The 144,179-nt window shown below is 37.6% G+C and overlaps 6 protein-coding genes and 1 long non-coding RNA gene across 12 annotated transcripts; 4 read left to right on the plus strand and 3 right to left on the minus strand.

The window, feature by feature from the left end:
- Positions 1–1,332: 1,332 nt before the first annotated feature.
- Positions 1,333–41,498, minus strand: chd6 (chromodomain helicase DNA binding protein 6). Of its 6 annotated transcripts, XM_056270551.1 has the most exons (39): positions 41,052–41,489; positions 40,761–40,836; positions 38,637–38,688; positions 30,405–30,913; positions 29,088–29,235; positions 28,076–28,225; positions 27,901–27,966; positions 27,549–27,607; positions 25,263–25,380; positions 24,951–25,037; positions 24,724–24,858; positions 24,385–24,506; positions 21,348–21,591; positions 20,582–20,758; positions 19,650–19,793; positions 18,168–18,423; positions 17,839–18,049; positions 17,244–17,439; positions 16,947–17,111; positions 16,136–16,315; positions 15,407–15,517; positions 14,925–15,127; positions 14,479–14,678; positions 13,688–13,847; positions 13,308–13,397; positions 13,091–13,194; positions 12,699–12,828; positions 12,515–12,590; positions 12,362–12,410; positions 10,388–10,643; positions 9,690–9,898; positions 7,718–9,577; positions 6,859–6,998; positions 6,366–6,581; positions 5,643–6,119; positions 4,791–5,024; positions 4,159–4,302; positions 3,963–4,067; positions 1,333–3,321 (listed from the first exon to the last, which is right to left on the minus strand). In XM_056270551.1, exons 2-39 carry the CDS (start codon positions 40,781–40,783, stop codon positions 2,248–2,250), a joined length of 8,880 nt encoding a protein of 2,959 aa, XP_056126526.1. In that variant the 5' UTR covers positions 40,784–40,836; positions 41,052–41,489; the 3' UTR covers positions 1,333–2,247. The 6 variants fall into 6 exon arrangements, with proteins under 6 accessions (XP_056126526.1, XP_056126528.1, XP_056126525.1 ...); XM_056270553.1 differs by lacking the exon at positions 40,761–40,836 and having other exon boundaries at positions 10,388–10,619; positions 41,359–41,498; XM_056270550.1 differs by lacking the exon at positions 40,761–40,836 and having other exon boundaries at positions 4,159–4,296; positions 41,359–41,498.
- A 4,433-nt stretch (positions 41,499–45,931) lies between these two features.
- On the plus strand, positions 45,932–95,907 carry ripor3 (RIPOR family member 3). The gene is made up of 23 exons (XM_056270480.1): positions 45,932–46,285; positions 70,787–70,895; positions 74,449–74,598; positions 74,690–74,768; positions 74,911–74,934; positions 75,039–75,092; positions 75,193–75,336; positions 78,469–78,538; positions 78,634–78,677; positions 79,543–79,668; positions 80,292–80,437; positions 83,661–83,790; positions 84,261–84,473; positions 84,981–85,361; positions 85,802–85,947; positions 86,805–87,006; positions 87,123–87,252; positions 87,539–87,694; positions 88,557–88,715; positions 88,923–89,125; positions 90,134–90,217; positions 91,278–91,368; positions 95,569–95,907. The coding sequence occupies exons 2-23, from the start codon at positions 70,798–70,800 to the stop codon at positions 95,664–95,666; spliced, it is 2,928 nt and encodes a 975-aa protein (XP_056126455.1). The 5' UTR covers positions 45,932–46,285; positions 70,787–70,797; the 3' UTR covers positions 95,667–95,907.
- A 992-nt stretch (positions 95,908–96,899) lies between these two features.
- blcap (bladder cancer associated protein) lies at positions 96,900–98,968 on the minus strand. Its single transcript, XM_056270528.1, has 2 exons — positions 98,858–98,968; positions 96,900–97,739 (listed from the first exon to the last, which is right to left on the minus strand). Exon 2 carries the CDS (start codon positions 97,618–97,620, stop codon positions 97,357–97,359), a length of 264 nt encoding a protein of 87 aa, XP_056126503.1. The 5' UTR covers positions 97,621–97,739; positions 98,858–98,968; the 3' UTR covers positions 96,900–97,356.
- An 869-nt stretch (positions 98,969–99,837) lies between these two features.
- tmem74b (transmembrane protein 74B) lies at positions 99,838–104,143 on the plus strand. Its single transcript, XM_056270494.1, has 2 exons — positions 99,838–100,230; positions 103,288–104,143. Exon 2 carries the CDS (start codon positions 103,337–103,339, stop codon positions 104,024–104,026), a length of 690 nt encoding a protein of 229 aa, XP_056126469.1. The 5' UTR covers positions 99,838–100,230; positions 103,288–103,336; the 3' UTR covers positions 104,027–104,143.
- Positions 104,144–107,335: 3,192 nt separating this feature from the next.
- LOC130104100 (uncharacterized) lies at positions 107,336–107,962 on the plus strand. Its single transcript, XR_008809434.1, has 2 exons — positions 107,336–107,538; positions 107,594–107,962. It is a non-coding gene; the product is annotated as an uncharacterized LOC130104100 (long non-coding RNA).
- A 2,140-nt stretch (positions 107,963–110,102) lies between these two features.
- On the minus strand, positions 110,103–118,963 carry psmf1 (proteasome inhibitor subunit 1). The gene is made up of 7 exons (XM_056270539.1): positions 118,660–118,963; positions 118,273–118,425; positions 118,094–118,176; positions 116,843–117,031; positions 111,273–111,326; positions 110,483–110,641; positions 110,103–110,360 (listed from the first exon to the last, which is right to left on the minus strand). The coding sequence occupies exons 1-7, from the start codon at positions 118,786–118,788 to the stop codon at positions 110,309–110,311; spliced, it is 819 nt and encodes a 272-aa protein (XP_056126514.1). The 5' UTR covers positions 118,789–118,963; the 3' UTR covers positions 110,103–110,308.
- Positions 118,964–127,735: 8,772 nt separating this feature from the next.
- On the plus strand, positions 127,736–143,978 carry rspo4 (R-spondin 4). Its single transcript, XM_056270497.1, has 5 exons — positions 127,736–127,841; positions 133,136–133,318; positions 134,102–134,239; positions 136,084–136,281; positions 143,112–143,978. Exons 1-5 carry the CDS (start codon positions 127,736–127,738, stop codon positions 143,201–143,203), a joined length of 717 nt encoding a protein of 238 aa, XP_056126472.1. The 3' UTR covers positions 143,204–143,978.
- The last annotated feature ends 201 nt before the right edge of the window (positions 143,979–144,179 follow it).

Raw genomic sequence — 144,179 nt, forward strand, 5'->3', positions numbered from 1 at the left:
TGTATGGCCGAGTCTGCTTCCCAAAACGTTGACACTGTACACAAGTACTTTGATATATATTTCCCCAACATAAAGATGTAACAAACATCCATATATAAAATGCTAAATAAGGCATTGCAAAGTGAACACAAGAAGATAGATGTGATGAGAAAAGGGAAATGTCGTATTAGGTGAATCTGGAAAAGTAAAAAAGAGAAATAAAAGCAAAATAAATTACATTATTGTGTCACAAATAGTGTGACAAGGCAACAACAGCATGTTTTTTGAAGGTGACCATGATTTTTTTTTTTTTTTTTAGACAAGAAATATACAGTACAGGTTTACATAGGTCAAAATGTACAAGAAGTGACATGTGCAAGCGTGCGCATGCTTCCACACAAACACACAAACAAACCAGACGGAACACAATTACAGGTAAACATTCACCAAAAAGACTGTGCAAAAACGTTTTCACATCCGAAAACTGAAAAAATGAGTAAGATGAGAAGGTGGAAAATGACTACTCCCACAAAAGAGAGACCCTGTTGCGATTGGGGGAGAAAACAAGTTAAATCATCTCTGGTTATCAACTAGTGTAAAGTATAAAAAAAAACAAAAAAAAACTCACTAGTGCTGCTTTTTTTCTTCACACGTCCCCCCAATATGAGACATACTGGCAAGGAAAAAAATAACATTGTGTGCTTGTAAACAAAAGTAACAGCAATATACAGCTAGATAGATTTACATGTTTTCAAAAATCTTGGTAGGTTTTACTTTACAATATTTTCAAATGACCCAGAGAAAACAAGAGCAATGAAACCCATGAGAACGAGACGGTCTGACGTCTTCCTGTCAACCCACAGGGCTTTAGTGAATGCAAAAAAAAGGAGATTTGCAAAGATATTTTTGTCTTATTCTGGGTGAAGAAATATATCACCCAAAACAAAACTTTCTGGCATCATTTACTCAATACCAAACCTGTGTGACTTGCTTTTCTTCAGTGAAACAAAAGCACAATGACCAGGACTTATCAAGCTCCAAGAAGGACAAAAACACTATAAACAGTCCAAATTAATTACGCACTATATCCCAAGTCACACAATAGCTTTGCATGAGGAAAAGTGTAGTTGCAAGGTTATTTTCGAAGCTTGACAGCCATTTTATGCTTTCATTGTATGGAAAAGCGCAATGTGAGCATTATGCTTTTGTGCTCCACAGTCAGTCATACATGTTTGAATGACATGAGGGTGACTAAATGATGACAGGGGACTATCCCTTTAAATTCACTAAAACACAGTTCTCACAATTTTGCTACAAAAGCTTTGAGTCAGGCTTTTATTTTGTACGCCCATGTACCAAAACCTTTTAGAACCGAGTCTCCTCTATGGCACTAATGCTTCGCCCTTGGACTTGCAGAACCCCCAAGTACACACAACCATCTATATAAACGATTAGTAGTATCGCAACGGGTGCACCTTATCAAAAGCGACAATGTGGAAATGATACCAAAAACACTAAGACAAACAAAACAAAAGATAAATCAATTTTGTTTTGGATTGTTCTTTGCCATCAACTTCAAGCCTTGCTCTTTTTAAGTTTGCATTGCACTCACCATGTTGCACTCATGCCATCTATAGCTTTGTAAAAGATTTAGGTTAAAATCTTGACTAAAATGAATACATAGCAGCAAGCAACTAAGAACAAAATACTGTGGTCCATCAAGAACGAATCAGACGCAGCACTGCTGGTAATCTACCAATGGGATGAGCGTTTTCTTTACATTATTCTGAGAAATGTTTCAAAACATGAATCTAGGTCTTATGCAACTATAAAAGCATGATCCGAACCACCATTATGGAGTGAGACTGCTGTCTTTTTTTTGCACAATACCAACATCCTACCACTTTCTGAGAATCTGTGAAAGATGCCAGTAAATAACACCTAATCGAGGGGGGAGGGGGGGATGCTGGGGTCACTAAGAGCGTTCTCCGTCAATAGACAGAATCTTCTGAGTGTCCATTCCCATGATGCAAAAGAAACCTGCTAACAACAATGATGATGTTGCCCCTTTGTAGGATTCAAGACCTCTGAGCGTTTGCATGCTTCAAGTGTCTATTTCTTTAGCACACACCCAGAAGGTAGAGTAGATGTCAGTGAAATTACAAGGGCAGATCTATAAACAATACATTGATAATCAAAGTCCTATACACAAACTTTTACCGACACGACACACACAAAAGTACTGTGGCCCAAACGTGAGGATGCATTCTAGTCTCCACCGTCACACGGGCCTTGAGAATCTTGCTCAGGTTCTTCTCCCGTTTTGTTTTTTTCCTTTTCTTCAGTACTTTTATCCTCGGAAGGATCTTGTATATGGTCAGAAGAATCTTTGACCAGAGCTAAATTTACATCATGTCCATCTTCTTCCATTACACCCTCTTGGCTCTTTCGTTCGGGTGTCTGTTCGACTTTAACCCCCTTCGATTCCTCGCCGTCCATCTGCACGCCACCGTTCCCGTTTCCCTCCACGAGTCCTTCCTCTCTTACCTTCTTCCTCTTCCTCTTAGGGCTGCCCGTGCTGTCTGCTGCAGGCATAGCGGGCAATGCCATTATACTGCCTGGTGGCAAGAACATATGCGGATACAACAGACTATGTGACATTCCCGGGATTAGAAAGGGGTTAAAGGTCAAATGGCTGCCGGTGCTTGTGATGCAGCTACTACTACTGCTGCTAGTGGCCGCAGCTGTAGACACCGAAGCGGACACTTTTTTCTCTTCCCCTCCTTGCTTTGCTTCCTCCTTAATCCAGTTCTCCGTGCTCATCGGAGAGCCCGTGTTATCCCGCTGAAGTGCAGTATCCGAACTATCCGGCGGGCTTGAGGTTGAGGTTACGGTTGCGGAGTTCGTAGTCACGCTCGCTGTTGTGGATGCAGTTACGGTGGACATAGTGGATGTCGCCGTTGAAAGTGACTGACTCATCATCCCACTCATGTGAGCGCTATACATGGGCGGCTGCACGGCCGCCATGCCATGGAGCATCATGGGCAACATGCCGAGACCATTCTTGGCATCATCTCCTGATGTTACAGCAGTGGCGAAACCATGAGGAAAGCCCATGATACCGGTGAGTGGGATACCAGGGACATTGCGGAGATTGGGTAAACTAACCAGGTCCATGCTGCCAATGAGCCCACCGTTCATGAAGAGCGGAGCCATGCCAGCGGGGAGCTCGGGGGCTTTGGGCATCTCGCTGCGGGGTCGCCTGCCTCTTCTGCGTGGACCGGGATCCCGACACACAGGTCCAGTGAGGATGCGTGCGAATTTGCCCTCCGGTAGAAAACCCTGGGATATGAAAACAATATATGTTCATTCAGTATATCAAAGATTGTATTAATAAGGTCTAAGTTAAATTTGGACATAAATGAACAAGTTAAAAAGATAATTAGGATTAATAATTAATTAGAAATGAAGTACTACAATATAATTTATAACTCTCTGGAATTCTTGATTCTGATTGGTCAATTGCAGATTGCAGAACTTGAATGGATTTCAGTAAAATACAGAATAAGCCGATAAGATATTTTCTAAAATCAAAACTTTTTAAATTATAAAATAATAAATACTTTTTAGACATTTAAACAAATGTAGACACCCTTATAACATTTTAATGCAGACTATAGCATAGACTATAACAGACATCCCTATGAGGGATTTCATGCAGATGACATGAACTCAGAATCTGTGAAATGGCATCAAGAAACTAGCAGACATTAGCAAAGTCTTTTCATCCAAGGAAAACTATAAGGATTTTGTGGTGCTTGAGCAAGACTGATCTTATTACGATTCTGTCTCAACCTTGATAATTAAGATATATTCAGTTATACTGTATTACTACAAACTACATATACTGTATTACTACAAACTACATATTCACAAGTGGCTTCAGTGTCTGTCCCTTTCTAGACAGAATATGTAGGACTCACCGAATGCTTCACCACATCCGCCCAATCAGGAGCCACAGAGTATTCTGAATTTGCATCCAGCCACCGAGAGAGCTCTTTAATGGCTGGAGCCATAGCGCCTCCAAGCTGCAACCAGAGGAATTGTGGTATTAAAATTAAATGAAATCAATCTGAGGAAACTAACAAAAACAAAAAATGGTATGTGTGTTTTTGTTACCCTGCGGCCTGTGTTTCTGTGCACTACCGGGACTCTCTCCTCTCCAGTTAGAGAGCTGACGTCGAGCTTGGTGGGATCTTTGCAGCGATGCCTTCTCTGCTTTGGACGCTCCAAGAAACTGTGCAACATGCTCGCATTCTGAGACTATGAAAGACATACAATATAAATTGAGTTATAGTAATATATTAAATGTCAATTATATTATTTATATTAAGGTGTATATAAGCTGTATACACCAAACATTCACAACTAGGATAATTCAAATATCTTGGTGCCAGTGGCTCGATATATAGTTTAAATATCTTTTTAAAGCACCTTAAAGTGCACAAAAATAAAGAGACAATACCATTAAAGTCAACATGAAACAGCATTTAAATCTATTTTAGCACTAATGTGAAGTACTACTACTAATGTGATCATTTTATCCAATGGAAATGTAATGGATTGTGTAAACTATGGAATAATGTGCACGGGATTATGCCCAATAACAAGAGCAACATGTATTCAGAAATAGGGACAATTTTGATTTCATGTCATCTTTAAACAAGAATGTTTATAATTCTCAAAAGAAAAAGCCACAGAAATATTACTTTTTAGTCCCACAACATAAAACTGTTCTGTTTCTAACTAACCGATGGAAAAGCAGAAAGCTCCATGTTGTAGTTGGGGTTTTGTCGGAGCCATTCCATTAGGCCTTTATTGGCCGTGTCCCTGTCCACGCTCACATTCAGGGTCTCTGAGGCTGGAGGAGGAGCTGGAGAGTTTGCTGGAGGGTGAGTAGGAAGTGTAGTCGGGGTGGATGGAGGGCATTCTGACTGAGAGGATGTTGAGGACACAACAGGCTGGCTGATGCTCTCTGACCCACACTGTGTAATATACAAAGATAAACACATGAATGATTAATATTTATTTATATTAAAATTATTAAAAATAAATTAAATTAATAATATTGTTAATATATCAAATAAAATATTAATTAATAATATTTAATATATAAACTATTTTAATTAATTAAAATAATTTAGTGTCATATAAGCATCAAAGGCTATTTTCATGGCAAAATTAAGTTTAAAATAAAAACTTCTTTCAAAATCACAGTAATTCAGATTTTTTAATTTTCCTGGTAAAACTTATGAAAAACATACAAAAAAACACTTTGGGGGGGGGGGGGGGGGGGATGCCATTGTTACTATTATAAAGCCATCTTGATCATGATGTATTTACTTTTTACTTCTAATATCAATTCCAAAAAACACAAAAAGCAACATGAAAGCAGCCCATACGACTTCTGATGAAGACTTTAATCTTTGCTGGTGTTTTTATTTATTTATTTTTTAAGGTGGATAGAAGAGAGCAGCAGATTCTGCCAAACATCTGCTTTTATGTTTCACAAAACTAATACTATGAGGCTAGAATGACATGGGGACATGTTCCATTTTGGGTGTCCTATTGGATCTATTTCAGTGATACGCGGTTCCACAAACCTGTTGTTCAGGCAAGTTCATGGCTCGTCCCTTCATAAAGCCGAGATCAGGAGTCTCTACATTTCTTCTTCGTCCTCTTCTCCGTCTCAACATTGAATCATCACGACGAAGACTACCATTGACAATCTGCCCTGTGACAGGATGAATTAAGCCAGCCTGCAAAATGCCAGCCATATCCAATCCCAGTGAGCCTTGTATGGAGCCTATCCCGGTTATTTTGTGGGGCGCTGACTGGACAGTGTGGCTCATATGACTGATTGGCCCACTGTCTCCACCAACTGTTAGTTCAGATGGTTTGGAGAGGTCAATAGCGGCATCCTGCCAACCATTAAGGAGAAGAGCGTTAGCACGATGAGACACGCCAACCTGGATCTTTTCTCCAAGATGGCTTGGTTTGGCAAGAACTTCTGCCTCGAATTCAAACCCACGCCTGGGACGTTTGAGCTCAGAGAGAAATGCTGGGGCAACTAACCGCTCCTGTTGGGACAAGAGTTGTAAATCAATGGGACTGTGTGTGTATGACATTTCAAGATCTCATTAATTTCCATGACTTTTCAGGCCTCAAAAATCACACGTTGGAAATGTCTTGATATTTCCAGGTATTTCATTTAATTTATTTCAAGACATTTCCAAAACTTGCTTTGAATTTAAGACATTTCAAAACGTTTTAAGTATTTGCAGACATCTTGAAAAACATCCTGTCTGTGGATGTGATGTTCTTACCTTTGGTAAGTGGGGTACTGCATGTGGGAGGTTGAAGTTAAGGCTCTGAGATATAGGCATTCTGGTAGTCAGAAATCCTGCCCTCTGGTGGGCACTGCTGGGCATGCAGGTGTTAGCCAATGCAGAGGGAGACTCATACTGTTGACTAGAGGAAGGCCACTTCCCCTTTAAGATAGTATGGCAGATACTGTCAATACGGTTGATGATCACTCTGTCCTGTAGAAAACACAAAAACACAAGACGGTGTATGAAATGGGTCAAACTGCAGCAATAGGTGACTGATACATGTCTAGTGAGCTGAAACCAGCTTTACCATTTACATTATAAGACAAGATTTTCACATGTTCTGTAGAATATACAAGATATATTCAATCTATTTTCAGTATAACTAATTAATGAGGTTATAGGAAAGTATAGGAATATTTATAGTATATTTAGAAGTATATATTTCAGTCCAAATACAGGCAGGAAACAATCACTAACATGACAATACCTTAGGCCACTCTGAGAAGGAGAAGAGTGCTTTCTCCTGTAAAAGCTGAGCAATGGTTGGTTCCCTTATTTCATGGATACTGTCTGCCATCTCGCACATGGGCAGCGCAAAGCGTGGTGCATCAACATCTCCCAATAATGCTAAAAAAAAAGAATAAATTTTTTCAAAGCATGTTGCTAGACAGAGACTAAATAAAACTAACTTCAATTTGTTTTCTTTGGTTTTAAAAACATTGTGAGAAAATCTTTCATCAGCATGTAATTTGTCTGAATAAGTTGGCAAAGTAACATAACAGAAAATATTAAGTGATTCCATCAACCAAATCGGTCTAGTGTTCGTCAACGTTTAGAAATAACTAATGACAAACATCAAAAATGTTCAGTCAGGAGTCAATTATTCTGCTTATATAATCTTTTTGACCTAATACAGTTTCGTCCTTAAAACTGGTTTGTACATCCTCATGGTACCAAACAAGTGAGCTTAAAATAGCCCAAGTTAGTTTGCTGGTCTCTCAACCTGCTCAAGCTGATCTGGTTAGTTTGTGGACACTAATAAGGTGGTCAGACTAGGAGAACAGCTGCCCAACAAGCTGAACACCAACTTGGCCAGGCTAGAGGATCAGCAACCAGCTTTGGTTTAAGATGTTTTTCACCAAAAGGGGAAACAGCCCAAGCTGCCATTACTAGTTTTCTATATAAAAAAAAAAAAAAAAAAAAAAAAAAAAAAAAAAAAGGTAGCTTAGTATTGAGAAACATGAATGTGGTCAACAGACCTGGAACTACTACGTACATCAGTATTCAACAGAATCAAGAACAAAACATAAAAAAGATAAAAAAGCTGAAGTCTACAGCCACAATACCTGATGTCTTTGCATCTTCGTCTTTTATCTTGTCCTTTACATCCAAAACCTCAGTCTGCTCAAGGTGAGGGGTCTGCGTAGTGCTGTCTGGCTCAGGCTTCACATCTGACACCACTGGATCCATGAGGAACTCTTGTTTAGGGACTACATCAAGGACCGGAGATACAGAGGTGTCAGGTAAGGTAGTTGGAGATGATGGGAGTGAAGGAGGCAAAGGGTAATCTGTTGAGAGAGTAGTGTTAGTTAGATTGCACTCTTCTATTGGGTCTGATGGTTCTTTGCAGGGTTCTTCAGAGGGTTCTTCCACCAATTGCTGTTCCGCTGAGTCTTGCTGAAACCCTTCACAAGGTTCCTGCAGGGTCTCGTCACAAGTCAAATCATAAGACTCCTCTAAAGGCACTTTTTCTGTCTCTCTTAGAGGCTTCTCGTAAGATTCTTCCAAGTCTCCTTCATTGGAGTCATCAAATGTCACCTTGCAGTCCCCTTTCTGAGATTCCTCAAGACAATTGTCCCTTGGAGACTCTATTGAAGGCATCTTGTCAATTTCATCTTGAGAATCCTTAGTCTTCAGACTGTCTGGAGAAAGGTCTTCTTTCTCAAAATGAAACCCTATGCTTTCAGCACCTTCTCCTGGACTGGGAACACCATGTGTGATGTTGGAATCACTAAGCTTGTCCTCTTGATCCTCACTAATGGGATCTGCCTGGTCAAGACTAACATCCGGGAGACTAAGAGGTGGTGGAACATAATCTGGAAGACTGGATGATAAATCTGTCTGATCCACAGATGCCTCTCCAACATTAAGGTCTTTGAACAACATAAAGCTTGGTGCCAGTGGCTCGACAGGGTTGCTTTGAGAGTCCGAACTGGGCATGCTCAAACAGTCGGTTAGTGTTTCATCACCCTCCCGTCCATCGTCTGGTTGAGGAGCATCCAAAAAGCTGGGTTCCAAAGCTTGTGCTCCCAAAATGGGATCAGTCTCGTTGAACATGTCAGAGGTTTCAACATGGTCTGAGCTTTCCCATGGAGTTTGAAGTTCATCGAGTTCCACAGAAGGAGCCATTAATCCAGTCTCCTCCGAGGACCCTTGCTCTCCCACCAGAACATCGCTGCGAAGTTTCCCAGCTATGGAGTCCGCCATATCTCCTTGAGCCCCATTTAGCTCCCCCTGCACACCATACGAATTTAGCATATTCAGCCCACCAGTTGCAGAATTGAACGGGAATCCGTTGAAGGCCTCTTTACCAGATTTGCTATGTAGTGTGTCTGATGTCAAACCTTCATGTTGTAAAGACCCCAACTCCAGTGAGTCATCTAATGGAGGGCAGTCCAAAAACCCTTCCCTGTTTCCTGAACCTATTCCCAGGGAACTTCCTGGCTCTGACGCTACCACTTCTGTGGGCTGGTGATGCCCATGAGTATGGACAAGTTGTGTTGGCGTGTGGGGTGAAGGTGTGTGATGATACTCTGGAGGTTGTGGGGACTGACAATGTACAAGGTTGGCATCATACAAGCAGCAATGATGGTGAGGCAAGCCTGGGACTGGATATCTGTGGTTTTCTTTATGAACATAGTTCCGATGGGCCTCCAGGAAGGATAGTTGTGGGTCATTGAGGATGTAGAAGTCAGTTCGACTCAAGCCATGCTTGGCAACACCGATGAGAAGATCACGATCATGTTTGCCACACTCCCACCAGACGGGTAAGTACAAACTAGGGCGACAAAGTTGCAGTCGTGCCCCCAGGAGTGGGTGCCGCAATACTTGCTCACGGACCTTTCTCAAAAGCTCAATACGGTATAATGTTCGGGCAGCTCGCTCTTCTGTAATGGGTTCCACAAACAGCGAAGGATCAACGGTACCTACATGAGACAAGAATTTGTGTATACGTTATGACAGATTGAGTTGCTATTAATCTTCTCACCAAACTATCTCTAATTAGTTTGTTCGTCTCAAGTCTAATATCCATTTTACCTTCATCTTTTCTAGGCGGCAGTCTACATGCAGTGCGACACATTGAAACAAAGCTGTGGAAATATCTCTCCAAGCTTTCGTCGGTCTTCCTCTCCAATCGAGCAAGGGCACGGAACTGGCCCCAGTCAAAGATTTTCTTGTCTGGGTCATACACTACTCCAAACGAGGACACTGTGCGATAGAAGTCAGCCTGCTCACGACGTGTCCACCTGTGTTAAAGGCAATATGTTATCTCAGGAGTACATAAACCTTAAAATCTGCCTCAAATACTGAATTAACAGATTTTCAGATATCATAAACTATTAACCTCTTACCTGATGCAGCACCAAAATACTATTCTTCCAATGTTCATCATGACCTTTCAACATGTTTCAGTGTTCATACTATCCTCCAGGATGTTATGCTAACCAATAATCCTCTTTAGCTATTGTTGCTGCTGCTAACTAATCAGTTTTATGAATGCCTTCTATAATTAGTCTGGTTTCAGGTTCACCTCACCTCAATCAGGAGCCTTAAGACTTAAGAAATGTACTCACATTTTAAAAACAGCAAGATAGGGTGCAATGAAATGGATAATTTTTTATTTGACAGGGTATCTTAAAAACACAATGCTCTGATAGGATGCTCAAAAACATCATAGCTGAGATGTTTTAAAGGAAACATTAATTAAACAATAAAACTGCCGCCACATCGCCTACCTTCGTTGCCACTCCAAAAAGAGTGGGTCAGGCTCAGTTGTGCAGTGCCTAAACTCTCCAATTTGCCACGTCACAGGTGCAATTCCATCGTGTAAGAGGAAATCATGACGAAGTGGCTCACGGCGCGTGTAACGCTGATATGCAGTAATGAGGCGGCGTAAACGTGCTGTAAGAGCCGAACCTGCCGGCCACTGTATCCGCCCCTGTTCCATCATCTCTGTAATCAGGTCTCCTGCGAGAGATGCTACGAAGCCCCCTTTAAAAGAATTGCTACATTAGACTCAACCTGAAATAAGATCAACTTAAGGGGTGGTCACATTAGGGTTTGTGTTGGATTCATACGGATACCAATGCGAGAGAGCAGTTAAAAAAAAAAAGTTTTTCGCTTTTTGTTGCATACTACAAGTTAGGAGAAGTAAAATGATGATATCGGATCAATAGAGGATTAAAACTGACCTCCAATCTGTAAATGGGAAAAAAAATAAAAATTCTCAGCAGGGTCCAAAACAAACACACAAAAAAGCTTTGGCAAGTAAGTAAAACAGTTACAGTCTGCATGTGAAATGCAAATTGTCTACTAAGGATCAGTAGCTGTTGTGTATCACCGAAGTAAGTTAGGATGTCAAAATGTTTATAGTCTTAAAACTTCAGAACCAAAACTAAATGATCTTGCACAAAATGACAAGATAAAGTGGCATTTCTGCAAGTAACTAAATGTCCTCATATTTGACACAAATATACAAGAGAATGCAATATATATATTTATTGTGTCAAAATATTTATGGCTGGTAAAGTTCTCAATTTATCCAGTATTGGAAGATGTTACAAAAGTAAATCATTTAGAATACATTTAAAGCTGCCGTCGGCAACATTTTTTTGATCATATTCAGTGAAATCGACACTATAATCTGACAGAACAACATAAATAAAGTGGTTTTAGAAAAAAACCCGAGCTTCTAACTCCACCTGGAGCGTGTTATTTGTTTTGCAAAAATCCACAGCTCCCGGTTCATCATGTCCAATCAGCGCAGGGGGGTGTGAGATCTGACTGTCAATCACAGATCGGGCACACGCCACCCCTCGCGCACGTTACAACCACATGCACACGCCTGAAGTTCGCGGAAGTTCGCGCAGTAACGAAGAGTGATGGCGGAAAATCAAGTAAGCTCATTTAGAGTATAAATGACGTTAGCAATTGCAATCTATCGGTAGATTAGCCAGGACAGCATACCTCCAAATACTCCATGGTGTTGATGGATGCTGATGAGACGGGCGCGTTCCAGGGCTCTCAAGTTTTGAAGACAGGTAAGAGTGACATCCAGCCGACGGGGGGTTGGATACATTTTTGCCATTGGTTGTTGCGTTAAATCTTACCCAGATACAATAGTGCTATTTTCTGATTGGCTTATTGTGTAGCTCGACGAACAACACCAGAGGAAACGCGCTTGATTCATGCCGGTTCCACAGTGAGAGCAGCGCGGCCAGAGTTTTGGGCGCTGCGGCATATTAAATATATTACAAATAGTTTTTTAGCGTGAGAAATACAATGTGTGGCGGGAGAGCGTGACAAAAGACCGACATGAGTGACTGTCACGCTCAATGCGTGACACTTGAGAGTCCTGGCGTTCACTGAAAATCTGGTGCACACGCACTGACGAGCATGAACTGGGTGGGAGGGTATCCGTTGATAGTGGGGGAGGGGCATGAGAGTTGTAAACATTCAAAATTTTCCTAAATCCACTCAATCTGCCAGACTTGCCGACTGGAGCTTTAAAATAGAATTCCTGGAGTGTGACATCATATCCTGTTAAGGGTATATCCTGACGTAGGGTGCGAAATAACTGTGCATGCTGAAAAGCTAGTGTGACCACCCCTTAACAGTATTAACAAACAATTAAATGTTTAGTTACAATAGTAACAGTTACATTTCAAAACATACATGGATGAATAAATACATAAGGAGGGTTGTAATACCTGTCACTGTAGTGTCATTTTTCCCTGTTTCCTCTGACATGGGCTCCTCCTTTGTAAAAGAAAACTTTACTTAAAGTAACAGTCTGTGCATTTGGTTAAAACTCTATAGCATAATTAATCTGACCTCATATTCTTTTGACTTCCTATTATTACCTTGATCTCTACTTTCTCTTCTAATTCTTCAGACTTCATGTCGTTTTCCTCTTTAATTTCATCACTTTTGCTGATACTGCACAAGAAGAAACGTGTGTTTATGGTTGTAAGAGTCAAAATATGTAATTGTTGTATTCCCACATACAGCTACATTATCTCAGCTGCTGATTTTCAAGGATATTACCTATCCGGTGCATCGGAAGCAGTTTCTGCTCCACTTTGTTCTACCGTCAGTGCAGTGACATCAGGCATACCCACCCGCTCCAGGAAGCACAGAGCAGGGTCTGCACGCATGGCGTTATACCGCTCATACCCTACATGGGACACAAGGACAAGTTAGTGCAGATGATGAAAGCAAGAGGAAGTCAATAGGAATCATTTGGACATTTAAAACATTTTAAAAGATGCTCTAAATGAATTGAAATGCATCACATCTCTGCTATATTCAAAAATGACCTGTATGTATTTGTGTCTGCAGTCTGCACAGATTTCCATTGCTATATTGCGCATGCATGAGAATTGCATCACAAAACCGGGTGTGATGGTTGCACCCATTGTTCTATGATGATGTCTCACCATGTTTGTGAACTCCAATAAGCAGCGATTTATCCGCCTCAGAATCCCACCAAATAGTAGGGATCTCAATGTAGTCGATATCAGGCAGGGTTACCTCCAGTTTACTGCATAAAACACACAGATCCTTATATATTAGGCTACTCAACAATGACAACTGCTTTATACAGAATTCATTTAGTATTCATGAGGTTAAAATGGGCTTTGGGCCATGTAGTACCTGGCTGGGATCTCTTCAAGAGCCTGATTAGCAGCCTCCCCCAGCACTTCAACCTTCAGATAGTACAGCATCCGCACCCTCAGTAGCACCCTGTTCATGACAGGATACATGATGATCAAACAATTAAAACTCGCTCATAAATTGTTATTACTACAGTACAATATTATGAGATCAGACATATTGCAAATATATTTTTATTACTGGCAGGATGTAGGAAATTGTTAATTATGCACCCCGATTATAGTACTCACTATTTATGTAGGTATAACCAGGGTGCAAAATGTACTTTTGCTACACTGACATTAAATGCATACATTGTTCATCTGCATGCATTACAACATGCAATTTTGAAGATGCTTGAATTCTTTATGAAGTCTTACTTGTTGCAATGTTGTTTGAGGTGTTTCTTGTAGCTGTCGTCCTGAAGCACGACCTCTGGGTTACAGTGGACCAGCCAGTCAGCATTCTTCAGCTCAGGTGGACTCAACTGGTTCTTCAGTTTCTTTCCTTTGCGACCACGCGGGACAGGAGCAGACAGACCTGGACAGGTGAAACGCAATTATTATGTTTTTTAATGTCTTTATTTTGATCATTATGCAACAATTGTATGAAAAGCAGTCAGTTCATTTAATTTGAATACTCAAATAATCAAGGATTAGGGATGCTTATGATTAATCAACATTCAATTGTCAATTTTATTGGATTAAACATACTGACTGTCGATCAATTTCAGCACAAACGTTTTCAGTGATCATTCAAGCAGTGAAAGCATTCATGATCTGACTTGTTCAAAGTTTAAAAAAAGAGTTATATTTACTATTATATATCCACATATAAAATAATATTATGTGATTTTTTAAATTGTAATTGGTAGATTAAATAATATCCTGACATTAAAATAATGATAATAAAGTGCAACTAATTTAAACTGATAATTAATTTAATTCGTAATTGAATTAATAGCAAACAAATTCAACTGTGAATTTAAAAATGTTTAAAAAGCTCTAAAAAATTTGGTGCAATTGTAACATTAATGTTAATTATTAATCGATTAATTTATTGTTCTATTTAAATGTCAATTGATTATGTCTAATCGTGAATAAAGTCATCCCAAAAATAATTAATGAATGGACGCAAAAAATGTCAGGGTGTGAACAAATGCATTAATAACCTGAGTGGTTTTGCAGTGTTTGATTATGTCCATCTTTAGTGGGTGTAATCAGATCCCAGATGAAGCTTTTAATTTTGTCATCTCCTTTATAATGGCGAACACAGTAGACCAGAAGAGCCCTGCACAGCACCTCCATGTCTCGCTCCGACAGGTGCCATTTAAAACGCCCATGATTGAGAATATCCTTCCAGCGACCCCACCTGTACAATCAGCAAAGACATTTCATCAGAGTCTGAGATGTATAACTTCATATAGCCTAATTATGGCTACAAAGTTTATTCCAATATATGGTCTGCTTGATCTGCAAATGAAATGGCAGAAAATTCTATGTTGAATTCCTTTAGTTGCTTGTAACAATACTTAATTTGATTAAAAGTCTGTTGTAGGGCAACAGAAGGTGACCCAGAAGGAATGAGTGGGCAGCCGAAAGCAAATGAAACACTGACCCAAAAATAAGAAGGTTTTTCTCCACTCTGAAGCACTCTGCTCGGAGGTAGCGTCTGTTGCGATCACTGAGACGTCTTGTGCGACAGGGTCGTTCCTCTGAGTCGCTGTCCAGTTCAGAGAACTCCATCAGTTCATCGTCCTCAAAAGAATTATAGTGACGCGTCTGCTTCCTTACGCGAGGAGTGTCGATCACCAGACTCTCCTGGCAGAGACACAGACATGAGTCAGAAAGTGTTGCAGTCTCAATATTTTTCTCCTTAAATGTCACCAACACGCAAACAGTGTAAAACAGCACATTCACAATCACACATTAATCCAAGCCATCTGTTTTGAATCAGCTGATATTCAAATGACCCCCCCCCCCCCCATTCATTTTCTCTCTCTGGTGAAGTCTATGAGCTGATTCTCTGGTATTACACCACCTGAGTCACAGTGAGCTCAAATGCAAAGCTTCAGCTTTTTAAACCATCATACTTTTTACCTTTTCTGCCTTGGAGTCAATTTCCAGTTCAGCAATTTTGGCCCACTTTTGCCAGAAGTTTGGATCATCCAGAGAGATGTCTGTACGGTTCCCTGAAGACACAAAGCTAGCCTGGAAATGGGAAATAATAAAGGATTATAAGCACTTTATCAAGATAGAGATCACATATGTAAAAGCCTGTGTTTTACTGATACATGCAATCCTTATTCATCTTTTACATTCGCATAACTTTTCCAGCTCATCTGCCATATTTACGAACAAAAAAAATAGAGATAACAAGAAAAGACGCTAATAATTAGATTTGATCCATACCACGTCTTCAAAACATTTAAATTTAGCACATAAAATACCAATATAACATCCGTTGACATTTATATATAGAGATAGATTGTGGATGTGTAGACATATACACGCACTACAGATCAAAAGTTTGGGGTCAGTTTTTTTTTTTTTTTAAAGAAATGAATAAGAAAAAATAAAATTAATTTTATATTTTATAATTAATACAAAAATGCATTAAATTTATCAAAACATTACAGAAATCACAGAAATAAATAACATTTTACAATATATTAAAACAGAAAACAGATATTTTAAATTGTATTGCTGTTTTTACTGTATTTTTGATTAAATTTTTTTTATAAAAAAACAGCCTTGGTGAGCATAAGAGACTTTCAACAACATAAAAAACATCTGACTGACCCCAAACTTTTAAACGGTAGTGTATACCTTGGCAAAAGTTGATCCCTTCCCCTCAGTCTGGATTGTGATGGTCTGTGTGCGGCGTTGCAGGATCTGATCAATATCCTCCTCGCAAAATTTAGAGCCCTCATCTTCCTCATCCATGAGCGCCCCGTACGCCCCCTTCCTGAGAAGATCTTCGACCTCCATCTTGGACAGTTGCTGAACCTGAAAGAGGAAGGTACAGTAATTAAACAATACTGTCCTAGTCAGTGTAGCAAGTCATGGCATAAACTAAATATAGTTTCTGTCTGCCCAGGATTCAAAATTTAAACTCATCGAACACAAGCAGCAAATTTATCTGCAAAACGTTCTTAAAAATATTCTTACTGAAATTGTTCATCTCAGTGGTAAAAAAGGAAGCCAAACTTTTCCAAATAACGATGGGTCTTGGTGTTTTATTTACATGTGTTTCTTGGAGAGATTGCAAAAGTTTTTTTGTCACCTGAAACCCTTGGGCTAAAATATTTACTTAAAGTTCCCTTGAGATTTTATCTTAATATTTCAATAATAAATTTAACAACACATTCACATCTTTATGGTTCTCTGATGTTATTTAATGGTCACATTACACACAGACAAAAAAAAATAATTAATAAAGTTTTTATTTTAAAAATTATTTTCATTTTTATGCATTTAATTAATTATTAGCTTTTCATCACTCGCAGGGGTTAGCAACCCACAGTTTGGGAAATATATAATTTTCTTTCTTTCTTTTTTTGTTTAAGGCTGATACATTTGATAAATTCAACACTGGCAGATGTGGGGGAAAAAAAGTTTAATGTCGTGGATCCCTCACCCCATTGAGACTGCCCTTGCGGTTGATGTCCTGCAGAACAGCCTTGTCCAATCCCAGTTTCAGACTGGCCTTGTCAAACATCTCCCTCTCGTATGAGTTTCTCGTGATAAGTCGATACACTTTCACCGCTTTGCTTTGACCGATCCGGTGGCAGCGAGCTTGAGCCTGTGGAATTCAAAGCATGTTTATAACAAATGGGATATTTGTGTTTTTTGGAAAGGTTTTTTTATATATGGGATGGAAATCGCTAAAGGAGAGAGTCAGTTACACTGTATATAAAAGATGCTCCGCATTCACCTGCAAGTCGTTCTGCGGGTTCCAGTCTGAGTCGAATATGATACAGGTGTCGGCGGCGGTGAGGTTGATGCCCAGACCTCCTGCTCGTGTACAGAGGAGGAACACGAAGCGGTCAGAGTCCACCTTGCTGAAGCGATCGATGGCAGCCTGCCTTAGATTCCCTCGAACTCTCCCATCAATCCGTTCGTATGTATATCTACACGCAGCATACAAATTTCAGATGATAAGAAATATAGTTTTTGCATCTAACCCACATAAAACTTAAAACTTACTGACCCATATGTTTTGACCAATGAATTTCCCAATTTTAAAAATGAGCATAGCTAGAATTTTTTTAATAGGCATTACAGAAATTGCTATGACTTTAAGATTTTTATACATTTCCACTACCTTTTTAGGCCTGGAAATATAAATTTTAAAAATCTGTTTTTCTTGACTATCCTTGAAGAAAAGCAACAAATGACGTAAACCGTGTTTTAATTTCATGTTGACATTCTATTTTCAGTCTATTTTCTCATTTACCAGCAGTCTCAAAAACAGTTTTTTTTAAATAAAAGTATGACTAATGTTACTGGATAATAACCAGCTGTCTCACCTCCTCTGAATGAGGTAGTCCTCCAGTATATCAAGGCATCGAACCATCTGGGAAAACACCAGCACTTTATGTCCTCCAGATAGCAGTTTGGGCAGTAACTTGTCGATAAGCACTAGTTTACCAGCGGCCTGGATCATTGCCTGCAGCTGAAAATCCAGAGCGTCAGAACTGTAGGTTTTCCTGAAGCTCTCAAGAATCTTTTCTTCAGCACCTGACAGAAAGGTAGATGGGAGACTAAGTCAGCACTACAAATTGTGCTCATGAGTGACTCATGAGATGTAGAGAACTGCAACCAAGATATTTCAAGAATTGTCATTTTCACACGTCACCTGTAATGAGGTATGGGTGATTGCAGCACTTGCGAAGCTCCATCATTGTGTTGATGAGGTTGGGCATGTTGTGCTGGTTCGCTCCCTTGGCAAGGAAGGTAAAGTTTTTCTCCAGAATGGCACGGTAGTATTTCTTCTGAATGTTAGTGAGCTCCACCTCGATGATCGTCTCCTCTTTAGGGGCCAGATTCTTCTCCACATCATCCTTCAGTCTCCTCAACATCATGGGCTTCAGAATGGCTTGCAGTTTCTTTACCTGTGGGAATGTTAATGTTTCTCAGGTTAAAGCTGGGCATATTTATTTTCACCTAAATCAACAATAATCAGGCCATGTTGCCTGGAAATAATACTTCTGGTTCCATCGTCCCAAACAAGTCAATGAGTTTTTGGTTAAATGCCTAAAGTAAAGTCTGTGGTTTATATACAAGCTCAAGATATTTTCATGTTTTATTCTATGACATTAAACACAGTTATACCCTACTTGTGTTTTTTTTTAAAGCTTTTACTTAAAAAGATCTTTAAAAGATGGTTGCTAACAAGTGGCTAAATGAGTGGCTAAACAATTGCGCCGAACAGGTAAAATCATCGACTCACTAATTCACTTGTACAGCCTTGTTGTATTTATACTCATGCTCTTGCAAAGTATTTTAACTCTAACTTTCCAATTTATAGATTTTTTGAAAGAGCTGTCAGAAGCTTTAGCAGTTCAAAGTTTTATTTGCCATTTGTATAGCACAAAGAAAATTGCACACATACATAGGAATTGTACTGGGTCACCCTTAGAGTCAAATATATATATATATATATATATATATATATACACCCTATTTATTTGAATTCGCCATAAGTCTCACTGCTGCTGGATAGAAGCTGTTGTAAAAGCATGTTTTGAGTGTGATGATAGTGTCCGGTGTCCGCTCTTGTCTCTCAGGCTGTAGGATTTGTACCTGGGTCTCAATAGTGAGTGAGCTGGATGATGAATGTCACTAAGTATGGACTGAGCTTTCTTCTTACAGCGCTCCGTGTACAGTGTGGTCATGTGACCGTGGCGAGTTCATTTATAACCTAAATATTAACATTTTATTTCTGTTGGCTTCAGTAACTCCTCGCGTAAGGCTTCAGTTGTGGTCATTTGTGAAGATTATCTTGAATCGTAAATGTTTCATGGTCACAGCTTTCTACACAAATCCAAAAGTTAATGAAAAAATCCTATTGGCATTTTGTTGAGGGAATCAGGATGATGCTAACTTTCAGGTTGGCCAACAAAAACATGTCATCCCTGCAGCACTTTATTTGGTTATTTTGAGTTTATCAGCATTGGCCTCTTAGGATGTTAACAAGGATGTTTCCTACTATCCTCTAGAATAGATGGCTCAGATAATTGGAGGTGAAGGTGTGTAGATGTTTATCGAGTCCATACTATACAAACATATTAGGCAAGATCACAAACTTCCTATCAAGCATTTGAGGATTAGTTCTCACCTGCTCCTCTGTCTTTAGGTCTCCGAACTCCTCCAGGAACGTGGTCTCGGAAGGGAACTGTGAGGGTTCGAGAAAGTTAAGAAGACTGAAGAGTTCCTCAACTGAGTTCTGCAAAGGAGTTCCTGTGAGAAGAACTTTATGTTCCTTGAGGGAGAAAACAGATAGAAACTTTAAGTTCAGCCTACTGATTCTATACTAGATATACTAGATATCTATACTAACTCTCTCAACTGTCTATTTTTAGACTTTTTAATACTTTTATCTATATAGATGGTGAAAGACAGCATAGGAAATTATGGGGACAAGACTGGGAAATATTAAGCTGGATTTTATCTAGTCTCACCCATTTTAGCTCCAACAAGAGGGTATATTTCTATATCGTGGACCAAAAATGTATTTGGACATTGAAGTCTCAAAAAAAAAAAAAAAAATTAATGTATTAGATACAAATTATCAAACCGGGTTGTATTTATTTACACATTTTAAATATAGCACAAATACACCATTTTGACGCTTTCTGGTTGTCATTCACTATTGCATCATGTGCCTTATGTGTCCAAATACTTTTTGGGGCCACTGTACATCAAAATGCATCTGTGAACACCTAATCAGCAGTGAGGGGAAAAAACAGCACTGCATCAAATGTAGTTTGCACACACTGGCCATCGTTGCAGTGATATGTAAAGCGAGTGAGATGAGATTACTCATTCTGTGTCCAGAGAGGATGTGCGTATGTAAATACAGTGAAGCAGAACTCGGCAGCTAAATGAGATGTGTGCAAGAGAGATGGCACAGTAGTTTAGATCGCAGATGGCTTCACTTCCCCTTTTCTGCATTTAAACCTGAACCCTAGTATGACAAAAATGTCTGCATCAGGTTCCTGGTCCACAAATGAGCAAACGAATAAATAAAAACAAGCATATTAAACTGACCAGGTTCATGAGTTTGAGTCCCTCCAGCAGTTTACAGTTGCGGTTTTTTAGGCGATGGGCCTCATCAATCACCACACAGCGCCAGTTAATCTTCTTCAGCTCCGGACAGTCAGCCATAATCATTTCAAATGTAGTGATCACGCCATGAAACTTAAACTGACCAGTCATGATGTTTCCCTGAAGGAGCAAGAGAAAGACTGATTGTATACACTGCACTAACAAATATGTACATAATACATAAAAATAAAAAATAAAAATAAAAACCTAGTTAATGTTTTTGAAAGTCCCTTATGCTCAGCAAGGCTGCATTTAACTGATCAAAAATACAGTAAAAAAAACACACAAAAAAACAGTAATATTGTGAAATATTATTCCAATTCAAAATAACTGTTTTTAACATTTTCAATCAATTTTAAATGTAATTTATTCCTGTAATGCAAAGCTGAATTTTCAGCATCATTACTAAAGTCTTTAGTGTCACATGAACCTTCTTTAATTTTTTTTAAAGCCATTCCGGCTTCTATGGCTATGTTCATGGCAAGAGCCAGGTTTGGTTATTCAAAAATAAAAATAAATAAGATGTTTAAGTTAAATTTTTTCTAAAACCTTAAGATTACATTTAATTTTACTTGGTTAAAAACCTTTTGATCCTACAGAAATCAATCTAATATGCTGATTTCCTGCCTTAAGAAACCATGATACATTTTTTCAGGATTTTTTTAAATAAAAAAAAAAGAACCATCTTCTGTCACTCTGTTTGACCCACCTGTTCATCTCGGTAGTACGTCTCATACTGCAGGATCATCTGCCGACTGATCTGGCTGCCGTGATAGACAATGACGTTCATTTCAGTCCATGTGCGGAATTCCCTCTCCCAGTTGGTGATCGTCGAGAGCGGGGCGATGATGAGGAAGGGTCCTCTCAGACCCATGTAGAAAATCTCAAAGAGGAACGTTATGGACTGGATGGTCTTCCCCAGCCCCATCTCATCAGCCAGAATACAGTTTTTCCTACATCAGGAGAAACATGGTCAGGTGTTCATTAATCACGTCAGATTGCAGTTATGAGGAACAGGATTTGGAATCGGTCGCATGAGCATCCTTCTGCTGTCTGAAGTTATTTTATCATGCTTACTAGAGTTTTTATTAGGTAAGGGTTAGGTTAAAAAAATTATAATAAATGTGCTTATTGTTGATATTTGTATTTGCTTACAGCTAGGGTTGTTATCAATAATAATTAATAATAATAAAAAAAAGTATTACATTATATGCTGATAAATTAACCAAATTAATTACACTTGTCAATTATAATATAATATTTGCTGAGAAAAGTCTTCAGATAAAAGATAAAAAGACATTGCATTGTATTAGACCAGTGGTTTTCAAACCCTGAAATGGGTCGCCAGTGATTTAAAAAAATAATAATAATAATAATTCCGTTTTCTAATTAAATTAATATTAATAATAATAGCTTTGAAACAACGAAACAAACTGAATGCTTCTCCTGACATGCGTGTTGCCCTCTCGTCCTGCGAACCGGCTTGGGACCAGATTATGCCGAATAAGCAGGCCCTTCTCATTAATATACACAAAACACGCACTCGTTCGCTCCATCGGCAACAACACACTAACACTCGTCGTTCCTTCCTAGGGCTGTCAAAATTAGGCTACTCAAAAATTACGTTCTTAAAAATCCCTCTAAAAAACACATATGCTATATTCGAACTATTCGAACATCTGGTTGTGCATTTTGTCAATGACGCGCATTACGTCAATAACAGGTCAAATTACAAAGAGACATAACTAATTGTTTAGGTAGTTTATTTAAGTTTAAACATATTTGACAACGTATTACCTACACAAAAACAAGTAGCCTAAATCAACTAATGGCCAAGACCGCAGACCTCACTCTCGCTAGGCACTCTTTCTCTCTCTCTCTCCCTCACCTCACGCTCTCTGCGCATAACGGTTTAAATGAACAACAACAACAATAAACAAATATTGAGTGCTGATCAAGAGTTTTGTGCAAGCAATTTAAGGTCGCGACTCTTGTCCCAAATATAGCAGGCTTCATTCAGTGATTGCAACAAATATTATTAACATTAATTGAAGTTTTAAAGAACCGACATTGAACGCCCCGAGCGAGCTGTGCTGTGGTAAACATGGAACTTTTCCTTGACATGAAACGGTAAATAATCAAACCAGTGAAGCCTGCGATGCATGGAACTGCTGTATCTAACCTACCTTATTCATGCAATAAATAAGAATAAGAAATAAAAAACTTTCAGCTGTGCCAGTGCGACTCTTGTGACCTGTCCCTGATCCCTCAGGCAGCGCCCACTCGCAAAGCAGACAGCCGCGCCTCTGATACCGCGGGCGTGTTTTTCCACATTCAAATATTAATTTTCACATTCGAAACTCTGTTTTTTAAAACTATTCGAATATATAGGCCTATTCGAATTTAGAATATTCGTTGACAGCCCTATTCTCATTTGAATTATAAATAAGTTTGCTTTTAAACTGTGTGTGATTTTGGTTGGGTGACAGTTAAGTTTGACAAGAGTTTACAGTTTGACAAAACCACAATGTTGTGTTTTAACAATGTTGTGTCGAGTGTACACAAGTATAAATAAACACTTTGCAGTTTGAATGATGTCCTGTATGACCGACGGAGTATATTTTTTGTTTCCAGTGACACACACACACACACAAATACACCATTCCAGGCTTGACATCGCAGCCTGTTCATTATAGCCGAAATAAAAATATGACAATAAAATAGTCAACCTAATATAAAAATCACACTGCTCTGTTTAAATAGTCAATTCGTACCATTCAGCGTAAGCACCGCTCAACTGTGATGTTTCCAAGCACATTTTTGCGCATGTGAAAAGGATGATTTTTTTTCCTGTCGATATTGCAACGTGAGTGAAGTTGCTACAACGCCTATAATAAAGAATAGTTTACCATCAAATACATCGCGAATGTTAAAATATTTTGATTCTAATGAGAGAGTTAGGCTACGTGAGCATAGCTAATGCCCCTTTTACTTTCCCTTTAAATTATTTCGTTTTGGCTTGTTTAGTTATTATTTTTTTATTCTTGTTCTGTTCTGTATATAATGAATATTAGGCTACATTTAAAGAGTTTGTTGTGGAATATGTTTTGTGTATTTGTATTTTTTAAGCATTCAGCAAACGATAAGCTATTTATTGGTTAAAAGTCCTGTATGTAGGCCTATAGCTTGATCAAATTATTTCAGAATCGACTTTGCGTTGCAATCGCGTCAAGGATCAGCAAGTGCACGTGCATCATCAAAAGTAAAGTGGTTAAAAAAAGTGCTTAAAGAAAGGTTAAAGAAAAAAAATCTGCGCACAAGCCTAGCCTATGGGTCGCGTAAAAAAAAAAGAAAAAAAAAAAGGGTCCCTCTTGAAAAAGTTTGAAAACCACTGTATTAGACAATACCATTATATAAACATAAAAATTGGATTTTGAAACCTATATATTGCTTGTTTTAATTTTTTTGCATTTTTTTATAAAAAATAATAAATTGACATGAAGTTGAAAGTCAGAATTTCAGCTAATTATACATATGAGAAGAATTGATAAAAAAACAAATAGTTTAATTAGTATTGATTTGATTTATCCTAGTTTTTATTATTTTAAAAAATCCATTTAAATTGAGACTTAAAACAAACATCATATGCTTGGCCCTTGTTTAATACTTAAATAGTTCTTTATACCTTAAACTAGGATCATAATTTTGTGTAGACCCTACAAGTGCTGATATTAAAAGTCTTTCACCTGTTGTACCAGTTGAAAAGAAGCCAGTTCATTCCCTCTAATTGGTATTCTCTGAGCTGGTTCCCATTCCTGTATTCTTTGGACTTCTCCAGTTTTTGCCACTGTTCTGGTAGAGGCCTTTCCTGTATTATTACAAAAGACAAGAGAAGTGCCACTTCCTTCAAAATGCATACTATAAAGAAGAATAAACATGTTTTGGATAATACAATCAAACATAGAGCTGAACCATGTGATCACAATGTAAACATACGCACTGGAAACATCCAATAAATCTTATCTCGTAAGGAAAAAAAAATAATCGAAAAAACAATTCCCATTCATTTGCATTTGAGTGCTTACCACAAGTTTAATTTCTGGTATTTTCTTGAGGTCTTCAAACTCTCGGATTTTCACAGGGTCAACATCTTCCTGAAGCTCCCAAGTACTCTCCTCATATGACAATGAGCACCATTTCACCAGGTAGTGGGTAACTTCCTGTTTTCATGCATGCAAACAAACCAAACCTCAAAAGACTGGCACTACAAGCACAGGTTTGTTTTCAGGAGTTCATTTGAAGAGTGCCTCACCTCTCCTGTTTCTGTATCAGTGGTGATAGCGATCTCTAAAACCCGATCAACCTCAATATAATCTGGATTAAAAAGGTCTTCATCCGGCTGAGGAGAAACACAACATCATCTCAAGCATATTTAGGCAAATAATACACATGTATACAGGAAAGTGGTCTATAACAAAGCCACGGATTTAAAGGTGAAGTACTTGCACAACATTTTCCGTATGGATTTCAGCTTTTACATCATAATTATATTTGATGACCTTCCAGGTTTTAACTTTAAATGAGCAACAAACAAACAAACAGCAGCATGTTTTGGCAGACACACCTCTGTGAAAATGTGCTTCATTTGTGCCTGCTTGTTTCTGAAGCGCTTGAGTTTTTGTTGAATGCGTGGGTCCTTTTCCAGTTCCTCCAAGGTCGCCCATTTACAGTGCAGATAGGAGCTGGCAATGAGAAAAAGCTTTCATTGCTGACAATGTGCTGTAAACAACACTGAATGCATTTATCATGCATGCATTTCATTTAAAATAGCATTGTGTTCACAATATGTCCTTGTAGCGTTTCTCCATCCATATTTGTGTGTATTAGAATTTGTAAACCCAAAACAAATTTCCCATTGGGACAATAAAGTATACCATACGAATTACACGAAACTTGTCAAGAACATGTCTACGTCACATTTACACTCAAAATCAAAAGAAAGAAATAAGAAATTATATTCTGCAAAAATAAAATGAAGCTTTTTTACGATCATTAACAACAATGTTTGTATATATTAACAACATTTCTATATTGAGGTAGCCTGGGAAAACCCAGACAACTTCCGGCAAATTTAGATTTGCTCTGTCTGGCAAAGAGCTCATTCAAGCCCATTTCCAATCCGCCGAAATCGAGGCACCAATCAGAAACGTTGGGGCGGGCTTTACACGATGACGACAGCGCTGGGATTTTGAAGCAGATTTTGTAGCCTACATTACAAAGATGGATGCCGCTGTCGAACATCACTCGTTCGAATCAGCTATCCCGTCTGTTTTAAGCGATTTGAACGTTTCCTTTTTGTTAAAGGGATACTCCACTTTTTTTGGAAAAAGGCTCAATTTACAACTCCCCCAGAGTTAAACTGTTGAGTTTTACCGTTTTTGAATCCATTCAGTCGATCTCCGGTTCTGACGGTACCACTTTTAGCATAGCTTAGCATACATCATTGAAGTGGACAAGACCATTAGCATTTCTCATTAAAAAATGACCAAAGTGTTTCGATATTTTTCCTATTTAAAACTTGACTCTTCTGTAGTTACATCGTGCACTAAGACCGACGGAAAATGTAAAGTTGCGATTTTCTAGGCTGATATGGCTAGGAACTATACTCTCATTCCTGCGTAATAATCAAGAAACTTCATTGCCGTACCATGAGAGCAGCAGGCGTAATGATATGACGCAGCGCCTGAAAATAGGCCACCTTCCGTCAACACAACGGAACTATTTTCAGGCGCTGCGTCATATCATTACGCCTGCTGCTCTCATGGTACGGCAATGAAGTTTCTTGATTATTACGCAGGAATGAGAGTATAGTTCCTAGCCATATCAGCCTAGAAAATCGCAACTTTACATTTTCCGTCGGTCTTAGTGCACGATGCAACTACAGAAGAGTCAAGTATTAAATAGGAAAAATATCGAAACACTTTGGTCATTTTTTAATGAGAAATGCTAATGGTCTTGTCCACTTCAATGATGTATGCTAAGCTATGCTAAAAGTGGTACCGCCAGAACCGGAGATCGGCTGAATGGATTCAAAAACGGTAAAACTCAACAGTTTAACTCTGGGGGAGTTGTAAATTGAGCCTATTTCCAAAAAAAGTGGAGTATCCCTTTAAAAACCGAGCAAAGAACAAAACTCGGAGATGTTTCTCCGCCGCTCTGCATACGTCATCTCCTTCATCGCTCTGATTGGGTTTAGGTCTATCCGCGACATCCGTTGGTGACGCCCCTCTGGAAATGATTTGTCTATGACGCTTTGCCAGACCATAACTCAGTTACAACTGAGAATGGTCTGGTTTTAACCAGACTAATATTGAGGTATTACTGACATGAAAATTAAACACATAACCACTGTTTTATATCAATACTGTAATGCAAAAATAAAAACGATATATTATATAAATTGTAAATTATTGATAGATTACAGTAAATTTAACAATAAAATATAAAATGTAAATATCCTCTCATTGCTATAAGATTTTTTGGGGAAATGTGCTTATGAGAATCCTAATAGCCATCTTTCTCATGATGTCTTTAAGCAAAAAAAAAAAGAAAAGAAAAAGAAAAGAAAAGTTTTTGAGGTTAAACTTGACCCAATAATTAGTACTATAATTTCCAAAACTACACCAGAAAAAGATCCACCCCATTGTTGATTCAGCAAATAATTTCATGAGGCAGAGTGTATCACCACTCTACCAGATGGATAATTTAATGCATAAATGATTTGAAGTAATGAATTACACAATAAAGGTGAGTTATGCGTTTGCTCTGACAGTTTGACAAGCTTAGTGTTCAAGAGTTTGGTAACAGCACAAGAAGGTAACAGCAGTTTGATGCGCATGAGTACACTTACAAATTTCTGTACTTGACGTAAAACTCCTCCAACTCTTCTGGTGCTTCATCAGGGGATGTCTAAATGAAAACCATAGATCAAACACTGAGAATATTCTTTTTAGGCAGATGTTATTTGCACCCCAGTGTAATGAATAGTATATGCTGCAGTAATGCATTTAGGTGTATTCAGTACTTTGTTCTTTTAGCACAGTGGTGTAAATAAAGGATTTAATCAAATGTTCAAGGTGGTGGTGGAAAAAATATAAAGGTTTAAGAATCACTCATTGAACAACATATTTAATACACACTTTATAGTAAACTTCATGGCCAAATAAGAAATGTTAATGTAACATGTAATCTGATCACTTTACCTCTTTCTTGACCGTTCGCACAGAGAGTATTTTCTCAATAATATTAGCCTCATCTTCAGGGGGTTCCTGGGAAGAAAGAAGGTGGGAGTGATTATTTTAGTGTGTGTTTGCTCTGCTCCTCCAGAAGTAGGGCAGGTGTGTGGTGTGGCATAATGGCAGATGTTGCCACAGTTACCTCAGCCTGCCAGGCGAGGGTAGAGGAAGACATGGCAGCAATTCGGCCCGCGCCCAACACGGCAATGGTCTCCCCGTCATCATCCACGACCTTGAAATCAAGATCTTCGTTGTACTTCCGCCGCTTCACTTGACGCCCTGATCGCCTCTTCTGCACAGAGAATAAAAGAAAAAGAGGAAAGAATAATTTGATTGTTTAGTTTGTGTACAAAATCGTTATCTGATCGGCAAGTTATTTCAAATCACACTAGATCATTCATAACACATTAAATGTTCACATTTTCTGGAAACACTCTTTAAAATACTGTGTACTTTAACATTTATCCCACCTGACTTCCAATTTAAAATTGCTCTTATTTAAATGGTTCAAAAATGTGCATTTAAAGGGGTCATGAACTGGCTTTTTAAATTGTTTTATATTGTTGTCTGAGGTCAACGTATGACGTTCGCTTGGTTTTTACATTCAAAAACATCAAAATGAATAAGTAATAGGCTATTTTCTACCCTAGTTTTGAGCCTAGCTCAAAAACGCTCGGTTTTTATGGGCGTCTCGCATTGAAGACTTGGAAGTAAACGCCCACTGCTGTGAGTGGATAACAGTTTTGCATATTATAATGAGTTTCGTGTAATGCGCGAATCGGTGGGCGGGGCTAAATCGGCCGTGTTGAAGTAGGCGTTGATCTTCTTCTGCGGGGGTGGTGTTTTATCCTCTTTGTCGTCATAGTTCCCCACTTTGAAAAACGAGTCGTTTGCTGAGCCTGGTGTCAATAAAAGCTTTTATTGGACTAACAAGGACGTTTTCAGTTCTGAAACTTACAGGATATTCTTATAATTTGATGACCTCTTAGATGTCAAAAGCTCAAGGAAAATTTGATTTCTCAGTTCATCACCCCTTTAAATGGTTACTCTAACCATGTTTTCTTTCTTTTGTAGTTTTTATTTCTTTTAAACATGATGGAATGATGAAATGTGAAACCCGGAGGCCTGATGAAGATCGGTTCAGGAGAACTCACAGTGTTATCCATAGGGTCGGTGCTTTCCTCACCGCCGGTGGCGAGCGTGCTGAGAGAGGCTGTGTCATCACTCTCCACCATCTCAAGTACAGCATCACTTTTCCTCTTTCCCTTCTTCTTCTTCTCCGGAGGCATGGCACCCTGCTCTCTGCATAACAGCAACACATAGTCTTAAAATCCATCTTACTGGCACAGTTTCGCACAGGTTGACAAATCGTATAGCAAACCACCAAGGGCTTCTTTGACTGACAAATATCCGGCCATATTATGGTACAAAACACCAACATGTGCTGTGCAGACGCTTCCTGGGTTATAAGTGGACAACTTACACAAGCAGCACAAGAGTTTTCCTGGAGCACAGCACTCATAATCGCATCATGTCATTGCTTTACTGTTGGAGAGTGTTGAAAGGGAACCACAAAGTGGATAAGGAAGTTAAAAAAGGGAATGTATCCCATAAAAGACGATTGGCATAAACTTTACAAGTTCATGAGTCCGGAGGGTCATTTTTAAGAGCCCTAATTGAGATATTGTTTATTACATATTTGAATACCTTACGAATGCATGCATAAAACTCCACCTTTATTTCTCCAAATACACTATAAAATAACCAAAAGTTCAAATAGCCCTTCACATGGTTGCAGCTTTCATATTTTGACCTTGATTTCAAATTGGAAATCCATAAGCACCCACATTCACCTTGTAACGCCCACAATCCCTGTATCACATTTTACCTAATCAAGATATGAAAAGGTCTATGATTGAGCGTAGCAAGAACAGCGCTGAGACGGTACATGCAAAACTGTCAAGTACAAAACTGTCTCACATATAAAAGATGCAATTTACAGAAATGAGACCGTTTTGTCAGTTGACATTTGTTAATCAGCGACTAAAAATTATTTACTGACATAAAACTAGTTTGCTGCCTTCAATTAAGACGTCTCTTAGTAAACTAGGCACCAAGTCGTGTGTTGAATATAATATACCTGCCATTATGGTCTTGTTATAAAGCACATATAGAACTCCAGTGTTAGACAAATAATACTGACTGAATATTACTGTTTGTGGCATTGAAAACATCTCTATTTCATGTCATGTACAATACCATTCACAAGTTTGGGGTCAGTAAGAATTATTTTTTAAGAAAGAAATTAATCAGTAAAGATAATTATATTATAACGTTAAAAAAGCTTTCTAATAAATAAAATAAATGCTGTTCTTTTCAACTATATTCAATAAAAAAATGAATACTTGTGAATGGTTGTTTATGTATATTTACCCAAAAATGACAATTCTGTTATCTTTTAACCAACTCACTTTGGCTTCCTCCCTCTTTTGGAGGGCGGATGTGTTGCAGTGTTCTTGGGCTGTGGTTTCACTTTCACATCTTGACCTTTCTTGACCTTTTTGACCTCCTTTTGACCTTTCGCCTCCCTCTTATGATCCTTTTGTTCCTTCACCGCCTTTGACTTTCTCGGAAGAATCTCCTTCCCTTCCTTTTGCACCCTTCTCTTTGGTTTAGCGTTGCTTTCTCCATCTTTGTTCCACTCCGACTCAGTCTTGTCTTTTTTCCTTCGTTTCTTCTTCACCCTGGTCCCGCCCCCTCCATCATCCTCCTCACTGTTGATTGATGAAGGGCGGAGACTGTGACTGCTGGCCGCAGACCCAGCCTTTGTGTGAGTCATGCAATGATTGGGCGGCCCTCCGATAATCCGTAACTGTTCTTTGCCCAAGTGGCCGATGGGAAATGTAGTTTGTGCGTTTTGGTCAGAGGCATTCGAGGCAGCAGCGGATGGAGTGTGCTTTAGTACATGGGTGGCAGACATCTGGAAAAACAGAAAACAGATTAGAATTCGCTCCTCTAATTAAACACTATTTGTGTTGTTTGAAACAGACACATCAAAGACTGTCCTGTCCAGTCAAACCATCTGCTAGTTATAAATAGAACATATGTTTTGGGCAATTTCATGCTGGTTTATTATACATTATATATACTGAACTAAAACAAACTAAAAAAGTGATCAGGGTCCACGGACAGTGTGCATGCAAAATGAACTGGGGGTTGTTTTCACTTGGTTCACTTTTTAATCCACTCACAGCTCTTTTAAAGAGCACTCAAGTTTTCAAACACTCTAAGCTGTTTTTATCAGCAGGGTAGTGCATGTATTACAGGTTATTTTATATATTCACTCCTATTTACATATGTGCTCTATCGTAAAACGTAGTGCAGTCATGAGATGCCCAATTACACATTACAGGGCAGATTAAATTAAAACTGTTCTTCTACTTCTACAGGAAAAAACATTTATGAATTAAACAGAATTCACTGCCATCTGTGAGCTTTGTGTTTCTGGTACACATTTAGCCCTGTACCTCTTATTGCGCGAAGCACGTTTATTTTTAACTACGCCTTAGTGTTGCAGTGCACACGTGGAACAGCGCGCATGTGCAGGCACACACACACACACGCACATACGCACTCCCCGACAGGGCATGCGACTGCAGGCAGGTATGGGGATAATGTCAATGAATCACATGCTTTCCAAAGCAAGCGGGCTGGAATCAGGGCCGTCGTCATGGCAACAGGCTCGGGACCAAGCTGTGGGAAGCAGGAACGTAAACACGCAGTCTCCGTGGTAACCCTTTCCTTTCCGGGGTCTAAAAAGCATCGACCTCATTGTTCCTGAAGGTAATATTGCCAATATCTACATGGGTGAAAAAACACAACTTTTTGTACTTAACTGCACTGTACAGACAACACAAAGTGTAAACGGCAACTTGCAACTGAACTGCTCTTTTCACTTTTTTTTAATGCTCTCTCTATGCATCACACACATATGCACGCAAAGCTAATGCACGGAAGCAAACACTGCAGACTATTCCCGTGACGTGCTGCAGTATGCATGCTTGCCAGGCAAATCTGCCAACCGCAAGCGCACACACATACACACGTTGCAATCAAATTCCCTATGAATCAATACCAACTCCCAACTCCCAAACGCGACAGCTGCAGTTCAGTCAATGCCAGATCCAAACCTGAACACACCTTGCTCAAATGTGCTTTATAAAACATGCACACACACACATCGCTCCTACTAACATGCTTTAACCTCTCCTCTCCACCAAATGCACGATAGCAGTCAAGCTAACTGCAATAATAAAATGCAAAATCATGAAAGAAATCATTGTTTTTGTCCTTTAACTGCTCTATACATCTATAAACCTCCCTAAATAAAGTCCATCTTGTTTTGCTTATGGATTCATATGTTCTTGTGTTAAAAACAGTCAGAGAAGAAGAGAAGGCATGGGTCTCAAGGAAACATTATCAATTTATTGGACCTTTGCAATCAAATTAAAAAAAGAAAAATATCATCTAAAAACTATCCTACTGACCACAAACTTTGATTGGTAATGTATATGTATAAAATAGTTTCTTACTTTTGCAAATAAATTCATATATAGGCAAACTTTGTATTTGTAGTAATATAAGGCCTTCTTTGACTTTTAACCTGTAGTGATTTAAAATTGGTCAAAATCAAATAACCAAATCACTGAGAATCCCTGCCGGTTCTTCAGGAAGGCCTGATAATGAAGCTCTCAGGGTCGGAAGTGCCTTTTGAAATCACTCATCTCGCAGTGAGGAAATAATACAACTAAATTGGGCTACTTTGATTTGACACCACCAAAATTCAAATCAAAATGTAGATCAGATCATTTATATGACAGTGAGCACGTTTACATGCACACCTGTACACTGATAACTCACAAAAATCAGCTTATTGAAATAACCTGTTGTGTGGTTTACATGCAAACCAATAACCCGACAACGCAAGTAAACCGCTTTTACAAGACTTTATTAATAAATCATGTTATTTCCTGGTAGTAATGTCAAAACGCAATAATTTGTGTATCTGACTCAAGAGTATTTCATTTCTTTTGTGAGTTGTGATGTTAAATAAAGCATTAAAAACCGAAGAAGAGTATTGCAACATGTCAGCGGGAAACTTACAGCTCATATAGTATCCTCTCATGCAGTTACAGATGAAGCATTTTGATTATACCACTTCTGCTGCACGAGATTTCAAGAAAAGGGTGTGATCAAGAAAGAATGAGTTTCCAATATATTTCTTCTTATTACTGCAAAATGCTCGCTCTGTCTGGATGTGCTTAAATCCACAGTGAGGACATGTTCATGTCACATATCACATATGAGCACTTTAATAAGCCAACAGAAAGCAGGTTAATACATGCTGGGCGAAATCAGCGGCGTAAGGGGCAAAAATCTAGATGTGACTGATCAGTTTATGCTTAAGCAGTTTATGGCCTTACTTCGATAAAGGAAAACGGGTTAACGCGTTTACAGGATCACGTGCATTGTCGGCTTATTAAGCATAATCAGGTTAAGAATGAATGTGCATGTAAAGGCACTCCGAGTCATCATGAACCTTATTGATAAGTCTCTCAGTTTGAAAATATTTCTTTTACCTTTTAAATCTCTTATTCTTTTTAATCTGCTGGTGTCCCCGACGTGCTTCTATCGTAAATGCAGTGAAATTCAGGTGGTCAGAGTTTCAAATTAAAGAACACATGAATCCCGTTGAACACTACATACAACTGACAAAGTGTCAGAGGTTGCTATACTGACTACACACAACCATTCTTCACTTCAAGAGATCCCAGCGCTGAGTCTAGATCCTCTGCGTCTGACAGTAGACCAAAAGCCTCCCAGATCCGGCTGACAATCCGACAGATCCACAGAAGTGTCCTCGGTGGTTTTCCACATAAAAGGTGCAAAACGCTGTACATTTCTTGAAACCAGGAACGACATACTACAAAGTATAACAATGATATGTATTTACTGACGCAGAAATAGTTATCAAGGGGGAGCACGAGAGACAGAGGTATTTTGAGTGATGCTGACATTGATTTATGTTCTGCCTAACTGATACATGATCACAACACTGGCTAGGATTTATTCACAACTCATAAATGTCACAACTGATTCTTTGTACTAATTACTATGGTCTATGGTACTATGGTCTGTGGAAACAGACAGGCACACTGGAATACACAGACATGCCTGATCCATGCATGATTCAAAATGTTTAAAGTACTGTATTGTGGATTATTTTAGTGCACAAGTAAATTTTCATCAAGCAAACTATTTTCTACCCCCTTAAATCTTGACTAAACAAAATTTACCACAGAGATAAATACATATTAAGATATATTTAAATACTGATTTCATGCTCCAATGCATAAAACGCCAAGCATATTACGGCAACGTTCAACTTTGACTTCGGTTTCCAATGATCTTTCGAAGCGCAGCCAATGATTCCTTAACAATTAGCATGATTAGCTGGGTGTTGCTAGCCTGAAAATCAAAACAAGCTGGAAGACAGATCAACTGGAAGACAGTACAACAACTTGAAAGGCAAATCATGAAAACGGCAAAGTGAATCTTTCTACACCTAACACCATCTTTATAAGTACTTAAGTTGGATTTCATAGGAAATTGCTAGAGAATATCATTGATTCCTAATCAAACATTAACGAAGCAAAACTTTAAACAAACAAAGTTAAACATTATCATCATCATCTCAACGTCCTCATCTGAAAGTATCAGATGAATTGAGGTCAACTAACTGAAGTACTTATCAGACATAGGGGATTTCCACAGACTTCAGACTCACATCACACACATATTCCTTGCACTTTCTAAGACCGTAATCGTTCTTAGCTCTGTTTATCACTTTACTGTATAAATCAATTCCATGAATTTCATTGCATACACGAAAGTAACATAAAATATGTTATTCTTATTTTTATTAAATTTAAAAATGTTTTAAAAAATTGTGCAAATAAATTCTCTGTATGCTTGATATTAGTATGCAGTACAACACTGAAGTAGTAAGTGTAGTAGACAAAAGAGATAGGTGTAGACACCTAATACCAGGTCCACTGACCACTTGCGATTGGATCACCAAAAACGAGAGTCAAGTGTATACAGAGCCAATACTTAATAGGAGAGTTATATGCTAACGCTGCAATATAACAGGCACAGATGGTGCACATTAATTAGACATGTATAGTAATGTCAACTAAATGCAAATGTGACTGTTTTGCCAAAATTTCTAATTTATATTTCAAGTCAACTTCTTGCAACTTTATACGCAACATTTACGCTGGGTTTAAGTCATACCATGTAGGCGCAGCGTATGCCAACAGATATTAAATTCAAAATCTTGCACATACAGAACCTGCTCTTCTAGAAAGCATTTGACTCAAGCATCACTGAGAGCAGAAGTAAGAGCAGTGCTGTGGTCAGTTATGTCAAACAGACATTCTCCTGCCTGGTAACTTGTTAACTGTCATTATAAAAACTCTTTGATTCTTCTTAAGGAAAATCTACCACCAATGTTTTCAATGAAATTTTCCAAACATTTGATGCGCCACAGGTTTTTATAAGCTTACGCTATGAAGAAATGATCTGTCACCAGTAATTGTGACCATGTACTTGAGATTATAAAATGTATAGTTATGACAAAATCTGATACCGAATGAGCCACATTCAAAGCCATATAAAATGCAAATATGAACACATCTGCACTTTCTATCTACCACGGCAAGCTGCTTTAATGCTTAAACAGCCGACAGTAGGGGTGTAACGGTACATGTATTCGTATTGAACCGTTTCGGTTCGAGGCTTCCGGTTCGGTACGCATACAAACCGAACGATTCCTTGGACCATTTTTCCTGCCGACAAAATTCGCGCTGGCGCGACCACCACAACGTTGCGCAACATCAAATGGCAAACGTAATGAAAGCGGAACGAAACTGCGCTACTCATTATGTGTGCTTCACGGATCGTTTATCAGTTAGGAGCAGCAACATCTGTGCAGTGCAGCGCGAGCCGATCTCGATCAAGCGACACTGTTACAACACAGCGCTAAGAGATCCAGTAAAGAAAACATTTGAATTCGCCACTGAAGTAATAACATCGCTGCGAGATCTAGTGAGAAGCATTCACATTTCTCCGTTATTAACCGCAGATCTCTATTAGATCAAACAGCGCTGACGTGGACACCAGGAGAAATATTGTGCCGTGAATGAACTAGTAATACTTTACGTCCACAGACCAGCAACATTCACCATGGATTTAATATAGTAACACTAACTGTAACCAGTTTGGCTGGAATAGTGAAATGCTTTCAAGTACTTCACACATCTTTTTCCAGCACTTCAAAACTCAAATATTATATAAATAAATAGCCTATATGAAGAGTTCAGATGCAAAAGCCTCTATAAGTGCCATTTGAAATTTTCTTTTAGAATGATCATTTTTATGAAGCTTGTATATTTAAGTTCAGTAATTTCACTCAAATGACAATTAATAGGTAATCTTCATTGCCATTTAAGTGAAATTACTGAACTTAAATATACAAGCTTGATAAAAATGATCATTCTAGAAGAAAATTTCAAATGGCTTTTGCATCTAAACTCTTCATATATTTAAATGTTATTTTTAATGTGATGACCAAAACATTATTTGTTCATCCTTCAAAGATGACCCCCATTTATAAACCTGAAAGTTTCAAGATGAAGGAAAACTCACACTTATTTAAAAAATATTTTTTCTTTTAACAAATAGGAAATTTCTCTGGCATTTCTTACTTTTTGCTGTATCGAAAACGTACCGAACCGTGACTTTAAAACCGAGGTACGTACCGAACCGTGATTTTTGTGTACCGTTACACCCCTAGCCGACAGAATTGTTTATTTAAGAACACACCTTCATCACCTCAATCATTGCAATGCAAGGCATTTTGTTTGAATTTATCAGTCAAAAGTAATCAAAATTATTATTTACACATCTCCAATTCTAATTCTGGAAAACAACTACATTGAATTAAAGAGTAAAACATCAATCAAAAGGGCACAGTCAAGGACATTGTCTTAACTAGTCTTAAAACGTAGTCATTATTTTATTTTTTTTCAAGACAAGTCCTACATTTTTTAAGTCAGTTACATAAAAAGGTAGATCGGTCTAATTTGAATTAGAACTAAGACTGATTACCTATTAACAAAATGCGTGTTGGTCAAACAAGTTCATAAGACACAGTCTTAACATAGTGGCTATGCAACTGGCCACTAGTCTAATTGTGAAAAAGGATTAAAAGTGTTTTAAAAGTCCACAAGAAAGAAAAAAAACAACACAAAAGAGAACTTATGAGTTTCTTGTTTCTCATGGGTAGTAACAGCTATGTTTCCATCCAAAGTTCAGAATTTAACATAAAACATAAAGCAGCATTTCCATCCCATGTGTTCAAGAGAACAAAATATTCACTTCATGGGAAATTGGATATCTGTAATAAAATTGGAAGTTGCTGCAATCGGTGAAGCCAATGGCTCTTTTTCCTACATCATAAATGACTTGCGTCTCAGAGCGCACAGATGAAACGCAATAAACGCCGTCATGTTATCTTGCATTCGGATGCCTGATGTTTGTGTATGCAATCGTGTGAGACAGTTCTGGGAGGTCATTATACCAAACATTTTGATGACAGACTTTGGGTCAGGCATTTCAGAATGATCAAACCAAATATTTGAGATGCTGTGCGATGAGGTTAGTCCAGTTATCCAATCACATTCACCGTTGAGGCAGTCACATGAGCTTTTTGTAGCGCATCGAGGGATTTTTTCGGTAAATGTGTTCCCATCAGTTTATGCACGTCTTCTTATCAGATAAAAATGTATACACCTCAATTGAGCGCATCGGTGTTTCTATCCAGTGTTTTTTATGCAATATCCCAGAATGAGCATTAAATCTGAAAGGAAACATAGCTGTTGTTGAGATTAAATGGAGAGCAAATGAAGAAAAATATTTTCAGAAGATTCTGAAGAAAACTCAACATAAACTCTGCTCAGATTTGCCTCCAATCTAAATCCAGGGACGTCATTATGAATTCAACAATTTCTCATCAAATTCCTCCATGAGTAGATAATCAGAGCTATGCTCTATACACATACTGTGTGTCAACATTTTTCTCCTTTGATTATTTTTACTTATAACTGAGCAACATAACTGAGAACTCCAAAATCTCCTTGACTGTGAAAAAACAACCTCAATTATCTTCAGGGAGGAAACAATGTTATCAAAAAAAAAATGTCACAAGCTTTCTTCTCATTTTCGTATGCAACTTAAATCCTAATCGTAAACCTATAGCCTCAAGTGTGTTGCCCTCGAGAAAGTTATCATTAGGGTAAGTTTACCTCCCTAAGAAGCTAAGTGAGGGAAAAAACTCAAGCAACAGACTTTGGGTCAGGCATTTCAGAGTGATCAAACCAACATTTGAGATGCTGTGCGATGAGGTCAAATATTAAAGTCAAAAAGTAGGCTAAACAAAACTGAGGATCTTTTTGAAGTATAGCTATAGTGCAAGGACTAAAAATTATGCTAATGACGATGAAAGTGTGAGAGATGGTGTGAGAGACAGATTGAGGGAACTCTCACAGAGTGTCTGACAGGAACACATGTGATACACTGACCTGCTTGTCCTTCTTTTGTATTTTCATTTTTTCTTGATCTTTGTGTCTGCGTCTGGAATACAGAGATATAAGGATTCATGAATATAGAAATTAAAACAAAGCATAACAAACAACTGCTAAAGTAATTTTAAAAAAGCATAGAATGTGATTCAAATTCAGAATGCACACTAAACAAATGTAAAGGCAGTTATAATCTTAGTCATTGAATTCTTGTGACAAATAAATAAAGTGGGAAAAGTGCATATTATGAAGAAGACTGCAGTAGACATTAATAATTTTATATAAAACTCATGTATAATATAAACAAATTTATTCTTATTCAACACTAGCTATTGTTCAAGGTTTATTGTATTGGGGTACGACTAAGTAATGAGTCAACTTTAATCTATCACTATCACCACCTGGGACCAAGGCATCACTTTATAACCACAAAAGTGTTATGACTTGCATTAATAGCAGGTTATACTTATAACAACAAACGTCTTTCCACTTATGCAGCCTATTCAATTAACTTAAATCTCTTAATTAAAATAATTTGAAAAAGTTCCAAACATTCACTAAAAGGCCCTGCACTGTCATTGAATAAATAAATAAAAACAGTATGTTTTTACAGTAATTGCAAGCAACATTATTCTTAGCGACATAAAATCCATTTTAATCACAGAATTATATCATAAACCAGCCGGGACCCCTGATACTAACTAACCCATTGCTTGAGGTAAGTCTACTTGTGTGATGCACTGTAATTATATTCAAAAGAAATGTAAGTTTCGACATTAAAACATTGTTAGTGGCATAAATCCAAATTATCACAAAATATTCACCATGACCCAGGTGGGACCCTTGACAATAATTAACTTATTGCTTGTGGTAAGACAGGTGTCAGTCTACCTTTCATGCATTTTAATTGCATACGAAAGAAAAGCATAAAGTTTTGACACTAATGCAACATCATTAGTGATAAATCCATATGAACACATTAATTTCAAAAGGGTTCAATATAAACCAGGTGGGCCTCTTGATACTAACTAACCTATTACTTGAGTTAAGATGGGTGTCAATCTACATGTACTGCATCTGCATTGTCATTGAATTTAAAATAAAAACATTTTGTCACAGAAATGCAACATTATTAACGCCTTAATTCCATAATAATCAATTAATTACATCATAAACCAGGTGAGACCCCTGAAACTAACTAACCCATTGCTTGAGTTAAGACAGCTGTCAATCTACCTGTGATGCACTGTAAGTATATTAAAAAGAAAAAGTGTTTAACTAAAGCAACATTATCAGTGACAAATCCATATGAACATCTCCTACATCTCTAATACACTATAAAACCAGATGGGCCTTAGTGATACTGACTAAACCATTCCTTCAGTTAAGATAAATCAATCTACCTGTGGTGCATTGATATTGAATTAAAAATAAATATATAAAGACGTTACAGTGCTGCAACATTATTAGTGACATAAATCTATAATAATCACATAATTACCCCAAACACAAACTAAGATACAGATTGAGGTATGATCGGTTTCAATCTACCTGTCATGAATTATAATTGTATAAAAAGAAAAGAATAAGTGTTGAAACTAACGCAACATCATTGGTGATATAAAACCAATTAATTTCAAAAGTGTTACATTATAAGCCAGGTGGGCCCTTTGATACTAACTAACCCATTCCTGGAGTTAAGACAGGTGTCAATGAAGGTCTAAAGCAGTTTCAATGTATAAAAAAAGGAAAAGCATAAAGTTGTTAAAGTAATACAACATTATTTAGTGGCAAAAAAAAATCTATAAATAACACGTTAATTCCAATAGGGATGCAGCAAAAACCAGGGGTTGAAGTAAACCACATGAGTGCTAGAAGTTACATTGTTCCTAGTACTTGATAACAGTCATGGGATGCTTTGTGCCTCAACAGATGCCAAACTTGCCTCATAAAACACTCTTATAAAAACACTAACATCGTGTCCCATATACATTAGCCCCTGTAGGGCGCTAGCCAGCTTGCTAACTGTAATGTCACGGCAACGGTGCTCTATATTTCAGGCGTTACACGCGTGAAGAGCCACTCAAACTCCGCGGAGGGACCGTCAAACGCGACCTCACCTACCTGGACACGCCGGCTCCGGACATCAGCTAGCGCAAAAACCTACGCGTTCCTCTCTCCGCATTTATTTCCAAGGACACTAAACGCCATGACAGTTTAGAAAAATGCATAAAAAATTAGAGGGGGTGGGAGTCGGGGAAGGGAAAAAAACTCAGAGCAATTTCTTTAATCCTAACGCACAAGAGCAGTTCATTCATGAGGGGATGCGAGAGTTTGACGCGTCCGCGCTCCACCTACCCCGTGCAGTTTTGCGCGCGACGCGTTAAAATTAAAAAAAGTTTAAAATGTGCTTACCTAAAATGGCTACTGCGGCAGCCAAAATACAAACAGCTATTATTTGGTGAAGTTTAGCGCTGGCCGCCTGCTACAACAGCCTAACTTGCGTTTAGGCCCGTATTCTGCCGTTCGCCATTGGTCGGTTCTAAGCGAAGTTGGGCCGCTGGATGTTCCTATTGGCCAGCGAGCTGTCACTCAAGCGACGCAGCGCTAAGCTTGTCTGAGAGACACATATCGCGAGCGACCATTGTGTACTTTTAGCTCCTTGTGTGGATGTGGATGTTTTTGCTGTGATTCAAGAGGTTTTTCTATTTCAGTTCTTCACCTGTGATCGAAAGCACGCGCTGGATTCATTCGCGTTTGTCGCGTCGCGTCCGGAGTGCAAAAGCAACGTTCTGGGTTTTATTTTTCTTCTCGCCTGCATCCACCAATCATGCTGCTTTTTACTCCATCATTACGGCGCATGAGAAAGAGAGAGAGAGAGAGAGAGAGAGGGGAAAAAAATGTAACATTCCACGTCTTTGCTCATGTTTCATATCCCGGATGTGAGAATAGCAGGGGTTATAATGAAACGTGTGGGTGAAGCTGCATATGTCCTAGTGATGTGTTCGGTTTCCTGAAGCTCTTTTGAGTATTCCGAAGCTGTGTTTGACATAGACAGAAATTCACGTTGTGCATCAAACAGTCTAGTGCATGCCATTGCTGTAATTCAGGCGTAAGTTACTTGTCTTGCACTAACCAAAAAGTACCATGGTAATATCATGGTACCATTGTTTGGACATGGTGCCATGGTCTTCTGGACATCTACTGCGTTTTCTTTGAGTAGCATGCATGTACAGTAAATTGCATGGTAAGACTATGGTATCAGATGGTAATAGTATGGTACTTTGAAATATACCATGGTGCATGTCATGTATAAAAACCCTGGTAATATCCTGGCACTTCTTGACATTAGTGCTGGTACCACCACAGTACTTTTTTTGTAAGGAATAACAAAAATGCCATCATATACAACTGTTCAAAAGTTTGGGGTCAGTAAGTTTGTTGTGAAATATATTACTACTTTTATTCAGCAAGGATGCACCACACATTGATGAAAATTGCAGTAATGTTACAAAATATATATTTCAAATAACTGCTGTTCTTTTGAACTTAATTCTTCAAATCAGCATATTAGAATGATTTCTGAAGGATCATGTGACACTGAAGACTGAAGTAATGATGCTGAAAATTCAGCTTTGTCATCACAGGATTAAATTACATGGGAAAAAAAATATTCAAGTGGAACAGATCATTTTAAATCGTTATAATATTTCACAATATTACTGTTTAATGTATTTTTGATCAAATAAATGCAGCCTTGGTGAGCATAAGAGACTTCTTCCAAAAACATAAAAAAAATCTGTATAGTTGTTTGCACTTTTTGCATGCAATAAAAAATGTAGTTTATCAGTCTCACATCCTTTCTTGCTAATTAGTGTCTAGACTAGTTTATTCTGTGCCATTTGTGAGTATTCAACCTGCAGGCACAAACTGAGTGCTGTCACACTATAACGTTATTCAAGATAAAACTATTTCATATATGTATCTGCATGTTTGAATGTATATGGTACTTGTTTGTAACCTTGCAAAACTTCCCAGGAAATGACAGAAAAGCTGAATTTGGCATCTTCTGCTAAAGGTTTCTGGCAGTAGTTTTGGCTTGTAATCGTGTTCTTGCGGGGCAGTTACATGTGCACCCCTGTCCCAATCAACCTTATTTATAAAACTCCACCAAGAGCATTGTTCATAAACTCTGCTGAAATGACTCTAGAACTCAGAGGATCACACTGTAAAGAGACCCTCAGCTCTCACTGATTGTTCATTTATAAATGATAATTTTTTTTATATATATATATATATATTTTTTTTTTACATGCAATTTACATTTTTATGCTTGGAAGATGCTTTCTCTTAGAATGTCTAGCATATCTTACACCACTACACTAATATTGTAATAAACTACAAAGCAAGTATAGGATGCAAGTTATTTTTGTCAACATATATTGAAGTGCACTAAATGAGTAATTGCAAGAATGCAACAGAGCACACTGTGGAATACTGTTATCCTACAATCATGACCGTTCAGTCTCTTTCTTGACTCATTATATTATAGACTGATAAATTTAAAAAATATATTACAAAATGCATAACCAAGATGATAATGGTATGCCACTCATTGATAAAAACAATGCCATATGGTTTGAAATGTTTATGCATATTATGTCAGAAGTTGTATTAGAAGTTGTATATATAATGCATTTCACAGCATGCATTATAGTCAAGGACAAATCTGCTCAAGGCCACAGAAGTGATGGCTCGTGGCTCACATCAGACCAGCCCTGTGTTTTATACATATATGACATCACACCTCCTATGGAACCACTCACTTTCATTGACACAAATGCCCATTTTGCACATAACCATAATATTAAGGGCAAACAAATGTTATATACCTCTGTTGAGTCTGTTTTTAAGGTGTAAGGTGTTCAAGCAGCGCTGTAGTGAAGGGATGTTCCCCTCGTGTGTGTTCACCTGCACACGTCTCACTTTCACACTGATTGAGGTTCCTCACAGCAGCTGATTTCCAAACCATCTGTTCCTTCACTGCACATATGGTAAACTGACTGGAAGAGATGGAAGCAAAGAAAGAACGATAGAACTATTAGGAAGTCAACTTCCCATCTGTATGTCCTCTGAGCATGTCTGACCATTTAAAATCTTGAAGTCTATAGCAAAATGTTTCAATTTTAATCATTAAAATGCACATCTTATTATTATCAATATTATGATTGATCTATAATAATTTAATTATTAAAGTATATTATTCCTTGTTAGTCATTTACCTTGTTTGTTTTTTTGCATTATGTTAGTGCACACAGACTAAAATATCATATAAAATATACTATATAAAATAGTTCTTAGATGAACTTTAGGAGAACTAACTTTATACATCTACTGAAAACCACTAAAAACACCAGCTGATTCAAACAGACAGCAAAAAAATGATGAGGAAAAATGAATGAAGAGGAAACATCCTGCAGCATTTGGGCACAAAAGGAACTTGATTTCAAGCATTGACATTCAAGTGTCCAAATACTTTAGAGGCCAGATGAAGTTTGGATCATGTTTATATGCATATTGTGTTACAGTGGTGAAGAGGTTGAGAATGTGCAGGTAAGATGGCATACATGAAGGAAATGATCAGGGCATCTGTTTAGGAGCACGTAACAAATCCCTAAAGCTCCATGCCTCTCCTTCATTGGCTCTGAGCCCAGAGTGCCTCTGGCAGGAGTTGAAGATGTGCATTGCTTCTGTTCAAGCCATAACCACTCCTGCATTTCATCTTGCTTTACTACAATTTTTATTTTTCGATTTCTTTCTTTGTGTTCTCAAGCCTAAACCTCAAATCCAACATCTTTAAAACAGCTGGAACCGGACACAAGTGTGGTGATAAAGTACAGCCAGCAGGGGGCAGATGTGGCATTATTTTAGAAAGTAGAGAGGAGCAGAGTCATTTATCAGACTTTTTACTCCAGTGAAAATTACTCAAGAAAGATTTATTTTACTACTTAAAAAGCTACTGAACATTTCCACCATTACTGTCCAAGAAAAAAAATATACAGTGAGTTTACACCTTTTGTGACATGCATAACGGGGCATGATTTCACCCTTTTTTTTTTCTTTTTCTTTTTACAAAAGAAGATGTCTTTTGTAAAAAAAAAAAAACCCCAAAATATCTGTACATATAATATATTGCTTTCAGAGCAAATATAGGAAAGTAACATAACAAAACATAACAAATCATTGTTTTGGCCAGCAGAAATGAAATAGTAATCAAATAGTAGTTGATTATAACAGAACTGCATACAATTACAACATATATAATACTTTTTTTTTCTTTTAATTAAACAAATTAATACTTTTGCTCAGCAAGGACACATTTGTAATCTTTTCCAACATCATAGCAGTAAATGTCTTTATTTTTATTTCAAATGAATAATTTTCTTTTAAACTCAAACGGTTCCCACAAAAATATTAAGCTGTTAATATTAAAATGTTTTCAACATTGATAATAATCAGAAATGTTTCTTGAGCAGCAAATCATCATATTATAATGATTTCTGAAGGATCATGTGACACTGAAGACTGGAGTAATGATGCTGAAAATTCAGCTTTGCATCACAAGAATAAATTACATTTTAAAATATATTCAAATAGAAAATAGTTACTTAAAATTGTAATAATATTTCACAATATATCTATCATTACTGTTTTGATCATATATATATATGCGCCTTGGTGAGCATAAGAGAAGTCTTTCAAAAACATTAAAATATCTTACAGACCCCAAACTTATAAATGGTTGTAAAGTGTGACAACGTGCCCCAATGTAAATGAGACAACCTACCACTCAGATTCACTTGAATGTGTGTGTTCCAGCATTACAAAAATATGATCTTGAACTTTAGTTCGGACGACAGAATTCACAAAAATGATGCTATCCTATATTTGCCTGTCCAAATCTAAATTCAGTATGCAGATCCCATCGATCCCATTAAAAGGAATGATTCCTCCTTCAACACAAGACTGTGTTTGGAAATATGTGGCAAGCAGTACGGTTTAATTCAGACGAGTCATTGGGGGTCTTGGCCAAGGGTCCCACGAGCGCATTCACAGGATATTTAATGGACTTGTACAGTTTGCACGGAAACAGGTCCAAGTTTTTCAGTTCATCCACACTGCCAAATGTTTAGAGCAGCCAAGAAAATATGGAAGATTTCTGAATTTACAGCTTTGATGTGTTTCCTGCCTGGTGTGACAGAGGAGAGAAATGTGTGTGTGACTCAAATGAACAAAAATGGGAGGAGAAAAGGAGAGAGAGTGAGAAAAGTTAAAGCCGAGGAGGGAGCATTGTGAGACCGGCTCAGTGTACAGGATGAGGGACGTGAGAGAAAGCTACAGTCGCATTTGATGCATTCAGTTGCTTTGCTTTTCGCCCTGTATAAGCAGCTTCTCAGAATCTGGTGTCATTTCTGCCTGCTGGAGAAACACACGCTATCAGGAGTCAACAGACATCTGCTGCTGCAACACACACACACACACAAACACGCACACACACACATGCACGCCGCTGCAGAGATGAGCCCAAATGTGCTTTTGCTTAGTTGTCAGACATAACCCGGCTCTGGAATAGAAGAGCTCTGAACCAGGTAAGACAAACTATTATAAATACAGACTATTATAATTATATTCTGGTTTGAGCCGTCCTGCTTTGTTTTCACTTTTTAGACAGAAAGAACAGTTGTTTTTCCTCTGAAAATGCGAAATTATAGTGTTTTTTTTTCAAAGTAATATAAAAATTAGAATGCTTAAAACTTGATGCGTGTAATTTTTGGGATATTTACTAACATTTTTACTACTACACGCTCAGCCAATAGCATGTGTTTGGGGCGGGACTATCTGTTTGGCTGACCAATGGCAGACATGTCCAGAAAACCTGTTTGAAAACAATCACTGAACAGTTGATTTCACATATGAAGTGAACACGAAATTAAAATGGACCTTGTTTATTTTTTTAAAGAGATAGTTCATTAAAATTCTATCATCATTTACTCACCTTCATGTCGTTCTTAACCCATAAGACTTTCGTTCATCTTTGGAACAAAAATGGAGATCTTTTTGCTGAATTCTGAGAGCTTTCTGTCCCTCCATTGAGAGTCTACTCAACTATGATGCTTCAAAAAGTTCATAAAGAGATCGTAAAACTAATCCATATGAATAGAGCGGTTTAGTCAACATTTTCTGAAGAGACTCGATCGCTTTATATGATGCACAGATTTAAAGGTATAGCGGAGGATTTTCTTTTTCCGGGTGGGTAGTCTATACTATTGGTCCACCTAAGTGTCAATCATTTTGGTGATATGTTTACGTAAGCCGTCGTACGTGCTCGTCCCTATGTAGTTTTCGCTTTCTGCGCATGCACACTTTCAGTTGTATTATTTGTGATGAGTTACGGTTTCAGCCATTCCTTTGAAAATGGCTGAGGGTTGAAAGAGAAAAAATGTATACGAAGTGTATGATAAGAAGAGAAAGGCCGCAGGATATAGAAACAAGACCAGAGTGATTTTGGGTGAATATTTCACACGCTGGCGTGTGCTAAAAGCACAGGTTGGGCTTCCCACTGATGCCGCAGTCGCGAAGATTCTACTAGACAGGTAAAGTTTGTCATGCTATTTGGAGAAATCCATTTAAAATCACTGCTAGTAAAAGTTAATGTACACTCTAAAAAAGGCTGGGTTGTTTTAACCCAATTTTGGGTCAAATATGGACAAACTCAAACATTGGGTTAAAAATGTAAATAAAAAAATGTAACCCAATGGCTGGGTTTGTCCATATTTGACCCAAATTTGTGTTAAAACAACCCAGCATTTTTTAGAGTGTAAGCTATCATGCTCTCTCGTGCACACGTTTAATAGGCATTCCCTCTCGGGAGCAAATAGAGTGTTGCGCATGTGCATTTTAAAAAAAAATTGGAGAGGGTGGGTCTTCTCTAAAATTCGGAGACAATCACATATAAACATTCATCAACTCACACATCAGTTGTGGTAAACGGAGGTTTAGGCATGTTCACTTGATGTGCGAGAACCAATGAGGTTCATCCTCATGTAACGCAGCACGTTTGAGCTTCTGCAAGAACCAATGAGGTTTGTTCCTTAACGTCAAGCAGGTTCAGTTGAGCTTCTGTTTATATTTACTGATGAATGTTTATGTGAATAAAAGCCTAAATTCAATCAGTTCATCATATAAAGCGATCGAGTCTCTTCAGAAAATTTGGACTAAACCGCTCAATTCATATGGATTAGTTTTACGGTCTCTTTAGAACAGAAATTTCTCAGATTACATCAAAAAGATCTTCATTTGTGTTCCGAAGATGAACGAACGTCTTACTGGTTTGGACCAACATGAGGGGGAATCATTTTTGGGTGAACAAACAGAATTTTGGGGTGAACTAACCCTTTAAAGTACGTTCTTGTGTTATTATGAACAATTTATCACTTTCAACGTCATGTTATCAAAAGACACCAGGGTCAAGGCTGTCAGAATTTCCACTGCTGTCCTGTGTTTGTTTCGCTAAATTAACACCAAACAGACGTATTCGTGCATCAATGGTCATCTGCAGCGTCTGGACAGGGATGAGGTTCGCTGCACAGGTTGGCTGAAAGAAAAACACCTCAGGCTAAAAACTGTACGCTCTTTTCTCAGTGTTCAGTGTCATGTTTATTTTTGCAGCCGCTGGCACGTGTTCTTGGAAAAATGGCAAGTAATAGATCTCTAAGCTAGTGTGAGAGAGAGAAACAGGGATGTATTTAGGTGATTAACCATAGGAAAAAAATCAATAAACAGACGTCAAAATATACAGTAATATTGGGCATTGTTAACTTATGGACAAAAAAGTCAATATAAGTTTAAGTTAAAATCAAATATAAATAGATACACGTTAAAATCTTTAGATTATGACTAGCACTCTATAGTCTGTAACAGATTAACCAAACAGAAATTGAGTTTACAGTAATGTATGTGCTATCAGGAATTACTTCCCACTTCTGAAGTTGTGATTACGAGCTTGATGCGTTCCATTGGTTTGTTGTCCGAAAGTACTGGAATCATGACAGGTTTATTCTTTAATTGGGAGAAACGTATTAAATATAATTAAAACCAAAATTATATCTTGCATCTCATTCATTAACAACCATATAAACATTAACCACGCTATAGATAATAAGCTTGCAGACGATTCTGGAATTTCGGTCGAATACAGGCTATTTTCGCTGTGTATAAAACACAATATGCTTCAAATGATTATTCATATGTGAATATGCACTACTTTAATTACAAGGCAAAAAGGTGATGTTGCTGTGGTGGAAAAACTAATAAAGAATACCAGTCACAGCAGCAATCGTTGGTGCCATTGTGAGTGCTTTACTGTAAATGCGGTTTTTGTTTGTTTATATGAACTGAGTGAAGAGTCTAAATTATTTTCTGTGATAACCGACAGCATGAGATGCTGATGATAGGGCTTAACCTGCATTTAACCTGCAACACTGTTTTAAAGGCAATAAAAGAGACTAGGCCTACAAGCATTTCCAAGAAGACAAATGATGTTTAATGGAGCTCTTTGTCATGCGTTAATACAAACCAGCGGTTGTGGAAAAAACCCTCAGACAGGTTCCACTGCCCTCGAAGAATGAGTTCACAGAGAGGCTCCTCACGGTTTTCAATTTACACTCCTTCACAGTCCGGTTTAGCTCATCCCTCCATTCTCCTGACTTCCCCACCTCTCTCTCCCTGTTGTGGGAATCTGAAACTCAATTCCCTGTTACAAGACTGCCCCGAAAACCGTAAGACTATGAAAATCGAGCGATCTCAAAATGCAGATTCTTCCTCTCTCGCTCTCTTTTGTTTCTTACACTTGTCTCCCTTCTCCCTTTGTTGGCCTTGTTTCCATTTAATGGATACAACACCCTTTGAAAGAATCTGGGAATATAGAATTCCAATTAAAAACAACAGTTGCTTCATGGTAAGGCAAATAAGTCGACAGCCATTGATGGATTGTCATGTTACATTAAGAAACTTGTCAAAGATTTGAAGACATGCTAGCTGTGCTGATGTTATATATCAGAAAGTGTGTGCAGGTCTGTAATTGGTCAACCTAAATATGCAAATAAGGCAAAAACAGGTTCAACCTTTCCACAGAGACATTTTATGGATTATGATATATGATTACGAGAATTAACTGTTATTGTGATGTCAAATACAAGATTGACCCAAGCACAATATGAACAAATATGGAATATTTACATTGCTATGGCAAAGGCATTGCTATTTGGCATATCTGTCCTGTGAACAAACAAGTATTGCACCGGCTCTGGCAGACACACTAACAGAACAAGAATCTAATTTTCTGCAGTTGATTAGTTGTGTCTGGAAGAATGTGAGTTCTCAGAACAGCAATAACCGATTCTTCAACATCTGTGTGAGTTGGTGGGGCTTTCCGAAGAAGTGATCGTCTCACAAGTGCGAAGTTGTCTTCGCTTTTGCCTGAGAGAATTGAACACACCCGTTTAATCTAATTTAAACCCTTGACGTAAACATTTTTACTCACCAAATGCTTGATAAATCAATTGCTTTCATGTTCAGGAAATAAGTGCAAGGATTTGCATTTCATTAATGTACAACACTCTTCCATCCTGTTTATATATGACCATATGTGTATATGCAATCGTGTCTCACACTATCTACACCCATGCACATAGACAACAACTCCAAAAGTCAACTGGTGGTCTCCTTCAGATAGCACATAACCAAGCACAAAAACACAAGTTACTATCTGTCTAAACCTTTATCATTGGCTCACCAGCTCAATCAGGAACTGGTGGAAAGGGTTAGTTCACCAAAATTAAATGTAATTTATGAATACAGCATACAATATATGAATTTCAGAGGCTATAGGGTGGACTACAAAGAGAAAAGAAGTGCATATATCAGTCTGTAAATTGCCACATTCATGCTATATGCCATCAGGGGGTGAGCCGTTTTCATATCTGTTACATACATTAATGCCAAGCAGGAGAGCTGGAAGCAATTTTTTTCCCTTTCGATCAGATATGAAATGCAATTTCCATGTATTTATATTACCTATAAAAGATCTGGAATGTGAGCAGATTACATTGTTAAAAGGTGTGGCATGGGTACACACAGATAGAGAAAGCGTATGTACTAGAGAAGCAAGACGAATAGTGTTTTCATAATATCCAGTCATTGACTTCAGTGGTGGTACACCCTGCTGAGATACCCACATATCCAATATGCTCTCATCCCCGATGAACTCAACCTTTTTTCACTCCATTTCTGCAATGCTTTATTCGTTTACACAAGAAAAACAAAAGGAGAGAAGTGCAGGAAGTGCAGAAAAAGGAGGGATTTGCACATCAAACATGCAGCCAGAAGTACAATCGCTCTGGTGGAAGAACTTAAAGTGAGGTGGACCCAGGTGGACCGAAGCCAGAGCGGAAAGCCCCACTTTGTAAAAACACAACGCCAAAAGTAGTTCCATCCGCAAGAACGAAGGGCAACTAATTGTGAGGACTGTCAGAAAGGGCATATCATCAAATCAAGGATTGAGGAGGTTCATAAGTTCTTCAAAATCTTAAACTGCACATTTTCAAAATCTAGGTTGGGTTTAGTAATGTCTACCTGACACCCATCAGACACGTCACTCTTAGTTATATATTGATGCTAACTAAGTGCAACCCTGGCAGATATATAACAAATAAACAAGAAAATAACACATTGCTCACTCACAGCAATCGTTATGAATCCTGACATGTAATTGTCTCGAAAAAAGTTTTTCAGCAGGGAAAATTAGTGCTTTGACAGATTGCTATCAATATGCTAAAACATTCATCTTCAAATAAAAAAAACATTCACTAAAATATTAAGGCTAAAAACAAAAAATAAAATGGAGATAATCTAATTGTCACTAGCCTAATTGTTGAACGTCTTTATTGCAGTATAGAAACTGAAGTTGTGTTCGTCTTTTCTTCCCTACTGTGACGTACATCCAAGTGAAACGGCTTCTTGAATGAGAAAAAAATGAAGACTAAACTTGGTCACTGATGCCGATTTTTAATACTGAACGATTTTAGGCCAGATTTTCGCTCGACGACAGGTTTTGTGAGATCGCCGACAAATGCCCCAAAATCATAGGCAAATCGGTGCTCGTTCACGTGAGTGACAATCCCGCAGTGTGAATGATCAAAGACGCGATCCGAGAGAATCGCCGACGAGTCGCAGACGCCCGTGAGATATTTGCCATGCTAACCTTCTGGACCTGTCAGCGATTCACAATCACAATCCTGCTGTGTGAATGTGTTTTGACTGAAAACTCCATTGGCGATGACCGACAGCCAATGGGAGAGCAAGATACAGGACAGCGGGATGTTCGGGGAGGAGTTATAGACCACAATATCAGTATTTTAATAGATATATTTACAATTATATCAAACAGAAACAAAGCACAAACATTTGCTTGACCAGCAGCACATTGCAAAATTATTGATTTACCCCCAAGTCTCTCACAGAACACACAATCCTTGCGTTATTTCCTTATCACTTCTCGCGTGTTTGGTTGTGAGTTTGCAGACCAGACAGAAGTTGTCGGTGATTCTTTCTTTTGTAAAGTCATGTAGTGTGAAAAGGACAGTGACCCGACTACTTTGAAAATAGCGCAGTGTGAACTCGGCATGAGGAATTGGCTGGATGGTTGTGGTTTGTAAGTGGTGGATCTCATGTGATTGACAGGTTGTCCAGCCCTCACACCAGAAAACACGTCATCAGAGAAGAGATGTCGCAAGAGGAAGGGGAAGTTGTTTTGATTAAAGATTCGGAGGCCGGAGGGCATGTTTTAATAATAATAATAAACACTGCAATATTCCACACAAAAAGAATCGTTCATTTTGATTTCATTGTGAATTTAAAGTAGTCTTCAGTGCATAACTTTCCAAGCTCTCAGAACACCATAGCATAGCAACACCCTGGCAACCAGCTTAGAATTTTGCACTGGCAAGGACCACACAATGGGTCTCATTCATGAAACATTCGTAAATATACGAGTAAATATGAGAGTGATTTGCCCGTAAAGAGACCTTCACGAAAACTCATCTCCTGATTCACAAATACTTCGTAAATGTCAGATGTGATAGTGAAATGTGTGTGTGTGTTAATGAATTCCAATCAGTCGTAAATGGGGCGCGCGTGCACGTTACTTCATTCTCAATTACCATAAATCCCACCCATTAAATCCGACTGACAACTATATCTGGGCATCATATTATGACACGAAACGAAGGATTTCAACATGTCTTCTCAAAAACTAATGAAAACGAAAAATTTCTCAGATGCAGAAATCGAAGTTTTATTATCAGAAGTTCATTCAAAACGCCACATTTTATTTTCAAGCGTAGGCTACATAGTGGCGTATCAGGTCCTAAAAAAAAAGCATTACAGATTACAGATGCAGTTAATGGAGTTTCATCTGTTAATCAAACAGTCCCAGAAGTAAAAAGAAAAACCATATGTAATTACTATATATAATATTTTTTCAAAATGCTGTGTAAATATGGACCCGATTAAGGTGAATTAAAATGCAGCCTTGGTTATTAATGAGCAAAACGTTCGGATGTTAAACTCACTATTTACGCGTGGCTGGGAGCAGGTGTAGATTTCTTTCGTACCAACTAACATTTGGAAAATACCAACATTTTAATGAATCCGAAAATTTACGCCATGCAGAACTACTTTACACACGATTTACACAAAAATCCGTTCTGCTCGTGATTCATGAATGAGACCCAATGGCTTTTAATTCAATTACATATAAAAATCTTCTTGGAAATAATATTTGAGGACTGTAAAATGTGACCTCAAAACTCAAGAACAAGTCTGACTTTTTGAAAAATGTCATGACTTGGAAGTGCACGAGGAACATCTCTGTAAACTATTACAGTGGAAAGAAAAAGAAGGATACTGAGAAGAGAGAGAGAGAGAAACAAGAACAGACAGAGAGTGAAGAGTAATTACGCTGTTCTTTACTGACTGCCCTCTCACACACTTAAACTCATATGGCACACACAAACAGGATGTACAGCCCCCTAAAGCTCTGGGATCTATTAAAACTCAAATGCAGACAGAGCAAAAAGTAAATAAATAAAAAGAATCCTTAATTGAACCTTTAGCTGGCATTCCCACTGTCTGCTTTGAAGACTCTTGCACTTTCAAGTGGCCACTGGTTTGCCGCCGAGATGCAAGGTAGTCATTTGGATTTGTTTACACTCTAAGAGCAGAGCTGAAGACATTCAATGCTCTAACCGCATAATGCATTTCCTCTGTTAATCATATAAATCATGAGATCTGAAGGCATTCATGCTGTTCTGAATTTGAGGACAGTCATTTTTGTCAGTGACTGTTTCTAGTGGTGTTTGAGAAAGACTTATATTTTCTATTAAAAAAAAGTGAATAGGCAAAATTCACTGTCATAATGTTGCCATGGGATTGCTACAGTTGCTAGGGTGATTAGGTTCGGTGGTTATGTATGGGCCTTACAAAATTGTCTCATCGCCGACAAGCACCATTCAATATTTTACAGTACACAAAGTATACTTGGTAACACTTTAGAATACGGTTCCTTCGTTAATGAATAACTACACAAGAACCAATGAGTAACACAATATTAACAATCTAGTAACTACTATTAACTAACAATAAACTCTGATTAACAAACTAGTAAGTAATAGCGCACAGATGAAAGTGGTACTTCACTATTAACTAATCAATAACTACTATTTTTTAACCCTTACCAGAGAACTACTGAAAAAGTTTATTAAATATCTAGTAACTACTATTAACTAAAAAGAAACTCTGATTAACGAATTAGTAAGTAATAGCGCACAGATGAAAGTGGTACTTCACTATTAACTAATCAATAGCTACTATTTTTTAACTAACTAGTAATGACTCAAGTGTTACTACATACTTCTATGGGAATTACTAATTATTTGGATCCGTATTCTAAAGTGAAGATCATGGTAAGTAACTAGTAATTAATCAAGTGTTACTACATACTTGTTTCATGCGTTTTGTTAAAATCAGCAATTTTTTTCAGTCATGATGAATCATTTGAAGCTTTTGAGGTTTTTTTGGTGAAGTTTTAAATAGTAATTCCCATAGAAGTATGTTGTAACACTTGAGTCATTACTAGTTAGTTACCATGATCTTCACTTTAGAATACGGATCCAAATAATTAGTAATTCCCATAGACGTATGTAGTAACACTTGAGTCATTACTAGTTAGTTACCATAATAATCATTTACAGTAGCAGTTAAAATGTTAATGTAGTGCTAGTCATTTGTCCTGCATTGTTTATTGATTAGTTTTGCATGAATTATGAAACTTTTTCAGTAGTTCTCTGGGAAGCATTAAAAAAATAGTAGTGATTAGTTAATAGTGAAGTACCACTTTCTGCTATTACTTACTAGTTTGTTAATCAGAGTTTATTGTTAGTTAATAGTAGTTACTAGATTGTTAATATTGTGTTACTCATTGGTTCTTGTGTAGTTATTCATTAACGAAGGAACCGTATTCTAAAGTGTTACCGTATACTTTTAATAATCACTCAACTAAAATGAAATATTTGTAAACAATGGTTTATACAAAATAATGTTTATATTCCCACATTAAATCCACTATAAGAGACACACTACTAAAACTATTTACACTAAAATTGGCATAGAATAGTGCACAAGTACGTGAATAGGGATGCACCTGAGGTAAACAAATACTGTTTTACTAACTTACTCAGCAAGATTCACTTCAAACCGTTGCTGTCATGGATCACTGAAAGATAGTCAAGGATTCAGATGCGAGTGAACAAGTATTTATTTGTCAAAAGAGAAGACAAGAGACTCAATTCGACAGGTAGCATCCACAAGGATCGTACTGAACGAATAGGTTACAGTTCTCATATAGACAAACTCAGAATGGAGGTGATCGATGATCCTCGGCAGACTCAGGGAATGAAGTGGCAGAATCCTCAGGTGAACACAGAACACGCTCGGGCAGACTAGGCAACGCAGGGACTCAGCGGGCGGAATGCAGATCCAACGTGGAGAAGATCCTATGGAAGCGTCGAAGAAGCAGGACAGGAACAGGGGAACAGGCTCAGACCCAGGAGAACCTCCACAACCATCTGACAGAGACAAGACGAGTGAGCAAACAATATATAGGACATCCTCATTCAGAACAGCTGGCGCTGATCGGCTCATCAGTGGAACGAGCCAGCTGACGAGCCACGCCCATTCACACAGCACGCACACACATAGCGAGAGAGAGTCCATGAATCCATGAACCGTGACAGTACCCCTCCTCCTAGGAACGCCGCCTGGCGTTCCCAGACACCCTTACCTGTCGATTGTAATCATCGATAAGGGAGTGATCCAGAATGTCTCTGGCAGGAACCCAACTTCTCTCCTCCGGACCGTAACCTTCCCAGTCCACCAAGTACTGGAACCCGCGTCCCCTCCGTCTCGAGTCCAGAATACGGTTAACCGAAAAAGTAGGCTCCCCATCTACGAGTCGCGGCGGGGGGGGAACCGGAGCAGGCGGATTAAGATGTGACCGAAAAACGGGTTTAATTTTGGAGACATGAAACGCGGGATGAATTCTCTTGTACGCTAGAGGCAATTTGAGGCGGACTGTCACCGGACTAATAATCTTGGTGATAGTGAACGGGCCAATGAATTTAGGAGCTAATTTATTTGAGACGGAACGGAGAGGAATATTCTTCGTAGAAAGCCACACTCTTTGACCAGCGACGTATACGGGTGGCCTCGACCGGTGGCGATCGGCCTTAGCCTTGGTGCGCGCCCCCACTTGGAGCAGAGTCTCACGGGCTCTGGTCCATGTGCGGTGACACCTCTGGACGAACGCGTGAGCGGAGGGGACCGCGACTTCGGATTCCAGACTGGGAAAAATTGGTGGCTGGTAACCTAAACTACATTCAAACGGAGATAGGCCCGTGGATGACACTGGTAATGTATTGTGGGCGTACTCCACCATAGAGATATGTTGGCTCCAAGAGGAAGGATTCCTGGCGGCCAAACAACGCAATACTCTTTCCAAATCCTGGTTGGCTCTCTCGGTCTGGCCATTGCTCTGGGGGTGAAACCCTGAGGACAGACTAACGGTCGCTCCCAGTGATTTACAAAACTCTCGCCAAAATTTGGACACAAATTGGGGTCCTCTGTCAGAAACCACGTCAATCGGAAGGCCATGTAAGCGAAAGACGTGATCTACAACAATCACCGCTGTCTCCTTGGCTGAGGGTAGTTTGGGCAAGGGAATAAAATGAGCCGCCTTCGAGAATCGGTCCACCACGGTCAAAACTACCGTGTACCCTTGAGAGGGTGGGAGGGCGGTGATAAAATCTAGCGCGATGTGGGACCAGGGTCTCGAAGGGACAGGCAGCGGTTGGAGTAACCCATCTGGGGGTCGATTGGAAGTCTTACCAGTGGCACATACCGAGCAAGCCAAAACAAAACTGTGAATGTCGCGTGCCATAAGTGGCCACCAGAATCGTTGCTTGACCAAAAAACTGGTGCGATTAACTCCTGGATGGCAAGCTACGTTGGAACAATGCCCCCACTTAATGACGTCTGACCGTAATCCCTCCGGCACAAATAAACGATTCGGTGGGCAGCCGGGCGGAGGCGTTACCCCTTCTAAGGCCGTCTTGACCTTCGATTCGACCTCCCATGTGAGTGTGGAGACAAATAGGGTCTCGGGTAAAATGCACTCGGGAGTAGACGGGCGTTCGGAACGGTCAAAAATACGCGATAAAGAATCGGGTTTGATGTTTTTGGAACCCGGGCGGTACGAGAGAGAAAAATCAAAACGTCCGAAAAAAAGTGCCCACCGAGCCTGCCTGGAGTTCAGTCTTTTGGCGGTTCTGATATATTCCAGGTTCTTGTGATCGGTCCAGACAATAAAAGGTACCCCCGACCCTTCCAACCAATGACGCCATTCCTCCAACGCTAACTTTACTGCCAACAACTCTCTGTTACCAATGTCATAGTTACGTTCGGCAGGCGATAAACGACGAGACAAAAACGCGCAGGGATGCATCTTGTCATCCGTGAGAGAACGCTGGGAAAGAACTGCTCCTACCCCCACCTCTGATGCGTCGACCTCCACCACGAACTGACGTGAAGAATCAGGGGCTATCAAGATGGGAGCTGAAACAAAGCAGCCTTTCAGTTTGGCAAACACAGCCTCAGCTGTGTCTGACCACCTGAACGCAGTTCGGGGGGAGGTCAAGGCAGTCAACGGCGCGGCTAGTTGGCTGAAATTGCGAATGAAACGCCGGTAGAAGTTGGCGAACCCCAGAAACCTCTGTAGGGCCTTACGGGAATCTGGACTTGGCCACTCCACCACAGCCTTAACCTTCTCAGGATCCATGCGTACTCCCTCAGACGAAATGATGTACCCTAGGAAAGGAACAGACTGTGCATGAAAAGCGCATTTCTCCGCCTTGACAAAAAGCCCATTCTCTAGCAACCTCTGGAGCACTCGTCTGACGTGTTGAACGTGCTCCTGGAGAGACGAAGAAAAAATCAATATGTCATCCAGGTAAACATATATGAACTGATCTACCATGTCTCTCAACACATCATTGACGAGTGCCTGGAAGACTGCAGGGGAGTTGGAAAGCCCGAACGGCATAACCAAGTATTCAAAGTGCCCCCTGGGGGTGTTAAACGCGGTCTTCCACTCATCCCCCTTCCTGATGCGAACCAAATGATATGCATTACGTAAATCCAATTTTGTGAAGATAGATGCTCCCTGCAACCTCTCGAAAGCTGAAGACATCAACGGCAAAGGATAAGTATTCTTAACCGTGATGTTGTTCAACCCCCGGTAATCAATACAAGGTCGCAGAGATCCATCCTTCTTCCCCACAAAAAAGAATCCCGCCCCCGCTGGAGAAGAGGAAGGGCGGATGAACCTGGTGGCTAGAGAATCAGAAATATATTTCCCCATAGCCTCCCTTTCTGGAGCAGAAAGTGAATATAACTTGCCCTTGGGCGGAGACGTACCTGGCAGTAACTCTATGGCACAGTCATAGGGACGATGAGGAGGAAGAGAAGCAGCCCGAGACTTACTGAACACCTCCTTCAGGTCGCGGTACTCCGGTGGCACGTTAGACAGATTCACCGACTCCTCCTGCAACACAGAACGAGAAACAGACGGGACGGCAGACAAAAGACATGAGGCATAACAATCATTACTCCACGCGGAAACAGAGTTTTGGCCCCACTCTATCCGAGGTCCGTGCTGAACCAACCACGGGTGACCCAGGACAATAGGAGCGTGAGGTGACTGAGTGAGGTAGAGTGAAGTCTTTTCAGTGTGGTTTCCCGAGGTAATGAGTGTAATAAGTCCGGTGGAGTGAGTGATACCCGGGAGTTCTTGCCCATTGAGTGCGTTGATAGTGATCGTTCTCTCTAACGTAGTGATGGGGAGGCGAAGCTTGCGTGCCAGTGAAAAGTCCATAAGGTTTCCCTCTGCTCCCGAATCCACCAGCGCTTGACAGCTGAAGGAGTGTTCCGCCCACTGGAGTCTAACCGGGAGGAGAGTGGCGCTCGAGGGTCCAGTCATGGAGAGCCCGCCCGACAGTAGCCGCCGTCCTACCGCCGGGCTTGGCCTTTTAAAGGACAGGTGTTGACGAAATGGCCGGCCTCCCCGCAGTAAAGACATAAACCCCTCGAGCGACGGTGTTCTCTCTCCTCCCGGGAAAGCCGAGCTCGACCTACCTGCATGGGCTCAGGATCGTTCAGGGGACTGACCGCGCTCAAGCTCCGGGCACTGGAACTCGTGGTGAATTCGGCCGCAGGCATCCGGTATGGTCGGCTCTCCTGCTGTTGAAGGCGAGCATCGACTCGTAATGCTAACTCGATTAGTCCATCCAGTGTCTTGGGCAGCTCCAGGGTATAAATCTCCCTCTGAACGCGGTCAGCCAGCCCATGCAGGAACATGTCCCACTGCGCCTCCTCGTTCCACTTGCACTCGGCCGCCAATGTCCGGAACTCTATGGAATAGTCAGAGACTGACAGTTGGTTCTGGCGAAGGTCAGCGAGTTGGCGGGCAGCCTCGCGTCCAGCGACGGCGCGGTCAAACACTCGTGTCATCTCTAGCTCGAGTGCCTGGAACGAGGAGCAGCACTGATGTCTGTTCTGCCACACCGCTGTTCCCCACTGAGCCGCGCGGCCAGAAAGTAGTGTCATCACCAGGGCTACCTTCGACTCCTCAGACGCAAATGTCATTGGCTGAAGTGAGAAAAAAATAGAGCACTTAGTCAGGAACGTTCTGCACAGATTGGGCTCGCCCGAATACCTCTCAGGTGCTGGGATGCGCGGTTCTGGTGCGAGGGCACGCGGCTCTGGTTGCTGGAAAATCCCTTGGGGAACAGGCGGGGGCGGTGCCGGCGCAGTGGGAACTCTCAGGCGTTGAATTTGAGAGGTGAGCTCGGACACCTGCGTTACCAAAGCCTGTATCGCCCGTCCCGAAGCTCCGATCTGCTCGTCCTGGCGATCCATCCGGGCGTGGCTTCCGGCGAACATCTGTTCGATCCCGGGGTCACTCGCTGAATCCATGAGATGGTGGTCAGATGGTTCTGTCATGGATCACTGAAAGATAGTCAAGGATTCAGATGCGAGTGAACAAGTATTTATTTGTCAAAAGAGAAGACAAGAGACTCAATTCGACAGGTAGCATCCACAAGGATCGTACTGAACGAATAGGTTACAGTTCTCATATAGACAAACTCAGAATGGAGGTGATCGATGATCCTCGGCAGACTCAGGGAATGAAGTGGCAGAATCCTCAGGTGAACACAGAACACGCTCGGGCAGACTAGGCAACGCAGGGACTCAGCGGGCGGAATGCAGATCCAACGTGGAGAAGATCCTATGGAAGCGTCGAAGAAGCAGGACAGGAACAGGGGAACAGGCTCAGACCCAGGAGAACCTCCACAACCATCTGACAGAGACAAGACGAGTGAGCAAACAATATATAGGACATCCTCATTCAGAACAGCTGGCGCTGATCGGCTCATCAGTGGAACGAGCCAGCTGACGAGCCACGCCCATTCACACAGCACGCACACACATAGCGAGAGAGAGTCCATGAATCCATGAACCGTGACAGTTGCTCTACAATGCAGTAGTTGACCTGAAAGAGAAAACTAACCATAGAACAAGACAACACATGCTAATAATTCTCTATAGCAAGCAACCCTTGTGGAAAATCTGAGAATGCAACCCACGTTTGTGTAGCATAACTTGCAATATGAACTGTTTTCCGTCAAAATACTGGCTTAGTGTTATGGAAAAATAAAGTTTGAAATGTAACAGCTCAAATTATAGAAAACAATAGCCTATATGGAACAAATCTAGCCTTTGATATAGAACAAAAATCCATTAACACTTTTAGGAAACTATTGCCAAAGGATGTGGCTTAGCAACATTAAACCCTTTTTGACCTGACGACAGTTTACAGAACAAACCATCTAGCCACAAACCCTTTCACCTAAATTCATCTTGTGTACATCTGCTGAATAACCTAAAAACCTCATAGATGGTTTGGATTGGAGAGCTGCTTCTCCAGTGTTTTGCCATCCATACTTCATGCCATCCAAGAAAACGTTCAAGCCGATGTTCACCAGAAACCAGCCAAGGAGGTGAGGGAGTTTAAAGTGGTTTAGGTAAAATGGAGACAAAGCCTCACTGAGAAATACTGGATGAAATGTTAGCCCACATCCTCTGGCAACAACCTACATTCTCATTGGCTCAAAACTTTTTTATTTCACTATTTTTTCTTATTACACAAAGCACTGTATTCACGTTACTGGACAAATGAATCCAGAGACTGGACTGAAATAATAACTTCAATATAAAGATTTCACTTTCTAAGCTACTATTCAGAGGAGATTTAGACGTCTAGTGACCTTAAACTGTCGAGACACTAACCAATTTTGTGGCTGTCGCAACCTTCCAGACGGGCTCAGAAACCAAATCCATGCTTTACTCCCGGTAGTTAACCAACTTCACAAAGCACATGGAAAAATGTCTGCCTAGTCTCAACTCATGCACAGCCTTTTCAAGAAACACTTAACGTCATAAGTACACCCATAAGAAATCTATTAGACTTATAAACTTATTGCCAATACATAAAAATCCCCTTGTGTGCATAAAAGCTAAGCTTAAAAACTCGCTAACAAGCTTTCGAGATGGATGTTTGCATGAAGCCAACCTTAGTAAACAAAAGTATTTCTATCACCAACTCAGGGCTTTTATATTCCTAGATTCACTTGGACGAGAAAAACAGCTCCATAAATAATGCTAATCATGAGATAGCCGATCATTCAGTATTACTATCATGAGAATACATAGGAACCTATTTTGGCATAGAGGAAATATGGGACAGAAATCGGGAACTGATTATTGAGGGACAAGGTCATGAATCATCATAGGACTGAGAGGAAGATGCAACATCTGGCAAAAACATTCCATTCAACCACCAAACATCAGGAGTTCTTATATAAAGACCATCTCCATTAGCCACGAACATGCTAAGCTTTGCCACATTTTGGGTTTAAGGAGGAATTACGAGCAAGTTTGTTGTAATAGTAAAACATGTGGTTTTAAGTTACCAAATTAAGACAGGTTTACAATCTACCCACATTCTTATGACCTTTCAACAACTGCCTTCATCAAATGACTGTTAACATTTATGCATGCATTTGTGCATGTTTGCATGAAAAAAAGACAGAAAAACAGAGAAAGAGATGGGAAAATTGTGCAACCTATTTATTATTAATCATTAGGCATTTGAGGATAGAATATGTGTATGGTTGATTATCACAAATACATGTCCAGAGCACATTTCACCCCAAAATCTAGTTTTTATATTAATAAAATAATAACCAAAATACATATAAATATATATATATATATATATAATATACACTACCGTTCAAAAGTTTGGGGTCAGTGAGAATTTTATTTTTATTTTTTGGAGGAAAGAAATCAATACTTTTATTTATCAAGGACAGTAAAGACATTTATAATGTTACAAAAGATTCTATTTCAAACAAATGCTGTTCTTTTGAACTTCCTATTCATCAAAGAATCCTAAAAAAAAAAAAAAAAAAACTGTACAACTGACAGACCAACAACTGTTTCAACATTGATAATAATAATAAATGTTTCTTGAGCATCAAATCCTCATATTATACTGATTTGTGAAGGATCATTTGACACTGAAGACACTGACACTGGTGATGCTGAAAATTCAGCTTTGATCACAGGAATAAATTACACTTTACTATATATTCACACAGAAAACAGCTGATTTACACTGGAATAATATTTAATACTATAACTGATTTTTGTTGTATTTTTAATCAAATAAGCGCAGCCATGGTTAGCAGAAGAGAATTCTTTTAAAAGTATTTAAAATCGTACCGACCCCAAACTTTTGAACGGTAGTGTATATTTATATAATACAATTAAAAAATAATATACATGTAAAACAAAATCAATTTAAAATTTTCAGACTATTTCTTCTAAAAATCTAAACAGAGAGTTTGTAAACAGGTCTAAGGTACAGGTTTAGAAGCTGCCCACATTGATAATTTACATATTAGTGTATATTCGAACATTTAAACAATGTATGAGTGCATTTTACATACAACTACCTATGAATACTAATGCGATCATCTTGAATTGTGAATGAAAGCACATGAGTATGTGCAGGGGCCTCTGGGGTCCCAATGTGATGCAGTGGAAAAAAGCATTCTTAACAATTACGTCTGACCTCCCTGTGATTTATACGGCCTTTCTAAAGCATGCACACTCACTCACTCATATATCATACACAACACCATATACATCACTGGGAAGCAGAGGGGCCAAACGTCCCTCAGAAAACATAAACAAAGCCATGTGAGCAGACAACCATTTCCTTCCATGTGTTTACTGTCTTTACCCACTTCACACTGACTTTACAGGTGCAGTTAACTAACTAACTTAACAAAAATTATAGATTGCACTGGAGAGAAACTTTTGATGACATATTGTTTAGAGGCCATGTACAAATTCCATTCCATCCAATCATTTGCTGTCTAAATTGAGAATGCCCCTCACTCTAACGCGTGGAGTTTCCTCCTTCATGTTTTACGCAGAAAATTTTAATTCTAGCTTTAGCGCATGCATAATTAGTGATACTACACCAAACCAGCAGAGGATAGCATGGAGTACAGAAAGAAGTACAGTAGAAGAGAAGTTAAAACGCCTAGATATGTTTATATTCTTGCAAGCAAAAGTTGAACAAACAAGATGCATATATCTTCTTACCTCTCCCCACGAGCGCACAGATTTTTGTTGTTTCCACCTTTGACTTCTGTTGCTTTTTCTTGCCATGCATTTTCAATCTTCTTCTTTAACTAGTTCTTGAAAGAAACAACAACACAATTGTAGTTGCCACCTAGTGGACTCACAAATGAATGCAGACAATTCAATGAGCAAGTATGCATGTTACAAATAAACAAAGATCAACTTAGTCAAGCAGTACACATTAAAATCATAGTTGAAAGTTGTGTCCCAAATGACACACTACTATACATTGTGCACTTATGGTTGCATCCAAAATCGCATACTTCCCTACTATATAGTAGGCGAGAAACAGTATGTGGCAAAAGAAGTATGTCAAAATTCACAGAACTCCTTAAAGAGTAGGCAAAATGTATCCGCAGTGAAGCGACATAACTGATGCTGGTTGGTCACATGATAATGACAACATGGCGAATGTACATTCATACTACACATACTCATAGGCCTGCTAGAACATCATTTTTAGCGGTGCAGTAATTACTTATTCAAAATAAGTACCTACTCAAATATGAAAAAGAAATCATCTTGTATTGCCCCTTTCTTGTGGTAAGTCCTCAGATGGCTGTGATTTAAAAAAATAATAATTAAAAGGTTTGTGATTTTTCCTTTGCTATTCTGTCAAATGCCTCTTTCTCCCGAGGCAATCCTTTCTCTGAACTCCTCGTTCTCCACTCACGTTTTTCATTACTGCAATAAAAACATGTTTCTGTCATCTAATATAGCCAAACTTGGACATGTGTGATGTGGGTGTACTCATAATTGCTTACAAGACTGATGTGTGTAACTCCCCTGTTAATCTCTTCACAAGAGCCCTTAAACACAAAGTTATCTAGCACCTTTACTAATTCATGACCTCCACATAAATCTTATTAAAGAGATAGAGGTAGATTTTTACAATTTCAGTGACAGTGACATGACGTTAAGGTCATGAATATCTTACTTGGAATTTGTCTTCTGCATTCAACCAATCCAAGTAAGTGCACACACATTATGAGCAGTGAGTAGTTAACACACACACACACACAGCAATCCGTGGACACACACACCCGGAGCAGTGGCCTGCCATTTTTGCTGCTGCAAACCCCTCCTGTGGAGCGATTGGGGGTTAGGTGGCATAGGTGCCTTTCTCAAGAGCACCTCAGTTATTTATTCCTTCCGGTATTGATGGTGCTTTCACGTGCTATTGGAAAATATGATATTTTCTACTTGTGAACTGGTATTTACCAGTGTGTTGCGTTCAAGTGCTTTTGTTGTCGTAATGTGGTAAAAAGATGGAGATCCAGACCTGTTATTTAGCTAAAACTATTTTAGATTGCTTAAGTCATCTGCTACAGCAAGAAGATGATTTATCAAAACTCAAATGGTAAATAATATGCTGTATATTTTCTAGATCATGAATAGTACATATTTTTACCATTCACGACTCTCGCATTGCTCTCCGACATTTTGAAAAGGTCAAAGGTTATCTCATCCCGGCAACTCGTGCATCAAAATATTCTACGGGCTGCCCAGTGGAAAATACCACATGAGGGGGTGTTCATGTGCATTTTCCACGTCGTATTTTGGTATTTACCATAATTACCACAGCACGTGAACGCACCATGAGAATTGAACAATGACCTTCGGGTTACCAGTCTAACTCTCTAACCATTAGGCCCTAAAGAAGAATAGTGAGCTTTACTCGTGCAGAACTCACCTCTCAAAAGTCTCAAAAGAACTTAAAAGTATTTTAAGTTGCAGTTGTAAACTTGTGGTTTAGTCATATAGGCAGACCATTTAGAAAATAATTAGTATACCTCTTCTCAAAAATCAGGACAATTTGAGGTATCTTTCATGATTGCAGCATGAACGTTATGGGAATAGTTAAACTGCAAAGATTATTTACGTTTAGGAGCCTGTTTTAATCCCCAACTCCAAGTATGAACAATAGTTATAGTGATCTTTGCCTTAGTAAGCACCACATAAAACTCCCATTACACATCGGTCCTGCTCGGGGGTATTGGGTAATAATATCTTAAACAGCAGAATAAAGGTGATGATTTTTCACAAAATTCAACATTATTCAATTAATGTTCTGTGTGCTGTCATCCATGGCTTTGTTCCAGTATGGATTGATGAGGGGTGATGTGTTTGTGTGTGGGTGTGTATGAGCTCTATGGGATTCGCTTTGAGGGGGGCAGAGTTCATTACAGCTAAGATCCCCTGAGATCGATTTCTTGAAAGTTATTTAAGAGTGAAATCTATGACTCAAGCACTATTCAGCAGAGATTGCGCAATCAAAGAGCTCACAAATCACTCTTAATATACAACATACGGCAGGATTTACAGAAATGCACAGAAATTCTTTCGAATTTCTCACGTTAGAGATATTTTGTGGTCTTTAAAGTTTTGTCCGAGACCCTGTGAATGCAAGCGACGGCCTGACCCTGACTAAGCTATACATTCCAAGCTGGTTCTTGGTTGTAATGGATATTTGTTTGATAGGTCTGTTTCTTGTTTCAGTACTCTGCAATGTCCACTTTGATAAAGCTAATTATATTCTGTTAATACATATGATATCGATGGTTGTAGTCTACTTGTCCCTACAACTTCCATCTGGGTCATGAAAATAGGCAGGTTACATATCAGCATGTTAATGAGTGTCATTAAAAACTCATTTCTATTTCAAACATTTATGAAAGAAGATGCTGAGGGACTTCAAAAGATGCTGAGGCTAGAGTTTCATCTCACATGAGGTGGTAGATTCTTGGTTAATGATCAAGGGGCTAATAATTGTAGACTCAAAGGGATAGTTCCTGTCATACCTGCATGACTTTCTTTCTTCTGAACACAAAAAAAGTCTGGTTTTTTTTGTCCATATAAAAAGTCAATGGGGTCCAATGTTGTTTAGACCCCATCGTTCTTTAAAATACTTTGTGATCTGTAGTTTTATAAAAAAGTTTTACTGAATTACCTGTACAGAAGCTTTCATATCAATCATTACATTCGTTATGTCCTGTTACGTCCTAAAAAATCCATCCCACCCAACTGACCTAGATTGTGAACCCTCCACTCTTCAATGGCATCATTACCCTGTGCTTTTCTTGATCCACAGCGTTGTGTGCTCTGGACTAGTTATCTATTCCCTTTGGCGCAAAATCCCATGAGTCCCCTGGGTAAATGATTGATGGCAATCTGGCTGTTTCCAGGAAGATTTACGTGATTGCTTAGCGATATTGTAAAGTGTTAACACATAGGCCTATGCCATGTTCAACTATCCCATGGCTGCAAATATACAAAATGCCACAAAAAAAATGTTTTGGAATGACAGCCATCATACTCTGAATCACAGTTCAAGCCAGTAAATCCACAATACCTCCCCTCTACACCCTTCTGTTTTTCTTCCTCCTGCCAAAAAACAAATGGAAAAAAGTCTTAGTATGGCAGTTTCTCATGCTAGACATGATCCCTGTGCTAATATTTTGATTGGCCAGCCCTCAGATATCTTACTGTGCATCCCACTGAGAATGATGTGTGTGTGTGTGTGTGTATATATAAATATAAATAAATAAATGCATATTCACAATAGACACAGGACTAGATGTCATTTGCAAATGAGTATATTATTGTGCTTATCAAATGTACAGTATGACTGAAGTGTCTTAAACAATCTGTCTTAAAGGAATAGTACACACAGAATTATCATCAACATTGTCATTATTTACTCACCTGCATGTTGTTCCAAGCTTTTATGACTTATGCATTGCACATGGTTTGGAATGCCATGAGGGTATGGTGACAGAATTTTCATTTTTGGGTGAACTAACTTTTTTGTGTAAATTTAATTAAAATGCTGATATAATGTATTGTAATGCATCTCTGTGATCTGTTGACATTTAAAACGCAAAATTTACCAGATCCTCTGTTCTAGTCTGGACACACACATTGTCTCTGGTGTTTATGTCCTCAAGATATAATGAATCCCTCAGTTTCCATTGCATCTGAATGCCCACCACTACTTTTGGAGAATGAAATTTGTTTTTTCGCTCGTTTTGGGGGAAAACAATCCAAAACACAGATGGATTGGGTTAATTACAATATTGTGCTGTTTTTATGGTAAACCTAGCTCAGTGCCATTTGTTAGGAGGAGGTTCAACATTCAACACTTGTTTTAAGGCACATATTAACAACGCTTATTCTGATTTCAGACTACTTTTTGTGTTCAGATCATGCCACTATCACGTCCAAAAAAATAATAATAATGTTTTACTAGTACCATGGCCAAAAATGCTACATTTGTTATAGACATAATAGGCCTAACGTTAAGAACAAATAGCAAAACTTGTCACAAAACGCAGGCTATCACTTTTCTAAGCATTCACATTTACGATTTTGCCTGGCAGTTGAAAAAATAGGGTTGAATATACACAGTTTCAGACAGAATATTGCCAGTTACTTTGACTTTTTTACTTACTATTTTGCTCCTCTAACAAAAATAGGTTCACCACATGAAGAGCAGACCCTATGTGGAGATTCGTTTCTGAATTAATCTGTGTTTTGAATTAATCGAACAAGTGAATGATTCAATGACTCAATTAAAAATGTTTTGTTTTGTTGAATGAATCTGTTGGACGAATTGAACGAACTCATATCTTTCATAAAACAGTCACTTGTCGCAGACTACTGGGCTATCGATGTAACGAGAAGGAGATCATTTATAAAATATTGCATCCATCTATCTTGCAAAATATTTAAATATCACTGTATGTACTAATTTATATATAATATATAATAACCGCACCAACGGCTTCAGTGAGTCAGGCTGATTCAAATGAGAGTTCATGAGTCTTTTTGAATGATTCATTGTTCGCGAATCAATCTGTGGTTAACGTTACTTACCCAGGACAACAACTCGAGGCGGACAACTTGATGGAAATTTCGGGGTAAACCGACTTTTACTCTTATCGCATTTAATTCAGACCTCAAATGATTGTAAAATATGACTTATTTTTCAGGTGGCTGTAGATTTAACAGCGGCGGGTTTGCCTCTAAAAAGCGGTGCAGGAAAAACAATTTACAAAAAGCTCGTTTTTTGAGAGATATCGAGATCGTTTAAATAAAGATTCCGATTAACGTTAACTGGAAGATCAATATTTTTACCCAGCGCTAGAAAAAACTAACCTAGCCTACAGACTTAATAGACTTTACAGTGAATGACGAACCCGAGTCAAGGTTTCTTTTGAGGTAATGTAACGTTAACGTTAGTAAACAACCGCCCTGAACTCTTAACAACGCCTTAGCAACCCCCCCCCCGGATTTTTTATTTTATTTTTTTACAGGCAAGCAATTCTCATTTTCTTCGGAAAAAAAGTACTTTTGTTATTTTAAATTCTCATGGGCTGCACTTGTCATGGTAGTTTAGCACTGTTTCCATGGTTCTTACAAACATGGTTTTCTGAAACTCCCTGCTCATCTAACGTTACCCCCCACATTTCTTCATCTAGCTCTCAGATCTCTCTCTTCCTCTTGTAGGAAAAGGAACATGAGTTACTGTCCTGTAGAGAATGATAACTGCCCCTGCGTTTGCAATCAAGGCATATCTCTGTCCCTTTCCTGTCTTCCGTCTCTCTTTTTCATCCTTTCTTCCTCGCACTTCTGCGCTCTGTCTCTCTCTCTTGTGTGCCACTGTCAACAAAAACGTTTCCTTGAGCCAAACAGGTGCAAAAGCCATAAGTGAACAGTAGTTGGACACTTAAGTCACACTTAAGCACACAAATGCAAACAAAGTGTCATCTGTGCTCAAATGCTGCAGGATCTTTTTGTGATTTTTCATCTTTTATTTGAATCAAATGGCAGTTAGTTTTAATGTTTTTTTCTTATCTAATCCATAGACATTCAGACATTTTAAGTGAAACGGAAGTAGCGGCGTATCTTTTCTTCTGTATTGTGATCCTGCATTCATCACCAGAGATCCAGCAATTTGATTAAACATTTGATTAAACAAGGTCAAAAAATGAAACACGCACGGATGAATTGCCTACACAATATAAGATCTATAACATGCATTTAGAAAATAGATAGCAAGAATTTTCATTTCACAACCACTTCAAGTGTCTTTTTGGGCCCACTGTAGGTGTTTTGGGGCCTTAGTGTCTGAGGAATGTTCAAGAACTGTGTACAATAACAGAGGAGAGAAGAATTATGGGATGAGGAGAGACAGAACAGAGACATGGACATTTCTCATGGAGGAGAATGGGGTGGCTGTCACTGAGGTTGAAGGATGAGGAGTTCGTTATGAGTAGCTTTATGTTTAGCAGATACGTGTGTACGTGTGTGCATGTGTGACAGTGACAAGAATTTGTCCTAATCCTTTTCTAGGTTTCTTGATTTCTCTCTTTAGTTTTGCTTTTATTATTGTGAGTGTGGACAGGTGTTGCTAAGGTGTTTTGAGATATTTTTAGCCCATAGATGTGTGGTTTGCGTTGCCATGCAGATGATAATGTGTTCAATTTGTGAGTTTGTAAGAGTGCATTGCTTTTTGGTTGCTAGGCTGTTGCGGGTGGTTGCCAAGGTGTTGCTATGCAGTTGCTAACATGTTCTAGGCTAAGCTATGACTCTAACAAAAAGCAGATTTCTAACTGTTTTTCTTGTGTTTGTGTATGTTGTAGGCGGGGGTGAGATGTCAGTAAAGCTGAAGTTTGATTGTCCGGCTGATGGCGGCATGGTGCAGCGGAGCCGCTCCTTCACTGGAGTAAACGCACTCGGTGGCCGGAGAAGGTAAGCTAGGATTGTTTGTGTTTGAGACAAGATGATGTGTTGTTTCCATCTGTGTCAGATTGTATTACTTGACTTTTCTTAAGATAAATGCCCTCAAAGCAGGGGCCATGGAAGCTCACGAAAAGCATGACTCTTGTTCACTGGAATTTATGAAATGAGGACATCTTGGGGAGGTTTCAAAATGTTGCACAAAACATTTGTGAGGAGTCTGAATCTTTTCTGCAATAAGGCCATGCATGCTGTTGTTTATCAACTAAACTATTTAGTTAATAAACTAAAACTATTAAAAATCTGCAATTTACAGTAGGCCTAATTAAAATTAAGCTGAGATAGAATATGAAAAATTACTTTTTCTGAGGAAAAACTAACTTAAATAAAAAATTAAAGTTGAACTACTAAAATTATTAAAACTGAAGTGAAAATAAAGTTAAATAGAAGTATAAAAACAAGAACTAAATAAAATTACAATCAAAATCAATTTTCTTATGAAGAAAATTAATAGAATTTTTACTTCCAGAACCCAACTGTTGCACTCTATTGATGTTCTAAATCAGTCACAGGCTCCATCTCAGTTCGGATGCGTTGTAGGGCAGCTCACTAGGTTTAGGAGCTTAGCTTATATCGGATGTGGCTTACAGTTTTTCTTTGATTGCTTATAGTTCTAACTCGCCATTCCACACAATCCGAAACATAAACAAGCTTGAGTTATTATGTAACAGCAGTAGTTATTTCAAGAACCAAAGGTCCTGAGAGGATGCACGGTTCGGATTCAAGCACAAGCATTCTCTGTGAGCAGTGTGACAGCTTACATAAGTAAACACAGCTGTGTGTATGTGTGTGCATTTGTGCAAGTTTTTATTTTGTCACAATAGCATTACATTCCTGCATTCCCATCCAAGTAAAAGACTGAAACTAAATGATTGCAGACAAAGGCCAAAACAACTTCAGAGGCGTATCCGCCTGCTTCTAATTTGTAAACTCTTTATTATATGGCAGAAGCTTCACAAAACTGCATTGTGAGAAAATGCTTTTTAAGCACATTAAAAATATTAATCAATGCTGTCAGCTACAAAATGTTAAGATCATGTATTTACAGTTATAAAGAAACAGATTTCAACCACTCTTTTGACTTTTGTACAGTGAGTACATTGGATACGGTTAATTTAATTTATGGTTAACATTTTTTTTTAAAATCAGGCAATATCATATTCAGAATGAGGGCTGACTGACCTCTGACTAATATTTTTTAATCATTTAATCATTTATAACCTTTATTTTTTGTGTTAAAACCATAACCCAGATTTCTGTAACCTAAATTATAAAGAAATTGTTTGGCTAATTTGAGATTTATATCATTTCCATTATTTTAAGTAGGTCCTATTAGTAACTAACACAATTATTATTATTATTGGAAGAAGCAGGGGGTTGCATCAAAACAAAAACCTTTGAGATTAATGAATACCCCAGAACATGTTTAATAGATTAACTTTAATAAACGTGTTCTATTTTTCCAATTCTTCTCAACCAGTTTTGTTTAACCTTAATTGGAAGTTGGCCGATCAGTAGTCAAATGAGCACTGCATATCAACAATTTTATGTTGATTTTTGGCAAAAATTGTGTACAACCTCTTTGGGTAGTGAGTGACTAATTTATGTAAGCAAAATTTGTATTAATTAGGCTACATTACAGTGGCTGTATTACACCAGTCCTAACCAGATGCGATAACATTCCAGAAACAAGCAATTTGTTTGTCCACACCAGACGCAACGTGACTACGAGATGCGACAAAATCAATCAAAAATCACAGCCAATCAGAAGAGCGTGTGTGGCAGGTGTTCTTGGCAAGCGCAATGCACTCTTAAATAAATGGATAAGGATATAATCAAATTCATAAATATTACACCAGTTTAACAACATTAAAAATAAACAAAGTTTTTGTAATATAGCCCCAGTAAGTTGTTTTTCACTGAAAGTCTGCTGTTACACTCACATAAATAGTTTTAAAAATACACTAAAAGAGAAAATACAGAGAATCAAGCTCTTTGTCGAGAAAAAGGGCGTTACTTGTGTCATTGTCCACTGAGGGACCTCGAGTTACAGCGAGTTACAGATGTCAGTGATAGAGACAGGAAGGAATATACTGATGTGAGAGAGCCAAAGCTTGTGTTATTGGTGACCCCCAGTCAGAGCAGCGCAGAGGAATGCCTTTCCTAAGAGAGTTTATTGACATTGCAGAGTCATTGAGTTTGTATGCTGTGTAAGCATACACTGTCAGAACATCGCTGAAATATGTAGATTATATTGTGGCTGTAACTAAAATGGGATGTGAGGATTAAATTCAGAATATAAAAACATGTACTACTGTTCAAAAGTTTGGAATTGCTAAAACAAATGTTGTTTTTGGCAAGAAATCGATACTTCTGTTGACCAAAGTAGTGTTTAATTTACCAAAAATACATTCAAAAACATTATTAATGTTCAAATGTATTACAGTTTGAAATAACTACAATGTGATCATGAAAACCATCATTTTCAGTGGCCAACACTGTTTTAGGAAAGCATTCTAATGTGAGAATCTGTTCTTATTCTCCTGGCCAACTGAAACCATTGTGCTACTTAATGAAGTGTGGAAATGGTAATGCAGTCTTTTTTCGGTTTTTGAATTATTACATGCACTTGTGAAGTTTAGTTATGTGTTCAGAAATGGCCAAAAGAAATGCATTTCTCTATAAATTAAATGGATTATTCAGTTCTTTTAAAGTCCCCCTGTAGTCAATCATTTTATCCTTTAAAACTCACCTTTGATCAAATGACATATTTAAATGAGTTTTCCTTGAAGAAAAAAATTCGTCATGCCTTGTAACTATTACACCCGTGTCTCATTTAGTATACGCGGTTCTATGAATATGCAAATTTGCCCCCGCCTCCACTCACTCACTCAGCTCAGAGATCCACTCGCGTTGATTGGTTACAAGGTAGTTTGTGGCGTCAGAAACACCAGCGATTTCAAACCGCGTTTTTGAGACTGTCTTTGGTTCACTGCAGTTTTAAAGAGAAAATAAAGTTGAAGTAAAAGGCAAAATGCAAATCAAATAGGCAGAAAAACATAAAGGTTTGGATAGTAAATGATTAGACAGGACTATTATGGATGGATAAATCTAAGTATGAGGTTTGAGCTGTTGTGGGAACAGTTTGATCTGTGATAAGTGTCATAAAATTAAATAAAATTTATCAAAAATACAGTAAAAACAGTAATATTGTGAATTATTATTATTATTATTATTATTTAAAATAAATGTATATCTTAAAATATAATTTATTCCTTTGATGACAAAGCTGAATTTTCAGCATCATTACTCCAGTCTTCAGTGTCACATGATCCTTCAGAAATCATTCTATTATGCTGATTTGATGAATAGAAAGAACAGCATTTATTTGAAATAGAAATGTTTTATAGCAATATAAATGTCTTTAGTTTATACACTATAAACAATAGTGTATATAAGTGTATATCTTTTTTCGCCATCTTGACTATTCCATCTCACCCTGCAGACTTTCCTCGGCTCGTAGCTCTCTCCGCACAAAAGTCATAGCAGGGAAATCTCCCAGAATGCCCTCTTCGGGTCGAGTGGGCAGCAGCGTCTGGGGGCAACAGCCTGAGCAGGTGGACAGAATCTTCCAGGCTTTGAGGAAAGGGCTCAAGTATGTGCAGTCATCGTAGTAGAGTAATGAAGCCACTTGTGGACTGCACACACTAGTCTTGTGAATGTTAATGACATCTCATCCCGTATAGGGACTACTTGGAAAACCATCAAACAGAGCTGGACTTCCTGTCATCCCAGCAGAGAGACACAAAGAGGAACTCCAGACTGGTGAGTCTTTGTACTGAGAATAACTTCAACTTGTCCTAATCCAGCTTTTTCATGTATTTTATTATTATTATCATTATTTATTTCTACACAGTTTTTAAAGTAAATATAAAATAATACATAATAACTATTCTTCATTCCTCAGGGTTTTTTCTATGACCTGGAAAAGGTACGTTGTCATTAACAAATGCTAATATTCAATCATTTGACTGAGTGTTGTGACAAAAATTTTGACAAAATGTAATCTTTTTATGTCCTGCTTGCTAACAACAGGAGATACGAGCCTTAGAAAGATACATACGACGCTTAGAGTTTCAGATTAGTAAGGTAACACAACCTAAAAATACTCATTTAATTTGATTGCATATGAACACTGGTCAGATTTGTTAAGAATAAACCTATATTGTGTGAATGTGGATGTCAACAGGTTGAAGAGCTGTACGAGTCGTACTGTATCCAGTGGCGGCTGTGCCAAGGCGCTTCGAACATGAAGAGAGCGTTCTCTCTGTCTCCGTCTTCACGACAGTCTCGAGAGAGTTTACTGGAGCTGAACCGTAACCACAGACACAGCCTTGAGGTAAAGTCTGTCCTGGACACCATATACACGCACAACAAACTATAAGTGAGCCATTTGTGTGGTCATTTTCCCAACAAGCGTAAACACTGTGGCTCGGTGGCTCTTTCAAAACATCCCGGCCAGCCCAACATAACAAGATTGGCTTAACCACACTTCGCTTTTCCTTTATTTGCGAACGATATCTAACCAGTGCATTGATGAAAAAGAACCTATAATGCAGAGGTCACTAATAGGCGGACCGCGGTCCGGATCCGGACCCAGCCGCCGTTCTGTCCGGACCCGGACCAATAACCCATACATTATTGAGAATTATTAACGTTTGACGGAGCGTTTCTATTTTAACCTGCGCAGCTTTTCTAGCATTTATGGTACTGGTTTAGCGCGGCCCAGGAAAGTCACCGACCAATAGCATGCGTTGTAAATCGTCATGTGATGCTACTCGAGTCAGCGCGCGCGAGACACACACACACACACACACACACACACACACACACACACACACACAGGGAGAGACGAGACGAAAGAGAGACGACGTTTCACATGGCGTGCTCTAAAAAAAGAAAAGTGGACAGCGAAAACAGAGCTTTCAATCAAGAATGGACAGATTCTTTCATGTTCATTCTTCCTACGGGCAGTTCAAAACCGGTATGTCTCATATGTTCAGAGACTGTCGCGATTATTAAGAGCGGCAATGTGAAGCGCCACTATGAGACAAAGCACAAATCGTTTGACCAAACATACCCACTTAAATCCGCACTGAGGGCACAGAAAATAAACGATCTAAAAGCCCAATATGATCGATCCAGCAGAATCCTAACACATTCATTCACTGCCCAACAACGTGCTAACGAATGTTTCCCTTAAAGTTGCTTGGATTTTGGGCCAACATAAAAAACCATTTAAAACCAGGGGTTGTCAAGGAGTGCATGAGTGCGGTAGCTGAAACCTTACTTGAGGGAAAACAAAAAGAAGACATGTGTGTAAAAATCAAGCAAATACCTATGTCAGCATCATCAGCCACAAAGAAAACAGAAATATTAACCCAGGATGTGCTAGCTCAGCTGGATGAAGCAATTCACAAGGCACCATGCATAGGCTTAGCTGTAGATGAGTCCACTGATGTGTCTGACAATGCTCAGCTGTTAGTTTTTGTAAGGTTCTTTAACAAGGACAAGGAAAAGTTCTGTGAAGACCTGTTAGGTGTCACACCCCTTCAGACCAGTACAAGAGGAGAGGACATCTACCTGGCCATAAAGGAGATGTTAACGAAGAGGGCAATAGAGCTGAAATCACACCCCTTCAGACCAGTACAAGAGGAGAGGACATCTACCTGGCCATAAAGAAGATGTTAACGAAGAGGGCAATAGAGCTGAAACAAGTGGTTTCAATAACCACAGATGGAGCCCCTGCCATGGTAGGGAGAGAGAGAGGAGCTGTGGCAAGAATGAAAGAGGACAATCCTCAACTCATCTCTTACCATTGCATAATTCATCAGTCAGTCCTGTGCTCCACCCTGTCAGACGAGTATGCTGAGGTGATGAACACAATGATGAGAATGATAAACTTTCTCAGAGCTTCCTCTTCCCATCAGCATCGCATGCTCAGGGAATTCCTCAGAGAAGTTGATGCAAATGCTGATGACCTTCTGCTACACAACAATGTAAGATGGCTCAGCAAAGGTAGGGTGTTGGAGCGCTTTTGGTCTATCCGAGGGGAAATCGCAGCTTTCTTGACACAGCTGAAGAGCCAGAAGGCAGAAACATTTTCTCTCTTTTTTGAGGATGACAAGAATATGTATTTTGTTTTTTTGGTTGATATCACTTCACACTTGAATGAACTGAATTTAAAGCTACAGGGCAAGGACAATTCAGTTTGTGATCTGATGACAGCTGTCCGTTCCTTTCAGAGGAAACTTGCATTGTTTAGGGAAGACCTGCAGGGAGACTGTGCACACTTCCCAACTGTGAAGGAACAGGTTCAGGGTGAGAGAGAGGTGTCTTCTTTTGTTGACTTTGTTGACAAGCTGATTGTAAATTTCAGCAAGCGTTTTGACAGCTTCAGCTTTGGACAGCAGCTCACCCTGTTCATTCAGAACCCATTCCTCATCACAGATCTCAGGGGGTTCTCAAAGGAAGTCACACTGCTCTTCAAGTGGGCAAATGCTGGGCCTCTCCAGATGCAACTGGTCGATCTCCAAGCAGATGTGGCCTTGAATGAGCATTTTGGAAAAACAGATCCTGCCACTTTCTGGCTTCAAATGGTCTCAGAGACCGCTTTCCCAGGTCTGAGGAAAGTGTACATCTTTACCATGTTTGGCTCCACATACAACTGTGAGGCAGCTTTCTCCACAATGAACATTATTAAAAGCAAATATAGATCCAGGCTCACCAACGAGCACCTACACATGTGTATGAGAATGGCCCTAACACCATTCCAGCCCAGATTTAAAATCCTGGCAGGACAAGCAAGGGCTCACTTTTCTCACTAAGCAAGAAAAGGTGGGGAAGTGGGATATAAAAGGGAAAGAAAGAGAAAAGGAGGTGTTAAAGCTGTTCAATTGTTAATATGTGTTGAGATTGTTTATTATAAAATGTTAAAATTAAGTTAAAATTAATTTAAACTTAAGATGTGAAAGGGAGTTAGCTAAAAAGTAAAAGGGAAACTCAAGCTATACTTTTTATTTAATTTTTCTAAAATTAAGCACTTTATTTTGAGATGCACATTTTTCAAAAGCTCTCTGTTGTGTTTTATTTATTTATCATTTATTTTTAAATGCAGCCTTTATTTTATTTAAATTGATAATTTATTATTAGAGTACTTATTATTTATGATCCCTACAGTTCAATATATAAACTGACAATAAATATTGTTGAAATATTATTGAATTGGACTTTTATTTTATTTGACAGTCGTCTGTTGACTAGGCTACTTACATATTTTCATACAACTACTAGGCTGTGGCACTGAATGATAACGCTTAGTCATTAGATAACGTTAGTCATTGTGATGTTGCGGACCTTTGCTTGATGAAATTTTCTCTAACTGGACCTCTTAGAATTTTAATTGAATACCCCTGCTATAATGTAAGTTCAAACATCTCACTCTCTGTTTTACACTCATCTCTACCTGCAGGACATGTGTGCAATGGAAGGAGAACTGGAAATCTTGCTGGGAGAGCTACAAATCAAAATGAAAGGTACATACACAGCACTTCACATATGCAGGAATTTGAGTTTCAGATGAACGTTGGTCTCCTAAACATCTAATGTTTTCCCTCTTTTGCTGAGGCAGGGTTGATAGGCTTTGCCCGGCTTTGTCCTGGAGATCAGTATGAGGTGAGGAGGTTTAACCCAACATCCTGTTGCTGGACCAGTTACTGTTGTTATACACTTAAAGGGATAGTTCACTCAAAAATTATAGTTCCGTCATCATTTGCGCTCCCTCATATGTCAGCACACTGCTATTTTCCAGTGAAAATGAATGTGGATGGTTTGATGGGGCATTGATGGTCTCCCAAACTGACAAAAAAAAGCACCATAAAAATATATGACTGAAAGAAAGTAAGTCATATGGGTTTTGAATGCCATGAGTGAGAGTAAATAATCACAGAACTATCACTTTAATACATAAAAGCATAAAAAGCCGTGGATGCAATTGAAAAAACATCACTTTTAATCCAAGACTCAGTGTCTTTTAAGCCTATGAAAGAAACAAATGAGTTATGGTGCTTTTATGTTAAAATATTAGGCAGAAATGACATATTTCACCAGCTATTCGATTACATTTTTAAGGCCAGGTTTCCAGTGACTTCATGCACAATGGAATGTGGTCACAGGAGCCATCGACTGGCTGATGCACAAGACCACACATTCACATGCAGTCGCCCCAAAAAGTATTTGGAAAATTTAGACGTGTATGAATTTCAAATTATTGGATATCAAAATATATGCAAACATTATGCTAGACATAAGAGAAAGTAATTCTTAATGGTTGTATGAAGTTCATCACATTAACTATGGATGTGTTCATGTAACTATAAATTATTTACAACAATTTTCAACATTCTTTTTTGATTTTGAACACATTTTTTTCAGTTAAACCTAACAAACATTTCTTTTGCTAAATGTTTTGCTTGTAAAGTGTGCTTGTGCTATTTTTCTTTAATATTAATGCCACTTGGTTTGATATTTTGTTATATAGGTGTTGATCCGGCTGGGCCGTCAGAGATGGAGGATCAGAGGGCGAATCCAGACGGATGACCGACAGCTGTGGGACGAAGAAGAGATGGTCTTCCTCCCTCACATCCATGGGAACTTTGAGATCAAGGTGAGCTCGTCCACGTATACTCACGCACACACCTGCGCAAATACCACTTCCTGTCAGGGTCGTCTGTGGGGGTTGTGATGACAGGAGGTTCCAGGCCTTTTGTCCATATTCTGTTTGTTAGATCTAAATAGAAGAAACCGCCCACAGACCCCCTGAGAGAGAATGATAGAGATGTTTAACAGACTGTCTGAAGCTTTTTGGACCAGTGTAACAATGCTTATAAAAGGTTTGGTTGTCTGAAATTAATTCCATCCCTGAAAATACAGACATAGTGGTTTAAGAGTAGGAGGAGGAAATCATAATTTTCATCTGAATTAGTTTGGCTGTGTCACCCAATATCAGATCTCAAATATAAAATTTCTAGTTAATGGCATGCAGCTTTTTGAGGAGAGGTGTGCTGTTACTTTTCTAAGTGATTTGACTTACTATTTTTGTCTGATCAATGATGAAATGGGTAAATGAAAAATCCCCTAAACTAGTAAGCAAGCACTCATCAACGCTACATAGAAACTCGCTGATATGCATTAAGCTGATAAAGCTGCTTCAAATGATATCATGGTTTTATCATGGTTCTTTTTGACACTGTTAATGCATGTTACATCGTGCGGTCTCTTGTCCTGTAGGTGACAGAGGTCAAGGGGTTAAGCTCTATCCTGGTCGGTATGGTAACGTGTAGGAGTGCAGATTTTTTCACAGCACGGCCACAGATGATGGTTGTGGACATAACAGAACTGGGAACCATCAAGCTACAGCTAGAGGTTGTTTGGAAGTAAGTGCATGCGTGGAATTTACAAGACAGACACACTTTTATAAAGTGCTAAAAATGCTACTATATACTTATAAAGTGAATGACAATGGGCACTTTAAGACATTATTGACCAGGTTTAATATCAGTGACACCAATTACTTATATATATATATATATATATATATATATATATATATATATAAGCTCACTTTTTCCCACCACACATTTTTAATGATAGAGAATTATTACAAATACTTTTATAAAGCAAGGTTTAGAGCTGCATGGTTCTGGATAAATTGAGAATTATGATTTTCTTTTTTTTTTCTTTTTTAAATAGAGAGATCATGATTCTCCCACGATTCTGAACAGACAACTAAAATGACATGTAATTTATTGAAGGTTCTGACAAATTAAGTGCTGCAGTCTATTTAAAAATGCTTAATTAATTTCAATGAATTATTTTTTTTAAAAATGACTCAATTCAATGACTCACTTATAAAGACTTCGCTTATTACATTACTAGATGAATCAGCGTTTTTGAAAGAACCTCCTGAATGAATGATTCAATGACAAATAATTTTTTTTATAATAACAGCCACTTTTCATCACCTACTGGTGTAACGATGTAATTGATATAATCGTTATTTTAAGCACCAAGATACTTTCAAAAAGTCTTTTACTCTATTTTTTTGGATTGCTTCGGATGACATCATTGTTTAGATCCGAACTATAAACTTTTATCTCAGTACTTCTGTGATAATATGAATATTTGTAACACAGAAATAATGATACCGTGTAGCTGAAAAGACTGTTTGTGTTGCTGTTTCATACCTATACATGACCACTGCTCTCTCTGGTCAGTGGCAGCGCCAACGCAGATCTGAATGTTCTCTGTGATTTCGTCAAAGGTTTAATAGACAGACTAATCTTTGTCAAGTAGGAATGAGATTGCGCCGGTGTTTAAATCGAGAAAGTGATCTTTTAATGATTAATCGTGCAGCTCTTGCAAGGGTGCATTAAATTGATCAAAATTAACAGTAAAGACTTTTACATTTTAACAAATTTCTATTTCAAATAAACACTGTTAATTTGAACTTTCTGTTCATCAAATAATCCTGAAAAAATGTATCAGGGTTTCCACAAAAATAAGAAATGTTTGTTGAGCAGCAAATCAGCATATTAGAATGATTTCTGAAGGATCATGTGACACTGAAGACTGGAGTAATGATGCTGAAAATTCAGCTTTGCATCAACTAAATATATCAACGGATACCAGCCACTGTTACAGCGAGGTTACCATTCGTAGGGATAGCTCAGATGCCTTCACAGCACACTTGATGGATAATTTAATGTTCTACCCTCATGTTCACAAACATTTCAAATACTGTAAAAGTGCTATTCACAGAATATTTGAGGCCACTTTTTCATGTAACTGAGTCGACAAGACACTGATCTCACACACAAACACGCCCCCTGTAAAGTACGGCTTTGCTATCAGCTAACACACACCAGCTGTGGAAGAACAGCTGACTGCAGAGAGATGGATAAATAGTCCATCACTACCCCATCCCTCTCACACACACACCGATCGAATTACATTGGTTTTTACACAGTCCAGGTGGAAATGATTTTTCATAGCCTCTTTTTACAGGGTCACTAAATTAAACACATCTCACAGCCTGTTCACCATCTCCATGCTTTAGTTTGTGTGTGTGTGTGTGTGTGTGTGTGTGTGTGTGTGTGTGTGTGTGTGTGTGTGTGTGTGTGTGTGTGTGTGTGTGTGTGTGTGTGTGTGTGTGTGTGTGTGTGTGTGTGTGTGTGTGTGTGTGTGTGTGTGTGTGTGTGTGTGTGTGTGTGTGTGTGTGTGTGTGTGTGTGTGTGTGTGTGTGTGTGTGTGTGTGTGTGTTAGTTCACTGCTGTCACCTCATTTCCTCTGGTTCTGCTTAGTCTCTGTTCACAGTGTCACTCTTCATCAACCAGTGATGACAAACACACACTGCCACTCCACACATCATGTGTAATCAGAACCTGAGCGAGTTTTATTCACACCATTTTTGAAGTTTTTCTTCTTTATTGAGTAAAACAGTGAATGTCAGCTGGTATATGTAAAAAAAAAAAAAAAAAAAAATTATTTAGAACAAAAGAAAACAATGTTTAGACATATAACATCAGTCTCCATTTAGTATCAAAATTCAGTTGGAAATTACAATGGTTAGATTGAGAGTGCTAAACATTCTGAAAAAGTAATTTAATGGGAAATTATTAAATCTTTTAAAGTCAAGATAAATAAAACACCTAAAGATAATATTAATTAACGATATATAACTAACTAAAGAACTAATTATATACACTATCATCAGAAGTTTGGGGTCAGTAAGATTTTTTGATTGTTTTTGAAAGAAGTCTCTTCTGCTCACCAAGGCTATGTTTATTTGTAAAATGCAATAAAAACTGTAAAATTGTGAAATATTACTACAATTTAAAATAACTATGTAACTAAATAATATAATTTATTCCAATAATGGCAAAGCATCATCTTCAGCATCATATTCAGTGTCACGTGATCATTCTAAAATTATTTGAACATTTCTTATTCTTATCAGTGTTGAAAAGTGCTGATTCATATTTCTGTGGAAGCCGTGATACAGTTTTTCAGGATTCTTTGATGAATGGAAAGTTCAAAAGAACAGCAGTTAATTCAAACAGAAATCTTTTGTAACAATATAAATGTCTTCACTTACACTGTTGATCAATTTAATGCATCCTTCCTTGCTGAATAAAAGTGTTAAATACAGATTTAAAAGTGTAACTTAAAAAAACTTGAAAAGCATTTTGAACATCAGTTGGTAGTTTATTGTCGAGTGCAAGTAAGTATAGGAGTTTCAGGGAGACTGAATTATGCTTAAGGATAGGAGTGGGATTATGGGTAAGGTTATGTTTAAGGTTTGAGGGTGGGGTTATGTGGAAGGCTATGGTTAAGGTGGGAGGTTGAGGTCACACCTACAATTGTGACTATACGGGTAACAACTAGCTAGATCTGTAGTTAGCTCTAAACACAATGGGGAATGTCCATTGAAGCTAAATCTGTAAATCCAAACACCCAATATTTAATCCTTAGGCATTACTCTTCTGCATTCTGTTTACTGTTTGTGCCTTTTCAGAAAATAATTATTTCGGACATCTAAGCGTACCAGAGTCTATTTTTCTTGACAGTTTCTTGTTCCCTCACTTTTTCTTCCTTTAGTCCATTCGATAGCTCTGAGGTGAGGCCTCTCACAGCGTCCGCCAGCCGCCAGTCCATCCACAGCAGAAAGGGATCCGTATATAGCTGGACACCTCCCAACACACCCAGTTTCACTGAGAAATACTTTCTAGTGAGTTTCTGACCTACAACCACACATACACACACTCCCAGCATGACCGCTCACAAACACTTAAAGGTGAAGTGTGTAATTTCCGATGATAAAATATTTTCTCCTCTCTTGGTTTAATGTGCAGAGACAACAATAACTGAAGCCAGGTGTGCACTGTGAGATTTTATCTGTGCTTTTTGATTGTTACGTGACAGATTGAACAGTGTGACCCAAGTGAGATCTTGGGTGAAAGCCAAAGCAGACTGTGCAACAAAAAAAAATCCTCATTTTGACATCCTCAAGTTGAAATGGTGCAACACAAACCCAAACAAGATTTTTGCTGGAAAGGTTTAGTCTGGAGTTTGTCGTCATTGGACAAAAAAGACGCTAATGATGCCGAAATTACCCACTTCACCCTCAATAAACTCTTGTCTTTGCCCCGAAGAGCTTAAATGTTATCACGTGATTTGATCTGTCTTTTTATGCTGTAGTCTATGATGCGTCAGATACAGGATGCAGATGGCTCTTTTTCCATTGGCTCACGTGAATCTAGGGGTGTGTCTCTACTCAGCTACCTTGCTGACTCCACCCAGGCACTTAGTCCTCCTGCCTATGAGAAGACAAGCAACCCGCCACTTACACACCTCCCTGTTCTTGACACTAAGTTACAGGATGATGATCTATCAAAGACGCCCACAGAAGATGTATGAATTTATAGTTTTTTTGTTGTTGTTTATATATACTGTGTGTATATACATACATATATATATATATTTATTTAAATATTAGATATTAAATATTAAAATATAAAAAAATATGTCATAATAAATAATATAATATTACTGTATTTTTCAAATTTGTATTATTATAAGCAATAACCAATTTTATAAAAATAAAAAAAAATCATTAGACATTTTTCAGTATTGCTGCTTGGCCCCTAATTATTTTAGTATATTGTTTTATATTTGTATTATTTTATCAATAACCACTTTTATAATAAAAAATAAAATATTTAGTTGTTTAAAAAAAAAAAAAAAAAGATTTATTGTAATTTTTTTATTATATATTTGTTTTAAAATGACATTAAATTGGTTTAATGTTTTATATATTAAGAAAACATCTGTTATGATATTAAACAATGTAAAAAAAAAAAAAGCTAAACAGTTGCGAAAAAATATTCAGAAATGACTTCTTTCCATTGATAACCCTAGGCAGAGGAGAGTGTGGAGTGGCCCTCGGAGACTGACACAGCTTCCCCCAGTCCTGCGGGCAGCAAGCGAGACTCCATATTCCTCTTCCACCGCTACAGCACGCCTGACATCCTCAAGCAAAATGGAGAGGTGAGCCCTAGCACAGGTGAAGGAGACGCTCCAGAGACGACGGCCCCTGAAGAGGAGACCACGTTCAAGCAGGGACTTAAAGACAGACCTGCACTGAAGGACAGAAAGGCAGGCAAAGCACAGAAGAGAGCCGTGGCTAAGAGAGTTGCTTCACTGCTAGAGGAACTGAATAAAGAGCTGGAGGAAACAAGCAATGTAGAGACGTTAAAGAAACTAGATCTGCAGATACGCCAACTCAGTGAGGTCTTGAAGGTGAGATCGGTGGATGGGTGGATTGATGGACTAGTAGAGTAATTAAAAAAAAGAAAAATTATAGATGGATGTGTAAATGTGTAAAAACATATTCCGGGACATATTTCACCCCAAAATGAAAAGGATATTTTTTTTTACTACGCCTTTATTTATTTTTTATAGAGTAAAGCAAATAGGCATAATTTAGGACCATATTTATATATTTTGTTAAATATATATTTTAAATGATTTTTGTCACAATTTTATATATATATATATATAATTAAAATAAATGACTTTTTTCTTTTCATTTAATTTGTGGGGTGAAATTGACCTGAATATGTTTTCATGAGATTGACCCTATATTGTGATGGAGTTGGACTGTTTTTCTCTATGCATTGTGGGTAAATGTCTGTTTGCTGCCGTCTCATTGACTTGTTTTTCATCTTTCCTGATGTTAGAAGGACCTCGAGCCTCCACAGATGCCCTCATCTCAGATACTAGCAGTAGAGGAAGAGGAAGTGCTGGGCAGTTTCGACTTCCTCTCTGCAGATTGTAATGAAGATGAAATCTCATGTATGGGCAGCATCAGACTCGGGTACACTGGGTAAGTCAACACATTTTTAGCTGGGCTGTCCAAGTAAATCCCATAAAGAAATGCCAAAACAATTGCCACAAATTCAAGAGACAAAAAAAAAAAGTAAAATGTAAAATTACAACTAAATGTAGTAGAACAAATACTAACATGATGTATAAATACTTTAAAATAAAGTAGCTTTTTTTCTCATTACAGAGGTGGGAATGGTACAAAAAAATAGTTTTCATTTTTTTATTGGGGGGGATATAATTTAGACATGTTTTTGAGAGTTTAAATGGCAAATCTATTGGTGCAAAAGAAATATCTTCAGCATTGATCCGACCATATGGGCCAATGAATACAAGTCTGTATAAATGCATGCAAAAAAGGAAAGTTGCTGTGGTAACATGTTAAATTAAGACTTAAAGTGCCATCTTGTGGATGAAGTGGGGTAATGCATGAAATGTGCATTCTCACATTGATTATTCAGACAAAGGTCAGATGCCTATGCATATTATTTTATGTAATTAACAATCACACATTTAAACAAGATATTATGTTTAATTTACATTTGCATGGATATCATGATATTCCACAACTTTTTTTTGCATATAAAATAGCAAATATTAATTCAGGTTTCAGGTTTCAGAAAAAAAGAAATACTAAATATCTATCTTTATAATAATTAAATTATAAAAATAATATTTTAGTTATTAAAATCAAATCATTTAGGCAAGGCAGGTTTATTTATATTGCACATTTTATTCACAATGGTAATTCAAAGTGCTTTAAAATTGCTTAAATATAAAAATTGCTATGTGTATATATATATATATATATATATATATATATAAGGCCAAACTTTATTTGATTTGATTTGATTTCAGGGTTGGTTCATTTAATGAGAACAGCCTGAAAAGCATGGGTCTGTTATCTCAGGATAAGAACTCTCCATCCTCTGAGGACATGGGTGAAGCGCAGGTCAGACAGCGAGGAGACGCTGCAGTAAAGCCGTCACTCACTACAGGAGTCTACAGTCTGGATCAAGCTCTTGAAAGCCACCTCAGTGTGTGTGTAGTGCTGCTGAGTGTGAGGAATCAGTCTCATTAAACCAGTGTTGATTAATCACACACTAATCATCAATATATAGCCTATTGTTACTTTGTGTAAGTGTGTGCGTAAGCTCAAGTTCTGTCTCCTCCCAGGCATTGAAGCATTCTGACTCCGATCTTGTGCATGAAGACATCATGGAGGAACTGTCACGCCAGGTTGACGTGCTGGAAAAAATCTGTGCTCTGGCGCAGAGGATGATAGATGAAATCTCAGTGACAGAGCGTAAGTCTAGCAAAATACCAGGCCTTGAATGAGTAGCTATACCACTGAGATATCTCTCCTTAGATCCTAATACTTGAGATTTATCGATTACCCACAAACACTAATACTAACCTTCAGTTTATGATTGATTATGGCACATTTTCGTTCCCATACCATCTAAGGGTAACACTAGAATATGTAATATGAGCTACGACTGTTACTTTATACTGTTGGGGGTCACAGGCTCTCTCCCGTGTCAGTGTGAAGCGCTGTAGATGCATTAGTCATGTGTGTGGATGTGTCTCAGTGTTGGCCAGAGCTCCTAAGGGGATTGAAGTATTTTGGAAGGACTGCAGCGAGAGTGATTCGCCTTTCTGCTGCCCTGCGGATGGTTTTCTCAGGACACTGCGCAAACATTACATCCACAAAGTCAAAGCCAAACAGCCAGGCCAGACTGATGCAGGTGCAGATGTTCTCTTCTAATGTTCTGATCCACAAACCACTGAAATAAAATAATAATGTTACAGTATATTCTATTCTTTCTTGAGAATCTCATTCACAAAAATATTGTACTAATTTCTGCTGGATTTTTTTATTCTATTCTATTTTTTTAAAAAGAATTTTTGTTTTTATATTATGTTCTAATATATTTTTTGAAAAAGTATTTTTTAATTTTTTAATAATTTAAAAAGCTTTGTATAAATAATTCTTAATACTAATACTTAATTGTCCTTGAAATAATCTTTGTATAATAAAATAAATATATATTCTTGTCCCTTTGAATTTAATAATTAATTTTCAAAAAACTGAAATCCCTCAATTTGTAAATAAATATCTAATAATCTATATATAATATTATATATAGAATAATTGCATATAATTTTACAGTATAATTTACTATAATAGTATAATGTTATTATATTTTAAATTATATTATTTTATTATATATTGTTATTTTACTATATTTTTAATTGTATTATAATAATATATTTTTTTAAAGATCTTCAAAATGATACTTAATTGTCTTTGAAATAATCTAATAAACTTTGTATAATAAAGTAAATGTATGGTTTATTCATTGTCATTTATTTTTCAAACAACTAAAATATCTAATATTTTATTATATATATATATTTTATTTTACTATATTATTTTTATTATTATTATATTTATTGTTTCATCAGAATTTAATTCTTAAACTAGCATCCAATAATTTGTAAAATAATAAATATATTTTGTGTTGTCTGTTCTATTTTATTGTTCCTCTCACACTACTGAAATAGTCTACATCTAAAGTATAGATGTTTGTGGTCTCTCTCCTGCAGTTTTCAGTCAGTTGCTGTATCAGGTGCAGTGCAGCTGTATGATGGCGTCTGTGACTCTGTGCACTACAGACCGAGTGACTGTGTTCCAGCTCTTAGTCTACCTCAACAGATGGAGTATACGTGACTTTGGGGAGCACATCTCTCTCCTCTCTAAAGAAGGTAACAGCGCAGAGTGTTTGCAGACACATCTCACTCTAGGATGCAAACGTCACAGAAACTAGGCTTAAATACAGATGCTTCTGTCCTCGATGGTTCCCTGCGAGTTTACTGCTTTCAACATCAATCAATCACCCTCAAGGATTCTTCCCATTAGATCTCATTAAGAGACTTCCCCCTGTCTTTCTCCCTCGGATCGGCTTGCTGCAGTGTATCTGATAGCCTGTCTGGAGAGTCCCAAGAGGAGGCGAGCTCTGCAAAAGCTGAAAGGGAAGCGCATCTCTGAGCTGCAGCCGACAGGACGTGTCCTCCAGCTCCTGGCCGAGCTACAGACGGACGCTAATCACAAGGTGTCTTCAGCGGCCTCGACCTGCCTCAGCAGAGCCAAGCGCTCCAAATCCTTCAGGACAAAGGTAGAAGAAGCCTGAAGGCCTGTTCACATCATGGATGATAACGATATAGTATTCAAAATAATTCTAAATATAAAACAATTGCAGAGTCCGCACCGCTATAACTATAACGAAAATGGCACTGAGGAACGAGATTGTTGGAATCACCTTCAAAAGATTTTTTACAGCGTATGAACAATAAAGATACTGACAGCCAATCAAAATCCATTTAATGTGGCAGGCCGCACACACATAGGTAAATCTTCATAGTTATCGTTCTTGGTGTGAATGGGCCTTAACTTGCTATCAAACACAAATACTACTTAAACCTTGTTTTTCACAAAGCTATCTTTCTTATTGTTATCCCATGTAATCACATTCAAGCATTTTTAAATGTGGATTAAAGGAGAACTCCGGCGCAAAATGAACCTTTGGTCTAATTACACATTGTTACCTAGTCAACCGTTATCTGAGATTTGTTTTCATGATTATCGAATGTAAACAGTTTTATCTCTAAAAACAGTTTAGCCTATAAAGCTAGTATAACGCTAGTATATTGGGCATAGTGTAATGACAAATAAAAATTGCTTGTTAATACCACTAACAAGGCTCAAAATAGCCCCACACTAACACGGTAGCATAATGAGGGTCCCTACCTTCAAACCGAAGCATTGAGAACTTTGTCAGTGTCCAGACAGTTTAATAAGAAGATATTTTAAACATACAGTCAACTTCGCGTATACAGGCAGAAGCCATCTTTGAAATACAGTCTTTACCAGTCGATCTACGAACACCTATTGGGCATAGTGTAACGTCATTACACTATGCCCAATATACTAGTGTTATACTAGCTTTATAGGCTAAACTGTTTTTAGAGATAAAACTATTTACATTCGATAATCATGAAAACAAATCTCAGATAACGGTTGACTAGGTAACAATGTGTAATTAGACCAAAGGTTCATTTTGCGCCGGAGTTCTCCTTTAATAGAGCTGAGCTTTTCATGTGATATAGTTGTGTGGCTTTTATAGGCAGTGGTTCACTACACAGACCTGTTGAAAAACAGCAACACACATGTGCGGCGCGAGGCCTGTCTGGCTCTGAAAAGTCTGAAGGTAAATAGCTGCTCTTTTAGTGCGTTTGCTTTCTATTGACCTTTTACTGCTGTTGATATTTATGATACAATGAAAAGTGACACTTAAGACATTTATAATGTCATTTTGAAAATTCACATTTTCCAAAAAGCAGCACAACTGTGTTCAACATTGATAATAATAAGAAATGTTTCTTGAGCAGCAAATCAGCATATTATGGCGCTTTTCCATTACCATTACCAGCTCGACTCGACTCGCCTTGGCTCGCCTCGACTCGGCTCGCTTTTCGCTCCGTTTTCCATTGCAGAAAGTACCGCCACAAATAGTACCCGGTCGTCATAGCGACGCATTTCGTTCCTCGTTGCCCCATCAAGCTCTCGCTGGATCCTCTCTTCGGCAACCAAACAAAGGAATGTCTGCACCTCCTCGTTTGACCACGGCGTATTCTTCCGAGTTGCCATAATAATAGTAGTAAGTTTAGTAACTATCTCTGGCCAAACTATTTAAAATACTCCATCTGGCGCGTGCAATGATGACGCAGATTCTCTGTGACCAATCAGCAGTCGGCATTGTTTTCACGTCACATTTTAGTATCGGCTTAGCTCGCCTCAGCTCGCTTGGAACCTCGCCGCAGGTGGTACGAAAAAAAGTACCCGAAAGCAGGTACAGGTACAACTTTTACACAGTGGAAAACCAAACAAAGGCGAGCCGAGCCGAGGCGAGCTGGTACTGTGTAGTGGAAAAGCGCCATTATAATCATTTCTGAAGGAACTTGAGTAATGATGGTGAAAATTCAGCTTTGCATCACAGGAATAAATTACATTTTAAAATGTATTCAAATACAAAACTACATTTTTTTAAATTGTAATAATATTTCACAATACTGTTTTTGGTGCATCAAATAAATGCAGGCTTGATGAGCATAAGAGACTTCTTTCAAAAACATGTAAAAATCCTACAGACTCGAAATTTTGGATTTTAGAGAAGAATATGCATTTGTGTAATGTTTTGTTATTTATGCGTTTCTGTGTGTATTATTTGAGATGATCAGTTTAGATGAAGGGGTTCTGTGTTTTCTTAGGCCTCAGAGAGTGCAGAGCATGTAGCTGAGCTGTGGCGCTCCGCAGACGAAGACCTGAGGAACGCCGCACGAGAGACCGTACTGTCCTTTGGTACGTGACCCTTAGGCTGTAATTACTGCGTCTATGTCATATGCTGTATTTCTCACACTATCAACACATACACTCACCTAAAGGATTATTAGGAACACCATACTAATACTGTGTTTGACCCCCTTTCGCCTTCAGAACTGCCTTAATTCTACGTGGCATTGATTCAACAAGGTGCTGAAAGCATTCTTTAGAAATGTTGGCCCATATTGATAGGATAGCATCTTGCAGTTGATGGAGATTTGTGGGATGCACATCCAGGGCACGAAGCTCCCGTTCCACCACATCCCAAAGCTGCTCTATTGGGTTGAGATCTAGTGACTGTGGGGGCCATTTTAGTACAGTGAACTCATCGTCATGTTCAAGAAACCAATTTGAAATGATTCGAGCTTTGTGACATGGTGCATTATCCTGCTGGAAGTAGCCATCAGAGGATGGGTACATGGTGGCCATAAAGGGATGGACATGGTCAGAAACAATGCTCAGGTAGGCCGTGGCATTTAAACGATGCCCAATTGGCACTAAGGGGCCTAAAGTGTGCCAAGAAAACATCCCCCACACCATTACACCACCACCACCAGCCTGCACAGTGGTAACAAGGCATGATGGATCCATGTTCTCATTCTGTTTACGCCAAATTCTGACTCTACCATCTGAATGTCTCAACAGAAATCGAGACGCATCAGACCAGGCAACATTTTTCCAGTCTTCAACTGTTCAATTTTGGTGAGCTCTTGCAAATTGTAGCCTCTTTTTCCTATTTGTAGTGGAGATGAGTGGTACCCGGTGGGGTCTTCTGCTGTTGTAGCCCATCCGCCTCAAGGTTGTGCGTGTTGTGGCTTCACAAATGCTTTGCTGCATACCTCGGTTGTAACGAGTGGTTATTTCAGTCAAAGTTGCTCTTCTATCAGCTTGAATCAGTCGGCCCATTCTCCTCTGACCTCTAGCATCAACAAGGCATTTCCGCCCACAGGACTGCCGCATACTGGATGTTTTTCCCTTTTCACACCATTCTTTGTAAACCCTAGAAATGGTTGTGCGTGAAAATCCCAGTAACTGAGCAGATTGTGAAATACTCAGACCGGCCCGTCTGGCACCAACAACCGTGCCACGCTCAAAATTGCTTAAATCACCTTTCTTTCCCATTCTGACATTCAGTTTGGAGTTCAGGAGATTGTCTTGACCAGGACCACACCCCTAAATGCATTGAAGCAACTGCCATGTGATTGGTTGATTAGATAATTACATTAATGAGAAATTGAACAGGTGTTCCTAATAATCCTTTAGGTGAGTGTACATGCGCTGTGTCCGAATCCAAAGGCTTGCTTTGCTGCCTAGTCAGTCAGTCAGTAGCTGTTTCCATCCAAAGTTGTGAATTTAACTTGTGTGCAAAGTTTGGTATATCGCATAAAACATTTGCGAATAAAGCAGCATTTCCATCCCATGTGTTCAAGAGAACAAAACATCACTTCATGGGAAATTGGCAGAAAATATTATCTGTAATAAAAATGGAAGTTGCTGCAATTGGAGAAGCCACCGTGGCTCTTTTTTCACAAATTATAAATGACTTCCACCCTGGAGCACGCAGACGAAAGCAATAAATGCTCTCATGTTCAGATGCCTGATGTTTGTGTATGCAATCATGTGAGACAGTTCTGGGAAGTTATTATACCAAATCATATTGATGACAGACTCGGGCTCAGGCATTTCAGAATGATCAAACCAATATTTGAGATGCTGTGCGATATAATTGGTCCGCTGGTTAGTCAAGTCTAGTCCCCTTTATTTCAATAGTGCTTTATACATTACAGATTGTTTCAACGCAGCTTTACAGTGATAACAGGAAAATAATGTATTTCGGCTGTTGTTCAGCTGAAGTCAGTTCAGTGTTGATTCAGTTCCGTTGTAAAGATCATCAATTATTAAATCAGTTCATTTCATCTATAAAGCAGTTCTGCAGAAAAACGATGTCATCGTCCAGCTCAGTTCAGTTCTCATTCAACTGCGTCTGTACAGTCAGATCAATAATTGTTATAATATTGTTGAATATTAAGTGTCCCCAACTAAGCAAGCCAGAGGCGACAGTGGCAAGGAACCCAAACTCCATCAGGTGACAGAATGGAGAAAAAAAACCTTGGGAGAAACCAGGCTCAGTCTAGTTCTCCTCTGGCCAACGAACAAACACGGTGTGATTATGATTCAGGCACCATCACAAGTCAGAATTCATCATAGCATTCAAATATTCATCTAGTTCCTTTTGCTTAAAGATCGGATTCATCACGCCAGAATGGAGTCGAAACTGGCCATAGGGTCTGTGCGGAGGACCTGTCTGGTTCTTGTGGTCTTTGCTGAGGATCTGGGCCGATGGCTGTCGTGTCGATGAGGCCTTCTCAGGGGATTGTCTAGTAGACACAATCTCTGCTGACATTCAGGGACTCGTTGTGGTCGTGTCTAGCTGCAGGTCCCCCATCTGATCTGGATATGGACTAGATCCGGCTGACTATGGTAACCTCGGGATAAGGATGAGACTGACAGACTAATATTAGCGCAGATGCCATTCTTCTTACGATGTATCAAGTACATCAGGTGTTCTAGGAAGTGTTCCCGGTTCCGGCTGACCTAATTCCTGCAGCCTAACAATCCTTTAACGGATGTGAATTATAGAAATGTGATAATGTGTATGCCAGGGTAAAGAGATGTGTTTTAAGACTAGATCTAAACTGACAGAGTGTGTCTACCGAACAATGCTAGGAAGACTGTTCCAAAGTCTGGATGCTAAATAGGAAAAGGATCTACCAGCTGCATTATCAACTGGCCAGAATTTTGAGATCGCAATAGACATGAAGGACTATAATGCACTAAGAGCTCGCTCAAGTATTGAGGTGCTAAACCATTTAGTGCTTTGTAAGTAATTTGCAAGATTTTCAAATGTATACGATGTTTAATAGGGAGCCAATGCAGAGTTGACAGAACGGGGCTAATATGGTCATACTTCCTGTTTCTGGTAAGAACTCGAGCTAATGCGTTTTGGACCAGCTGGAGAAGGGCAACCAGCCAGAGCATTACAATAATCTAGCCTTGAGGTCATGAACGCATGAACTAACTCTGCCTTTGTCACTGAGAGCATGTGTCGTAATTTTAGATATATTTTTAAGATGGAAAAATGTGGTTTTACAGATGTTGGAAATAAGATCAAAGAGCAGACCCAGGTTCCTAACTGACAACGAAGACTTGACAGAACATCCATCAACTGTTAGACAGTATTCTAGGTTTATATCACATGTGGAGGCTTTTGGTCCAATGATTAGAATCTCTGTTTTTTCAGAATGTAGTTGTAGGAAATTATTACTAGTCATCCTATTTTTTTATATCAACTATGTATTCCTTTAATTTTGTGAATTGGTAAGTTTTGTCAGGGCGCAAAGAAATATAGAGCTGAGTATCATCAGCATAACAGTGAAAACGCCATGTTATCCAATCACATCCTCTGTTGAGGCAGGTTTTTGTTTCGCATCAAGGGAGATTTATTCAGTAAATGTGTTTCCATTGTAGTTTATGTCAATGTCTTCTTACCGGATAAAAAAATGATCTGCCTCAATTGAGCTCTTAAGTTTTTATGGGGATTTTTTTAATTTTAGCGTTTACATCCAGTTTTTTTTTATGCGATAACGCTAACTTTGCATAAAAATAGGTGAATGGAAACATAGCTAATGACTCAAGGTTAACTAACTCCCTCAAGTTTTTCCAAACCTGTATGAGTTGTTTTTTTCTGCAACCAGCCAGTTGATGATAGCCACTGACTTCCATAGTATTTTTTTCTTCGAAATATCTTCTTTTGTGTTCATCAGAAGAAACTCGTACAGGTTTGGAACAACTTGAGTGTGAGTAAATGATGACAGAATTTTCATTTTTGGGTGAACTATCCCTTTAATAGACAGCGTTGCATGAAGGCACCTCCTTAGTTTTGAGACCATCTTCCAAAAAATGTCACGTCTCATGATCTAGAACAAATTCAAGTCAGTTTGAATGACTTATTTTCCTACTAAGTTTCTTTTCATTCACAGGGAATCATATATGTTCACACAAGTGCTTTATCTTCTTTTAAATTACATGTAATTTATCCCCATACTATATATAACACTTCTTGTAAAGTGCAGAGGTGCCGTCACCAGTTTCCCAGACTGAGCCCTTTTTCTTTCTTAGGTAAGAAAGGTCACATGGCATTCCAGCGCATGGATCAGATCTACGAGCTACAGGACGAGGCTTACAAGAACCTGGAAACAGAAATCACAATCTTATAGGACGATCACAAACTCAATCTGTTACCTGATTGGATGGTGCTGAGAGACTGCGAGGTTTTGATTGAATACATTCCATCTGTGTGTACACATTAAGTATTTAATATGCAGTTTTATTATTGTCTTTTTATGTAATTTTAATTTTTAATTATAAGTGAAATATTTATAAATAAACTGTCTTCTATATTCATGTATCAAAATGAGTAAACATGAAATATATTGATAATAAATGTACATAAGTGAACTCTGACTTTGTTCAATTACTGTGTAAAACCACTAACAACTTCCCCATAATAAGCAACCCAAAATCAAATAATTAATATGCTCACATCTTCAAACATCAACAGCTTGAATTAGTTTACATAAAATTGTAACACTTTTCCATTTTTAACATACTTCTAAAGCATTTGTTGATCTTATTTCATATTTAAACGTTTACTAATACATTAAAAGTTCTGTCAATTAAATAGACCTGAGCTAACATTAATTAAAATTAATAGTTGTATTTTATCAAGTAACGTTATAGTTAATGTAATAAATCTTACCAAATTGTCTTCTACAATCCATTCCATGTCTAGGTTTTTCATAATACCAGGATGTGTCACAATATTTTACAAAAAAGCACAATCTCACAAATGGAGCTCATTCACATAAAAAAAAAGGAAATGCAAAATATTTCAGACTTTGTTACTTTCATGGTAATTTAGCACATTTTCTTCATCAAATTCTCATATCTGTAAAATAATTATGAAATTATATTTTATAAGTATTTTACAGTAATGAGAATTTAATTGGTAAAATAAGCTTAATTACCATAAGTGTCTTTTTTCTTTTGAAGTAAAACATGACCTGAACCTTTCTTGACTTCATCTTTTAATGCCAATTTTCAAGGCGAGAACAGAATATGACAAATAATAAACAAACTCTATAACAAACTATACATTTTAATTTTATAGAATTTTTTTATTGCCATTTTAAAAACATCTGTATGAATAAAACCTTTACCTTGTGAGCAGGTCTGTCTAGTAAAACTGCTTTGATGAGACTCGCCCTGCACTATGGGTTGTATTTGCTCAACCAAGAAATTCCCCCAGAGAAATGCATGTTTATTTTGGATGGAAAAATTTTATTTCATGATTGATCCACACAGCTGCTCTGAAGTCGCTTATAGCATCACAATGTCAAAAAGACGACAATTTTTCATCTGCGCAGCGCACACACACACAGCAGCTGGACTTTAGATCGTTAGAAACTTTATTGAATTAAAAGTGGTGACAGCATTTGAGCTGACTCAGCAGTGTATAAGCACGCATTCAGCTCCACGTACACAACAAAATTCATCCGCCGTTTATCCGCTTAACACTTGGACTCATACTGATTATTGACACCCAAAATCGCAATATACCAACGTATACACACACACACATAATCATCTACCCCTTTGGAAAAATTCAGCATTCAGAAATGAAAAAGTGCACCGAACACAACGAGAATGGAACCCATGCAAGCTTCAGACGCCCTTCGCCGCGGGGAGGAGACTCAAGTCAGGGAGCGAGGGCGCTTTGTTACGGGTTACAGCGGAGAGCGGTTTTCAACATGGGTAGAGCGAACTGAAACTTCCCAGCATTCCCCGTGGCTCTTCTACTATCAGTCAGGGTTGAGACGGCCCAGGGTCTGGGGGTGAAAACCGAGTCTAGGTGCCCACAATGTTGGGGTCGTGTGCGGAGTCCGGAAGTGGAGAATCGTGGCAGTGGTACAGAAAGCAGTTTCCCCAGCAGCTGTAGCAGATGAGGAACAGCGCCGCCAGGAAGACTAAGGCACAAATGGTACACGGCTTCCTCTCCAACAGGAAGCTGAGCAGGTAGAAGCCCATGAACATGGAGTGGTTGAACCACAGGGCTGGATTCAACGGTTTGGGGATCAGGAGGACCGGGAGTAACCACTGGAGGCAGTACATGGTCTCTGCGTGTGGGGCCGCCTAGTTTGAGCTCAGATATCCGACGTGACGCTACACAATCACAAATCCCCTGTGTATCTGCAAGGGATTAGACACAGTATCCAAATACCAGGCGAGGCCTTTGGAAAAGGAGAGAGAAAGAGAAAACAATTTGATACTCGACTCACACCACCTTATAAGGAACCGAGGTCAAAGCATACGTGTGTATTTTAAGAAATTGTGCAGCTGAAGGCTATTTTTAGTTCCTGGCCTTGAGTCTAACTTCTATCTACATAAACATGACAGCACCGTAAGTCGTATTTGACTAGCGCAACTTAAACGCTTTATTTCATCAAATGTTTCAGAAGAGAAAGATTTAATAGACAATCTCATACTGGAACAGTTAGGCTATTTTAGTAGCTTAGCATACACTTAAAAGATTTAGGGGTGTGCAACATATATTTTAAAAAAAGAGCAAAACAACCATTTATATATATATTTCTTTTCTATTTTACCCCATTTAGACTGATATTACACTGTTTAAATGAAGGATTTACAATCTACAAACGTGATTTGGCAACTAGTGTGACAATTAATTATGGACATATCCAATTGTTCAGTTTATGTTTTGATTTTTCTTATTATTAAAATGTTTAGGAGTATGGCAAAAAGGCCAAACACGTAACGTTAATGAAACCCCTAGTTTTTTAAGATACGTTTATGATTTAAGATACGTAAACGTTTCCCAATTTAGACTGCCATTCCTTGCACTGTTTACACGAAGGATCGACTAAACAAAACAAAAAAGATACAAATTTAGTAATTAGTGAGGTATTGTAATTAATTATGTACATTTCCAATATTTCACTTTGTGTTTTGAAAATTGTTCTTCTCTACACACCCCAGACATTTTAAATGTGAGCTAAATTTCCCCATTTTGACTTCCCACACCGTTTACACGAAATATCGACAATAAACAACAAAAAAGCTATAAATCTGGCAAGTAGTGTGACATTATAGATAATTATGAACATATCCAAAAAGTCAGTTTGTGGTTTTAAATTATGTCATCAAAAAAACACATATGAACAATAAAAACATTGTGATGTTAGCTTGATTGCTAACCGGATATCTAGCATGTGGCTAGGTGTTACACGGAAATAAACTTTCCGACCACAAATGTAAACATATATAATAGTGGCAGTCTCTAATAAGCAAGCTTTAAAACTCAAAAAGACTGAAATGATCATGTTCAGACCTGCCATTCTTTAAATTCAATCCCGATCGTGCACATAAGCCGTCGCCATTGAGCTCTTTAGGGTGATTGCGTAGATTTGTGGAACTCTAAGGACCCGACCGACGGCCTGTGTCCCACAGATGCCTGATGGAAATTCATTCACTGTTTTTCTCTAAGATGTAAATGACCAAAGATTAATTTTTATATAATTATTTTCGCATTTCTCTCTCAGTTTGTTTATTGCATATATACATGCCCTTTTACCAAAGTATTGTGTCCAAAAATGTTTTTTTCATCAGTCTAGTCTACCCATCATCAGGTCAGTTTTCTAAATTGGATATAGGGTGTTTATCATTGATGTAAGGTTGAAAGAAAAAATGTGTATCTTTGTATAATAAAGCTAACTATTTCAATGTGTTTTGCTGACCTATATGTCTTGTCTATACTGATGCCATTGGTCCAACACCTGGTTTTTAGTGCTTATGAAGCATCCATTTGTGCATCCCACACCATTCAGACTGGGAACTAATTAGAAACGGAATGTGTGGGTGTGTGTGTGGGTGTACAGGTTTATATTGCATTGGCATTGTTGGGACCAAATGTCCCCACAAGGATAGTAAAACCTGAAATCACCTACATTGTGTGGACCAGCCGCGGAAAATGTAAAAATGCAGAATGTTTCCTGATGGGTAGGGTTAGCGTGGATAGAATATGTTTGAACAGAAGCCTAAAACCATTACGCCTATAGAGAGTCCCCACAAAGATAGCAAAACTGTGGGGGTGGGGGGTTGATGGCAATTTCTGAAATCCTTGTGGAGACATTGTTTGGTCCCCATGGAACACAGCTTACAAATCATACTAAAATGCAGAGAGTTTTCAGGGTTAGTGTAAGGGAAAAGACTACAGTTTGTTCAGTATAAAAAAACATTATGTCCCCATCCCATATAACATGAAACCCCTTTATAAGTGTGTGTATAAATATAAAACATATTACTGACTATAAATAAAATATAATTGAATATAATATGCAATTCAGAGCAAAAAGTATGTCAGAAGCCCTGACAGCATGTAAAATCAATTCTAATAGTGGCATTTTTAATAATTAAACATAACCTATACCACATCCTTGATGTGGGCATCTTAACAGACAGACACCATTGAAGCTGATCTAGTGCATACTAAAGGTGCACTTCAGAACCACGCAAAATGTGCATCGACAGCTGTGGATTGTGTCGTTCATAATGATGAATAATCTGACGTTTTTTCATTTGTGTTTAATGCTGCCTGAAAATGACCGTGTTTGTCTCGCGCATGGCTAAATCTCCCGTCGAGATCTTCCTGTCAGCATCCCACCGTTACTATGATATCTGTGTGTGGAGCGATCGCGCCTGGAGGTGAGTGCGCCTTCTCTTTCTTACCAATCACGGCAAATATATTAGGAGGTGTTGGTCGCACGCTACATTTGTCTTTTATTAAACCCTGGTTGTAAAATATTCAAATAGAAACATAAAACTCTTGAGGTGTCACAAGGTCATATCGTAAGCTATAAACGCACAGAACGCGTTAATATGAGCTTTTACACGGGTAATAGTCGACGCGTCGCCCGCTTATTAATTATCGCTCGCTCGAATGAGATTTTACGCGTATTCAGGGTGAAGTCAGGTAAAATGGGCCAGTCTGTGGTAAATCATCTGGAGCAGAATTAGATGGGTCTTTGCACATTGTGTAGTAGACCGCTGTTTGTGTTGTGTGCTATCAGGGTCTCTTTTACTCGTTATATGTCGCAAAAACAAGCCCAGGTCCTCGCGGTCATCACTGCTTCTTTCAGGTAAAACAGGCCAGGGAATCCTTATGCAAAACCATGATTGTGAACAAAGAAACAAACAGCCTGTTGTAAATTAACAGTTAATTCTAATTTAGTTTATATCATGGCATTACAAAAATGTAAGAAAGTAGTGTAGCCTATGTGTTGAGAGATTACGTTGAATGTCGGGGTTATTTCTCTAAATTGTAATTTTGAACATGTTCAAAAACATAGGCTGTATAGTTGGAATTGACATGTAGCCTACATTACCGTCTTTCTTTATGTTGTTTTTCTTGTGTATGTGCACATTTATAGACAGCGAAATAGACTGTGGCTTTAAAGGGGAACGGTCTATTTTAAATCATTTTCGAATCTAACAGTTGATTGATGTTAAATGATGCAAAGGTAATTTTCGAAGTGCAATCTATGCAAATTGTTAGACTATTAGCGTCCACTATCACAGTAATCTAAAAGTAGCCTAAATTAAATATTTTAGTTGTGGTGATTGCATGATAGTGATGCTTAATTTCCTCTGCCTGTTAAACGTATCGCAGTGGTTGCTATCGTTACCTGCCATGCAAACGCGACGAAATATAGCGTGCTCTCGCTCTCTTGTAATCTGTCTTTTATAATCCTATACTTGTATGAAAAAATAATAACTCCACACCCCACGCTCCATATTTTGCTTTGGGAGGTGGGTGGAAATCACACCGTTGGAAATCACACGTAACGAAGAACGTTTAGCTAATGTTCATATTAAGTTAAAATTAAAACATTATTTGAATATTCTCTGTTCAGAATGTCCATTTAAAAAAAAAAAAGTTTTAATTTCGTTCTTGCGTATTTGACCGTTGAGGAAACATTCCATTTTATCATTTTACATTGTGTGGGATAATTGGAATGTTCTTATGGGATGTTCTTTGAACATTCTGAAACAAGTAGTAACATTTAAAAATGTTAGATGAACATCTAAACTTCCGCGAACAATGTATTAATAATGTTTTGAGAACATTATTAAAAACCACATCATGTGAATTAACATTATTGGAAGAATGTTCGCTAATAACATTTAATGTTAGTCTGTGTACAGTTCTGTGTACATTCCCTGTTGGTTAGGCCCACTATATAAAGTTACATCTCTTTTTTCTCTGCTCATGTACAGAAATCATTTATGATACTTTACTTTAGGATATTCAGTCGTTTTTTATATGAATATAACCTGTCTAATCTTAAATTATTCCCATCCATTTACCCACAAAAAAACAACAACAAAAAAAAACATAATGTTGTGGCAATTGTTTAAAATAGCTTGCAGTGATTGAATATTGATTAAATTCAGTGTTATTATTTAATACATAAATGAAACCACTAGATCAATATCAATGTGACATTTTAATCCTTTAACTGTAACCACACATAAACTGTGTGAGATCATTAGTGTGAGATCATTAAAGGGATAGTTCACCCAAAAAGACTCGCCCTCGAGTTGTTCTAAACCTGAATGAATTTCTTTCTTCTATTGAACACAAAAGAAGATATTTTGAAGAATGTCGGAAACCAAACAGTTGAGGCTTTTGGATTGACCTCTGCCGAATCTAACCTGTAATATTTTGGTAACAAGCTCAAGTTTTATTTTATTACCCTGCCACACATCCCAACTTTGACATGTTTCCAAAGAGAAAGACAAGTTGAATATCAATCCTTACGCCATGAAAACAACGCTTCTATACTTATACTTCTCTTATTGATACACAGCCAGGCAATGGGTTTTGAATACCAGTATTATCAGTTTGATTACTTTTTATCAGACATGGTCTGAAGGTAATCTGAATTTTGGGAACAGTTTGTATGGTGATTATGTTTTTGTCAAAAAGCAGCACTGTGTAATAGATTTACTAAGTAAAAAATTGAAACACACATACGATCCTGATGTCCTTTAGAATGGACTCTCGGGCCCTGTTTACATCTGGTATTAACATGAGTTGTGTTCGATCGGATCACAAGTTTTGACCTTGTCCACTTTCAGAGGTAGTCAAAAACGCATTCAACCGGATTGCTTTCGTAGTGTAAACACTCATTCGAACAGCCACAAAAGATGCCTACTCTCTGCCAACTGACCTAAAACATTATGGAAGTACACTAGCTCGACGGGATTCAAACTTTGTTGGCTGAAAACCCGAGTTTGGTTTAAAGTCGAAAAAACGTACCAAGCACAATGTTCTCTCACCATTCCTGATTTCTAACACACACTCACAGCATTCGTGTGGTCTTGTGGCTGTCAGACCAGAAAGTAAAGCTGCCGCTCTCCGCTTGTTTCTCCGTCTTCTCCGGTCAGGTTCATATGTAAATTGCTCAAGCTTATTTTGTCCATTAGATCTGGAAAAAAGGCCCCTACATTTACCTGCCCATATACTCTCCCCTTGAAGAAACCTGGACAGAAGGGGTTTAAAATGTGGACAAAAGAGACGAATTAAAACACCAGGCGTAAACCGGAATGTCTCCCTCGTCTACTTGTGATCCTATCGAAAACCAGGTGTAAACCGGGCCTCATTTGAATGAGTTATTTGGTGTTTTTAAACATGTCAAATATGTCTATTTTATGCTTTCGTTGTTCAAATCGTAACATAGGCTATATTTTCTTTTGAAGGTGAAACAAGAGGCATTTGATTGAACATGAGTGCAAGCGCTCGGTGTCGATGGAGTCCCTGAACGCTGTGGAGCTCCGTGAACTGGGGGATGGGAGCAGGCGAGAACATACTCAGGCCTCCTCAGGACCGCGGCCTGCCACCGGCATCGAAAACGCATCGTTTGAGGATGAGGACCCGGGAACGAGGATCCGCGTTACCTCCAGAACATCTGGAATTGACTATCAGTCAAATCCGCTGCCTATTCAGAGAGAAGTGCCGTCACCGCGGACTGAAGACGAACCTGAGCTTGAATACAACGACCAATCGGTGGACTACGGGTTCATATTCGCGCTAGTTTTCCTCGTAAGCGGAATCATATTAGTGGTAATCGCATATACAATCCCAAGAGAGGTTAAAGTCAACCCGGACCAAGTGACAGCGCGCCAGATGGAGAAACTAGAGATGTATTATGCACAACTCGGTTCTCACCTCGACAAATGCATTATTGCGGGACTTGGTTTGCTCACTCTGGGAGGAATGCTCTTATCCGTTTTATTAATGGTGTCTATATGCAAAGGGGAACTGTATCGGCGGAGGACTTTCGCTAGAAGACCCATGAAATCTTATGGATCCATTAATATGAGGATGAGGCAGCTAGCTGAAGGTGATGGAAGGGAGACGCTCGTGGAATGTGAACCGAACGTCACCGCCGACGCCGCGAACGGTAATCAGGTTCCTTCGGAAACACTAAACACGTAGCACAACTGAATCACATTGATAAAACACTTTTGCATTCCCAAAAGGAAATAGTGCTTGCAAGGCAGCATAAATAACATCTTTAGGAAATTTTTCGTTTTTGGCTTCAATTATCAGTAAAATGAATAATAAGTGGACATGACAACGGCGATCAATGCACAAGGCTATATAATACCATTCATGATTCAGTATGCAAAAAAAAAAGAAAAAAAAGAAATAGCATATATTGCAAAGGCTACATCTGTCAATTGTCAAAGTCAATGGCAGATTTTCTCACTTTAATCTTAAATTCCTATAAAAAACCTGATATTTTCTACAAAACAAAGTTTGAAATGAAAGAAACCTCTCATGGACATTCTAATTTTACTACAAAATGATTCATTAATGTAATGTAACAAGCCAAGTCACAATGCCAAAATCTTGATGCTCTTAAAACAGGCTTCATTTTCTTTGTGCCAAAATATATATTCTTATTTTTTCCATTTAATTCCGGGGCAAAATGTGACATGTTTTCATATACGCTATCTTGCTCATGCTGCCCTGCGAGCACTGGCATCATTTGAACCTTTTTAATCATTTTTAAGCTGTAGGCAAACACGCGAAACACATAATGTGATGGTGCAAAAGCCATGCTAAAGACTCAAAAGACAAGTGAATGAAAGCACAATGGTGAAGCTTCATAATAACGTAACATGCTGCAGAACAAACCGCCACCTGCTACTTTACAAAACTTGAAATAAATGTCTGTATAATCTATAACATCACTAAAGACACTATGAGTGGAATATATACAAGCTATTATTATCCAAGGATGCAATATGCCTTAAGACGTTACAAATGTTCACCGTGAACACAAACATTGGCTTGTTTGTATTTGTCTACTGTTCGTGTTTTGTATATGTGTCACACACCTGCTCGTTGTCATCAACCCACGTTCTTGGAGTAGAGGACAATGTACCGCAACCAAGGGAAGAGACATATGAATGCTTAATGTTTTAAACAAGATATCTATTTTACAATATCTATCATTATGGTACTCTAGTAGATTTGTGCTAACAATTAACAAAAATGTGAAGTTTTACTGTAATGGTGCAATATGCATAGATTCCAGTAGAGATTTATATATGTATATGACAACTTTGTTGTCTTCTCAATGACACAACAGATATACTGTAGGCTTTAAAGTGCCCCTATTATGCTTTTTCAGATTGTATCTTTCATGCAGTGTGTAATTCAGCTGTTTGTGAATGTAAAAGTTCTGCAAAGTTTTAAAGATCACAGAGTTATTGTCTCCTAAAAAAATTCTGAAATCCCTGAAACAAGTCAGTCTCACTTTCATGCACAAACCTACGTAGTTTTGCGTACATTTGCATAATGCCCGCCTGTAGTCTTCATTGGTTCCCCACGAACAACATCTACTTTGCTCCGCCCTCAAACACTGTAGTTGCAGCTGAGACTGGAAGAATTGATACGGTAAAAACGACGCCAGTTCATATCACTGTGAAAGAGCTGAAATTCAGATATATGGTAATGCTCGTTTTGTTTTCCGACACGCGCTATAAGCGGTACACCAATCACAACAGCCTGGGCCATCTGACCAATCAGAGCAGAGTAGTTCTCGGAAAGGCGGGGTTTATAGAGACCAAATCCTATCAAACCTGTTCAGTCACTGTGGAAAAAAAGGTGATGCTGCAATGCATATTATGAGAAAATGAAGGGTTTTTTTTTTTACCTTGGATGCATGTAAACCTTATGTAGGAGACCTCCAAAATTAGAAACCATTAAAGTAGCATAATAAGGGCACTTTAAGAATATGCTCATCACCCCGTTTAAAAGAAAGTTATTGTAATAGGCTAGCACATAAGCAGGTTACATTTGACATTTGTGTGTACTTGATCACTGATGACGCTGCCTGCACCTTGGTTTGGTTTTACTGCTGAACAACTATTTTCTATAAGTACACTATTCAGAGATTGTAATCAAAACTAAGCAGAAACCTAATAAGAGCAGATGTCTTACACGTCTTAGATGTAGTAAAGATCACCCTGGCCTGCAATTATATATTTCCAAGGCATCCAAAATACATACTCACTATATTGCTCTGTGCAGAACAGCTTTATAATGGTATTAATGGAAGTGGTAACTGGTATATAAAGTTAAGATAGGGAAAGCAAAATTCACATTGTGTCGATAGAGTTTCAAAAGTGGACTTATAGAATACTAATAGAATGCAAGGGAGTCACTGTAGAATAATGGAGATTAATGGATGATCAATGCAACACTAAATCAAATGGTTAATGAGAGCACACTGTATCAGAGAGAGTATTGTTACATACTATAATTGATCTCACATTCCAGTGTATTAAATATTCTTTACACAATATATTTACTAAAGTCTAAAGATTGTTCGAAATCGACTATATAATGTTGTTTGGTGGTGTGTAAGTGTGATGCGTTCACATGCTGCTTGATGCATCACTAACTTAAGTGCTGTTTAAATGCTGATTCAAGTGAAATGGACTCGTTGTAATCTTTCTTTGACGCCATCATGTTTCTCATTGCATCCCTAAATTATGGTAAATATATCTGTCATGTACCTGTAAGATGTTGGTTATGGTGTGATGTAAAGTTATAAGGAGAAAGGAAATTGTTTTCATGTCTTCAGTTGTGTAAAATATTGTCTTGTAAGCACAGAGGATCTAGTATTGAGCACTAAAGCATTTATCTTGCACCAAAAGTGTGCTGTTGATCACATTGCTCATGCACAAGCCCCTAAATGAATGTGAATGTCATTAAAATGCATTATGAAATGTTGTAACACTTTTTCAACACGACAGCCTGAACTGAGCAAGTCACATTGACTCTATTGAGAGTGGAATACTAGTATACTTACACTATTGTTTAAATGTTGGGCATCAGTAAGATTTTTTAACTTAAGAAATTAATACTTTTATTCATTATAGATGCATTAAATTGATCAAAAGAGACTTACAAAGTTGCAAAATAATTTTTAAATAAACTCTGTTCATTTAAACTTTCTATTCATCAAAGAATCCTGAAAAAATGTATCATGGTTTCCACAAAAAAAAATTAATAAGAATATGTTTTTTGAGCAGAAAATCCTCATATTAGAATGATTTCTGAGGGATCATGTGACACTGAAGACTGGAGTAATGATGCTGAAAATTCAGCTTTGATCACAGGAATAAATTACATATTAAAATATATTCACATAGAAAACATTTATTTTAAATTGTAATAATATTTCACAAATTGACAGTATTTTGATCAAATAAATGCATCTTTGAGACTTCTTTCAAAAACATTAAAATCATACCGACCCCAAATTTTTGAACCGTAGTGTACTTAAAAAAACAGCCTCACAATATTGCATGCTATATTCAGCGAGTAGCATTAATAATTCCTGAATAAATGTGATTACTTCAATACAATTGTGTACCGCACATTTGATCAAATGTAATAGGTCATCCGTGTATTTCATGCATACAAAAAATGTGCATATATTGCAGAAATAGTAAGAGTAGTATGATAGTATGCTATCCAAATGAGCAGCACAATAATGGGGCTTGTATAGAAGCAGCTGCTCATAATGATCATTGTTGTACAATCTGGCTAGAAAGAGTTCCTAGAAATCCTTGAGAATTACAAACGCAGCTTTCTAACACCGCAGAGGCTTAATGATGTGTATAATACTTGTGTGAACCGAACAGACTGTTATATATTCAAATGAAATGCAGTACCACGGTACTTTGGGCCAATCACTCGGTTTTTTTAATGTGGAGAGCGGGGGTGTTTGTATTGCATGTGTTCAATGTCAGCTGTGCATTTTAAGTCTGTTACCACTTCATGTGTGTTCAAGGCAAATGTGTCACCTTTTTATACTGTTTCCATGCGTGAAATAAATCTTTTTTGTTGCTATACCTGTCTGACTGAATTGATCATGGAACGCTGAGGAACTTTAAAGAATCGCGTGGGACAAATGTATCACTTAAAATGTATGAATATCATTGCACAATAAAACAAAAGTCCCATTTATTTGATTAAAAAGTTAGCACGAGCACACTTCTCAAGCAAAACATTTTTAAAGAGGTTTGTTCGGATTATCAAAGTTAAATGGTTATTTCACCCAAAAAAGAAAATTCTGTTATTAATTACTCACCTTCATGTCCTTCCAAACCCATAAGACTTTCTTTCATCTTCAGAACACAAATGAAGATATTTTTAATGAAATCTGAGAGCTTTCTGTCCCTCCATTGACAGATATATACACAACTACCACTTTGATGCTTCAAAAAGTTCATAAAGAGATCCATAATCCATATTTCTTAAGAGACTCGAATCTCGATTGCTTTATTTGATGTTTAAAAGTGTTTGGACACTTTGTGGAACACATTTTCACATTAAATGTGAAGCACAGAAGTATTTTCACTCTATTGTGACTATCAGTTCTACATTCCCTTAACAAATAAGCACTTAATTCTCCCAGAGATATCCACTATTTCAGTGCAGTCATGCCTAGAGGACACTCGAGTGTCTTTATCTCTGGCAGTAAAGGACAGTCACACTGACATTGCGGACATCATGACTCACTGTGGCCATTTCAGGCATTGATTTCCACTACATGTTCCTCTCACTGAATCAACCGTCTCAGACGCTTTGCATTCATCTATTGATACTTTAAAGAGAGAGTGAGCAAGGTCACTGCAGTTGCATGTAGGAGAAAAGCCCTCGCACAAATCAAAGCAGTTGTAACTTTTCAGATGACTTGGTTAAAGTATATTTTTGGGGGCTTTTTTGCCTTTATTTAGTTAGGACAGTAGGAGGACAGACAGAAAATCATGGGAGAAAGGGGATATGGACCGGGAAAAAATCTCAAGCGGGGACTCAAACTCGGGTCGCCTGAAGTGCAACCACACCAAAGGCCTCGTTTATCAAATGTTGCGTAGAAACCTTCCTACATTTGATATTACAATCATTTCTCGCATGCATACATGACGTCAGTGATTCAGAGAAGGAATGCTTTCAGAGCTCCGCCTGGTAAACGACGCCAAATGAATGTCATTAACAAATAAAAGAGCACTAACGTCCAAATCCTTACTCGAGAACAGCGAGAGAGTTGCCTAGATTTCCAAATACCTGCAGAACTCCGACTCTCTGCCACAAGGGAAAGTGCGTACATTTGCTTAGACCCTGGTGTGGGGCTATAAGCACTTTTCCATGTCAAAGACCGTTCTTATTAATATGAACGTTGGCGTGGATTTTAGCGTGCACGCACTCAAAGTTCAAATCTGTGCGTACGCACATTTTATAAGTGAGGCCCCATTTTTAGAAGCACTTGCCCAAATGTGGCTCCAACTTTTCTTTTTTGAAAAAGAAAATGTGATTGGTCTTTTCTATTGTCTTTTTAGAGTTGCTTTACAGTTTGCATCATTGATCATTATTTTCCTGTTTATCACAGTAAAGACGCTTTGAAACAATATGTATTGTATAAAGCGCTATAAAAAGGTGAGGTGAATTGACTTAAAACTAAAACCATAAAATATTTTATTGTTACTTCAAATATTTTATTTTAGCTAGTTGCCAAGGCAAAATTTCTCTATTTATTTAGTAACTTTATGTATTTAGATGACTAAAACTGAAATTAGAATTAATAAAAAAAAAACAGACACATAAAAAACTAATACAATTTACAAAAACACAACAAAATTACTAAAAATTTAACTAAAATTAAAATGAGAAATTTCATAAATAAAATAAATTCAAATATTTATACTTTTCTTTTTATTTGTTCTTAATTACATTTATTTTTAAACCAAATTTTTATTTTAAATTAAATAATTTTTATCATATGTCTCTTGGTTCTATGATTTTTATCATGTCTAAAAAATATTTTTTTTTACTTTTTATTATTCATTTTATTCCTTAATAATCTGTAATGATTATTTCTAATTCCTTTTATGTATAGCACTTTGAATGACCATTGTGTATGAAATGCTAATATATAAACTTGCTTTGCATTTATTATCAAAAAGAGATCAATCACATCAGAGAAATGGGACAGAATAAAAGCAGTTTAATTTACCAATGCAGAATAAGTCAGTAGCACAAATAACAGTGAAAAAAATGGAATTATTTAGTCAATATCAAAATGAAAACGAGTTGTACTATTTTTTTAAGGAATTCTGTTTCACAACAGTTTATTCAAACAGAAAGTGCATAAGACTGCAGAGCAGTGAGAGTTATGGGATGTTGCGTAAGTGCGTTCTACATGAACATGTCATCATAGCCTGGTGGAGGCATGTGATCAGGGTCTGGCCTGAAAGAGAAAGCCAAACGAAAGGCATTAGAGGTGAGGATATGATGTAAAATGAGGTAAGTGCAGTTTTACAGCTAAACTCAGATCATTGGCAGCAATAAAGATCCCATTAACGCTCTTACCCGGGTCTGTGTCGCCCAACCGGACCGAAGGGGTCAAAGCGGGCACCAGGAGGGACAGCGCCTGGAGGGAGGACTCCAGGAATACCAGAGGAGGGGTCAAACCCTGAGCGAGGAAACCCGGCACGCAACGGATCGACGATCATTCCTCCTGCCCTTCCCCTGGAGAACGAACCAAGAGACAAGACCTATTAATAATTCAGCGAGCAAGGTCGTTCCTTGAAGGTGCACTCATTCATTTTCATTCTTAAATGTTCTGTGATGCCTTTTATCCGTGCTACTTTCTCCAACTGTTGTATTATACATAAGGGTGGTCCGAAAATTACATTGTGCACATCTCAGGGTGCTTTCACACGGGCGGTTTAGTTCAAACAGCACGGTTCGCATGAAAAATTGGTAATGTGAAAGCTGTCATATGGACCCTTGAGCATATGGAGCAAAGGCGCCCGTTTGCAAGCAGCAGAAAGCCGAGTTCATGCAACGCACATACATTCACTGCTGTGTTTAATAGCACTAAATTAATTTTAAAAATCGCAATATATTGACCGGATCCTGTCGTCTATCATCCATGTTTGTGATGACGTAAGATGCACCGGGATTCGAGAGAATCAAATGTGTGAAACCAGACTCTATAAGGAGCGCCTGAAACAAACGCACTCGGGTTCGGATCGTGGCAAGCATGACCAGTGTGAAAAACCCCCTAAGAAAGATTCTGTATCTGTAATCTACAGGTCAACATGCATGACGCATTTACAGATGAGTGTTTTGGCAAATAAGTGATGGGATTTCTCACCCGAAGGGATCCAGATCGGCACCACCTGCAGCAAAAGGAGCCATCGGGTCAGGCCTAAAAAACAACACACACAGAGAGACATTTCAGAGGCATTCTGTTACACTGTATTGAATATATGTATATTAATGTTATATATAACTGCATAATACTAACAATTGTATGTTACTGTTCAAAAGTTTGGAGTCAGTAAGATTTTTTAATATTTTAAATGTTTCTGAAAGAAGTCTCTTCGGCTCACCAAGGCTGCATTTATTTGATCAAGAATACAGTAAAAACAGTAATATTCTGAAATATTATTACAATTTAAAATAACTTTTTCTCAAATTCATACATTTTAAAATGGAATTTATTCCTGTGGCAAAGCTGAATTGTCACATGATCCTAGTTTTTTTATTCTTTGATTAATATAAAGTTTTTTTCAATATAGTTATTTGCCTGAAACATAAATCTTTTGTAACACCATAAATGTCTTTACTGTCACTTTCGATCAATTTAATGCATTTTTTGTTGAATAAAACCAACAATTTCGTACAGATCCCAAACTTGTGAACAATAGTGTGTGTGTGCATATTATATATATATATATACACTACCGTTCAAAAGTTTGGGGTCGGTACGATTTTAAATACTTTTAAAAGAATTCTCTTCTGCTAACCATGGCTGCGCTTATTTGATTAAAAATACAACAAAAATCAGTTATAGTATTAAATATTATTCCAGTGTAAATCAGCTGTTTTCTGTGTGAATATATAGTAAAGTGTAATTTATTCCTGTGATCAAAGCTGAATTTTCAGCATCACCAGTGTCAGTGTCTTAGTGTCAAATGATCCTTCACAAATCAGTATAATATGAGGATTTGATGCTCAAGAAACATTTATTATTATTATCAATGTTGAAACAGTTGTTGGTCTGTCAGTTGTACAGTTTTTTTTTTTTTTTTTTTGGATTCTTTGATGAATAGGAAGTTCAAAAGAACAGCATTTGTTTGAAATAGAATCTTTTGTAACATTATAAATGTCTTTACTGTCCTTGATAAATAAAAGTATTGATTTCTTTCCTCCAAAAAATAAAAAATAAAATTCTCACTGACCCCAAACTTTTGAACGGTAGTGTATATATATATATATATATATATATTGTACACACAGTATATTGTTTTTTTTTTTTACATGTCTGAATGTCACTGAATTAAATAACAACAAAATATAAAGTGTGTATAATTCCAAGACTTTTTAACAACAACATATGGCTGTTTGATGAATACATGTTCAGTATGTAGATGATTATTTGGCTTAATCTGTGAATCTCCATATGCAGAATGTGGATCGGCTGTGACTCAGCTCAATGTTTTGAACACAGGACACTTTCTGAGTGTCTGGCAGCAGAGCACGTTTGACTGAATTACATCACGCCCACAGCAACAGCAAGTCGATAAATCGCTGACATCATAAAGAATCTGATAGGGGTCACCGTGAACCCAGGAAGGGGAAGTGGAAGACAAACACCGAAATCCACCTCTGGGTTTCTGCCATGACCTTACGAACATTTTCCTCATCTCTTTCTCCCTTCAAACTATTCGTTCTTGTTTTTGCCACTTTTTAGTGATAGAGACTAAAGAGAAAACAGGAAATCAAGGTCACAACGCAGGCTGCATCCCCCACAGCTCCTTCAAGTATGTTACAAAAATATATAAATGTTTGGGTTTCAAACAAACAGATTTTACTAAATCTCCCAATTTGATGGAAGTGATGCGGGCACTGGGCATCTCTCACCCAGGGGTGCGTCTCAATCAGCTGTCGTGAATCAGTATATCGTGTACACAAATTCAGGCACTGGAAAAGACCGTGCATGGCTCACTACACACTGATGGTGACATGACAACGTCCTCATTGTACAACGTCACTACTGGTATTTATGAACAAAAGCAGAACTGATCTTTCTCAGATAATTCTTTGATATTATTTTAAGTACATTAAAGGGGTCATCGGATGCCCATTTTCCACAAGTTGGTATGATTCTTTAGGGTGTTCATGTAAAGTTTGTGACATACTTCCTCAATGGCTGTGTAAAACAACACCCTTTTACCTCCTCAAAAACAGCTCTGTTCACAGCGACCTGTTTCGGTGCATGTCTCTTTAAATGATAATGAGCAACTGCTCACCCCACTCCTCTCTTCCATGGGGCGTTTGGACAGAAGACACACAAAGTGCTGCCTTGGTGGACAGTATACAAATGGCTGAGGGCGGATATATGCTAATACGGGAAATATGCTAATACGGGACAGTCCGTCAGTGGTCGTGGGCGGAGCAATATGACATCATATTGCTCATAAAATCCAAACGGCTTGATTATTGAGAGGCTTTTTGAGGATAAAAAAAGGAGTGAATGGGTTTTTTTCATTGTATGATTCTTTGTCCACACACTGTGAATTTCGCAACCGATGACCCTTTGATAAATACTATAAAAAATTAAGTAAAATACTTTGATAAATAAATGATAAATGTAATATAGATTATGTTCATTACCTGTCTAGCGATGTAGGTTTATGCTGAAATATAATTCAATAATGGTTTGTATTTTAAAAATCATCTATCATTATGTGTAGTGGGTTGGCTCACGTGATTTATGTTTCGCACTTCTGAACTTCCATTAAAGCTGCTATAGGTAACGTTTGTAAAAAACATTTTTTACATATTTGTTAAAACTGTCATTATGTCCTGACAGTAGAATATGAGACAGATAATCTGTGAAAAAAAATCAAGCTCTTCTGGCTCCTCCCAGTGGTCCTATTGCCATTTGCAGAAATACACGCTCCCGGTCAGAAACAACCAATCAGAGCCAGGAGGAATGTCTTAGCAGTGTCAATCACGCTCGTGTACGCGCTGATCACACCCCTCTCTTGCACAGCGCGAGCCGTCGTTCAAACTCAAGATTGCCGGCGTGCTGCAGCTGTGCTTATGACGGAGAAACAACCTAAACTGCCAATTCTCGAGTGACACCTGCTCATAAAACAAAGAGGTAAAAGGAAAAAGGCCGATGACGATAACCAAGCGAAAAAGAAAGAATTACACAGAGCCCATTGACTCGGTGTCAAAACTCGAGCCGCATAACATGTAGATAAAATGTCACGCACTCTGCTAAGCAACAATTGAAACCTGCTAATTCACTGGCTTGTCATGTTGCTGAAATAATGTACTAGCACACCTTATCTAGCATTATATATCGCTAGAATAATTACTTACCTACTGTAACGTTAGTTACCGTTATATTAACGTTATCTTACTTGCTATTTATAACTTATAGAAAGAGTGCAACGTTATAAAGTTACATGTAGGCTATTGCAAAATACATAATGATTTGAGGACCAAGTTTGTAGTCAAAGTATAGGCAGGCCATAGTCAATGTAAAGCATATTATTGACGTTTAGTCCCTATTAATGAATGTGCCATAAAACTTTTTATCCGCTGTTATCGGTGGCCCTGTTTACTAGCCTGCGTGTTCACGACGGGCTCCGCTGTGGAGGACGAGCTGTGGAGGGAGGGCTGTAGTGCAGCAGAGAGCAAGGGGGTGGGAGCTGTAAGTTGTGCTTGTTCAAATTTTCAGGCTAAGTCAACGTTTTCTCAAAACTCCCTACTGCAGCTTTAAGGGAAAGTAGTGATTGTTAGACTTTTTAGGGAGCCAAAGTTTCAGTGCGCTGGAAGGATTTTGCGATTGAGACAGCCCTTAAAATGGCCGCCTCCCTGATCACTGATCAGTGCCCTGACTCATGAACTAGTGAGCTGATTGAGACGCACCCCAGTCTCTCAGTGCACAGTCTGCAGTGCCAGACACACAAAACCAACAACACTCAGTGCTTCAAAAATAGACACAGTACAGCAGTGAGAGCTCTCGCAGGACTCACACTGGGAAATATTAAACAGGACAGAGGACATGAGCTGACACCTACACAACACACATACAAATCTCACTCGCAAAGTCCCAGTGCACCCCGTAACGTCCTTCACACACACAAACACACTCATTTACAGATGAACTTTAGCTCGACAAACACGCAGGGAGATCTATTTGAATCTATTAGAGTTAATATAGTTTCTATTCAAGGTAAAGTTGGGATGAAATGGAAGTTGCGATAGTCTTTTCTTCCTTTTTGTGATGTATGTGATAATACTGCATTCTATAAATTTGTCTTTTTCTTTCATGAAATAACAAAATAAAATCTTAGTTTAATTCAGCTAATAAATCTTATGAAATTAGAAGCCTAAGCCTGTTTCATCATACTACTTTTTTTTTTTTTACTTTATTGATCTTAGTCATACAGACCAGTGTTATTTTATTATTTATTTAAGATACTATTATGGTTTTTAATTAATATATCGAATTAGATTTTATGTATTACATTTTTCATTTTCAGTTACATTTTTAGTTATTTTGTTGTGTGTGCGTCTATAGTTTGAATTCAATTTTATTTTAGATTTTTTTTAGTACACCAAATTAAACAATGAAAATGGGAAATGTTGCCTTGGCAAGTTTTTTAAAATTTATTTTCAGTTAAAATTTATTTTCAAGTAATGAAAATGTTTTCATTTGGTTTTAGTTTGAGTTATAATACAGGGTGTCTACAGATATAAACAAGTTGAATTTAAGACTTTTTAATGTCACTTTGAATGAAATTTAAGACCAAACCTGTGATGGAAATACACATTATATGTAATATTTAATGTTTAACCTAAGTAATTGAAGTAATTTAATATGAACTACTTGTTTATTGAACTAAAATCAATGTTACATTTGCAATCGTGAGAATCTTCAGCAAAATAGCTCCCGTCATGTTATGCTACTCAACTATATCATATGTTATAAATAAAAAAACTCAACATTGTGAATTTTTAATTCAGTATGTTTCTCTGTGAGTTATGATGTGTGCGGTTATGCTCGTTTGTTTTGATTTCTCACTATAAAGTCTCACAGAGAGCCTCAACAGCGCTTACAGAAACACATCATTATCAATCGCCGTTTATGTAATAAAATCAGAATCATTCTCGCGATTTGATGCTTCGCTGGTTATTTGACGGACATTGGGTTCGTCAGACTGGAGAAATATTAGCGTTAATGTGACCAGAAATATTTAAGACCCATCGAATCTGAATTTAAGACATTTTAATACGTTTTAAGGCCTTTTAATAGGAAAACTTTTTTTAAGACATTTTAAGACTTTTTAAAGACCCGCGGCCACCCTGTAATAATAACCCTGATACAGGCCATGCATACACAAACACAGGGGACTGACCCTCTAAATAAGGTCCTTATTTCATAGTTTAGGTGTGTTTTTAAACAATACAGACCACAAAAGTGAAATCATTCATATTTTCCCTGAATAGATTGCGAACAGAAGTTAGGATCACCTAAGGCGGTAACCATAGCAACAGCTGGCTGCTCCAGTGCTGTTAGGTCGGATAACTGTGCTATACAAATCTCCACAGACCACCTGAAAATGACCTCTAGAAAGATGATACCCTTGAAAACCAATGTAAAAGTTGCATGAAAACAAGAGTGAGAGAATGAACGTTCACCAGTTAGGAGGCTGTCTGTTTGAAGGGCCTCTGGTTGGGATCAGGAGCGGATCACGGTGAGGGTCCCTTAAGTTTGAAGCTCTTTCCCGGTCTGTCTTCCTCTCTGTCTTTCCTTGACGCTCCTCTTTTTTAGTGGGCAGCAGTGAGGACTTGAGCTTTGCGGTCAACTCATCTGTGTTCTTAAACACGCTGAAAGCAAAATTAATAAATTAGATAATGCATAACCTTCTTTGATTTACCTCAACTGATTACTCATTTGATATTGCCACTATCACAGATATGTTGGCATTGAGCTTTTTTTTCAAGAGAAAGTTTGCATATGTTCAGAAAACTATGGAAAAACTAATCTTTTTTTTTTTTTAAAGAAGTCTCTTAAGCTCATCAAGCCTGCATTTTTTTTTTATAAAAAATACAGAAATATTGTAAAATATTATTACATGATGTTTTTTTATTTGAATATACTTTAAAATATAATTTATTTCTGTGATGCACAGCTGAATTTTCAGCATCATTACGGTTTTCAGTGTCACATGATCCTTCATAAATCATTCTAATATGCTGATTTATTATCAATGTTGGAAACAGTTGTGCTGCTTAATATTTTTTTTATAACCTGCATAAAAAATAACAGCATTTATTTAAAACCAAAATCTTTTGTAACAAATCCTAGACCTAAAACAAACTGTTCAAAAGTTTGGGGTCAGTCATTTTTTTTTTCTTTTTGGAAAGAAATTAATACTTTTAATCAGCAAGGATGTGTTAAATTGATAAAAAGTGATAGTAAAAATGTATACTGTTAGAAAAGATTTCTATTTTGAATAAATGCTGTTCTTTTTTAACTTTTTATTTATCAAAGAATCCTGAAAAAAGTATCACAGGTTCCAAAAAAATATTAAGCATCACAACTGTTACCAACATTGATAATAACGGAGTATCAAATCAGTATATTAGAATGATTTCTGAAGGATCATGTGACACTGAAGACTGGAGAAATGATGCTGAAAATTTAGCTTTGCATCACAGGAATAAATTGTACTGTATATTAAAATAGAAAAACATTATTTTAAATTGTAATAATATTCCACAATATTACTGTTTTTTTTTTTCTGTATTTTTGCTCAAATAAATGCAGGCTTGATGAGCATAAGAGTCTTCTTTCAAAAACATTAAAAATAGTAATGTTTCCAAACTTTTAACCGGTACTGTACGAGTAATGGACACCTAAACATTGAACCAAATAAATTCACAAACCTTTCATACGTCTGCATATTGGCCTCATCAACATACTCACTGCAGTTAACGGTGAGATCGGTTACTTTTTCTGTTGTGGAGTCCTACAAAAGATTAAAAAGGAGTGTTGAAAACCATCCAGTCTAACACTATTATGTCATCTGTAACGAAATGCATTGCATATAATACAACTGAATTACCATTAAATTAAAGATCAGGGTTGAATCCACTGTGAAGGCTTTGAGCAGTAGGTTTGACCTGTCATCATTTGATATGTATCTGAGTGCATACAGCTCATTGCTTTCATTCCAGCCGGGTGGAAGCAGTTCTGACGACTTCTCTCCATCTTTAGGCTGTGTGGAAAATCAAGCTTTTATAACCAGGCAAATATTACCGCGCGCCTTCAAAACAAAACAGTAAAGCATTTGCTGCAAATGCCTATTGGCTCGATATTTTTTCTAATGGAATGACAATCAGAAGAAGAAAAAAAATTAAGTGTGAAAAAGTGTCTTTTAGTATGACATTTCAGTTAGGACACAAGACTGCTAGTTTTTGTAACAGATTATCATCAGTCATCATTCACTTACATCATCTCCAATGCCGAGACATTTGTAGCCACTTTTCACTATTTCCCAGTGTACAAAACAGATCAGAGCATCTTGAGAACAGGTTATAGAGTTTGATACGCAGTTGAAGAGCAGCTCCAGTCCAGCCATCTTTAAACAGAGTGATATTCCGCAGAAATGAAACCAAAACAAACAGCGGTCTGTGTAAAAATAAAGAGCGACTTAAACTCTGAATGCATGGCGTATGGACGCCGCAGAGGTGACAGTAATATTCCGTTTGAATTTTAACGTTACGCGCGCTTTGAAAGAACTATATGTATATGTTTATTTGAATGTTAATTCTACCAATGTAACGTTTGTTGCTAAATTTGTTGGTCATGCACATGTGGTCCGACGAGAAATGTTCCCGACTGGAAACAACAACTGACTGAACATTCATTCCGTTGGTAAAAGCGATAGAACACTTTTAGAAAATAGATTTTGATCATTTCTAAGTTCTCATTACTACATTCTTTGACTACTTCCAAACATACGCTACCTGGTAGCATCCGTTATATTAATTAAATACATTTCAGCCAGTAGTTTGTTCGGAAATGTTTGTTTGCCTGGAAATGGGCGTTTTACCTGGAGTTTGTGTGCTACTGCTATCCTACAAAAGATTACAATGTACTTAAGTATTACTACAGCTTTTATTTATTTATGCTCTACCATGTACCAAGGTATTGCCACCTGATACCATCATTGTATTGTTCTGTCACCGTGCTTTCTTGTAACAGCAACACTATATAGTTCCTCTCTTTATCACCACCGGCTTGTAATTGAGCTTTTGAAAATATGTTTTCATTATATGTTTTTATTTGTTATTTATGTATTATGCATATGATGTTTTCAGGCTGCAATATTCATTTATAAAAAGGATGAGAGAGTAAACACAAAAAGCTAAAAATAAAACAATACTTGATCACAATGGTGCATTATTTAGATCCCTTCAAGTTTTCAATTTAATCTTTGTTGTGTCAGAAATCATGAAAGAATGAAAAGATTCACATTCATTGTTCATGTACATGGCTTTACTTGACATTCTCGAGCTAAGAATAAGGATAACATCAGCATCTGGTTTGACTTACGGTGCATTGAAAACACATTGCACAGAAGCTAACTTCAGAGAGCAGGCCTGCCATCTAATCAATGCTTCAGTGTTGCTTACATTCAATTACAGTTCTTAAAAGAGACCTTTGAACTTTTATTTAAAGACCACTCATACACATTGAGATTCACTGCTTTGACAGAATTTCTGTGACTAATTGTATACTGTATTAAACAAAATAGCCTACTGTATTTAACTATAAATCACAATGTACTGAAAATGGGATCATGTGACACTGAAGAATGATGCTGAAAATTCAGCTTTGCATCAGAAGAATAAATTACATAATTATATTGAAATTATATTTCACAAAATGTTTTTGATCAAGAGATTAAGAGATTTTAAAAAATCATACCGACCCCAAACTTGTAAATGGTATACATAATAATTAACAAATAAAAAAATGTCACACTTCTGACATTTCATGACAATTATCCATTTGCTTTCAAGGGCGCTTTGAAGAGTTTTCTTTTGCCATTATGGCCTCCAGATGTGTGTTTGATGCCAACATCCCTGTATGATGGCACTCAAGGTTTAAGGGTTTATGAATCATGGCTCTCCCTCCTATAAAGGTTTATTAGTACTGCCCTTCTACATTAATCTGTCTGCACTGTTGTGCTATATGGGCACTCAAAAAGTATCTGCTTTAATGAAAAGTGATATATCATGGAAAAAGTATCTGATGTCTAGCTAGACTTTTGACATCATACGGTCCAGTTTGTTTTGCTATATATTTTTTTCTTCATTTTGATGTGCTGTTTAAGAAAAGAATAGAGGCTGTTACTTTTATTAGCAATATGACTTGTGATTTTCGCTGCCATATAATTCAAAATGTGTGAAAATCTGAAGGAGCTATATTTAGAGGCAAAAATATGCAAATCACCCTATCCACTGAGATCACCCTAACAACATTGCAAATTACTAAAACAGCAACATCCTGGCAACCATGCAATCTAGCATTTGTCAGGTTAGCCTCGTTAGACATGCAGGAAAACACAAAACAGGTGCTTTCATTACCATGTTAAAGACTGTAGGTATTCAGCTTGGAAAGATTAGATCAGTCCAGTTCTCAAAGTCTTGAGGATTTACTGTAAGTCTGATAGGTATGAAGTTCTAGAGCCAGCCGCCTTGAAGGCATATGTTGACTTCAGATCACATACAGAACATAAGGTCTCAAAGCACATGGTTTCAGTAGGTTTGTCCACACAGGTTCAGGTTTATCTGAAAATAAGGCCACCATGTGTGAAGGTTTTCCACTGGTTACCTAATGAGGTCCAGACATGACAAATTGTTATCATGAAATACGAGCTTTTCAGTTGCACATCAAAGCCGGTCCATGAAGCTATCACACCACTGTCATCGTGATTAAACATCCAAATAAGCTGTATTTTTTATTTTATTTTATTTTATTTTATTTTATTTTATTTTATTTTATTTTATTTATTTTATTTATTTAATTTAATTTAATTTAATTTATTTATTTTATTTATTTTATTTATTTTATTTATTTTATTTATTTTATTTATTTTATTTATTTTATTTATTTTATTTATTTATTTATTTATTTATTTATTCATATATTTTATTTTATTTTATTTTATTTTATTATTTATTTTTATTTTATTTATTTTATTTTATTTTATTTTTATTTTATTTTATAGCATTGTGTCAGTACATCTGCAGAACTTACGAAAACATTTCTCTAACTACAAATTGTGGTTATTTAGTAAAGGTTTCACTGCATGACAAAATTATAATAATGTGGTTGCTAGTGGCATTGTAGTAAAACCAAACATTACCAAAGAATGCATGAAATCCTGAAAGCATTTTATTAAAAACAGACATACAGATACACATGCAACAGAGCTATAAAATACAAAAGAAAAATATACGAAGTATATTCCCATTAATATTGAAAAAATGTGAGCACACCAGGGTGACTAGGGAGGGGCATGAAATTGTCTATGACTTCTTGGTTCACAGGAGTTTAAATATGAGGAAACACAAAGGCCAAATTCCCTTAATCATCCATCATAACAAGTAAAACCAAAGAATATAGTTCTGATGTGCAGCAAGAGATTGTTGAGCATCACAAAATAGAAAGTGGCTGTAAGAAAATAGCTAAAGCATTGAAAATCCCCATTTCCATCATCAGGGCCAATATTAAGAAGTTGCAATCAACTAAAGATGTTATGAAACTGCCAGGAAGAGGATGTGTGTCTATTTTGTCTTTGAGTGGCCAAAGTCTCTCCAAGGATCACAGATGGACAATTGCTGAGATTAGTTGAGTCTTGTGGGTCAGAAAGCCAAAAAAATAAAATAAAGCAACCCCTACATCACCACATGTTGTTTGGGAGGGTTTCAAGAAAAATCCTCCTTGCTCCTCCAAGAATAAACTCCAGCGCATTGTCAGACACGAATGGAACTTCAAAAAGGACTGGATTCTATGGTCAGATGAAAAAGAGCTTTTTGGCAGCAAACCCACCAGATGGTTTTAGAGCAAACAGGGATAAGAAATACCCCATGGTTGGATCTTCCATCAGGACAATCAAAATCAACACAACAACTGAGCACAAACTGAAGCTTCTGCCAGTCCCTGACCTCAACCCTATAGGAAATGAGTGTGAACTGAAGAGAAGAAGCACCAACATGAACTTGTGAATCTGAAGGATCTGGAGAGATTCTGTATGGAGGAATGGTCTCTGATCTCTTGTCAGTTATTCTCCAAACTCATCAGGCGTTATAGAAGAAAACTCAGCTGTTATCTTGGCAAAAGGAGGTTGCAAAAATTATTTATTGTGCCAATAATTTTGGCCAACATGTATTTCATAATGTGATCTACCCCCCACGTTAAATTTTTTTGACTTCAATGAAAGGTTAGATTAATTTAATTTTTTTGAATGAAAGAGCAAAATGCCTTTTTTTTTTTACAGCCATCTTTGATCATATTTACCATGGTGCCAATAATTCTGACCATGTGTACTTACTATAGAGTTGGTTAGGGTTTGGTTTAGGGTTAGTTACTTGTAATTATGCATAATTTACTGTTATTACTATATAGTAAGCACATGTAGTGTAACTACGTCACCTTAGAATGAAGTGTTGCAGATGATTGTTAGCGTGCTTTATGATTGTTAGCGTGCTTTGGCCGCTCTTGTCCTGTTGAGCACATTACACACACAGTCTGGGTGGAGCATATGGTTCTTGTTTGGGATGCCCTGCTACTTTATAGATGTGAGCTAAAGTCTGTAAGCACTTGAACTTATTTTCTCTGCACCTCAGAGCGAGTCTCCACTTCGTGTCTTTCTCTTTTACAGACAGATACTGCTAGACCATTATGTACATCTCTTCAACCTGTCAATCAACTCACATGGTTAAACTGTCTATTAAACTTGGCTGTCAAATGAAATGTTTAGTTTGGAAACATCTGACAGGAGTGTAAATTGGCCCCTGAATGATTTTATAAATAAAATGAATAATCAAACAGACATTAATAATAAAAAATAATATAAAACATCATTCTACACTATAGATATTTGACAGAAATATGATGTCTTCAAAACTCGCTGCCACATTCCATCTGTGGAATTTTGAAGAAATGTGTGTTTCATACATTCCAGGCATTCTACACGTCCTGCAGACTTTAAGAGTGTCAGTCATCATTATATGTGTGTTTTAAAGTCAGATGATGAATGGTTCCAGGTGAAAGGTGACCAGGTCAGTGTTAAATGAAACTGCTTGCTTTAAACGTCTTTTTTTGGAGAGGCGAATCAATCTTCCTTCGAGAAATAAGATGTATTTTGAATTTTAAAAAAAAGTTTGGGATTTTGCATATAGGCCTATAGCAACCCTGTAAAGTCATGTTTGGTCTTTTGTTTTCTAGTAAAAATATGCATTTATCTAAACAATATTTCATTTTTCTTTAAAGAAAATAAATTGGGAAACTGCATATTTTTTTAATATATTTTTAAAATCTTCTATTTTCAGTATAAATATTTAAACACCTTTGAAACAAGATAAAACATACTGCTAAACAAAATAGCTTGGGTGTTTTTTTAGTTAGAAAATATATATATTAAATTATTATTATTTTCTCCCATTGAATTTTTTTTAAAAGAATTACAAAAACAGTGATGTTTATGCATGATTATGCAATCTCTTTTGGTTTTACTTGTATGTAACTTCTTGTCACACGTGTTAGCTAAGTTTCTTAGTTTCTGTTTTCATGGGCCTTCATATGACACATACAAACAAAAATACTATTACGTTCGTAATGTTTGCGGGTCAATTTGACCCTCATAGGGAGCCATTCAAAAGCAACTGTACAGACACAAAATAAAAACATTTATTTTCTGTGTGTAAGGGCACTTCAACTCCAGTTCTAACGTGCAAGTGTATCTAAAAGTGATCTAACCCTAACCAAACACACTTGAAAAAGCTAAAATCACAGTGTTTAGAATTATTTGCAAATTACAGATGAAAATCTTTGTCAGACACAGATAGAAAAATAAGCTCTCATTTCAATATTCAAGATATCTAAAATACCTAGCTTTTAACCAAAACTTTTATGTAGGTTTTTTAAAGGAAGCTTCACAGAGCCAATAAATAAATAAAAAACATTTATTTGATGTATGTTTTTGTTATGTTTGGTTTCTCACTTCCCTGTGAGTGAATAATGAAACTAGGGAACTAGGTCTTAGGAAACTAGGGAAACATTTTTTTTTCATTATACAGCAAAATTGTATTGTTCAGTTACGATGTTCAAAGCATAAAATTGTAAAAAAAAAAAAAAAAAATTGTAAAAAAAAATATATGCAAAAAAAGTCAGTACACTGTTTATTTTCCAATTTTGTCAAAAATTGGTTTAAAAACATTTTTATAAATCATATTTCAGATTTAATGTTTTTGTAATGTTTGACAAATGTTGATATTAAAAGTTTACAGCTTGTATCTAAATCTTTGTTGTTTTTCATAGTGTGATTTTTGAGGAATTGTATTGAATCCAATTAGGGTCAATTTGACCCGCTCCATAAGGGGTGTACACAGAATTCGAACAGTGCACAAGGGTTAAAACGGAGAAGTTGTGACAAGCATGTCGTTGTGACCTTAGTTTCCCACCAGTCATCAGTTGTAATGGACACTCATCTAATCATCACACCTGTTCGTTATCATCTCATTATCAGTGTGTGTTGTAGTTGCTCTGCTTCACCCTTCAGTTGTCAGTTGTTGTTTGTGTTTGTGTGTAGACACGCTGTTACTTTGCCTTCATCTCGTGTATGAGTTTGTTTTCATTAAAGAACCCTTTTGTTTATTGAAATCTTTTTGGACTCTCCTTCATCTTCATATTCATCTCGTAACATTTCTATGGGTTTTTTATGTTTTTTTTTTGTCCTTTTATTAGCTTGACAAGCCAAGGACACAAAATGCTTTCATTTTATGGAAAAGAGCTGCGTATTTCTCCAAAACATCTTATTTTGTTTCATCCTGCAGGAATTGGAACAACATGAGGGTGAGTAAATAATGGCACAATTTTCCTTTCTGCATGAACTTTACTGCTATATAAAGCATGCTTTACAGCAGTCCTGTATAAAACATCTCCGTCAAAGGAAATGTTAAAGAGAAAAGTGATTTGAATCCTTACACAGGATAAAAAGTTTGATAAAATGTAAAAAATATCTGCCATAGGGATGAAAAGCAACAGTAGATATAATATCTGTTATCTGTAAGTCAGTGCATGTCTTTATCTTCTGATAAGATTGAGTATAAGTACTTCAAGCCCGTGGAGGGGAGCTGCCCCTCTCACTACATCCATAACCGCCTCAAAGGAAACCAGAGAGAGAGACAATCCAACAAACGAGAACCAGCAGGGAAGTGGGCTCCCCGACATCACAACAGACCAGGGCTGACGGCACGCTTTGAATCCAGTGGTGTTACACTGATTGGAAGAGAGTGCAACAGAGACGTGTGGTGTCACTGCCTCATGGCGTGCCTCAGAACGGCCAGTGTCTTCCCCGCTGCATCTGGTGTGTATTTAGTTGGATGTCATGAGTGCAACGGTGCCTATCCCCCCTCCATGCACTTCCAGCCCGCTTATCAAACACAGTCACACAGAGCCAATTCAAGAGTTCACAGCCTCACTGGAGCTGCACACCTCAGCTCTGGGTCTTTGACATGTGTGCATGACACAGCGTCTACACCAAACGAGAACGGTGCGACATGACAAAAGCAAATGGAACCCATTATAATCAGCGATGCTGTCTACACTGGATGTGGCGTGGCCCGACACGACGAATTACCGTCAGTAAACTGATGCCCTGGGCTACTTCTGACATGAAGAACAAATGGATTTGCAACGGTCGCTTCGTAGCGTCCAGTGTAGACAACCACAAGCTGTTACGGGACATCCGGTGTAGACATACGCTGTCATATAACGCATATGTTCAGTTACTGTAAGTCCCCCAGAGAAGCTGTAGGCTTCAATACCATTGTAGAGTAATATCAGATGCTAATACCATGATAATTTGAAATATACCATGGGTCCATCTAACACAGTTATTGTTTGTAAGGATAATTATGTTTGATGAATGTTGCTTTGAATATACCATGGTACTGAATGATTACCATATTAAGGTAGGCTACCATGCAATATACATCAAAAGTACCAAAACATACTACTATTTGGAAATGTACCATTGTAGTGTTTTTGGAAATACCCTCTTGGAGTACCATACGAAATACCATGGTACAATAATTTTAGGACCATGGTGTATTTCAATGTACTATAGTACCCCCTTCCCATGGTAACATGTCCAAAACACCATAGTAGATTATACCATGATACTGTTTGGTACTTATTTTGTAAGTGCTATCATGTGATTTCATCACTTGACTAAAAAAGTACCAAGGTAATACCATGTTTTTTGGATGAATGCCATGATAGTACCATGGTATTATTTGTTGTACCTTGGAGTAACATATAAAATACTACAGTACATATTTCAAAATACTATGGTATTCCTTTACCGTAGTAGTACCATGATACCATGTCCAAAAAAACCATGGTAACTTTTGGTATTTTTTGTAAGTTATATCATACCATCATCTAAAAAATTAAAAAAAAAACTTTTTTGTTGAAATCCATGGTATTCTTCAAATTACCTTAAAGTATATTGATGACCTAATTCTTGAATTATTGAGAACATGGTGACATTAAATGAATATCAGTCATTTATTCTTTTTAGGTTTTGAGTTAAAAAGGCAATTCACTGGAAATGGATGCAGCAGTCGGGAGAAAACCTAAAGAAAGATCTAACTGCATACTAATGGAATTTAAAAGTGTGTTGTAAACAGCCCTCTTGCCAATTTGGAAGCAAGAGTAGCCTAATTACCCTCGAAAGCTGTTTTCACTGACTGTTTATGTCTGGTCATTTTCAGTCTGATTCCTGCATTTGTTTTTTGTGGTACATTTGCTGTAAGTTAAGACAGGTCCATGAAAAACTATAGATGGCAGCAACAAAACGTATTTCATTTATATATATACAGTATAAGCTCACTTTTTCCCACCACAGATTTTTAATGATAGAGAACAGGAAGGATATCTGCATGATCCAGGCCACCACAACCACAGCAAACTACAATATGTCTCCCAATGTGTTTGGAAATATAAACCTAAAACGTCTAAACCGTCTAAATATAGAGGGATGAAATAGTTGGGCTAAGGATTATGGTTTGACGGAAAGGTCAAAAGTTGAGTTTTGCCTCAGGTATGCGAAATTAAAGGTGGAATACACGCGAAACAACATCCTGAAACGAGCCCAATTACTCAACAGCTGAAAAGTAAATTGGACAGATGTTTGTGGAGATCAGGTGATGTGGGCAGGGTGAGCATCATGCTGTTAGCGATGAGTTTCCATGAGGCCGGCTCTCTCTCAGAGGCAGTCTTTCAGGCAGATGTTACGGAACCTGTTCCTTGTCGAGATGCAGTGGCAACATTTGGCTCTCCTCTCGCTGTTTTGTCAGATGCTTATACTGCCGGTAGCTGCGGGGAAAAGAAGTGGTAAGACAACTTTTATCAATTGATCATTTCTATTTCATATCTGCTTATAAAAGAATGCAAAATAGTATTCTTGGAAGTACCTTCACTGATAAAAACTGATTCTGTGGTGAAGTAAATACTACAGAAAAAAACTAAAAATTCTATCTGAGTAAGTTAGTTCAGGCAAGCATTTAAAAAAAACAAAGTTAGCGCTCAATTTAATCTTGTAGAAATTAAAGCGTAAATTTCAACGTTAAAAAATGAAGTAAAACCAACTCAACTTTCTGATATACTGGTGTTCCCATCATGCACTGGGGCATTAATAATTAACAAGGTTGCACTTTTCACTGTTTTCCAGCTATATTTACACTGTTGTACCATTGCTTTTATTGTTGGGTTTAGTAACTTGCTGTTTTGTGACATCTGGAGTTCATTCTACTCAAAATGACACATTAAAAATGATCTAACGAATGTTACCGTTATTGTGTAATTGTAATCTCTGTGTTCTGGTGGGCACCACATTACTTCTATTATGTAGATATGTTGTTTACTGTTTTATTTACTTGGATGTTCTAAGTAAAGCTTACATTTTCAAAGCATGGCTTAAACTAGTGTTATATAAATGTACTTGAAAACATAAATTGTATACATTGTAAACTTTCACTAAGTAGAAATGACTCAAACTTTAACTGGCTAAGTTAAAGTTACTTATTTTCTTTGTTAATTGTACTTAACTTAGTTAAGTGGATTTAACTTATTGCCATATGTGAAATTAACTTAAATATGGGTGCAAAATCTTTCAAAAGAAAAATTAAGTAAATTTAACCTTTTTTCAGCGTTGGAGTTTTAAATGCACAATGGTAGTGCAATTCATGTGGCATGGTCATTTTTTGTAACAGTAATTTCAATGTATGCACCAATACACAAATATTGCATTTTTATTTAGACAAATGTTATTTTTTTTTTAATGGAAAGAATAGTTCCGTCTCCCAAATCCGATTAGATGAGCCAGATTCAAAGACGTTTAAATGTGATTTCACAGGTGAATGATTATATGTTGAATTTTATATTAATGTGAGGAATTGCTAATGTTGCAGTGATTCCCTGGACCTTTTAATATGACATACTGTATGTCTGTATTGTATTGTATTCTTGTTGTTGTGTTTTGACATCCATGTTGAAAGAAATAACTGAATAACCTACTGAATAAGCATTATAGATTAGCTTTAGAACTGACTGAGATCAAATTAAAAATGACGTTTTGTGAGTGGTTTTAAAACCTTCATTTATATGGGATGTGTCCAATTGGGAGGCACGGGTCTAACAGCTGAATGGAGTTGATAGCGCTGTGTTTATGAGTCTATATAGTGTCTTATCCGTTCAGTGCTGCTAGATTTCTCTCATTACTGTGATTTGTTGTCATCTAGTAACATGGAAACAATGTTACAGCAGCTATCCATGCTACTATGACAAGTGCAGACCATGAGAATTTAAAATAGCTAATAGTCCAGTAACAAGGTTTGTTGATGCCCCTCATCAAAAAAGGTGGCTGGAACCGGCGAACATTAAACATACTTTAACCATAAACAACAAAATGAAAGTAAAGCGGCGGCCCGTCACTGACGACTGCCGCAAAAACTAAAACAAAAAACATAAAGTCCAGGTCTGGTCCTCTCTTATCCTTCACTGTCGTCACTTCCGGAGCTCCTCCGTGGGACTCGAGGCCGGTGTGGTGGGCAGGTGACACTCATTAACACGATTCCCACGGCTCTCGGCCACAAGTACTTTTTACTGAAGAAAATGACTGTGCATGCCTGTAAAAAAAGTTCTGGGTGGTTGCTATGATGTTGTTAAAGAGTTCAGGGTGGTTGCTTATACTTCCCTTAAAAGACACCCTTGTTTCTATGATATGTCTCTCATTGTGCTGGGTAAAAATATAGATTTTCCAGCTAATCAGAATCTTTATTTAAACAATCGCTACTATCTGATTTTAATGATCCCTAAGCATACAGTATAACAATTCAAAATAAGTTTTATTTAATATTAAGAGTGCAACCCTATTGTGTGCGAAAAGAAAAGATGTTTAGGGCCTCTGGTAGATATGGCAATAGTGAGTGATTGCGCAAACTTCACCATATGAAAATACTTTTGATACAGCATGCTAGTCATTATACATAAATCTGCAACATTGCTAAAAAAACAACAAAAACCCTTAAAGACAAATATTTTCTTTGCAGTGCATTTAGACCAAGGTTTTTTTTTGTTGGTGTGTCTGTTTTAAGTGTCTCTTTGTATATGATAGTGGAGTTACATTTTACATAATATGATATCATTTTTAAATATTTTTGCTATAGAGCTGATATTGTGGCTTTTTGATGCGATACTGTAAATAATCCACTTTTCCAAATGTTAGAATTAAACATCCATGAATTTCCCAGCATGAACAGACAATGAAAGTCTGAAACTTGATCTTTAAACAAAAAGAACATTTCTATCTGACTAATATATTTAATTGAATTGTTTTATACAGTATTTTATATAGCACATATCATTTTGCAGCTGATGTCTTATCCATGATGGGTTCATTTTTATGTGCTTATTTTCTGCAGAACATGACTGAAATATAGACCATTTGGTAATAAACGTTGATGTACGGCAGTAATATCTATCAGCTGATTTACCATTGATTTTCCAGAGTAGTCACAAAGCTTTAGATTGAATTTATGAGCCTCTACATTATGCATTGCACATAGACCTTTCAGCCTCAACCATTAAAGAGCACATTCACTTCTCCATAAGCATTGTAGAAGTATCTGGCCTTCATTTCTTTCTTGTATTTTCTCCCATATTTTCTCAATTTCATTTGATTGACATCCATGTACAAAATATAGAAGGATATAATGATGAGAATGCAGCAGATGCGTCTCGGCTTGGCTCACCGACATCTTTTTAGACAGTGGTGTCTCTCTTTATTTCTCTAATGAAGGACATGAAGATAAGAACCATCTGCCACTTTCCTCACATCTCCCCCCTGCGAACCCTCTCTAGTGTCTCAGTGTGACACAACTCACAGACAAGAGCCTTCAATCTCCAGTCTCTGGCTTTGGCATTAGTCGGATGTGAACATGCATGCACTCTGTACATTAAGAACACATTTTGTGAAAAGAATAAGAGAGACTGAGAGAGAGTAAATGGTTATAGATGCTTTTATACAGTAGAATTACAGTGAGAAACTCTTGGAGCAGTGCAGGGTTAAGTGCTTTGCTCAAGGGATGATGAAGGCTTATATCACTTTCTTTAACCAGGGATTGAACCAGTAACTTTGTTTACTGGCCACGACATTTGACCACTGTTACGAATTCAATATTAACTCTACTCAAAGAGAACAAAACTACCCGTAACAATTAACAGGGATCTGATCAACAAGATCCCTGGAGTCCCCGCTCTCACTCCCAAGGCTTCAGAAACAACGGAACAGTCTTATAGTGCAAAAAGTATATTTATTAACATAAGTAGCTAAAGAGCCACAAAGTTCAGGAGGGGGAAAACAAAACAAAGCTAGCTAATTTAAGGATACTAACCTGGAAATCAGATAACAAACAAAAGATACAAAGACTTCCCTCCCTACTTATCAAAAACAGGAGAAAACAAATAATAAATAAAAAAGAGGCACCCACCTCCCTACCATGCTCCAAAAGGGTTTAACATAATCAATCACAACTTAACATAAGGTTGTGGTTCACATCAAATGTCTTTAACATGTACTAGTAGATCACAGTAACACATCTCTTCATCAAGGAAGCCATGAGAGCGGGGAGCTGTAGATCCATGATTCAGGAGACTTAAATATAGCGCCAAGCATTCCCGTCACCAATCAGGTCACTCGTTAGCAGCTCCACCTGTGAGTCATTACAGTGAGAGAAAGAAACGAGAGAGAAAGCACACCAGGGAAACCTACACTGTTTTCCCCAACAACACAAGGCAAATACACTTCCACGTAACACCACTATAGGCCAATTGTTGTTGCTCTTCCTTAATGGGTTTAACCATGGTTTTAATGATAGAAAAATCTAAAAAGTGGCCAAAAATATTTTGCTAAATTTTTTAAAATGTGTTTAAATGCATTATAAAAAAAATAAAAAATAAAATAGTTACTTATGTTTACTTAATTTTTTTTTATAAATATATTACATTAATTACATAAATACATTTTGTTCCAATTAATAAATAAATTGAAAATGACTTTGAAATGACAATTGATTTCAATGACAATATGTATGTAACTTATATATACACACAAACCAAAAAATGAATCATGGGTCTTGTATTTTTCATTAAAAAAATGAAGGTGATAATTAAAAATATTGTGTAGCTATATTTTAGTAAGAAAATTGCGGTTCAGTGTTGTATAGAAAATATTGAGAACATTTCACTAATAAAACCAAGAGATACATTTTCCTAATTTTTTTAAGGAAACATACACAATTTTGAGGCTTGAATTGAGGAACCGATTAAGCTGGTAAAATTAAGGAAAAAGGGCTAGCAATTTATTTTAAGAGAATTAGCTCAATTATGCGGTTTTATTTAGAGACCCCATTGTTAGTTCCCAGCATGCTTTGCACATGGCTGGTAATGGAGAGGAAATATTGAAATTAGGTGTTATTTTATGTGTTTTTGAGTAAAGGGAAACATCTGTTATGTGCTGTGTTAGCGGCATACAGTCTTTTAATAATGCAATATAACTCAAAGTCAAATATAAACAGGTTATTTCCATTCACTCTAATACACACATTTTTGAGCGTCAACTTAAAATAAAAAAGTATATTTCACTAAAAATATTAAATTCATTGTATCATAGACTAAATAATTAAGGGGATTTTATATGATTTATTCAGGTAGATTCCATGAAAGAAATTAAGCCTTAACTACTCAAAAATATTATGTGTAATATTGTTACCATAATTTTTTTTAATTAAATAGCAGTAACATTTTTTACAGTGTACATTATTGAACCATGGCAATTCACACGTCAAAATTAAAATCTGTGCTGCCCCGACAAAATGCAAGATGCAAAATACTTTTTTGAGTTTAGGTGATAGAAAAAAACCCGGCCCTTTTCAAGCAGCTAAAGAGATGACATGCGTGTTTATGGACTTTAGTTTAGAACGTCACCTCAAAGCCCCATATGTCAGCGCACAAGGTGTAATGTGTCAGAGAATATGATTGCACATTAATCCCAATGCACAGTCCGAGACACGTCTCCTTGCGATGCTACATTGCCTGTTCACTAATAAATCATTTGAACTGTTTTTCAGAGAGCTGGCGACAGGAGTGCAGGAGCTGTCTGGAGTGTTCGAAGGAAAATGGCTGCCTGCGCTGCTCGGAGCGGCTCTTCCTGTTCCTGAACCGAGATGGCATGAGTCACCACGGCTCCTGTCTTCACTCCTGCCCCCCTGGACACTTCGGCCTCCGCGCCAAAGATCTCAACCGCTGCATGAGTGAGTCCAAATCAGTAATATCTAGAAGTCCAAAAGTTTTCATTTCTTTTATTTCTTTTTTTATTTATATTTTGTAAATATATTCTGTGGGATGAATTTATACAGTGAAATGTGTCTGCACCAGAAATGTGTCTGACAGACGAGTAAACAATAATAATTATGTTTTTAAATTTAGATGTCCTTTATATTCAATCATATAGTTTTCAATCATATAGTTTTTTTTAAGTTTTTTTTACAATCTAATTGTTTATGTGTTTCTTTGGGATTTTTAAAGGAATTCTGTGAGATGAGTTGTCATGGAGAATGTCATGGAAAAATGTCATGAGCTAAAAGTATCTAATAATAACAACAATAATAATAATGTTAAAATATATGTCCTTAATATTAAATCATAATTTTTTACAATATAGTTATTTGTTTATTTGTCTGTTTGTTTGTTTATTTCTTTGGGATTTTGTTTGTTTGTTTACAATGAATACTTTATTTCTATATTTTATTTAATAATCATAATATATATTTTTAAATAGGTCCTTAATATTAAATCAGACTTTTTTTATTTGTTTATTTAAAATTAATATTTTAAAAAGGAATTCTGTGGGTAATAGTAATTCCTAATAATATTATGCCATTTATGTGCGTTCGTTCCTTCGTTCCTTCCTTCCTTCCTTCCTTCCAAAAACCTTTCTTTTTTGGTGCCATTCATCTCTTAACTTAATCTCTGAACTTAATATCTTGAGAAAGCCTGTAACAATACCATGACTGTAATCCTCATATATCTCCCAGAATGCAAAGCTCCAGAGTGCGAGAGGTGCTTCAACAAGGACTTTTGCACCAAGTGCAAGGGTGGATTTCTGCTCTTTAAAGGCAAATGCTTCAAAAGCTGTCCAGAGGGCACATTTCCTCAGTCCACAGACTGTGTGGGTAAGAGCTTTACTCGTTTACAGACCTTCTTTATGGGTCGGTGCCATTAAACTCTCATTACCATACTGAAAGAAACCTATCAGTCATGTTTTACGTGGAAAAATTACATCAAGATGTTTTCTCTGTGTGGCAATAAAAAGCAGCAAATTTGGGATTTCTGGTTGCATTTACTAGTGTATTCACATGCCATTAATTTGATGTTGTGCAAAAACTTACTGACACAGTAGCTTTGATAAAAAAAGATAAAGTCAAGTCGCATTTAATTATATAGCACTTTATAAAATACAGATTGTTTCAAAGCTGCTTTACATTAATAAACATGGAAATAACAGAATTAATGTTGCAAAGTATGAGGGTGAGTAATTACTGACAGGATTTTCATTTTTGGGTAAACTAACCCTTTAAGATCTTTTTGATGAAATCTGAGAGTTTCTGTCCCTCCATTGACAGCTACGCAACTACCCCTTTAACGCTTCAAAAAGTTCATAAAGAGATCGTAAAACTAATCCATATGATTTGAGCGATTTAGTCAAAATTTTCTGAAGAGACACGATTGCTTTATATGATGCAAAGATTTAATTTAGACTTTTTGAAGCGTTAAAGTGGTAGTTGCGTAGCTGTCAATGGAGGGACAGAAACTCTCAGATTTCATCAAAAAGATCTTCCTTTGTGTTCCGAAGATGAATCAAGTCTTATGGGTTTGGAACGACATGAGGGTGAGAAATGAATGACAGAATAACGGTATTGTTGTGGTAAGCTCACACGAAGATGAAGATACAATAACCCAGTCTTTATTTTAATCCAACAAACACAGGAACTCACGTAAGATTAAATGCTTACCGCCAAGTTATAAGTACCTATGGAAGCTTGTTTCCGCCACAGAATGAAAAATAAAAAAGGTAATTGCGACTTTATATCTCACAATTCTGACTTTTTTTCTCAGAATTGCGTGATATAAAGTCGCAATTGTGTGTAATAAAGTCAGAATTGTGAGATATAAAATCAGAATTGATTGATATAAAGTCGCAATTGGAGGTTATAAAGTCAGAATTGTGAGATATAAAATCAGAATTGATTTATATAAAGTCGCAATTGCGTGTTATAAAGTCAGAAATGCATGATATAAAGTCGCAATTGCATGTTTTAAAGTCAGAATTGTGAGGTATAAAGTCAGAATTGATTTATATAAAATCGCAATTGCGTGTTGTAAAGTCAGAATTGCGTGAAATAAAGTCACAATTGCGTAAAATAAAGTTGCAATTGCGTGTTTTAAAGTCAGAATTGCGAGATATAAAGTCAGAATTGATTTATATAAAGTCGCAATTGCGTGATATAAAGTCGAAATTGCGTGTTGTAAAGTCAAAATTGTGAGATATAAACTATTCTGAGGGGGGAAAAGTCAGTCTTTTTTTCCCTTAGAATTAAGTTTATATCTCACAATTCTGAGAAAAGATGTCAGAATTTCGAGATATAAACTCGCAATTATGTGTTATAAAGTCAGAATTGCGAGATGTAAACTCGCAATTGTGAGAAAAAAAGTCTCGATTCTGTCTTTTTTTCTCGCAATTGCGACTATATTTAATTGCGACTTCATATCTTGCAATTGCGACTTAATTTCTCACAATTCTGACTTCATATCTCGCAATTGTGAGATAAAAAGTCGCAATTATTTTTTTTATTCAGTGGCGGAAACAAGCTTCCATAAGTACCACTTCAGTTCAATAACAATGTCGATGTTGCAAACCTCATCACATCAGGAATAGCTCATATTTTGCAGAGTAAGTAAAGATTGGTAATGCAGTTTGCTTTTATGATTCAGTATTCTTGATCTCTTTGGACTCCAGAAGGATGTGTGTTCCGTGTGTTTGGCGTCTGGGGTGAATGGAGCCCGTGTCAGCACAATGGCCTGAGCTGTGGCGTCAGATGGGGGCAGCAGATCAGGACCCATGAGCTGTCCAGCAAAACGCCTGAAGAGACAGAAGTGCTATGTCCACCTCAGACTGAGAGCAGAAAGTGCCGGATGAAGAAAAGGTGTCCAAAAGGTAAATAATATTTTTAGCATTGTTCATGCCAGTTGCAGAATCTCTTTCAATAGCTGACATAAACCCAATGTGACATTATAAAGCACAGCGATCCTCTTTAAATCCTCTCGTTTCCACATCGAGCTTCTCTATATATCGTCTTTCTTGTAGCGGCTTGCTGCCCAATGATTTACACATTACACTAAACACAAGATCCAAACACTGAGTTAAAAGAGTTGAAATGGTCCTTTTTCCTTGACCACATTTGGGAAACTGTGTTTTGTTTCCTGTCAGAGCCATTATGTTGTGTTTGAATGTCTGTTGTAATTACATTTTTTGACTCTGGGTGTCACACCTGCTGGCTGGTTGATCTAGAATGATGAGGATTGAAGAGCAGTTAAGTAGTATTTTAATAGAAACCAAGAAACAAACAGGGATAATCTAGTAAACAAACGAAGATAACATCCAGAAGCTATAGTGGTAGTGGGAGACAGGTGAGACTCTAATCAATTAGACAATGAAACAATCATTGACTGCAGCAACCATAGATATCCATAATAAAGGCTAGATGTCTCGTCCGCGCTGCTGGCCAATGGAGGTCGACGTCCGCACTGGCGGCCATCTTGTCACAGGCAGCTCGCTCACTCGTAACATTGTGTTTTAATGGTGCATGTACTTTTTAAACAACCATAACTTGCTAAATTTTCTACCGATTTTCAAACGGTTTGGTTTGTTATAAACGTCAGAGATGTAGTTATGACACTGCATAGCCTACTTATGAATAAGTGTATAAATAAATAATCATTCAGAATTATAGCCACGTTAATAAATAAGAATATCAAAATAAAAGTCCATGGACCCAGACACAGAACTGGCGTGTCTAATTAGTATATAGGTAGCCAGAAAGTAAGAGAAGTCAGGCGTAATGGAGGGAAGCACAACCATTTTTGACCATGGTTGTGTTCGAAATTGCCTCCTATACCCTCATTCACTATTCCCTACATTAGTCTACTAATATAATTCACTTGGAGGAGTGATTGAAAATGAGTGAGTGAATTTGGACAGAGTGCTCCGGAAGGGATGCCGCTTATGTGCGTTTGTGCTTGCTATTTAATAATCATTTGAAACTTATAGCAAACTGGCAGCTTCAGTAGTAATGAAAATATTTATCTTGAATTCTGTCATAGAAACTAATGTATAAACTTTATTGAACTATTTAATAATAAATCAGAAAGGAATTAATACCTGATTAATATTACGCTGTACCCACATTGGACCAGCGGTTTGGAAAATGGATAGATGATGATTCAGCTGCGGGCGCCATTTTCTGGTGAGACGTGGGCGTGTACGCGGCACACGTGTCTCACAGTGCGTTATGGGTATTCTCTAGCCATTGAACAAGCATGCGCCGGTTGTACCATAGATATATATGTTTATGGGTGGTACACTCTTTATTGTGGTGCATTATGGGATTGAATAAGTGCACTTGATAAAGTCCACTATGGTTTCAATTCGGACACCACTACAAATGGCTGTCCCAACATTATTATTTTTTTGCGAGTTTGGACATAGCCCATGTCAGGACATGAGCAGGTGGAAGCAAGTTTATGGGTTTTTGTGCATCGGAACTGTGAGTTTAAGAGGACCTTTACGGGCTTTGTGATAAATAAAGTTGATAAACGCAGTACTGGAATGGAAGCGTTTCTTGTCTGGATCTCATGCGTCTGAGTGACTAAATGGTTATTTATGTCACTTCATTTCCATTTGATGCTCTACTGGAAATGATTTGTTTGCAGCAATCATCATTATCACTGGATGTCTGGTGGCATTAAGAATACGAGACGTGATATTTTATCTGTCACCTTAAGCCGCCCTTAATGGCAGCCATGTGTGATGGAAAGACTTCATGACAATTTCATTCTATTTCTGTCATTATAATTTCATTGCCTGTTGTTTTCATTTGACAATGTGGAATGGCAACTACATACTATTTTGGGGAGAATAGGGTGCAAAAATGCTGTGTCCTACAATGCAATGCGCTCAACTTAATACAAAATTTCTAGTTTGATGGGGAAAAAATCATGATGTCCTTGACTTTAATTGGATTAATAATGAAAAATAACATTATTAATATTATATATAGTAGTGTAATGCAAAATAACATTTTAATAATATTTAAAAAAAATTATATTGCAAAATTATACTTTTTATATTATATTAATTTATATTATATTAATTATATTTTATATTATTGTAAATTATATTATAATGTTAAATAGTATTTGCATACACTACTGTTCAAATGTTTGGGGTCAGTGCTTTAAAAAAAAGAAATTAATACTGCTATTCAGCATGCGTTAAATTGATAAAAAATTTACATTTAAGGCATTTACAATCTTTTAAAAGATTTAAAATATGTTCTTTTTGAATGTTCTATTCATCAAAAAATCCTGATAAAAAACATTAAGCAGCACAACTGTTTTCATCATTGATAATAATCATAAATGTTTCTTGAGCATCACATCATATTAGATCACAGGAATAAATTACACTTTACTATACATTCACATATTGTTTTTCACAATATTAGTGTTATATTACTGTATTTTTGATTAAATAAATGCAGCCTTGGTGAGCATAAGAGACTTCTTTTAAAAAACATTAAAAAAAAACAAAGACTGCAAAATTTTGAATAATATAATATAATATAAGAGATAAACATTTAGTAAAGCAGAATTCAACAGAAAGTACTCAAAAACAGTAACAAGTATTTTACTGTTATTATCCACCCCAGATGTTCTCCATCAGTGCCATTGTGGTTTATCTCTGAAGTCGTCACCTCAAAGACTTACTCATGGTGTGACCAATGAGAACCCGATGAATTAATTTAGTAGGGTGTCCTCTAGATTAACAGAAGATCATTTCCTTTCTTCTCAAGTTTCCTTTTCTCGTGTGACTCTGAGAGCTAATGAAAGTCAGGCCGCACATCTCAGAACGGATCACAGCAGAAGATTTGCCAGCGTTTTCTTCCAGGACCCTACAGGTGACCCGAGCTTACCTGCCTAAATCATTAAGCACAAACCTCTGATCTGAACCTGGAGATTTATGTTGGTTTTGGGATTAAAGGGTGGAGTGGTGCCGCTGTGGGCCTAAACCAGATGATGCAGGGCAGTAAACATGGGCTTTTAGTGCTTTGTGTGCGCATAAGTGGAGAAAATGAAAAAGATAGGAAGCTTTAATCATAGCAAGTAAAAAGCAGGGCAAAGTTGGGCAATATTGAATAACAACATATGACAGACTGAAAGAGAACCAAGAGGGAGAAAACAAGAAAAATGATGGAGAATGTGATGTTCTTGCCAGGCCGTGGTGTTTTCCAGACCACAGACCCCATTCCTTAGGCCATAATAACTGTTTACTCCAGTTTTATGATGCCTTTATTATGTCCCCTTTAAAAAGACAAACATGGATTATAATTTGGTTTAGCTTACAAAAATGTTGAATAAATACTCGTAAGCACCCACCTCTGCACTCTATTTGTTCCGCTTTGGCTCCAGTGTCATTTTGCAGCTCTTCTGTGAGAAGGACACTACATACCACCCTGAAGCTCCTCTGTTGTTGATTTCGAATCTTAGTCAAACCAGACATGAACATTTGAAGCACTGTTAGAAACTTGACGCACCATTCTCAGGTTATGAGCTGTCAGCCAGAAACTGACCACTAACACAACAGTTATACAAAAATGAATCCTTGCTTTTAGGATGTAGAATTAAAACTAAGGCAATAAAGTCAATATAAATATATCATTTAAAAAATATAATAATAATATTATGATGATGAGGCATTTATGTGAATACTGCATTTTACTTTATTTTATTTTATTATTTTTTTTCCTGGCAGTGAGAAGGGGGTGAGGTAAAATATGTTATTGCAAAAATAAAACAAATGTGTACATGCTTGTAGGCTGTATATATTTGTATAGGAGAAAGTGTGTTTAGATGCTGTAACTGGTCATCATTTGTGCTTTTTAATAAACTCAAGGTATTCAGGTATTTGTCACATTGTTTCTTTAGATTCCCATATACATCCACACAAATCAGTAAACAGAAGTTTAATTTTGCTTATTAATTCGGAAAATCAATCTATAGGGAATGCCCAGTTCAAATGGATTTTGTAAGTCAATCCACAGGACTCAATAATTGGTGACAAATTAGTAATTTGAGACATTCTTGTGTAAATTTACAGCAAGTCATTTTTTTTAAAATAGTGCCCTATTAGATAATGCTAATATAATTAAACAGTATTTCTATTAACATTGTTTGTTTTGACATGTTTCACATATTTCACAGTTGAAGATGAGGACAGCCATAGCAGGATCATTTTCATATTTTAATTGATTTCTTCAAAAAAAAATGAAGATTCATTTCAATTTTGAAAAAAAAAGTCATTTCTATAAGTGCTGATGTAATAAAAATGTCACCCGGGCTGTGTTTTGGACTTGACGGACATGTTGACATCGCCAGACTGAATTGTTAATGCTTTACATCAGTAATGAACATATATGACTCAAAATCTGCTAAGGGGTAATTAAATGTAACAAATCATTTAAAAATGTATCGTCTTTTATTGAAAAATTAAACAATTGTATCAAAATTTTATACGAATGAGAAGAAAATGATCAACTCCATTTGATAAAAATCACCTGTCAAGTTTATAATATATATTAGATCAGCATATGAGTCAGATTGGACGACTACAGGGACTCATCTATTGCTAACAGCTCATCTATTGCCAAAATTATGAAAAAAAGATCATGTCAGATATGTCAATGTCAGAATCAGAGTGCATAAAAATATCCGTCAAAAACCAACACGTTAAACAGTTGGATTGGGATTTTCCCTTTAGCATGCAGTGTGAAGTATTTCACTCAGTTCCCTGATCCTCCCGATTCAATTTCAGCGAGTGAAGAACAAATTTATTCTCCTGTGCTGCATTATGTATCACGTATGTTATCATCTCTGACAGACAGTATGTTGAAGCTGCTCATTCTGCCATTTTCTTGGGAAGCGATGATGCAGTCAAAACATCCGGTGTGTTTTCCAGGAAATGCGTGGCTCGCTGGACCTCTTGTAAACACTAACGTGTATTGTGCATGTTATCTTTTGACAGACATCGATGATGTGATGTTTAAATGATGTGGATTTGAAAACAGATGGATCGTAATGGAATAATTATTTATTTCTTAGCTGGCAAGTATTCAGTGAAGTGATTGTAGTGATAGTGATAGTGATTTAAGTCACTAAATTTCATTTAGTGAGGCCAGCAGGGGGCGCTCACCCTGTGGTCTGTGTGGGTCCTAACGCCCCAGTATAGTGACGGGGACACTATACTGTCAAAGAGCACCGTCCTTCGGATGAGACGTTAAACCGAGGTCCTGACTCTCTGTGGTCATTAAAAATCCCAGGATGTCTTTCGAAAGAGTAGGGGTGTAACCCCGGCATCCTGGCCAAATTTGCCCAGTGGCCTCTGTCCATCATGGCCTCCTAATCATCCCCATGTATATATATACCAATTGGCTTCATCACTCTGTCGTCTCTCCACCAGTAAGCTGGTGTGTGGTGAGCGTTCTGGCGCACTATGGCTGCCGTCGCATCATCCAGGTGGATGCTGCACATTGGTGGTGGTTGAAGAGATTCCCCCTTCCATGTGAAGCGCTTTGAGTGCCTAGAAAAGCGCTATATAAATGTAATGAATTATTATTATTATTATTATTGATGCCCATGAGTGTGTTTATTTCGATGTTATTAGCTCTAATATTCCAACCGAAAGCCAGCCTATAGGTTTTGGTGGACGACTAATAATAATAATAATAATTCATCACATTTATATAGCGCTTTTCTGGACACTCAAAGCGCTTCACATGGAAGGGGGAATCTCCTCAACCACCACCAATGTGCAGCATCCACTTGGATGATGCGACGGCAGCCATATTGCGCCAGAACGCTCACCACACACCAGCTTACTGGTGGAGAGGAGACAGAGTGATGAAGCCAATTGGTATATATATACATGGGGATGATTAGGAGGCCATGATGGACAGAGGCCACTGGGCAAATTTGGCCAGGATGCCGGGGTTACACCCCTACTCTTTCGAAAGACATCCTGGGATTTTTAATGACCACAGAGAGTCAGGACCTCGGTTTAACGTCTCATGCGAAGGACGGTGCTCTTTGACAGTATAGTGTCCCCGTCACTATACTGGGGCGTTAGGACCCACACAGACCACAGGGTGAGCGCCCCCTGCTGGCCTCACTAACACCTCTTCCAGCAGCAACCTGGTTTTCTCAGAAGGTCTCCCATCCAGGTACTGACCAGACTCAGACCTGCTAATGGACTGGACGTGATAACCTGCATGAGGAGTGAACTATCTTTGATATTTTCTAATTATGCAACGTGCTGGAGAGTGGGGACTTTTGAAAAGCTTTTTGCGTAGTTCATTATACTTATTTTATGGAATGAAGTTTATTTCATGGCTTGAAAAAATGACATCACTCAGAGACTAACATGTTTGGCTTGTCAAAAGTGTTACATTCAGCTGTCGCAAATTTATTCACTTTTTAAAAAATCAAGTTTTAACCAGGAAAGTAGTGGTTTTGATGCACAATGTATGCTAGTTTTTATTATCTCTTATAACACAAATCTTTTAAACCCATGAAAATGCAGATCCTGTTGTAAATAATGGTGAATAATCACTTTTTAAAACTGTTGATCCATTAGCAGATTTTGACTTAAATGGTTTCTACATTATTGAACTTGAATATGATTCACTATATGATATGGTTTTATCTTGACAGATAAAAGGAAAAATGAAAGGATAGAAGAAAGAAGAAAGACACAGAAACATTTGAAGCTCTCGCCCGTCACAGAACCTCCATGGGGAATGTAAAATTCTGGAACGGAAGACACTTTTATTCCCTTTCTTAGTAATATATGTAAACAGTTTTTTATAAACAAAATATTTTTGTATAAATGTTTTAATTGTAATATTACTTAAATCATCAGACAATCTGATATTGCACAACTTTTTTAATGCAGATGTATTTGTTTACATTATTACGGCAGATCCTAACCTGTATTTATGCATTTATTTTATTAACAAGTTGGGGAGGGTGGCTTAAACCTGTATGTGGTTTAACAAAGACTAGATCCATGTTGGACTATGACACTGTACATTTCCATCTGATGAGTAACAGACGAACAGCTTCATGTGGTTTGAGCTGTATCTCCACAGATTTCTGTACATGCCTCGGGCTGTTCTGTGTTTTCCAACCACATACTCTCCCTATATTTGCACTTCTTTACTATAATTGTATTAGAGATAAAAAAAGAGAGACATGGAACAATGTAAAGTTGTGTAAAGAGATGCCAAGATCATGAACTTGTGCTCCATTAATTCAAGGTGCATTCACGGCATGTTGTAATTACGTGATCTTAGCTTGCAAAAAGCGTCCTCGTAGAGCTCGTAATTACAACTTGTAAGCTGGGAATTTCGAATAGCTCCTACTTGTACCACATGACCCGCTGGGTCACCTGACTGCTGCTGATTAATTTAGCCGTTGATATTGCTGCCAAAGAAATTCATACTTCCCATTCTGATAACGTGAACAGAACGTCACGTTGTCATCTCATAGTTGTGGTACGTACGACATGGCGTGAACGCAGCATCATTCCAGTAGATATATATACACAGATGCCTCATTCATAGCTGTTTCTATGGGGCTCTACGTAAGCCGTCCGCCATGTTGGAATGGGGAAAGGTGTGTGAACATTCGAGAGCAAGTTAACTGAGCATCTGCAACCATAGTTAGACTCATTTATGAATATCTATATATGAAATAGACTTCAGCAGATGATTTTGCTAA

This window comes from Rhinichthys klamathensis, unplaced genomic scaffold (genome assembly GCF_029890125.1).
Source record: "Rhinichthys klamathensis goyatoka isolate OS25496 unplaced genomic scaffold, OSU_Roscu_1.1 h1tg000303l_1, whole genome shotgun sequence".
NCBI classification, from domain to species: Eukaryota; Metazoa; Chordata; class Actinopteri; order Cypriniformes; family Leuciscidae; genus Rhinichthys; species Rhinichthys klamathensis.

Bases quoted from the DNA above. Each gene is read 5' to 3' on its own strand.
- tmem74b (XM_056270494.1), top strand. From the start codon at position 103,337: ATGGAGTCCCTGAACGCTGTGGAGCTCCGTGAACTGGGGGATGGGAGC.
- chd6 (XM_056270549.1), bottom strand. From the start codon at position 41,387: ATGAATCCAGCGCGTGCTTTCGATCACAG. The intron at 28,226-29,087 runs GTGAGTTCTCCT...TTCTCTGTGCAG, and splicing joins CCGACCCTATGGATAACACT to AAGAGGCGATCAGGGCGTCA. The intron at 19,794-20,581 runs GTCAGTTTAATA...TTCTCCCTCAAG, and splicing joins GACTCAAACTCATGAACCTG to GAACATAAAGTTCTTCTCAC.
- ripor3 (XM_056270480.1), top strand. From the start codon at position 70,798: ATGTCAGTAAAGCTGAAGTTTGATTGTCCGGCTGATGGCGGCATGGTG. The intron at 70,896-74,448 runs GTAAGCTAGGAT...CTCACCCTGCAG, and splicing joins GCACTCGGTGGCCGGAGAAG to ACTTTCCTCGGCTCGTAGCT. The intron at 74,599-74,689 runs GTATGTGCAGTC...CATCCCGTATAG, and splicing joins GCTTTGAGGAAAGGGCTCAA to GGACTACTTGGAAAACCATC.
- rspo4 (XM_056270497.1), top strand. From the start codon at position 127,736: ATGTTACGGAACCTGTTCCTTGTCGAGATGCAGTGGCAACATTTGGCT. The intron at 127,842-133,135 runs GTAAGACAACTT...ACTGTTTTTCAG, and splicing joins AGCTGCGGGGAAAAGAAGTG to AGAGCTGGCGACAGGAGTGC. The intron at 136,282-143,111 runs GTAAATAATATT...TTATCTTGACAG, and splicing joins GAAGAAAAGGTGTCCAAAAG to ATAAAAGGAAAAATGAAAGG.
- blcap (XM_056270528.1), bottom strand. From the start codon at position 97,620: ATGTACTGCCTCCAGTGGTTACTCCCGGTCCTCCTGATCCCCAAACCG.
- psmf1 (XM_056270539.1), bottom strand. From the start codon at position 118,788: ATGGCTGGACTGGAGCTGCTCTTCAACTGCGTATCAAACTCTATAACC. The intron at 118,426-118,659 runs GTAAGTGAATGA...TTTTCCACACAG, and splicing joins GTCTCGGCATTGGAGATGAT to CCTAAAGATGGAGAGAAGTC. The intron at 111,327-116,842 runs GTGAACGTTCAT...GTTGTTTTTTAG, and splicing joins AACAGACAGCCTCCTAACTG to GCCTGACCCGATGGCTCCTT.